At 45.2% G+C, this 121,896-nt stretch overlaps 2 protein-coding genes across 2 annotated transcripts; one reads left to right on the top strand and one right to left on the bottom strand.

Annotated features, from left to right (window-relative positions):
- Nucleotides 1-2,739: 2,739 nt before the first annotated feature.
- Nucleotides 2,740-70,433, bottom strand: LOC144105467 (uncharacterized). The gene is made up of 7 exons (XM_077638589.1): nt 70,145-70,433; nt 56,457-56,745; nt 55,306-55,520; nt 49,125-49,262; nt 9,869-9,984; nt 6,544-6,714; nt 2,740-3,810 (listed from the first exon to the last, which is right to left on the bottom strand). The coding sequence occupies exons 1-7, from the start codon at nt 70,260-70,262 to the stop codon at nt 2,959-2,961; spliced, it is 1,899 nt and encodes a 632-aa protein (XP_077494715.1). The 5' UTR covers nt 70,263-70,433; the 3' UTR covers nt 2,740-2,958.
- Nucleotides 70,434-73,558: 3,125 nt separating this feature from the next.
- LOC144104262 (uncharacterized) lies at nt 73,559-104,586 on the top strand. The gene is made up of 7 exons (XM_077637156.1): nt 73,559-73,632; nt 76,204-76,298; nt 77,233-77,453; nt 83,588-83,744; nt 92,771-92,887; nt 98,680-98,819; nt 102,822-104,586. Exons 2-7 carry the CDS (start codon nt 76,220-76,222, stop codon nt 104,325-104,327), a joined length of 2,220 nt encoding a protein of 739 aa, XP_077493282.1. The 5' UTR covers nt 73,559-73,632; nt 76,204-76,219; the 3' UTR covers nt 104,328-104,586.
- Nucleotides 104,587-121,896: the final 17,310 nt, after the last annotated feature.

Here is a 121,896-nt window from a genome sequence, read left to right as displayed (position 1 = left end):
GTCACAAAGAGGTTTAGCAGATACATAAGTTTTAGAGAATATAAGCAACGGCTCCTTGATGCTCCTACCAAGGCTGTCACAAAGAAAACATATATATATAAAGCTCTTCGGCAGACCTTAGGGCAGAATGGAAGGACGCAGGGAAGCTGTCGCCATCCAAACATCGCCGGATATTAAGGGCGGAACTCTGAAGCCCGAAAACATTGCCTCACGTCCCAAGGCCTAGACATCATCTAGACCGCTCCACTGTGACGCAGAACCATTAGACATTTCCAGTCCTGTAAATATCCACCACTTGAAAAAAGCATTTCTTTAACTAGCTTCCTCACTCAGAACAAAGGGCCACATCTGCTACTTGCTTCTCAACGCAAAAACTTCAGCGATACCAGTCCGTGTGGTGGCGCTTGCACTGCTGCTTTACATCATGACCACGTTGTTTATTGGTTATCACACACTTAGCAGGAGGCGGCTCCACCAACGGTATAGAAACGACGAGGAAGAGGTGTATGCCGGATGATGATTCCTTCTTTCGCTTGTGAAACTGACGAACATATGCTGCATTCATCTGGCGGCGATGTTCGGTATGACCGCAAAACCTATGAGCTTGGTGTCCCACCTCACCTACGGCTCGATTTTCCTGTCGGCTGACTTGTATGCTCAGGATCACGAGCCCGCCCAAACTCGGCGTCTGACTGCGGCTGATGCATTGGTCGCGTGCCTGCCGTAGCGGTGGAAATGAGCTCCCCGCAAGACCTTCACTCTGTCCCACAAAAAAATACAGTGGCCCATTAGTGTTAGAGAGGGAGTGCATTTAGCCAAAAGAATAATTACCAGTAGTTGGATGCCCGGTATCCCTAGTACAGGGCTCCGTTGAAGGCAGCTGACTTGCGGACAAGCTGGATGATCCAGGCAGGCTTGCTTGCCCAGGTTGTCAGTGGCCGGTGCCGCCTACCACTGCTCGTGCGACGGGTATGACACTGTCAGCGTCTCGTCTGGTTTGTCCCGGTATTCCCAAAAGGTATTATAGAGCGTGGTGCTTGCTCCACACCAAGGCCATTGCCCTCTGTAGTTTGTGGGAATAACCTTGTTTAGAATGTGAAGGTTAGAAAATGTGTTGATTTTTTAATCCACTTCATTCTGCAACGTCCGAGGCGGATGAATGTTTGTGTGGCGGTGAGAAATGTCTTCTTTCTAGCCTAAGGTGTTCTAGCCTTCCACTGTACAATCTAAGAAAATGGTGGAATATATGGATGGCGATCCGCGCGTGAGAGCTGGGCCAGATCATCCGCTACCTTGTTCCCTTCTAGGCCTTCGGGCCCACGTGTCCATGTTGTTCTTTGGGAGTGAGGGCGTGTTAAAGGTGCATTTGGTATAACCCCATTATATTGAGGCCGTACAACCGCCAGCACCACTGTTCAACCGGCAAACGAACCATGTATAGCCCAGACCGGCGAGGCCTCTTTTTCTGGTTTGGTTTGGTTTATGGGATTTAACGTCCCAAAGTAACTCAGGTTATGAGGGACGCCGTAGTGGAGGAGTCCAGAAATTTCGGCCACCTGGGGTTCTTTAACGTGTACTGGCATTGCACAGTACATGGGCCTCTAGAATTTCGCGTTCATCGAAATTCGACCGCCGCGGCCGGGATCAAGCCCGCGTCTTTTGGGTCAGCAGCCGAGTGCCATGACCACTGATCCAGTGCGGCGGCACCTTTCAGAACCGCGCGGCCTCTTTTCTGAGGCACGAAGAAAAAGCGACAACTGTGGCACATGTATTACTCATGCTGAGTTTGTTATGCTTTGGCGAATGTCTTGGTGTCCACCGTTAATGACATTCCTGTAATAGCTTTGCGCGGTAAAATGCATAGCCTTTTTAAATAACTTTGACGTCGAATAACATAACGCCGAGCAGGAATACCGGTTACTTCTCTTACCGTCTCTTACTCTCCTCCTCTCTCTCTCTTACTGGACAAAAGCATTTTTAGTGTTTTTAAGAGACGGGTTTGGTGGACATTCTTTGACAATCATGTGTGTGCGTGCTTGTGAGTGCATGAGTGCGCGTGATTTCACCATTCATCCTTTCTTTTTCTCTTTTCCTCTTTTTTTAACCACCCTCTTCTCTAATCTTCTCTTCTTTCCCCCTCACCTGGAGTAGCATGCCAGGCCGACAACCAGGCAGACCTCTCCTCTTCCATTAAAGTCCTTCCTCCTCCTCCTCCCTATGCGCTTCCTCCTCTTCCCTTTTTTAAATCGATAACAAGCGCTGTTCATCTTCCTACCACTGAACCCCTTACTAGGCACCGACATGTGCTGCTTGCCATTTGAACCGGTACGCATGCCTCAAAAAGTGATATGTACATATGGAAAAAAGTCTGTGGCACACGGTCTTGCGGTAAAAAGATTTCGACGGGATCGGGAAAAGCCGGTCAATTAAAAGCATAGAAGTATGAGGATGCACGAGGGAACCATCCACGGGAACGTATAACGGGGAATGGATGGCGAGGCAATAGGGAAATACGTTTTTTTTTCACGCAAATACTCATCGAGTAAACTCTTTCTACGACTATACTTTGATGCAGATCAGCCACAGAAATACAAAAGCAGACAGAAAAAATTTATTTCGTCAGCCCATTGTTACAAACTAAATCATTACAAAGTAAATAATGTTCTTGTTACAAGTGAAACGAAGAGAAATCTTCACAAGGAATCTCATGGAGCGTTACGCAATAAATACATAAATGGAGACATTTTAAAAGTTCATATTAATACAGCACAACACAGCACATCCTCTTTGGCACCCTATTACTTCTGAGAGATTGACCGTCATATAGTGGAATGACATATCTAATTCTCTGCTTATAACAATGCGTTTCAGGCAAAGCCCACGGTTCCGACTATCACTAAGCACAGAAACTTTATGCCCAAAAAAGGGATGTTGGATTTTGTATTCGTCGTTCTGTGCCTAGGTGCCCTTTTCAGCGGCCTTTCTTGAAGGGCTGTGTGGCCGGAGACGGGGCCCTGTCTTCGAGTCTTTAGACTGGGAAGGGCTAACACTTTTCTCTCTCTGCTCTTTCAATTTGCCGCTTTCTGTCCTCAAAACACTACCCGAAGACGGACTGCTGCCCACGTGTTGCGACCTTGACTTGCTCCTCGAGCGCCGTGCAGGCACTGACTGTGACGAACTCACTGCCGATGGAGAGCTCACCATGGACGGAGAGCTCGTCTCAGGAGTTCCCCTGGGCGTGTTTGTGTGTTTAGGCAGAGGCGAAAGCGATTGGGTCGCACTCGACAGCGGCGTCGATGCTCTAGGCAGCGGCGAAGTGGCGGACGAAGACATTGGTTCCAGGGAGATGGTTTTCGAGCTGGTTACGGTGCTCGAGCGTCGCTGGGGCAACACGCAGGAGGGAGAGCCAGGGTGCTCGGGGACGGTCCTCTTGCCAACGGTGAGTTCCAGGAGCCGCATGAAAGCCTCCGATGTTTTTAGAGGCTTGTCTGATGGGAAGTGTTTCTCGTCCTCAACCAGCATCGAGTCCTCCGGAGTGACATCGGGTACGCGGAGCCTCGAACTGTCGACGTCAAAGTCGAGATCGTAGGAGAGTGTGGACAACTTGACGTCCGAGGCGTCCTGTCTGGACGACGACGCCCTGGAGGAGACAGCTGGGCTCCAGAGACTGGTGCGTGATTTAGTGCGGCCAGGGGAGCGGCCGTTCGGGCGGCTCTTGGGGCTTAGCGCTTCCTTTCCAGATGGGGAAAGCCGAGGAGCTTCTTCAATAGGAGCAGGCTTCTTGATACTTTCTCTAGTCTTGCCTTTTTTCTGTGTGAGGCGAAGACCGAGGAAGGAAGCCGATAGGTAAAGTTAACAATGCGAACTAGTTCTAATGCACCAGCTATCCAGTGTGCGGAACACAATCAAAACAGGTTATTGCAGTTGGAAACCAACGCCACGTACATGAAAGCGAGATTGAGGTCTCCACTGACCCACAGAGCTGGTTGTGAGCCTTTCGTTTCGTGAAAATAAACAGCCTTTGCGAAGTTGTCAACACCAATGAACTTTATGGACGCCGTCGGCTCACTTGTTTTGTTTTTGAGGAAAGGAAATGGCACAGTAACCGCCTCGCATATCTCGGAGGACACCCGAAACGCGCCGTAAAGGAAGGGATAAAGGAGTGAGGTAAAGAAGAAAGAGAAAACTGAAAATTGAAAGTTGGATTTTGAGGAAAGGCGCGGTGCTGCGCAGCGGCGGGTCACCTGTGGCTCGGTGCTACTAGTGCGGCATGCGCAGTATAGTGACTAAGGAGCGAGAGAGAGCGAGAAACAGGCGACGGAGTCGGCGGCGGCCACCTGCGCCGTGCGTGACGTCACTCGTGCTCCGACATACGCCGGCTGGCGCGAAGCGTGGTGTTGACTAGCGTAGTGAAGCTTTCCGCTTCAATATCAGGAATCAATATGAGTTTTTTGACATGTCAAGGGACTGAGAAAATTGGAGACGACAGGATCTGTTTTTAAGCTAGAAGGTAATAATGCAGCTGTTTTTCATAACTGAAGTTAAGGAATCCTGACTAGCTCGAGTTCGGGACATGCTGGGTCCTATCCTCTGTGCCGTCGGGTATTCACCAGTTTTCTAAAGACCGCCTCATGCTCGGCTCTCCTGGCGTGATATGCTTGGGAGAAGGGTCTTGGAAACGATCATTGCAGTGACGAGTCTGCTATTATTTCCGCCGTTGAACAACTTAAATTCTCCCAAAGCGTCACTACTAGCTGAATATTACGCGATTATAATGCATACTTGCTCTGTGAAGGATTTCGGGGGGAGGGGAGGGGGGGGGGGGGGCTGTTCGTCGAATATATTTTTCATCAGGCGCACTCTTTGCTCTCTTCATTACCATTGCCCTGTAGCCTAGTCAGAAATAGCTGAAACGTATTTTCATGTTTGTGATTTCTTTATCGCCCCATCATACTCATATAAGAAGCGCTCATGGAATGGCGTTTTTTTATACCGTTGATTACCCATATTGCTCAGATGCTCGTATAGTTACGATGATGCTCTAATGTTCTCTCGCTAACTGCAAGATATGATTGGGTGTGTTCCCTAGCACCGTTACGCTTCATTTAATGTGAGCTTGGCGCTGCTTAAGGCGCTGCATGATTTCTAAATTGTTTATAGCCCGATGAATGTGCCCGCACTCTTGTATGGTATGAAAAATGGCTCCCTGACATGTTGTGCCCAATAATAAAGGCGTAAGCCTTGTCCTATTGATCGAAAACCCGTCTGTGTGTGTGCTTGGTGAGTGTGCGGGGGGGGGGGGGGGGACACTGGATGGCTACACTCGATGCACTTTGTCGGGTAGCTGCTAAACGAATGATTGGTCGTGAAGGTTGCTTGGGAATGGAAATCTGGATCACAAAAACCACACCGGTGGCAGCACCTGCCATCACACGGCAGTGGTGCACCGCTTAAACCACTCCCCCACTGCACAAGGAGAGACATAAGGACTCCCAGAGGTTCGTGAATGTAAATTTAAGAGTGACCTCATGCGGACAGTCGGCGCATCCAAATTCAATTTGATGCGGCAGCTGGTGGGGAAGGGGGCGACTGTCTTCACAAAGTTAGCCGGCAGATCAGAAGGGGTGCGGTGGCGTCGCGAGTACGGCTATGTAGACTACAGCCATGCAACTGCCAGCTGCGTGGTATCGGGTTACACCACGCCACAGCGCTCAGCGACAGCGTTCACCTAAATGAGCAGGCGGGCTTATTCCTTCTCACACGTAAACTGTATTAAGTGTCTCTGCTGACTTTTTGCTAATAACAACTCACTATGAAATCTGGGCGTATTTGTGCGGCAAAATGCAAATATCTCCAAGTTCAAGGTTTTTTTCTTTACATGGTTGGTAGCGTTCCGTTCAGAACAATTTTATTTCTATAACTGACACCCTTCTACACCATAGCCACAAGCGGGAGCGGACATGTTCTTCACAACTGTGAAAGTCAAGCGGGCGGCAAATCATATCACTGTTTTGGCTTTTGTCATGTTGTGGAAAAGAAGATGCTTTCGGACATTCGTACTGTGGCTTTATCTCAAACCTTTTTTGTGTTCTTTTGCTAGCCAAACAGCCTGCTCTTTGGTATTTCTTTATTCTGTACCTTATTGAAACATATTTACCGTAAGGGAAGGGATAAAGTAGGGAGTGAAAGAAGGAAGTAAGAAAGAGGTACCGGAGTATTCCACTGCGGTACCTGTTTCTTACTTTCTTCTTTCACTCCCTCCTTTATCCCTTCCCTTACGACGCGGTTCCGGTGTCTAACGATATATGAGACATATACTGCGCCATTTCCTTTCCCCAAAAACCAATTGTTATTATTATTCACCGATTTATTCCCAATTACACACCCTTTAGTCTGTGCGATAGTTCCTGGGCTACTTTCTGTGCGACTTCAAATCCAAAGACATGAGAAGAGGCGAAGGCACTTGCTCGGCATGGCAATGTTGGTGAATACAAGTTCTGGGCAAACAGAAGGCGGTGCGAAAATTTGTAAAAAGAATTTTACCTTCCCGCGACCTTCAGCGGTACCGCGTTTCTCGAACAGTGCCAGGTCTCGGTCCAGAGGGTTGATGAGACCCCCGTCCACACTGCGCATCGAAGCCGCGGGCTGCTCTTCGTCGACGTAGAGCACGGGTGACGGATGAGCTCGTGGTCTGCGCGTTTGTTTCGAGCGAATCTGCGAAAGAAAGGTAGCGAGGCGGAGGGATAAGCTGTCACTGAATTGGAGAACAGCAATAATTCAGCGAGCAAAATTTTCCCTATCGGTAATGTCGTAGTACCACTTCATTTCAGTCTTGAGATATCTGACTCTGCTGCGCAGCGGTCATTGTGGCCGAATTTTTTTAATAAGACGAATTGTGGCGCACGGAATAAAAGGCATTGAAGTATGCAGCGCCCTGTTCCGAGGGGGGGTTAGCACATGATGGCGTCAGCAACCGTCTATGCAGTAAACTATGAATAGCACCCCCCCCCCCCCCAACTCGCCGGCAACTTTGATTTCCTGTCTTATGAGCAATCCTGAGCAGTGTATTTTACAACCGTAAGTATTTCTACAATCCGCTAATCTCTAAGACTTTAAGATGCCGCTTTACCGATAGCGCCATTATTTCATGTTGCCGCCGCCTTCTTTACTTTTAAACTTAAAATGTTCCTCTCTCCTAAGAGTTTGTGATTGGCCCAGATGGGCCTTGATATGCATCGCAAGGTTAGAGATGATTTTGTTTGGTTTTGTGGGTGTTTAACGTCCCAAAGCGACTCAGGCTATGAGGGACGCCGTTGTGAACGGCTCCGGAAATTTAGACCACTTGGGGTTCTTTAACGTGCACTGACATCGCACAGTACACGGGCCTCTAGAATTTCGCCTCCATCGAAATACGAGCGCCGCGGCTGGGATGGAACCCGCGTCTTTTGGGTCAACTGCTGAGCGCCATAACCACTGAGCCACCGCGGCGGCTTGGTTAGAGATGATTTCTCTTTTGGTACGCAAAGCGGTGACGAAATCAGTGCATGTGCAAGGAATGGTGGGCTTGAAGACTATCGCACGAGGGACTGCACAAATGGTTTTGGAGAGAATAGAATGAACCGCTCAAGAGGTCCTTATAATCGAGGCGTAAGACGAGGGCAATCTTCGATTCCTTCTTTTTTTGGATGCACTGACGAGTCATGCTTTCGGGCTCATAGAATGATGCGCCGGAACTCTGAGGAGGAATTCCGTAGGAATGAGCGGATGTAGTTACGTTCCGAGTACAAGGGGGACTTACTCATCTACAAATCAAACACTAGTCAGATTGGAGGATTTCGATAACTGGTTTCTGTGGAGAGCTTCGGGCAGGGTAAAATAAAGCAAAAACTGATTTTATACTGGTGCCTGAACTGGCCAATATATTAATAGGCTATGCGAAAAAGAAAATCGAAGTAGGTGTAAAGTAAACACAAACTGAGAACGACGCCTTTGTTAAAAGAGTAAAAGCTTTTAAAAAAGGCATTTTTTTATGGGCTGAGCCCCTTAATAGCACAGCACGAGCTAATACTTGATACGATTTTGATCCTAACTTTTATAATAAAGTTCGCTAAGCGAAGATAACAACCACCTCGGTTGAAAGATAGCCTCGAACTCTGAGAAATGCACAGTTTAACCCTCGAATGCCGGAGGCCTACTTAGTTTACCCTGCTTAATGAGAGATGTGAAACGGTAACAAAACTAGTAGGTTTGGCATTATGGGGTTTAAAATCAGACAGTGTCTCAGGCTGTGAATAATGAGTAGAAAAGGGCTCCAAGTAGTTCCTACCAAATGTGTTTTTTTTAACATGCACTGACATAGCACAGTACTCGGGGCTCTGCCATTTCGCGTCCATCAAAATGCGGCCGCAGAGGCTGGGATGGCACCTGCTTTTGTCGGGTCAGCAGCTGAATTACATAACCATCCAGCCACTGCTGCGGCTAGAAATAGTCATACCGCTGGTTATCCACTGAGCGACGACAGTGTTTGCTGTTGTGCAGGGATAAGATTGTGAACAGAATAGTATTGCACACGTGCACTGATGCGTATTTGTTCCTAACCTGCACTTAGCGTTGCCCAGTGTTGGTGCTCTCTTCGAACCCATACATCAGGACTGAGATATATTTCGGATTGAAGCGTAAAGAAAAGAAACAGAGCATTGTGGATGTAAGATTTCTCCGCTTAGCATTAGTGCTTGACGAGCGGTAAGAACAAAAGATGAGTATAGCAATCGTCTCTGTGCGCAGACCGATTGGCACATTGGAGCTTTTCTTTAGATTAAGAGAGATGAACGGATTCTACCTTTCCGGACTAAAAGGCCGCCTTCAATGCACCTCCGAATATCTGGACATATAATACAGAATAAAAAAATTTAAGAAAAATATAAGATGCAGCTGTCCTGGAGCAGCAATCTTAAAGTTTAAGCGATGTAATATTGTTTTGGCTTCTGCTACAATAGCCAAGCATACATTAAGTGAATTTATTTTCAAGGATTTTGGTGTTTTTTTTAATTTTTCTGAAGTTCTCGCACGTATTATCTGATTTTATTCCTTTCGTTCTGGCGTAGTGCGAGGATTACTTCTCCAATGAGTTCTCCTAAGAAGTCACTGGACAATTCGAAGAATTTAAACAGAGAATGGGCAAAACGCCCTTGTCCGATAAATACGTGACTAGGTACTGACGCAGTGGTCTCAAGAGGTAATAATCATCATCACGTAAGCTACATTCACTGAAGGATAGGTCCTTTCCTGCGACAGCCGCGATCCCTCACCTTCGCACACGTCCTTATCTGATCCGTTAACCAGGCGATCAGCAGCCACTAACTAAGTTTTCCCTATCTTGAAATATATGCTGTTTTTCTAAGCGAGAACAGGAGTTCTTTCCACAGCATTATATGATCTCTCCTCTCCGATTTCTTCTCCGTGATTATAGGTAGCATACCATTCACTTGTCTTTGATCTCTTTCCCACTCCGCTCTCTTCATGTTTTTTTTAACTTTGCCGCTGTCATTTTCCTTTCCATACCTAGCTGCCTTCTCGTCAATCAAATTTCAGCATTTTTCCCCTACCACAAAGTTTCTTCCCTACAGGTGAGCGCTATGTATATTTTTACTTGACGGACATTCGCAGACCTGACGAACATTCGCAGACCTCTGATCGCCAATGGTCGTGACAGTCGGCTCTGGTAAAATTAAAGTCAGAGCGAGGATCCTGTAGAAAAGTTGAGAAGCTGTTTCTGACTGTCTGCTGCGCTGTGACAGTACGCCGGAGAAAAGCCAAGCTTTGCCGACATTCAACAAAGCTGGCACGTTTGCGACGACGGCTCACTAACCTCTCGGCTGTGCAGAACGTAGCGTCCCAGCGCGTCCAGTGTCAGGAGAGTTGTCACGATGGCGCCCACAGCCCCGAAGAAGCCCAGAATTTGCAGGCCAATCCTGAACGGGTGCACTGGGGACAGTAAGAAAGCGAACACTCTACAAATCAATCAATCAATCAATCAATCAATTGATCAATAAAATGAATACTGAATAAAGAAACCAATCAATCAATCAACCAATCAATCAATTAGCCTACCAATCAGTCAATCAATCAGTAAATAAACGAATCAATGAATAGTGCATATCTGTAGTCAGAGGTGCCAACAAAGACTTCATTTCAATAAATAAATAAATAAACAGATCAGTAAATTGTTTGTTTATAGGGTTTAAAGAACCAAAGCCACTCAGGCTGGGGGGGACGCCGAAGTGAAGGGCTCCAGAAATTTCGACCTCCTGGGGTTCTTCACCGTGCATTGATATCGCACAGCACATGGTCCTCTAGAATATCGCCTCCATTGAATTTCAACCGCCGCGGCCGGGATAGACCTCGTTTTTCGGGCCAGCAGCCGAGCGCCATAACCACGGAGCCTCCGCGGCTGCCAATCAATCAGTAAGTGGTTGAAGTGATGGATAGTGCGTATCTGTAGAAGGAGGTGCCAACAAAGTCTTTATTTCAGAGATATTTTTGGTTGCGAAATGTGAAAGGTAGAGCATTTATGCGGCCATAATCAGCTTTAATAGATCCGCTTTACATTGCAGCAAATGCCTAATTTGGAATGATTGAGTAGTGGAAACTAAAAATAATACGCAAGCGATACGCCGCCGTTGCGTCAAGTTCAGTCTCTGCATCGTCTTCTGTTATGCTTCCGTAACAGTGAGGGTGCACAATATCCGAGGCTCGCCTTTATTATATCCGTCTTTGAAGATGCCCAATAGATTTGGTAATAACGATCGTGAACTTCCGCTCAGATGACAGGCAGGAAGAGAGTGCTGGCTCACGCTACACAGTGATCGAGAGACCCAGACAATCGCCGAGCTTCTTTAGGGGAGGCTGGTTTCTGAAGCCCCCCCCCCCCCCCCTGGTAATTTTATTTGACGACTTTCTCGTGCTATGAGCAATCTGGGACAGAGGTTGATGCAACAGATGGCAAAACGGCCGGATGGCGTATGCAAGGGCCCCTCAATATACGGCTTCCGCATATCGTATTCGGCCTATTTCTTGACTTCCTCTTGCACTGACGTCCTATGCGCGAGGACATGCTCGTGCATTTTGATGTGAACGGCTTTCATTACGCTCCAGGATAGCTGAAGCGGACTTCCTCTCAACTTTTATTTTTTTTTTCGCCAACACATTTCTCCTTGGGATATGTTTGAATTTGGCGCTATGCGAAGCGGTCGTGTGCACTAACCGTTATTAGTGCGAAGTATCGACGAGGGCCACCGAACTTGTCCGAGTAAGCCCTGGTGGTGACGAAGAGCAGACTAGCGGTGGTCGCTTACAATAACGCTATGGATTCTGCGGGGAAGCAGACTTAAGCAGAAGGTGTATGGGTGATGTGGGCGAATAAGACTGGGAAATCTTTGGCAAAGGAAAAGGGTAATGGGCAGTTGGCAAAGGAAAAGGGCAGTTGGCAGAGGAAAAGGGTTATCGAACATCAGTGACACCGGCCATTGTCGCGCTGTGGACGTATTTGGGCTGATGAACTGCGGACGTGGTCAGAAGGCCGCACTGCGCAAGCGGAACTAATTTGAAAACGCTCAAATACAACGAGTGCGGCTTGAAGAAAGGAGGATCCCGGTCGTTTGGGTGTGGTTTCGCACGGAAGAAGTCGTATTCATGTAAATTACTAGACGCGAATTTTAACGCGACAGCGTTGATGCCTCTCTTGTTAGCGACTGGGGAATAATTTAGAGCTCGTGAATTCTTTTACCGAGCATGACATCGGGTAGCGTACGGCAGCGTTTGCATGTCCTCTACATCGAAATTATACAGCGGAGTCCTGTATTCGATCCCTCAACTACCGCTACTTCAGCGATACCGCTACAAGTTCTTAAGTCTGCATGTCTAGCCTGGGCGTGAATGCGCCACCAACTGCGAGGGAAGTGCAGCTCATCAGAATCGATTCCCAGCGCGGGCACTAGATGGTGCTGGCCGCCTGCGAAGGTCGTCGTTGGTCATTCGTAGAGAGCTAGCAGTAGAAATATCGATTGTGCCCGCTGGACTATGACCAAGAGACGCTGACCTTCCCGGAAGTACTGAATTCCTGCTGAGGGGTTCAGCACTTCCGGAAATGTTGGCGTCTCTTGCTGACTTTGGCAATTGGATGCGTAGTTCCGCTTGCAGCACAGAAGCAGGAGGATCTGGGCGCGTCGCACACTATGCAGAAGAAGCTAAGGTACGAGAAAAGTCGGCAGACTCTCCCACCTCTAATCCAAGGTGCTCGTACTTCCCTGCATAAGCAAATTTTGGGCCACTGTCGTAACGTGCATTGACGTAACGTCCAGTTACGAAAAATCATGCCATCCATATTTAATTTTAGCAGTGCATTGTTTTAGAATTGTGCAACTTTTATATGCAGCACCAGATATAAAGGAGTAGATAAAGATGCAAACAAGCTCAACAATTATGGTCGAGCACAGCGACTGAACTATTAATTCAAAAGCAGTTTCAGTAGCAGCAATATCAGGGGCGTTTTATGAGGCCATATTTTGTTTCCGAGATTACAAGCGCTGGAAAACAGCCCATTGTTCCGCAATTTATAGGTGCTCTCCCTAAATCCACTAAACGAAAAGACAAAATTGTTGTTCAAGTAGCACTTCATGTTGTCTTCTGGAATGTCTTTCTTCTCGAAGAATCGAAGGTGCAGTGCGCCAGTTAAACACAGCTTACCACACTGAAATGAATTAAAGAATTTCACAAAACCAACGAAGCCGCCTCTGTTTAACGATTCCAGATGCCGCTTGCTGCATTTTTATGCGATTGCACAGAGACATCATTGGAGTGAAAACCGGGGGGCAGCCGTCGTCATATCCTGGCAGATGGCCACACCTACTAACTGCCACAGCCCTCCTCTCCCCCATCGCCTCTCTCCCCTTCCGGGCAGGTGGTCACGCCTGACAAATGTCAACCGCCTCACTCGCCAAATCTGCCCTCCCGCTCCTCTTTACTCTATGCCTCTCTACTTGAAAGCGAGAGAATGGCAACGCCAAACTAAATGACTCAACACTTATGCTGGATGTTAAAGGGGCGCATGATATCGTTACTCATAAAGCCATTTTGGGCTCTCTGGAAGCTGCAGAACTTGGTGGTCGCATGTTCTGCTAGATATGCAGTTACCTATCCAACCGATCACTATTTATGCAGACTGAGGACGGACCAACATCTTCACATTACACTTCCCATGGGGTCCCACAGAGTGCAGTACTCAGCCCAACGCTTTTAAATCTTGCGCTTGTCGGCGTTGTCGATCTACTACCACAGTCGGCGAAAGTCTCAGTCTATGCAGACGATATTTGTACCTGGGCATGAGGAGTTACGCGACCACAAGTTCGAGCAAGGCTTCAAAAGGCGACAAGCATTCTTGCGGCCTACCTCCGCCTGCAAGGCCTAGAGATTTGTACTGAAAAATGTTCCCTTGTTGCCTTTACACGCCAGAGCATGTCCCATTACACCGTACGCATAAATGGGTCAACAATACGCTACGAAAGAACCCATCGCTTCCTTGGAGTAATCATCGATCGTAATCTAACATGGAGCCCACATGTCTCGTACATGAAGAGGCGACTGACATGGATCGTTCACGTTCTCTCCTTTCTCGGAGGAAAGTCGTGCGGAGCATCAGTGCAGTCGATGCTCCAGCTGTACACCGCATTATTCATGGGATTCCTTGGGTATAGTATTCCTACACTAGGAAACTTGAGGAAAACGAGCATACGGTGTCTACGATGTGTTCAAGCTCAAGCTCTGCGGACGTGCCTAGGACTGCCAAAATGCGCGTCTACAGCCGCAACAGGACTCATCGCTCAGGAGAATCCAGTGACTGCCTATGTCACAATCGAAGCCTTGAGAACGCATATTCGTCACCTCTCTCGGATTCCCGCACACCATCTTGCCAGTCTTCCTGCTAACCGGCCGAGTACATCGTTTGCGAAAATTATTGATACCCATCGCGACTTCCTACCAGCCCAATTTACACCAACCTCTAGACCGTCTTCTTCATTATGGAGTCTGCACCAACCTCGTGTGCTTCTTTCCATACCGGGCATCAAAAAGAAGGCTGATTTATCGTTGACAGCACTAAAACAGACCACTCTAGAATATCTGCATGAGAAACACGGACACCGACTGCACGTATACACCGATGGTTCAGTGACCCCTTCCAGTTCCGCGGGCTCCGTAGTCATTCCCGTAAGGACCACAGGCACCCCTCCAAGCCTTAAACTCTGCTCTTCGTCATGGGTCCCATGAACAACTTATCGCGGAAATCCGAGCGCTCCATCACACAGCTAATCAATAAATATCATGATATTGTTTACCAATGGCTGCCAGGACACAGCGGCATCGCCGGAAACCACAGCGCGGACGAGGCAGTGCGAACCGCTCACCATGAGGGCGATTTTGTGTCCATCCCCATCCCGAGAGCCGACACAGCGGGAAGGCTTAGACCACTGTCGCGGGACATCACGCTTGCCGCGTAGAATTAAGGCTAATTCTCGCATTCGCGTTTAAAAACATTGGACCCAGATCTGAAGTTTCGGCTTCCATCCGGCTTAACACGACGTGAACGAACTTTGTTGTGTCACCTGTGGCTTGATATAGCTTTCACCCAGCATTACTCCTTAATAGGTTTGGCTGATAGCCCTACATGTGCTATCTTCGGGTGTGATGACACTTTAGCCCACATTATTTGAGAATGTCCTGCCTACAGCGCCGAAAGGCAGTCTCTCTGCCGTGAAGTGGAGCGTCTAGACACGCGCCCACTGACGGAAACGAAGATTCTCGGCCACTGGCTGCGGCAATCGTCGGCGGTGAAAGCCTCCAAGGCACTGCTCCGCTTCTTGAGGACTTCTGGCCTGCACGATAGGCTGTGACTTTACTGAACGCTGTGACTTTGCATAGTGACTTCAGTTTTCTGTTTCTCTCTTTTCTTTTTCGTCTTTTTTATCCCCTCACCCCTTTCCCCCCGTGCAGGGTAGCAAACCGATTATTCTGCTGGTTAACCTCTCTGCCTTTCCTCCTCCACCTCCTCCTTAAGTGGTCCATTCAGGCCTAAAAAAATTGGCGGTGGTCTAGCTCTGGTTAAACCTGGAGTGACGCGATAGCTACAGCTGTCCGAGTGGAACTTGCTCATTTGAACTGAGCAAGTTCCGTTTCGCTTAGCGTTCCTTCATCTTCGTCCCACTTGACACGGCGTGTGCGCATAACTGCTACAGCTCGGTTTCACCGGCCCCTCGCACCGCCGGCAGCTGGCAGCAGCAGCTGCTCCGCAGCACGTGGCTGGCCACGTGATCAACCACGTGGCCAAACACGTGACCACGTATCGGTGGCGAAGCCATGGTCGTGTACCGCTGCCACGGGCACGTGCCGCCTCCACCATCACGTGCCACCGCCACGCTGAAGGCTCGAAATGCTACCGTAATGCAGCTATCGCTACAAAAGCCATTTAGACCTGTTTTTGAGGACAGATACTTCAAAGGTTATATTTTGGCAAACACCTGCAGAACTTCGAAAATATTTCCAACATAAAAACAGTAAACTTTGTTTAATGAGTACTTAAGAAATCATAGCATCCCATAATTTTCTTTTCGACATTTAGCGGCACGGTAGTTATGCGAAAAAAATCTGTTTTTACGGGTTACTACCTCTGCATACGCAAGTATATCAATGTTACCAAGCTCCTTGTTCAAAAAAAAAAAAAACAGTGTCTCTTTTGTTCTCTAGCGTGAATGGAAAGGCACTACGTTCCCGATATGAAGTCTTGTAATCGTCAGAATAAAATTTTATCGGCAGCAAACGTTTCCGGGACACGAGTTCTTGGAGAAACGTTTATTGTGGCTCAACCTCGCGACCCAGCCATGTGGTATTGTTTCCAGAGGTAGGAGCATGAAGATCCCCAATGCCTTTATAGATATTATGCAACTGGCTTGCGTGACTGCGCCGGAATAAAATATCTCCCCCCCCCCCCCCGTTCTGTAAAGTTTTGCTGGTGATAGTACACAACGATGAATATAGATATCTAACATTCTTCGAGCAATATTATTGAATAGCGAAAAACTAAGGTACTAGTATAGAAATATTTAAGGTAATGGTAAATACTTCCGACGAGTATCAAAATCTTTCTTTTAAAGCATTTCCATTCCTCGCATCTGGAAGTTAAAGACTGCCATTGAAAACCAACGGGGAACGCTTGTGACGATAGGAAAAACTTTAATAGCAAAAAAAATCTAGCCTGCCAATGGGAGATCTGCGAATACATTGATTGTTGCAGTTAAACCTTGCAATGTATAAAGAAATAGCGCCCATAAAGATTTTCTCGATCAAAAATGTTTTTGTGCAGAATGGTTGTGTATGAGCGCCTGAAAGGGTTAACGCGGGGAACTTGAAGACAGGCACCAAAGCGAAGGGACAACTTCGGGATTCCTTTCCTCCTGTGGGCAGTTTTAAGTCGATATTAAGGGGACAGCTGGCTTCACAAGCTCTGCTAAAGATTCCGCAAGGAAGGGGCGAAACGAAAAGTTGCGAGGGCTCATACACAACCAGAACCACAAAACCCTTTGTGATATACGCCGTAATTGCCCACGTGCTGAATACATTACACACGGACAGCAGGGGCAGCAGCTGTGAAACATGGGGAAGTCGACGATGGAGGTGGTTTTGAGATTTTAAAGTTCATCTTTTACCAGAGCAAAAAAGGGGTGAAGTGCGGAGGACGACACACACTGCCTACTTTTTTTTTCTCCTTCCCCAAATACGAAGCGCTCTCGATTCTTCAAGTTCCTAAGATGTCCTTAGATAACGGTTTGGATCGATAAAAAAAATAGCTCTAGTGCTGTGCCATGCTGGAAAGTTGAGCAAGGCATATGCAAACGAATATGACGGGAGGGACCCAAGGGTACTTTTTATTCTTTATTTGTGCTCGCGCGAAGCGACGTTAGGCCCATATCGGATGCTTATACTGTAGGAACAAAAATATATATTTTCAACTTTTGCTTATAATTTGAATATATCACAGATATGAAAGACAATTTGCAATTTTTGAACATATCGTGAGGCACAATGACCTCTTCTTCAGTCAGGCTATGTTGAGGGCGTAACTCTCTGCCTTCAGGTTGTTTTTCATTCGTGTCCTTTCAAGGGCACTTCGTATTGCATTCATTTTCCGTCTGTTCCACGTTATTAATAATTGGCCGTCATATTCAGGTGACCTATTCTCCGGTTACATGTATTACTGCATATTTTTAGAAGCAATGGGTAGAGTGTGAAATTGAAGTGGCGTCATCAAGAGTATTCAAATGGTAATAATCCGCGGCCACAACAGTGCAACGAAACACCATAAGCTTTCGCAGGATTTCAGAGTTCCGCTGTCCATGCGTTCATAATTTTTGAAGAGATATATGTTGGAAGGCGCTTTGGTTTTTCGAATCTTCGCAGGAGACACGTCATAACGACCAACAAAGTTGTCTAGAAAGACAGAGTTCCTGCGAGCCTAAAAAAATTTAGACTTAATATTATCAATATTTCCGAACATTTGGTCGTATTATCAGGTCGTACAGCAACTTCCTGAACTGCGCGACGCCATTTTCAATGTGCTGAGCTTAGCATGACTCCTGGTCCAGCAATAAACATCTGTGAAAAGAATTGAGTTTCCAGGATGATGTAGGTATAGGAACACCCGGCTTGGATGCGTCGCGAATGTGAAACAGTGATTTAATTAGATGAATCAAAATTCTTTTAGCCCGACATTGATGGCATTCGTTGTATACGTCGCCAGAACGCAATTTATATGGACCTGGTTCTATACTTCCCAAGTTAAATTGCAGAGGCGGGGATGTAATGGCACGCGGCTGATTCTCCGCTCGCGGAGTTTGTCTCCTTGAATTAATTCAAGGCACCATGAGCGAAGAGGTTTTACAGGACATTCTAGAAAAGGGAATGCTTCTATAGGCACGCGCAAGAATGTGGAATTCGGGTATGTGTGTGAACAGAATTGCGGCCCGAAGCACTCTTATAAACTTTTGTGAAGAATACTGCGGATTTTATGGAGTGGCCAAGCCAGGATACTGAGAATATTTCGACTGAATATATTTCGACAAGCATCACGCATCGCCGGAGGGACAAACAAGCGATCAGTGCCGGGCAGAAAGTTGAGAAGCTGCTGCAAAAGTAGCGAAACATGGACTAGATTTTCACAGACAGCTCCCTGGACTCGATTCATCGGCGGAGTGATCGCCAGAAAAGGCTTGCATGTGAAGTTTATGATTTATGGTTCAGGGGGTTTAAAGTTCCAAAGCGACTCAGGCTATGAGGGACGCCGTAGTGAAGTGCTCTGGAAATTTCGACCACCTGGGGTTCCTTAACTTGTACTGACATCGCACAGTACACAGGCCTCTAGAATTTCGCCCCCTCGAAATTCGACCGCCGCGGACGGGATGGAACCCGCGTCTTTCGGATCGGCGGACTGGCCCATTAGATTATTGTAAAGTAGCATTCTTTGAATTTTTGGCTGTTTTTATAATAATAAAATCATATAATCGCTAATACCTTCACGCAAAGCAGAAACAAGATCAATAAGATCACCGCCGTTGCCTTTGATTTTGGCAGCGGCGGTGACAGCAAGAGCCGGTGTCTGACAAGCGCCCTTAAACTATTTTACAGTTCCTTCAGTCTACGTTTCCTGCTGGTGGTTCGAACGCGGACGCTTCCCCAGCAGGCCTTTCCCCTGGTCTGGCTACTTGGTGCGGTATATCTGCGACACCATGGGGTTCTGGTTGTTCGGTCCATTTCGTCACTGATGCATCGCTTTAGCATCATCAATCTGTCTTTACTGCAATCATCTCTGTTCCGACCAGTGACACCCCCCCCCCCCCCCGAAATCAGTTCGGGAGCGGCGGGGTGGCAGCGAGTGCCGCTGCATAACGCCCGCCCTTCAACTATTTTACAGTTTAGTCCAACGAAACATTGTCTTTACCCTTGTCATTTGTTTCTGCAACCGCTGCTGCCGAGCTGTTCTATGGTGAGGTGACATTTTTCTCTTCATGCTCTGCGGCGCGATGTCTTGAAAGGATAAGGAGTGTCTTGAGTGTTTCAAAGCGCTATCCGTTGATGGTTGAGCTAGGAAGTGCTCCGAATCTGCTTAATCCTATCACTATGAAAAATGCTCGGACGTAACCGAAGTGATGTTAAAAAGCAGACGAAAGTGCTTTTGCGCTGTTTGGAAATGCAAAAGCTGTTACTCACCTTGTCTGAGAGGGTCAAAGAATGGCAAGGATCAGCTAATACTTGATGTCTACGAAATGTTGAGCTCTATTAATGAACGGTTTACGAAGTTAGACGGCCTGCCACAGAAAGTGGATAAAATCGAACAATCTATCAGTATGATGTCCGATAAATGTGATTAAGTTCTGAAGGTGGTGGCTAACTATGATAAAGAGCTACGCAAGCGAGTGGAACGTGTTGAGGCCCGTGAAGACGAAGATGCAGTGGAGAAACTAAAGTTTGCAATCAGTGACCTAGAATTGAGAAGCAGGCAGTAGAGCTTGGTAATCTATGGCGTTTTGAAGACTGGTGAATATAAATTCCTCACTGAAGTGAATGACGTTCCACGTAGTTTCGCACTTTCTGAACTAAGGTCAACTGATGTAGCTGCCATGCACAGATTTCCTGGGAAACCTGCCAACGACTCAGGTATCATACTGCGCTTTGTCAACCAATGCTTGAGAGATTAATGGTTGGAAAAAAAAAAACAAGCAGCTGAGGATGTCAAACTCAACCGTTTCCTTAGCAGAGAGGCTAACCCAAATGAATTGTGCGCTGCTTACTGCCGCTAAAAGTTGGGCCAGAAGTAATGGCTACAATGTCCATCGCATCGCAGCGGAACAGTGTTTGTGCGTAAAGCCACTGGTGCTCCCGCTCACTTGATCAAAAAATATGCACATGTGACTGGGCTGCCTGTGTAGTTCTAGAGCTTCACAAACGTTCAAACTATTTGTAGATACCTACATGAGTGATGTATACGCCACTCCTAGCGATGATAATTCTTCAGTTCTTGATAAGACCTCGTGTTTCTCGTTGTTGCATCTAAATATTCAATCGGTTTGATGAAAATGATGCTTTTCAAGTGTTTATGCATGAGTTCAGATTTCTTCCTGCAGTCATGCTCATGGAAACTTGGATTTCAGATAACATTGATGCTTTTGTTCCTTCTTGAACCGCCATGGCAGGAGAGAGAGAGGTGTGTGTATTTTTGGACGTTAAAATGAACGCTGTGAACTGGAGGGTTCACTTTGTGAAAGTGCTGTAGACTATGACGTGTTATGTGTGCGAGCTGCTAAATGCTTGCTTGTTGTAGCGTACCAACCACCAAATGGCTGTATTGATAAATTTATGATCATTTGGAAAAATGTTTTGGTCTTGTAACGAAAATAGCTACTCTTTGTTTCTTGCTGGCGATTTCAACATCAGCATGAGTCAACAGTCGTTTCACAGGAATCAACTGCAGTTCTTCTTAGAATCGTATTCTCTAGTAAATGTTATGACTTTGCCTACGCGTGTAACTTCTGAATCAGAAACAGTTATCGACCTACTTGTCACAAACTCCACCTGCCAGTCCTTGTTTGGAGGTGCGTTAGCCTATTCTAGGAGTAGTCATCTTCCATATATATTGTCTGTAACAATAACAATAAGTCCAGAACTAATAGGTGCATGCGTGACAACACAGGACATTTGCCCCCGGACACTGGATTACTTTCGTAACACCGCCACAACATTTAACTGGGATGAAGTTAATGAGCAGAAGACAGCGGACGGGACCTGTTTAATAGTCTTTGTTTGAATTTATTTCACTCTACGGAAAACACTTTCCGAAAAAAGCTGTGAAAAACCAAAAAAATCTCGAAAGCTTCGGATTACAGCAGACGTTCTCAAAAAGAATTCTCAAAAAATATATTGCATCCAAACCTTCTACCAACATGTGATGCTAAGGTTTTTGCCTCATTCAAAGCCTTCCACAACAAACTTTACACTTCATTTAAAAAGGCTGCAATAAATATCACATAAGTATGTTTGTTACCATTAACGACCCTAAGAATGCATGGCAGAAACTTATTGTCCTCCTTCAGACTACAGCTCCTAATAGTCCCGACACACTAAAAGTTGATGGCCTTATGCTTAGTGGCTCTGCGCTTGCGCACAGATCTAATGACTTTTTGTGTCATTAGTAAGCACCGTGTATTATAATAATGCTCTCCAATACTTGTCTAACCGTGTAGGCAGCAGTATGTTTTTTCAACCTTGTGAGATGCTGAGCTATTATCAATCTTCAGAAACCTGTGAAACAGCAAAAGCGAGGACGTGTTTGGTCTCACACTGAAGCCAATTTTACATCTGATAGATGTTATATCACCCATTTTATCTCATATTTACAACTCTCCTCCAACGTTAGGTACTTTCCCTTCAGAATTGAAGAAAGCTAGGGTGTTTGTCATTTACAAAGGTAGAGATAAAAATGTTCTTAGCAATTGCCGACCCATATCTGTGCTACCAGTTTTCTCTAGAGGTCTGGAAAAGTTGATATTTACGAGGTTATCAAACTTTTCTGAAAAAGTTAGTGTTTTAATGAGCAATCAGTACGGTTTTAAACCAAAATCTTCCACAGAAATGCCTTTACTGAAACAAAAAGAAATAATCATTGACAACATAGATCACAGAAAGCTTACCTTGGGAATTTTTTATCGACTTTTCCATGACCTTCGACCGGATAATCATGTTAACCGTATTAAAAAGCTATCAGTACTCGAAATTCGAGGAAAAGCACTTCATATTATAAAAAAGCTATTACAAAATCGTGTGCAGTGTGTTTGTATGGACAAACATAAATCAAAATCCAAGCCGTCCATCACGAAGTACCTCAGGATAGCATACTGGGACCTTTTTTTACTTAATATACATTAAAGATGTAGTCGAAATTATTAAAAAGGCCGAGTATATGGTATATGCATATGACATTTGAACTAACGCGCTTCGCTAATAGAATTTTGGGCATGATTATCAATAGGGAACGCTTGCTAATAAATACCAAAAAAACAAAGGCGGCACTTCTTAGAGCAAAGAATTATTAATACAACTGTGACATTCCCCCAGTCCTAGACAATAATATAACAGAGGTAACCCACACAGTCAAAACACTAGGCACATATATCAAGGAACATATGCTGTGGTACCATCACATAAAACAGCTACAAGTCAAACTTGCCCATGTGTTGGGTATTTGCGAAGATTTCAAAGAATATTGCCGACTAAAACTAAGTTTTCGATCTATCATACCCTATTTCAACACAATATTCACTACTTCCACCTAATATAAAGAAGTACCACCTCGATTAATGTCAAGAAGCTATTAGTGCCACAGAAAAATGCTTTAAGAGCGATAGCCAACGATTCATATTTGTTGTAAGGGTTTAAATAAGGAAGACTTTGCCTGCTTCTCCTGCAAGTATCGCACATTACATTCCTTAAGCACGCAGCAATCACAATGTTATTCAGTTGCCCTTTAAAGCCAGAAACAACTACTATTGACCGCCATCAAAAGGACGTATGATGCGCTAGGCCTGATACTGCCGCTAGGCCCAAATTACGCTCCCATATTATTTGTCCATTCATACCCAACAATTACGGTCAAGAGCAGTTTTGAGCGGCAAAGAGTTTATGAAGAGATTTTTTTCAACAATCGTAAGATTTCACCATAAAATCAATATATCTGCATATCTCTCATCGGCAAAGTTGCATTTGTTTTCCTATCGATATTTTTCCTATCGTGAAAAGCGTTCCTAATTGGTTTTCTATGGGAGCCTTAACTGCTCGATACGAGCGACGGAAAAATTGCAAAAGATTTTTCTACGCACCAGAAGAAAGCACCACTACTTTCAATATTTCAATAAAAGTACGTTACAATTTTTCAATGTCCAAAATTTGGTCAAATGATGTTGAACATGCATATTTAGTTTTATTTGCTTCATAATGCGCCATTTAATTTACAGTATACAGCGCTTTTTCTAGTTTGTTTTCATCCAACTTAATTTCATTACAGCGTTGATCAGTAGCATCATCAATCATCAATCATTGATCAGTGACACCACATTACCAGAATCGACGTGGTCTGTGAAAGAGCAAGATGGCGATAAAAATGAAACGCATGAGTTTGTTTCAAACAAGAAGGCTTGACATCATATGTAATGAAAATTAGTAAACGTTTGAGACCACTGCGGCTGCCCGCAGCGGAGGAATGCGAAAGCATTGAGGCTTCCTCAATACTTATGAGGTTATCAAATTTTTTTGAAAAAGTTATTGTTACAATGAGCAATCAGTCACTGACATAAGGAAACAGGGCAGCATTTTTATCCTGCCTACAATCACAATGTTCTTCAGTTGCCCTTTAAAGCTTTCTTGTTTGAAACTAATTCAATCCTTTCAATCTTCGTTTGTGGTAGACGTCGATTGTGGTAAAGTGGCATCACTTGAGCTATTGATCAACGCCGTAAAGAAATCAAGTGGGATGGAAACAAACTGAAATAAAGACTTTGCCCCATTTTGAGTTCATGGACGTTTGCTTCTAATTAACTAATTGATATATGTAAATCACTTTTAATTGAATAATTATCACTAAACAAACACATTTAAATCCATGTCATACTTTATTTTTACTTCTTTGCCTATTTTTCTACTATTTTGCCATCCACGGCTATTTTCCCGTTCACACACTATATCGACATCCATGCTATTTCGACGTTTTTTTTTTACCATACTGGCTCTAAATAACTGGCTAATCGTCCTATTGACATCAAATGTTTTACGAATCATTCTCACATGATCCTATATATATGGGCCACAACCATTCGTTTGATGCTGCCTCTTCTGAGAACGTCACAATCTCAGTGGACACGTTTTTGTGACGCGTTTTGGTGACATGACCCCGTCGACATAATTTGGAAATGCTTTCGAATTAATGAGATAAAAATAAAAATAATTGCTATATTTTTTCCGGCCCTCTTTCCTTCTGCGACATTGGATGCAGAATCCCCGTCCAATAGTGCAGGTTTACTTTCATTGGTAGGCACGATAAAAATGGTGCCCCGGTTCCTAACTGCACTGGCATCTATGCGTTAGATTTTGTCAAGTAAAATCACACCTGCGTCAGGAGTTTGAAGACAGGCAATAAAAGGGAGCAACAAATACGCACGCAAGCACTATCAAAATAACATTCGAGCTTAGGAATCTGCATTGAAGGTGGAGGCTGTTAGGAGATAAACAGAAACTAAAGCGGACTAAAACGAAGGTGACACCTTGCTTTACGCATGGTTTACAACATGATTATCTAATGGATATTCGACTGCATTGACAGCGGTTCTCAAGGCTTCTGCCCTCACACAAGAGTTAGTGCTCGAAATAATATTGCCCGTATCTTCTTTACTCTGGCGGCTGCATAAGGCTTTCTTCCGGGTCAGTCAGTTGGTGCGGTTATATTTGTGGGGGCCAGCTTGAACCCACAAGGAGACACACAAATAAAGTGTTCTGTGAGCTTCCCAAGGTCGTAATGTTTTTGAACATTACATTCGTTGGCTAGCTTAAACATTAGGTTCAAGGCAGACCCACAGGAAGACACAAGAAATGCTTTCTGTGTGTCTCCTTACACCCTAATGCTCAAGACATCTTACACCCTGCCTGGCATTATGGTAATATCCGCTTGCAAGCGATAATTTGTCAGTGCGGGTGCAATTAATTCCTTTCAATGGTCTACACGGGCGCTATCTATAAAGACATCGTGCCTGTCACTTCTCACAGGGAGATCAGGAAACCAGATGTATTTTTGCTAGTCAGAAGTTCCCCGCAGTTCATTAGCGAGCTCTCGAAAAGCAAAGAAACCAATATGCGCACCGGTGTAAAAAGCTTCTTTAAAGCCTTTCACTGTTTTTTTTTTCACTCTCTATCGCACTACTCTTTTCAGACGAGTAGTCTGCAGGATTTGGATCATGTAGACAGACAGCCGAACTCGCAGGCTGTAGGAGGTCTTTTCAGAAGTGAATTCGAGGCCCTATTCAGGTCGGAGCTTCTTTGCAGCTTCTTCTGCTCGCCTGACCCAATTCTGCTGTGGGCTCACGTTCCCTGGACCAACGATCAAGAAACTCACAGCAGCATTGTCCCTCTGTCAGAGCGGCCAGTGACTAACGTAACGTTTTTGTCTTTCCGACAGCCATCAGATCTTGTTTCCTAGCCGCTTGACGTCGGAGCAGGCGTAACTGACTATTCCTGGCTGTTTGGCAGTGCCAGTCAGCCTATTTCACTGAGCGCTTCTTCTGTGCTGCCTGGCGAGTAATGGACGGATCGCATTATAGTCTCTCGTTACCGGAAGAAATTCGCACATGGCCTCTCAGTTACCCAACGGCGCTGGCTGAGATGCCTGGCAAAAAAAAAAGCAAACAGGCATCCGCTTTGCTCTGGAAGCTTGACGTCTGCGATGACCTGATTAAAACACCCCGCTCCTTCCTTCTCTTCGTCACGCCCTCTCGGAAAACGTTTTTGCCATGGTTCTCATTACAGGGTCCTTAGAGGACGAATTCACTCAGCGGAAATCAAACACTGCCAGTAGCTGTGCTTAGAATAACCGACAATGAGGAATCGTTTTCCGAGCCCCCAGCTACAGTAAACATCCCCTTTTTGCTGTGTTGACAGTGGGAATGAGACCCCGACTGAGCATGAAGAGCTCGTCTCGACAGCCAAGAGTGGCTTAGGTGTCGTAAGTATTTTCTATTCCTATTGATTATCGTTCGATTACGGCTTCATTCGGTGCTCGAAACACCTAAAAAAAGGACTAGTTTTTCTAGCAGTTCACTTCCGAGACGTTATTTCTTATTGTTTCTACAGCTGTTAGCACTCAAAGTGCATTTTTTTGTAAAGTTTACCGGAGTTCTTATAAATGCCGGGAATTAGCGCCTAAAACATAACAGATAAAATTCAGCGAGTGTAATCTGCTTACTGAGATAAAAGTTATCTATGCTCAGTCACAATGATGCCACAAATAAACAAGTTACGAAGCTACGACAGAACTTTTGTGTTGCGCTGAATACCACGCAGTGAAAGGAACAAGCACAATTTTAACATCGTCACTTGCTGACCCGTAGGAGAAGTCCTATGTTTCTTCTGTCCTGAAATGAACGAACAATTTTTTTCATTGGTATGAAACTGGGCTGGGCTGTGGAAAAAACAGAAAAAGTAACAGTCAACCTGGAAAGCGGTGTTACATTGTTTATGGTTTATGGTGGTTCAACATCCTAAAGCCACTCAGACTATGGGGGACGCTGTAGTGCATGGCTTCGGAAATTTCGACCACCTGGGGTTTTTGAACGTGCACGACATCGCAAAGATCACGGGTCTCTGGAATTTCTCCTCCATGGAAATTACAACGCCTCGGCTGGGATCAAACCCGCGTTTTTCGGGTCAGCAGGGAAGCGCCGTAACCACTGAGGCATCGGGGCAGCTTTTTTAAATTTGTAATTTTCTAAGAAGCATTTTATTTTCTCTTTCAAATGCAAATTCCTGTCCTTGCGGCTCCTGCATACGTCAAATCGATTCCGGGCCCTTGGCCTGATATCTGCCCATCGTTTTCCTGAAACTTCAAAAGAAACTCCTCGTTCCTGCTAAAATGGGCTGCTAAACTGAACAAAGAAAAAAAATTGGTGGTGGTTTAGCTCTGGTTAAACCTGGTTCAGCTCTGATTAAGCGCGATAGCTACAGCTGGCCGAATGGAACTTGCTCAGTTGAATTGCAAAGTCAGTCTTTCGCCGCTCCGTTCCGCTGGGCGTTCCTTCTTCATATTCGTCCCACTTGACACAGCTGTTGCAGCTCAGTTTCGCCGGCGCGCAGCGCTGCCGGCAGCAGCAGCGGCTCCGCACCACGTGGCTGGTCACGTGACCAACCACGTGACGAGCCACGTGATCAGCCATGGCGGCGCTCCACCGGCAGCTGCTCTGCCCCCGTGACCAACCACGTGACAGTGTGGCAGCGCAGCCACAGGTTGGCGGTGCCGCCACGCTGAAGGCTCGAAATGCTACCGTAATGTAGCTATCGCTACAAAAGAAAAAGGAACACGAAAGTGGAGGCACCTGCGTCTTTATCAATGATATCGACAACGGCGGGATGGTGGCGACCGAAATTAGATATGCTGCCGTCTTTGCTAAGCCTCGCTGTACGCTTCGACAAGTGTAAATTCCCTTTTTTTGCTGTCCGTAGTTTTTGATGGCGTGGCGTAGATAGGAATACATTTATCCTTCTTGGAGTTTGCAAATGATGGCGGATTGTAGATCATGAGAGTAAAGGCCACTAAACTTTTAAAATTTCCATTCGTACATTTCCGTTCTGTTTCGCCGGCTTTGGGATTTTTGCACGCGTGGAATAACGAAGGCCTGTCAGACTTTTGTTTCCTTTTTAGATTATCTACCTAGTCAATTATTTTAAATAATTTACAGCTGCACACCACCATGCTGCCACTTTCGTAACTGTAGCCAAGTGTACATGCTGTTTTGCAGTCCGGTGCAGCGCTCTACGAGCAACGCTGATTATCTTTGTGTTACCGTTCTAGGAGGCAGACAGGTGACCATTAGCTCCCTGACGCTTCTGCGGTACCAAAATCAACGAGGCCTCGTGTAGTGGAACTGTTTAGCCGCAAGAAGACAGCGAAGCTACCACGGACTGGAAAAGACAACGGTGTGATGGCGAAGCGGGAGCTAATGTGTGCGGCGGTTTGGCTTCTTGGATGACGTCATTCTGCGACAGCGAACCAGCAGCGGACGACAGCGTAGGACGAACGGCTACTTAAAAGAGCATTTACCGATGCATGACTGCCGTCCGGCTGGGCGCACGACGAGCAGCGTTGATGATCTTTGCCTTACCGTTCTAGGTAATGGAAGCAACTTGCTTATTTGATTGGTTTCTTCTAAGCGTTGGCCGGACTGCACTTCACGATATCGAAATGGAAACTGTATGTCTTGTATGCATGAAGGTTCTTGCGCCTGATAGCATCATATTTCATATCTGCAAAAACCCGTACCACACTGGTCAATGCTCGAGAGTAACAAAAGCAGCCTTGAAAAAGATGTCTAAGGAAGACACTGAGACATTGAAAACTGGACTAACACGGTAATTGAGCTAGTTGGTACAGCTTTGAAAACTTTCGAAAGCGCTGCGACAGGGGACACCAAGAGAAAGACACGAAGCACAAGCGCTACTATCCGTTCACCATACCGTAATGTTCACCCTACGTACCGTTCACATGCGGCAAGAGTTATATTGGACAAGCTGGTAAATGTGTAAACACATGGCTACGCCAACATAATTCGTCTTTAAAGGGGGCTGCTACCTCTAATTTGGCCCTGCATTACAGAGACTGCGAACTTAACAATTCTAGCCCATTGGACAAAAATGCATGTGTACCTCTGTTCAATAGAACAAACCTTCTGTATAGGCATTCGAATCAGCTAACAAGGGAATTATCTGAGGCATATCATAATCACAAAAACTACGACATGTGCGTCAGTGCACCATCTGTTGTAATCCATGACTGTGAGATTTGATATCTTGGTTCTACACAGTGATTCGTTTTTTAATTTTGGGGGTAGGCGCACGCACTGCTGGCTGCCTTGTGTGAGCTATTTAACCTTGTGTTTTCCACTAAAGCTTCATTTGATAGTAGCGCTTGTCGTTCGTGTCTTTCTCATTGTGCCCCTGTCGCAGCGCTTTCGAAAGTTTTGAAAGTTGGACTTGTAACTTCTGGTAATAAAAGGGCAACAAGACAACGACGCCTAGGCAGTCAGTCTGATACATTCTGATACTGTGGGGGTGAATCCGTCGCGGAAGCCTTCAATCAAAGACGTGGTGACTAGCATGGAAACTCGGACGGAGAGGATACTGGGTGTACTGAATCGCATGCGAAAACTAGAAAAGAAAACTGAAATGTACACGGTCAAACACGATGAGCTACTGTTGAAACTGGAAGAGCCGAGCAAGAAAACAATGGCGGTGGAGACATCTTTGGAGCACATGTCAGAACAATACGACCGCGTGCTACATATTCTGCAAAGTAATAAGGAAGAAATAGAAGAAATCAAACAGAAGCTTGTAGCGCTGGAGACTGAGTGTATGGATGAAAAGACAGAAGTAGCACATCTGAGGTAGTCGATTCGCAGCCTCGAAGAATAGTCCCGCGGGCGAAACGTTGAAATTCATGGCATTCTAGAGAAAACAAATGAAAACCTATAAGAGAAGTTGCAGTCGCTAGCGGGAAGCCTAGGCCTGGCGGAATAAACGATAGAGCAGATTCAAAGCACACATAGAAGAAAAACAAAAGTGGGCAATTTCCCTCCAATCCTTGTTAGATTCTTGAGCACTCATTTAAGAAACGAGTGGGTTAGTAAAATGGCATGTCTGATGTGTTGTTGTGTTGTGTTGGGTTTTATGGCACATAGGCGACTGAGGCCATCATGCGCCAAGAACAGCATGTCTGATGGATGATGATATTTACATTAACGCGAATCTGATTGCCTACTCAAGAAATGTACTGAGGCTAGCAAAGAAGCAAACAAAAGAAAAGTTCTATAAATATGTGTGGGTAAGAAATCAAAGTGTTTGTGAGGAGGCACGAGAGAGCCAGGGCCATCAGAGTTGAATCGGAGGAGATCTTAGCACTGATGACATGAACCAAGAATTTTACACACTAGATGACTGGATAGCACGCATACAGGAATATATTGGGGAACAAAAGAAAACTGTATCCATAGACCTATTGCATGTGAACATTAGGAGCCTCCAAAAATACTTGTGTCCTCTAATAGAGTATGTGCAAAATTGCAAATCGTTCGTGGATGTTGCTGTTTTAACCGAAGTGAACGTCAAAAGTTGCGCGGTACAGCTATACGAAATCGAAAGATTCAGGCAGTATTCACTTTGTTGCGATGACAGAAAGGAATGAGGGGTGGTGATCTTTATCATGAACTCTTCGCGGGGGGAAGAAAGGTCACTGGTCTTTCCCCAGGCGGCGGTAATCGCCCTGACGCTTAAAAAGCCGAATTTCAAGTTGGTGACATGCGCTGTATACAGATCACCAGAAAATAATGTGGAGGTTTTTATTATTGAATTTGAGGCACAGCTCACTAGCTTAGACAAACATAATAATGCCATCTTAGTTGTTGACAATAATATTGATAAGTAAGCAAGAAATAAATGCGGCGTAACGAACTATCAGCACTTCTCTGGGGTTACGGCTTTCAAACGACAATATCCGGTTTTACTTGGGAAGAGCATATAGGAGCGAAACTTGTGCGTTCCTGCATCGGTCATATTAACACTCGTATAGCGGGTATGCAGACATGTTCTAGCATTATGAAACAAAAATTAGCTGAAGAGATTGTGACGCTGAGCTATATTTGAAACAACAGAAAAGTTGATTGCTTCATAAATCATATTGACTGGTATTAAGTACTGAATTTTAATTATGTTGAAGAGTATAGTTGTTTAATTCAGCAATTTCTGGAAATCTATAGCGCCTCTGAACAAAACATTCGGCATGAAGAGAACGCCAGAGAAGCCTTGGATAAATAAACATATAACTATTTATTTGTCTATTTTTTGATTATGGGAGTTTAACGTTCCATAGGGACTCAGGCTATGAGGGACGCCGTAGTGAAGGGCTCCAGAAATTTCGACCGCCTGGGGTTCTTTAACGTGCACTGACATCGCACAGTACTTGGGCCTCTAGAATTTCGCCTTGATCGAAATTCAACCGCCACCATCGGAATCGAACACGCTTCTTTCGGGTCAGCAGCCGAGCGCCTAAACATATAATTAAAGTTAGCTATGTAAAAGACATGTTATGGCAAATGTGTAAACGGACGCTCTAATCTAGTTCTCAAAGACGATCACAGTGAAACCAGGAATAAGCTAGCTGCTATGATGAGAACGAGAAATAAATATTTTAAACAGTTGAATAAACTGTAAGAGGGATATAAAAAAAACGTGGAATAAGTGAACTAAACTGGAAAACAGGAATGACAAGGTGTCGATGAAATGAAATATTCTGGGACAAACACCACCAACGATCTGAGCCTCAGCACGGTTTTGTGTGCGGGAATAGTGCCAAACCACTGCTTGAAGATTTTCCAGACGATGCGAATGCAGCCATAGCTGGTAACAAAACCATGTTAGCGCTATTTTTATACCTAAAAAAGGAGTTTTATACCATAGACCATAATCTAATATTTCAAACATTATCTCTTATGGGATTCCACGGGCAATACAAACAACTATTGAACTACTATTTTCAAGGTAGACAAGATATAGTTCGAATAGATGGCGTTAACAGTATATCACTGGCAGTAAACTACGGCGTTCTGCTGAGATCCGTATTAAGGCGTCATTTTTTTTTTCTCTACATGAATGACCTGAGACAGTTGGCCTCATTTCGAGAATATATCAGTATGCGGATGACACAGCATTAATCGTAGCTGAGCAAAACTATGATAAAGGCATGGTCTTGCTATGGCAGGATGTCTTTAAAGTAATGATGTGGTTGAATAATATGGTTGAATAATATTTTCATCTATTCTAACAAAAAGAAAACGCAGTTAATTTCTTTCCACAGTCCTCACAGGAAATTTATTGTGTCATCCAAGCTCTATATGCATAGTGATTACTGCCAAAATTGTAAATGTAGTAGTTTGGACACTCTAAAAGTGTAGTACATGTGATTACTTTTTAACGAACACCCTTCTTGTAGACAGCACATAGAATGCACAGCTATGCGATTAAGAACTGTTTCTTCAATCATGCATGCTAAGATCAGTCTGTTGTGCAGTACTACGTAGAATAATTTACAGAGAACTTGGGGAGTCAACAGTGAGATAGGGTGCAGAACTTTTTGGATGGGCTGCACAATACAAGTTCAAGTTCAATATCAAATAACACGAAACATTGCTTACGGAACTAATAAGAACAACGAGCACACTGCTGGACTAATGAGGCAACATTCAGTGCCCACATTTCAGAAACTGGTGTTGCACATTGTACTCATAAACCACTGCTTTCATAGTAAAGAGAAAGCAAAAAATACGAAAACTCATGACCTTCGTGCAATAGAACCGTTTGTGGGGCCAAGAGTCTCCAGAAACTCTGGAAAACGAACCAGAAAATTTTACATTTCATTTTACTTCAATCAGATTCCTTAGATCCGGAAATATTATGCATGCTAATGGAAAAGTAAAGTGTACGACTTTTCGAGGAATATCTATTAAACAGATCAACCATTTCAGTTTTTTTTTTTGCTTTAAAGCAGCTTTTTGTTGTAATTGCGATGATTGGAATGATGTGCACAATTTTGGTTGGGCTGTTGGTCCTATCTAAGAAGTATATGTGTTCCTAATATAACAAGAGTGTTCTTAATGACATATATGCTTCTTCGTCCCATTAAGTCGTTCCAGACTTGTCTGGTGCGCTCATTTTGTTTGCTTAATGGGCTGTGAATGCTAGGGGTGCTTATGTTTGAACTGTTCGAATGAAGCAGTGTTTAACGTGTTTTGAAAGACTGAGATATTGGCTGTATGCATATGTACGTTGTTGATATAGATGGACTGCCCTATCCGCATACAAGCTGCATGCTTAAGCGTATAGGTACGAGACTTTGATGCACTATATGATGAAGTAATAAATTACAATTACAAATACGTGCAGCAAATCGCACAAGTTTTCGGCAGATTGAAGTGTGACTGGCGCATTGAAAGCTGAACTGTCCAGCTGCGCCTCTAAGCAGCAAGAAGATTCCCTTCTATGTGTGTCTAGCACATACCAAAGGACATGCTCATGTTTGTATTCAAGTTGGTAGAAAGGAGCCGGATGCAGTGGTTGTGCATGGCAGCCTACACTTTAGTAACTATCCCGTAGTTAGATGTCCCGTCTCCAGCAGATGTGCGCGCAGTACGGATCGTGCTCGGAATGCTCTGGGATGTGAGAGCACTAGACAGACTAGCTTGTCTGGTTAAGGTTGGTTCCCAGGTGGTGGTGCCGAGATCCTGAGTGGAATAGAAAAGCTTGATGTGGAGTGCACATATCGCAAGACGTTGTTTGTCGTTACAGAAATATATGGAAGGGAGGTAAGGTGTCCTTGCGCCCGACTGCTCCGACGTGAGTCGCGTGGAAGTGGATAGGAGACAAGAAGGCCCAGGTCGCTTTGCGAAGCAAAGATGGGTTGACCTCGTTCCTTTTTTATCCGGTGTCTCTGCAAACGAGACTTGGGCAAGTGATGACGGCACGGTGGGGAACTTGGGCTCAAATGCACATTTTGCAGGACAAGGTCGTGAGGTGAAATAACTCTTTTTTTCGCTCACGACCACAAAGCGATCGTGGCCGATGGATGTTGTAAGTTCATAAATGCTTCCCGATAACTGGTCTTATATGCTGTGTATCTATGCCAGTGCGTATTGCGCACGTGCATGCCGGGTTTAAGGCTTGGTGAGAACGCCAATATGGTCATACCGCTGAGAAGCATCCCCTCTTGGGAAGCGCAAATGCGAAACGTAGTCTGGGGGCGTAGAACTTGTTGAGAAATGGCAAAGAGCTGGTGAAATGGCTGGGCGCGGCAGCGATATGCAAAAGCTGGAGACAGTTTTGCGCGAAGATTGCGGCAGAGAAACTTCTAAGCTGCACTTCTTAAGCATCCGTAAAATGAATAGACTTCCGTGATTACAGATTTGAACTGATTATAAGATTGCACAAGACGAGAGACTATAAAGTGACAGGCAAGACAACGCGGCACTATCAACTGATTCGTTTATTCACAAGACATCAGTGCACAGAAACGCTAATAAAGAGAAAACAAACATGGTTTAAAGCAAAAACGGGAAAGCTAAGCAAAAGTACCAAGATATAAGCACCACTTGCGCCGACTAGTCAAGTGCGAATCTTTTAGCGTGTGCCAACACTTTTAGATTTTGTCAGCCTCAGGAAGTTACCCGAGATAGCAAAAGCGGCACATTCCTTTTGTGCAGATTTACTGACGCACAAAAGATTGACGCATATTCCTCCTATTTTTGGACGACCAAGACTTCCATCACTGCACCCGACTCCTAACTCTTGTTCACGCGAACAATCATCGTCCTAGTAAAGGCACTAAACTAGTCAACCGGTTAAAGGAAGTCGATTTTCCGGACGAGGCACTTTCACTAACTTCTGGAAGGGCGGCTGAAAAAGTGAAAAATGTTGCTGCATCGAAAAAACGTAATCACGCGAAGCAAAGGAGGCGATCGTTCCTAAGTTTATCGGGCACTGCCTGAAAAGGTTGCTGCAAGACGCGGCGTAAAAGTACGTTTTAGAGCGGAGAACAAGCAGAGCAAAATTTTTTTTTCCTTGTCAGCAGGCATCTGACCCAGAAAAAGAATTGTTTCAAGAGCGGCAGCCATGTATGCCATGAGCAAGCGTTTGTGCCGTGCAGAGGAGGGGGGTAGTTAGTTTATAAATTTCTACTTTCCCGTGGAAACAGTGTAGTAGATCGGCCAAACGAGATGGGGTGTGAAGACACGCCTGAAAGAGCACCAGGATTCTGAGGAAAAGGATCTAAGCTCAAACCCAGCGTCGCACTGCCGAGAGAGTAAAGTCTTTAGGAGCATCAAGATTCTTTGCAGAGCCAAGATTGACGTGTCACATGATGTGGTGGATAAAAAGGAAGAAACGTGTATTACAAAACCGTCAGTAAATCTGTGCAGGAGGGTGATTGCGCCATTGCAACCTCTGCTCTGGCTTCTCGTGACAGATCTATTAAAATAGTGACATGAACTATCCTATATTATCGTGGCTCGTGAAGAAAAAACTCATTTGATAGTCAGTGTCTTGATGTCCTGCCTTTTCCGTTCGTTATATGCTACTATAACTATGTCAAGTGTCAGCCAACTCGCCCAACGTTCAGTCGCTCAGGAGCTTACGGATTAAATTGGCTTGAGTTGACCTTGCGGTGTTGATCTGAAAGGCGATCCAGAAACTTAGTTACTTCAAATCACCACATACCAGCGCTCAAAGGACGGGTTTGCCCAGTCCACTCTATTTTTATGGAAATGTAGAGGCAGCTTGAATACATTTACACATTTTAAAAGAGCTAGAATATACGAAAAAACAGATTTTCCCCTGTACAGAGTCGATTACACTTGTCTAGAGCGCTCGAGAGGTGCCCTTCTGGGGGAATAAACGACATTGTAAAGCAGGTATTCACTTTCATTGATAATGCTTGCGCTGGAGAGCAGCCTAATAAAAACAAGCATCAGCGACTTTACGCTAGCAAAGCAGATGCGAAAAGATTTGACTTCATTTGCTCAACAGCACACCACCCGAGCGCTCTAGACAGGTGTGATCGACTCTGTACATTCCACGAGAAAGGTTGCGAAAACAAAATTATGCGAATTCTTGACCACTGCGAATCACGGTGTCGCTGGGACCAGGCGTGCTTTTCCCGACTATGCCGGTACTGCGGCAACCCAAAGACTGACTTGTGCAACGTTTCCAGCCGCATTCGTAGCATGCCAATATAGAGAGTAGAGTGCGAATATAAGTAGCATGAGGAACCTCGAGCATCGAGCATTCCTATCAGCATCTGGTAAATAGCGAGAAAGGCCTTAGCAAAAAAAGCTGCTCGGTGTTTTTGGCCCGCAGACACACAGCGATGCGGCCCCAATTGGCATGCGGCCTATTCGGGACAGAGTAGCAGTCACTGCATGGCCGGTGTGAAGCATTGATCGAAGCATATACCTCGTTCCCTACTTCCTCCCCCCCCCCCCCCCCTCGCGAGATCGATTTTGCCATGGCGTCCCAAGGGAAATGCGAGCTGGAAATGGAAGTCACAGAAGACCAGACATGGCTGAAATTGCCAGCCGACATCTGATAGACGCTGCACTTTCTTTTGCCTTCTCTGCGTCGCAAACATGCTTTTGTTATTTCCAACAGCGTGTTCGACTGGAGAGTTCTATGAGCGCTATTCAGGGATATTTCAACATGCTTAGGTTCTTGCAAATTGCTAATAAAACTGCTCGTTATACAGGACGTTTCCGAGAAGAGTTTCAGCAAATTTCAAAAATAGGCTTTTTTATGGTAAAAATACGGCTTTTGAAGCATAGTGTTGCCAGCGTTAGCAGACACTAGGAAACCGAAGAATCTGGTCGACTATTAAGTTGGTTAACTCGTTCCTAATAATTAAATTTTAACTAATGGAATTTGATGTCAGATTGAAAGTAGAGAATGATAGCTGGCTGTTAGTAATGACAATGTCTGTTTTCAAAATTTAGAAATACGCGATTGTAGTCGGTGCAGTGGCTTTGCAAATTTTGGGTCATCTATCACTCAGTTAGAAAATAGAGCGCCTGCGGTGAGCGCTGAACTATTCCTATGAAATGGGGTCACTCCGTACTTCGAGTGCTAAGTGATGTTTCCTGCCCTACCGCGCATCGGTGCTCCGAGGCGCAGCAGGCATGGCGGACAGTGTCAAGTGACACGTGCTCTACGGAGTGACGCCACTTTACAGACACCGCTCAGCACTCCCCACGGGCGCGCGATTTTCGAATTGCGCGAAAACTGGCGAAGGTTCGCTGAGCCACAGCACTGACTGTGAACGCGTTTTCAATATTCTGAATTTTTTTATGGCTAGCTATTATAAACTGCAAGCTAGCATTCTCTACACGCAACTGGACGCGAAATTCTAATAGTTAAAAAGCTAATTATTAGAAACTGGTTTACCAGCTTGCTAATTACGACGATTCTTTGATTTCCTAGTGTCCACTAACACTGGTACCGCTACGCCGCAAAAGGCATATTTTTACCTCAAGAAGCTTATTTCTGAAAGTCACTTAGTCTCCCTGGTAACTCGCTCTAAGCAGAAATAGGTCTCAAGGTTGTGTAATCCAGTTGGGGCCTCTTTTTTTAGCAAAAAATGAAAGTAGCAGAAAACTAACGCTGAGAGAAACAAGTTAAAATGTTCATTGCAATCAAATAGCAGCATTCTCAAGCTCCGCGCATGATTTATTTCGACAACTGTACACAACCACCTTGGCACCTGAGCATTTAGCGAACGTTAACAGCGTGCGACAAAAGTAAGCCACTACTTAAGGCAGCAGCTGCATCACATAAAATACGGGATTGCAGAGAAATATATGAATAAAAGGTAGGGTTTGTTTTCTTGTAGCGCCTTTTAAGCGGATTCATTCAGCAGGTTAACATCAAGAGGTATTCTGTTAACATGTTAACATCAAGAGGTATTCTCAAATGGACGCTCCAATTCGGACTGCAGTGTGACCACTGTACCGACATCTTAAAAAAGAGGAATTATCACGCTTACCATTACTAGCAAATAAATTAGACACCATATTTTATTCAGAATACAAGATGCGCGTTTTTGCGCTGTTATCGTCACCTATGACCTTTTTTGTCCAAGTGTCCTCTGGTTTGCCTCACGCGCCACAATGGCTCACTGGCTTTGTCATTCGGCTTCTCCAAGGTCGCGAGCTCGAACCCTGGCCGCGGTGGCCTCATTTTGATGCAGGCCAAATGCGAAAGAACCGTGTAATTTGCGCTGTCAGTGGATTCTAAAGATCCTCAGGTGGTAGCAATTAATATGGAGCGTCCTTCATAGCGCTTGTGTCGCTCCAGAACGTTAAGTCTCACCTACCATACCGTACGTTGTTTGATTCTAAGCGAACGGCTCGTAGACACGTGAGAGACACCATACATTCGCAAAGCTCGGCTAGCGATGTGCCTCCTTAGCGTATACCTCTCGGCGTGACATACGTCTTCAAGCCTAAGTGCCGATCGTTTCCTTTATTCAACAACTCGTTTGCTTTCACTATCGCACGCGCATTTTAATGACGTTACTATCACACGAGAAGTTCAGCAGAAGCACATTCATGGGCTTCTCTTTACCGAAAAGTTCTACCGCTGAGATGCTCAGTGCAACGTGTCTGTATAAGGGGTCAAGCGTTTGTCTCCTCCTGAACAACATTAAACGTCTCTTATTCCCCGTCCCGTGAAGCAAACGCGTCTGGAGGGACATAATCAGATGTGACCCAGGAAAAAAAATACAACGACGGAGACACGGGAACACGAATACCCGGGACAAGCACTCTACCATCCCCTAAACGCTGGTAAATACTTAAAGGGGCTGCGAACGGGGCTCTAATAAAGTTGCGCCATGCCTGGGATATTCGAGCACGCCGCTTCACGAATAGTGTCCAGCAAGGATTTTTTAAATCCGCTTTGTAGAAGCTGAGTTATCTGTACTTAAAATTTGAATTTCAGCGTCCTCGCGCCTTCCTCTCTCCTCTCGTCACTTTTAGCACGCTGGAAGGTAGGCGCTCCTTCGCCGACTCCCCCCCCCCCCCCCCCCTCCTCTGGGAGAGCAGCTTCACGACCCGTCGGAGCTAAGCGGCTTATTAGCCGTGGCCACGGTAGCTGCCTGACGTCTGAAAGAATCTAACCAATGGCCACCTCTCTCCTTGTCTACGCAGATGCGGGGGACGGAAGAGGGCGCGAGCATGAAAATGTCGCCGGGAAGGGCTCGCCAACTTTGACGCGTGATTGTGGGTCGTCTGCTGCGTGTAGAAGAGTATTATTTGGCTCTGGTTTTCATGGAAACACAGTGCAGTGATTAAGTGAGTTAATGTGCTCTCCTCGGAAGGCGTTTCAGAGCCCCTTTAAGCGAAGAATTCGGCGCAGACTGGCACGTTTAGGTTCCTTGCTGGTTTCCAGTTATCTTGGCACTGGCTGGCTCAGTTCGGTGCTAATGAGATGAGTTGTTGCCGTTGCTTTTTGTTTATGCTGTTTCTGCCGGGGGCGTGCTGACCATTGAAACCCTGTCCCCCAGGGACCCAAGAGGAGTTGCAGGAGGGGGCAGCGATTGTCCACACATAAGATTCTCTGATATAGACCGTGATAAAGACCGCTCCGCGGGATGGCTGGCTCCTTTAAGCGGGGGCAACGAGTTGGCGCCCCATTTGAATAAAGGTGCCCGGTCAAAAGGTGGTAGAATCAAAGGAAAACTGTGTCAGTATAACCCGAAAAAATCCCACGCACTTGGAAAGCTCTAGAGCTCGACCTGAAAATATGCCAAAGCTTACACGGTGCGTGATTAAACACATTAGTATATACGACACTGTAGCAGCCAGCATGAAGCTCCTGGGAAAGCGAGTAAGCAGCGCCGTTTTCTTCTACTCGTTTAAATGAAATACTCAGTGCGAAAGGGCCAACTATAAATTTACTGATACAAGAGTGCTTCAGTAAAGCTTCATTATCTATTTTATGACTGCACTATGAAATACATTCCGCATGTAACACATCGTATCCTGCGCTTGTTTACTGCGAAAAGTGCACACCCATTGTGCAAGTAGCGTAATAGATTGCTGTTATTGTGTTGCAGGAAGGGAAGCGTTTCTTTGGACACAATTTGAGAGAGTACCGCAAACTGTACAAGGAAGGTGAGGCCTCGTCAGGCGCTTCAGGCCTTTTGCCTCAGTTTCCTTTTTCTTCGCAAGAAAGAAATAAAGTCTTTGAAGTTTGAAGTTTGAAGAAAGCTGTAGTTCATTAGAAAGTACGCGAAACAGCTAAAGCTTGCCCCCCTGCGCGTGGTGCGTGATTAGCAGAATTATCACCGTAATAAAGTTGCACAGGAATATTAATGAAACATGGCACATGGGTGAAACATAAAAAGACAGCAATTTAAATCAACAACAAATATAAAGAACAAGCGATCATCACGTAGTCGCAAAAAAAGGCCTCTTTATCTAAAAGCATCACTGAGGGCCAGCTTACGCACGAGTCATGTCCTTTTTTTTTCAAATTTTATAATTCCGCCGCCGCCTGCGATTTCTGATTAACTTTACAGGATGCTGGTAGCACTCGTATCGCAAGCAGCCTGTCTTACGTCCTATCCAAAGTCGTGCTTCCCTTTAGTCAGAACGAGTGACTGACTGCCCGGAGCTCTACTCTCTTGCTGTCTTCTGGTTTGAGAGCAAATATGCTACACCAAAACTGTCAATTGACACTCACAAAGGTAAAACTAAAGAGCCGTTCTGCAAGTGCATGCAACTTCCATGTTTTAATAGAATAACTTCATTATATTTGGCATTCAGGCTTCGTGTATGCGACGGGAATAAGTTATTGTATCGCCGTAGTAACAAAGCGTGTATTTAAGTTTTGTGGTTCCCGTGGCATTAGAGAAAGAGATATCTTCATCAAACTGACTCAACTGAAAATTCTATGTGGCGGCGAACCGACGTAGGGGACAGTACAGGAGGTTGGTACAGGAACACTGAAGAAAACGCGACTTATAGGGTTTGAACATGAAAACAGATTTAGTTAATCTGTTTCTTGCTACCGGGTGGTTACAGCGCGCCTATGATAATTATACGAGGAAAGAAAGAGCGGCCGAGGAAACCCTATTCAAGCCCCGCCTAGGCATCGTTTGACATCTTCCATTCCTTAACGATCTTTAAGTTGGAGGATCGACACCTACAGCCTAGCTATCGAGTTTTTTTTCTCTGGAGTAGAAGCAATCTTTAGCTACGACAATGACGTTAACTTCCCTAATGATGATTCATTCATTCATCCATCTATTCAATCAATCAATCAATCAATCAATCAATCAATCAATCAATCAATCAATCAATCAATCAATCAATCAATCAATCAATCAACCATTCATTCATTCAATCAATTAGTCAATCAATCAACCAACCAATCAATCAATCTTTGTTTCGCGTGTACAAAGGCAGAGGACACAGAAGAAAAATCTCCCATTAGCTTGACAGGCTTCTGGGCTCAACGTAAAAAGGTAAAATAACAAATAAAATATAAAAAAACAATCGGGATTAAGAAAAAAAAGCATGAGGTGCACATCCACCTGATTTCTCGAAGTGCCCTGTGAACCAGAATGAAATCGACAAGAAGCGACAGAGGCAAACGCCGAAAGAAAAACTAATAGGCCAGACAAAAGAAAGTAGTGAATGCAAGTGCGCTTAAAAATGTCTCGGCATTGAGTATTATCGCTGAACGGCACTGCTCGACGCTTACTCTCGGCTGCTTACTGCTCAACGTGTCCCGCCAACGTACCCCATTATCACTCCGAATTGCTTCAATGTGGGCCGTCAGTCCTCGATCTAAGCAGCAAAGGCAGCAAGCAAGTCTACAGCTGCCATGCTGCTCGACCCGCAATAAATGTTCCGGGAAAATGTGAATAATGGAGGTTTAGGGCGCATCGCCGAAAAACTGCGCTTCGTCATCGGGCGTTCATAATGAGAACAAAGAAGCGAGACACGAAAGAAATAAGACAGTGCGCATTTGTAAGCCTCAGCAGTTGTGCACTTGAGCGAATAAGAAATTTCCCAGCAGCTTCTTCCACAAAGAACAAGCTATGCTGTTTGATGCGTGCGACTGCTTCTACGTGAGTACTGTTAAGATATATTGCTACGGGTGCGCTATCGAATTCATTAATATAGAAATATTCCGTTTTGAATAACTCAATTCAAGTATTATGACTAGATTGTAAAAAAGAATTCTATTCAGATTGTTTCAATTCATTAGAATTTAGCTAATTTGTCGAGCGTACAAAGACTTGTGCGAACAGTTCGCGCTGGCGTAGCCCGGTTGTGGCCTCAAACAAGCATCGATTTAGTTTGCGCAAAGTATCTCGCCTGGAAACGGACGGGCACTATTAGAAACTACTTACACAGCATAAAGGCGGTAGAGTCTGCCTGTGTCGTAACCCATGCATGGTGACACCTGCCTGCACGCTCGCCTAATTAGGTGACGCTTTCCAAATACGTCAGTTCCTCGTGACATGCACCCAAACAGCCTGCAGGCACGCCGCTCCATCGTGGATGCCTGCTCTTCTTTCCACCGTAATGCCTTTCAATGAGGGCAAAAAGTTAGCTGTGTATTGTCCCTTGTTAACGCAGGGCTTAGTGTCAAAAGCGATCATATCTCCTACGCTATAGCAGTTTCTGGACAGCGAGAGGTGTATGTGGCAGATACAAAACTTCGTGGATTAAAACTCAGTTGGAGTCTGTCTCTCGGAAAACCAGCTCCCTAACCCGAAAACAGAACTTTATTTGGCACGCCATGCAAGCACCTATCGCTAACTGCACCCCCCCCCCCCCCCCCCCTGTACAAGGCATACGGCGGGAAACTTCATCCAACTACTGTTCTCAGGAAAAAGCGATTCTCTGACTCTTTGTGGGTATGATGAAGTTTGTGCGCCAGCAAAAGGCGCAGTTATCAGCAAAGAAAATTGGATTTAGATGTTTTTAAGTGAATGACGATGCAGCGTAACCTTTTTTATCCACCCACGAATATCGGTGACAACGCCGGCATTTATCTTGCGAAATCGGCAGGTCATGCTATCAGCGAAAATAATATGTTTGATGCACACGGAGAGCTATTTATATTGTGTTTTGCGATCTGTGTTTCTGTGTTTGGTTGAAGGTACTAAAAAAAATGTGAGACATAGGTCCCTCATATTTTCTGCTCGCTATTCGAAATATATTCTTGAAATTTCTCGAAAATACCGCACCCCAAAGCGCGCTTCGAGCACGACTCAAATAGATGAAAAATGAACTTGCAGTTTGATAACTTTCGCAGAAAAATTAAAAAAAAATACTTTCCTAATATGAAATTAATTCGCACAAAGTATACTTGAGTTCGAACATGTGGAGCGCCCTCAAAGACATATTTGTACCACACTTAATGCCACCATAGAAGAATCTAGCGCTCGAAATCGTGTTTCGGGCCTGGGTCAAGACACCTTTGTTTCATCCTTTCGTTTATCACAAATTTTAGCAGGCAGACAACGACCTCGGTACGACAGCCTCCCCGAGGCCTCATGACTTCATTGTAGGAAGAGGGCAACATTCGTAATAAGAATTCTAGATGCACCGAAGTACCCGGGATGCTGCTCTAAGTCTTCTGGTAGAACATTCGCCTCGCATTTGGTAGATGGTGGGCTCGATCGCCAGTGCCGCGTAGTACCCACCAGTTTTCTAATCGATACTAAACCACCCCGCATGGTGCTCGGCTTTTCAGGGGTGAAACGCTTGGGTAAAATGTCCTGGACAAAGTGCTGCATGGTCGGGTTGGTAATCCGTTGCGCCGTCGAACAACTCAGAGCCGCAATGTTTGGTATAGCTCTCTTGTAGTCCCTTTTAAGCCAAATAAGCCGAACTGAATTTAGTATGTTTTTAATCTCAGAAATATAGTATGGGGGCAAAAGTTATCATTATTGAGATAAGTGTAATATGTCCATAGTTTTGTTCTTAGCACACTTGGCATTCATTATACTATTTAAGTCAAGGAACAAAACACAAAATTAAAATAAACTCAAGATATTATATTAGAAATATGTTTTCAGAGCAGCCGTCTTTTGCTAGGGGTAGCGAAAACTGCAGTTAGTTCTCTGGTCTTTTTTTTTTTTTTTGCTTACAAACAATTAGTTTTCGTTGAGGATGGGATCTTTGTGGTTAGAGCATGGTACCCATTGATAAAAGCATACTTCTGGTCTCAGTAACCGCCTTGCCTTTCAAAGAGTTATGTACACAGTTCTGTTGATTGCGAGAAAATTGTAACTTATACTGGGGTGAGCTTAAGACAGCAGTGGTTTTGTTTCGGATCAATTTAGCAAACTTCATACCGCAAATAGGGCTGTTTTTATTGCTCCTTAGCAAATGGAGTCGACAAAATAATGCTTACAAAACAACGAATTTTGTCGCACGATCTTCAGCATTGTAGCATATACACGTTTTAATTACTATAAGAATCGAATTGTCCTCAATATCCAATCCCATCTTTATATTACGAAACTATTACGCGATTTTTAACAGCTCCTCTACTCACCCGAAAAATCTCGGCAATTGGATGTTACAGTTTGAAATCAATGTCACACTTTGTACAAAATTTTGCAGACGCAGGAAGTATAACCGTTGTTTTGCATTTCAAACCTGAATAGCTGTTTTCCTTAAGAGGAATTGAGAACTGGGAGTAAAGGCATTAATCGCGGAGAAAGGGACAGGAGAGCACGCTGCCGGGCTAGTTGGTGATGCATGTTGTTTACTAGGAAGCTCAAAAAACGAACGAGGGACGGAGTAGGGGACACAAAAACACGTTTAAGAAAGAAAGGCATTAATCGCCCTCATAATGCGGTAACCTTAATATGTCCGACAAACTTCAGTGTCCGTTTCCGGTAATTCTGCCCGTTACCTAAAACGCTTTCTGCCAGAAGTACATACTTCTATGCAGACAATTCTCTGATTTACCCCGGAGTGACAACAATTGCTTAGATGTAAGGACATCACTGCTTCTTCTTATGAAATGTGTTTGTCTTCTGAACTGACGTGCACTTTTGGAACTGCCTCTTTCAAGGCGTCAGAGACGATGTCGAAACAAGAAAGAAAACGTGAATGGGAATACTGGATAGCGCACAGTTTTTAGCCTGAAATATTTATGTAAAACTTTTCACTAGTGATACACTTAAAAAAAATCACCGGCTCATTATCTGCAGTAAGAAGCGATATATATGTGATTGTGTTAAAAAGACGCCTGGACGTCTCTGCCGCAGCTCAAAAAGTTTCACGGTTCCTGCTTATCATTCATTGCTTGAAAATTCATGGCCGTCGGCTTCAGTTAAAGCGGAATATCTGTTCTGCAGAGAGATCCTTACTCTCTTGTCCTTAACTCGTTGTTCGGCTTCTTCGTTAACGGTTTCGTGCATTATCTCTTATATTCTAAGCTAATTCGATACCTCACCGTGCTAGGGTCCAACATCTCACCGTGCCCAGCACGTTCACAACCCGCACGATGCCAGGATGCGCGCACTATTTGAAGCCTATTTCATTTTTAGTCATGCCATTCGGGCTCTTCCACGTACAGTTAATGTTCTCTCGTTTGGGGAAGAGGTATTCTTGATTCGTAAATTATTTCGTTCTCCGAACTGTACGACAAACTACCGTCTGCGATTACTTGAACCTAAGCCCCATTCACCCACTGCCTGGCCTCCTGCCTGCTTCTTGCTACCTTTATGATACTGAAGAATTGCATGTTTCCGGTGATCGTATAGATTCCTAGTTAGCAAGCATCATGAACTCCGGGACGAACTCTTCGTCCTGCGATATCTTTTTGTTGACAGTTTTGTTTAGTTGCTTCTTTTGTTTAACGAGAGTGTTCAGCGGTGTCACGATGTTTTACGCTGCATCCTCTATACAAAACGAAATTCGCTCCAAAGAATATCCGGAAGCTCCTAATGAGCACGCATCATCAGCTGGGCTGAATAGAGGCCACGTCTCACGGAAGCCATAAGCTGTCGTACGCATCCCGGGAGTTTACGGAAGTGTTTTTAATGAGTCGTTAATGAAGTGACACGCCGGCTGTGGACGTGTTTCGTGCGCTGAGCCCTTTAGCACGCTTGAAAAGCCGCTCGTTGCTCCATTCGCTGGTGACATGTAAGGTGGGGGGCTGGATAAAAAAAGATTGCCGTCGCTGAGTGGGCAGCGACGTTCGCGAACTGCCTTGTACACAGGCGCTTAACTTCGTCAAGTGAACTATTTTTCACTTTTGTTCTAGCCCTGCCACTTTGATGGAAATAAATCAAATCAAATAAAACTCCGCCTCTTTCATACGCGTCGTCCTGGATTTAATATTACTGGCGCAGCTTCCTTGCGTCACTGAAACTTTTGTTACGTATCCTGTTCCATTTCGGAATTTGTTTTCTCCCAAGCCCACACGAACTCACTAGCTTTGTGTCAATGTTTCATCGATCGGACTGTACTGCCCCACTGCAAAAAGTTGTATGATGCAATAACCTCATACAGGCTCCGTGAAACAAATGTCATGCAATTTGTTTCTTATTGTATACCATTTATGTGAGAAATGTATGACTTTGGAAAAATGAATGACATTTGTATTATTATTGAAGGAAATTTGTTTGAAAAAGCGTATGAGGTTATTACCTCACACAACTTTGTTCAGTACGGTCAGAAAAAGGGTTCGACGTTAGGATTTCAGGCTCCAGCGATCCGCTGGTCCACCCCGTCGTTGCGTAACGAGGGCCTTCTGATCGGAGAACCATATTGCAGGCCTACCTAGAATACAGGCAGGAGCTAGCCGTTCTCCCTGCCCCGCTCAATAACCTTCGTAAAATCCAGACCTAAACAATCATTACACCAGCAAGACTATATTTATGCCGTTTGAGCCTAGATCCGTCGTGCCTTAGCTGCCCTGAACTCTATGCAGATCTTGAACACTGCCTCTTCTACTGTCCTGTCGCTGTTCAATCTCCTCTCCACTCCCCTCCCTCTTCTCCAGTCCTCTCTTGGCCTACCTGGCTGGCTTCTTCTCGCGAAGAGGATAAACTTGGCCTTGTGTGGCAGGCGAAGCTCATTTTGAGCAGTTGATTTCTGCTCTGAAATAAGGTGTTTTACTACTACTACTGCTATCATCGCATAAATTTAGTACGCTCTCCCGTGCTTTACTCTCAAATCTGGAACTCCGGCCAAGGATGTTGATGCGTAAGAGCTACGTGTCTTAGGTACAGTGAATGAATGCATGGAGACAACTTTATTAGACGAAAAAAAAATCTTCCAGAGTGTTACACTACAGGTCCAGGAGTCCACGGGCCTGAGTTTCACAGAAAGCCCCATCCACCAGCCATTTCTGGCCGGAGGGCTGAGCGGTCCGTAAAACATCCTCCCAGGAAGAATGAGTGGGATTGGAGATGGGCTTGCTGCCCGTGAGAAAGGACATTCCAATAGGTAGTGGAAAAGTGTAGATTTGGGCAACCCACAGGTGTTACAATGAGGAGGAAAGGTGAGGTGAAGGCATGAGAGAAGGTAGGGGGAAATAAAGCAGCCTGTCTGTAATTGTCGCCATGTAGCGGTGGATAGGGGCGACAAGGTACTGTGGGGTGGTTGCAATGTCATGCGGCTGAGTTTGTAGAATGTTGTGATTTGATGATATGTAGAAAGCATCAATGTGGCCTCTTGCGCGGGGTTGGGTGCCTGATCTCCCGGGGTCCGGGAGGACAGTTATCGAGCCAGCGCATGAACGCGCTCATTACCGAGGATCGAGGCATGCCCAGGGATCCACAACAGAGTAACCTTCGGTCGAGAGAGGTGACTGTGGAAAGAATATGGTGTGTGGCCGCCGTCGCCACGCGCTTTAGGTGGTGGTAATATGCGGCCTGGAAATTTGCAAATTTCGGTTGTTGTTTTTCTATGGTGCAGTGGGCCAGCGCCAGTGCGATGGCGGCTCCTTCCGCCTATGCAGGCGAATTAGTTCGGCACAGTTAGGGCCGCCGCCACTATTTTAGGTACAGTGATGTCACAGTGACATTCCCTGACGCAGGATGTGCCCATGTAGGCGTCACGGCAGTACGAAGTAACTTGGCGTTCCCGCGTTGATCAGAATGATATCTTTGAGTCCTAGGGGCAATATCATTCAACGATATTGGTTAGCAAGGCTAACCGCCTTTTCTGATTTTTTTCTACTGTGATTATTTTATTTATTTATACTATTACCCATGTAATGAGCGTCATTAAAGGGAGGGAAAACATAAAAACAAATGAAATATACAACACTCACTAAAAAAATACATTCACAAAAACAGAATTGCAAATGTCCACACCATTCCCTCGGGAACGTCTCCACACCTAACACAAAATATTGCTGAATCAGTCTTCTCAACATCCCCACTTGGCAATTTATTCCATATTTCAATCACATCCGTAAAAAAAAGAATACCGGTAAACATCGGTACGTACGTGTTAAAAATGGTACCAACGTGTTAAAAGTTTCTTTGGGGAAAAATGTGTTCGTCACAAAGTTCGCCATTGCTTGGAGGAAACTGAAGTTATCGGAACGCATGATTATATTAAGCTGGAGTGAAGTGACGTCACCAGAGTGGTTAGAGGAAAGTGACGTTACCATGCCGGACCTGACGTGACTTCCGGTTAAAGCATCAATGGCTTCTAATGCGATCGCATTTTCAACACGTTGTGTTATTAGGTGTACCTGTGAGTATTTTTCTCCTGGCTTTACGATGGCGTCAAAGCGAAGTGGTTTTGGCAACGCATTTTGAAAATCTTTAATGCAAAAAAAAATTGGTACGACCTCAAGAGTTTGAAAAAGTGAAGTGTTAGTCAAGTGTTAGAAAAAGTGTTTCCAGGCGCGACTGTTGGTACAAAAGATTGCCCGTTACGAACAATGAAGGGCGACGACTGCACTGCTTGCTTCCCTTTTGCATGCAGGAAGGTAACAACCGATTTGCTGACTTAACGGCGGATGATTTGGGACCATTCTAGCACGATGGAGGTCCCCCGAATTAGTACTGAAGAACTTTTTTTCTTATTGCATAGTATTTGCTCGGTCTCCATGTACCCATTTAGTCGAAAAAAATGAATTTTCACTTAAAAAGCAGAAGTCTGTGCATGAAAAAAAAATTGAGGACCATGTGTGGATGCTCTGGAGAACTTGCCGTGCAAGTTGCCGCGACCAAGAAGAGCTTTGGAGTTCGTGTTCTTGCACTAATCACCACGGGAAGGGTAACACTATTGTTTTCACTTCCTCAATGAATGCGGCGAAAAGTGTGGTAGGTACCATCGGGGCAAAAATAACAGACTCCCCTTTCCAAGTTCCGACCAGTGGCACTGCTCGTGGGGGTGCCACCCGACAAAACAATTCTTGTGTCAAGACCGGCGCAGTGGGCCCGTTTCGACACCAAATATGCTTTGTCAGGTGGCGCCACTACGCAGAGTGGCACGGGCCGGAACTTGAAGCGGGATTCTGTTCCTTTTTCCCCCGATGGTACATACTACATCGGTCTACATGGAATCATTTGGTATCGTTATTGTGGTTCTCACTCTAGGTCGCTGTGCATGTTTTTCTTTGTTCTGTGTTAAGTTTTTTCTGGCTACCGTTCGCAGAACGCAAGGCGCTTTCTTGCTACTCACTGCAGACGGCGTAAGTAGCCTCGTACTCGTCTGACTTGTCCAGGCAGTTCAGCAGCCCGTCACATATGAGCTTGTTCCAGATGCAGTTGTCATCCTTGCACTGGAACTGGTTTGCGTAGGGGCACTTCGTCCAGTTCCCTGAAGGAAATAATAGAAATTTACCCTTTCCCCAAGATACCGTTTACCTTCTTTTGTCCTCCAAAAGAAAAAAAGTGGCTGCAGCGTCTGGAGCTGTATGATAAAGCCGATTGTCCTTCATCTGGAGGAAAGCAAACATCATTTCGAAATATGCGCAGTTCTCAATAAGCGGAGTCTTATTAATATATATAATATATATGGTACCGAGGTTCTAGTTCGCAGTAACTGGTAGTTCGATTTAAGCGAGCTCATATTTTAAGGATCACTCACTACGACGATTATAGTTCACTCTACTTCGCATTCTTTTTTTCCCGCAGTTCGTCATTAGATGAAGGGTCGCCATGCCATTGTTGTAGCTTGGATTGCGGTAATAGCTAATATCGAATAACTAATAGCGGGATTCGCAAAAATAGAATGAATTTAGGATACAATATTTGTGCTACTGTGTTATTGCAGTATGATTTCATGAGAGCGCCCCGTCCCATGTCCACTTAAGTTCTCATCTGAACCAGACGGCTGCAATAACTCCACCAAGAGTACCTGCAGTCTAGAACACATATATAACGCTTTTTGTACCTACAGGAGGATAAAGATATATTTGTTGCTTAAGGCATATAATGACGCGGGAGTTATTGAGACCTATTTCCGAGAGAGTCCCCTATATAAAAATATCTTTGTAACACCTAGACATCTTTCCCTGATCAGAGGCGACATACTGCATTTTCACCACGGGACGAAGCGAACACTGATGGACCCATTTCAACCGCTTGATCACTAATGCCGCACTCTCAGGAACTACTATTCCCCAGTCCACTTCAGTATTCACACAGCCGTTACAACCGCCGCCTGTCTAGATGAGACTTCTAGGCCTGCCTTTGAACCGAAAAGGTTTTGCTTGCGACGGCGACAAAGCTGTTCCCTGAAGGGTAATCATGAAGCAAGAAGCAAGTAGTTGAGGTAATGCAGAGGTCTTTGATTATACAGTTTTCGAAATTCACGTGGAAACAGGCTTCTTCCATTTGGCTGCTGCGCGGTGGCTATAAAATGGAGGCACCAGATAGGAGCGTTAGAGGAAAACTTCCACTATTCGTCATTTTTAACGTCAGAAAATGCTCAAAGACAAGCCTTTTTGCAAGTTACGGCAAATATTTTCCCTTTCAGATGTTAGGCCTTTTTGCTGGCTTTGAATTTATCTCTGGGGCTATTATATCTATGTGTCTTTGGTACCGTGTCTGTGCCACGTATTTTTGTGCCATTCACCATCGCAGTTATCAACAATATCAAAGTTTACATTTTGTATGCAGTTTATTTTAAGGTCCACGAGTGGCGCCACAATCAGCTAACCTCCTAGGCTAGAATCAATAAAATCGCCTTATTTCAATGCACGGGTCCTATTATACTGTGGAAGTACCGATACCAATGCAAAACGATCGACATTTAACAGGCGAAGGAGGGAAAGAAATAACCATCGCAACGATAAACAACCCAAACATAGAGACAGCTGAAGAGGTCGCCATTGCTCTGGCGATATCGCACGGCAGCACAACAGGACAGAACCTCACTATTGTGACGGACTCCAAACAAGCACGCAGAAAGTACACAAGAGGCAGGCTAGACAGCATGGCCAATCATATTCTACACACGATGATAAGACACATAAACACTAAACATAATATAGTATGGGTTCCGGGACATGAAGGGATGAGGGGCAACGTGGCAGCCGACGTGTTAGCTGGAGGGTACGTCAACCGAGCAGACTCAGCACTTTGCACCACGGGCACCTTTGACCCTGTTACTTCCATGTACTCAGACTTACTCGATCATTACAAGGGTCAGGGAAAACGCTACCCAGCGCCACACAAAAGGCTAACCAAACAGGAGGTGGTAGACTGGCGCAGACTACAAACAGGTACCTACCTGCACTTCCACAAACTTCAAAAGATTTTTCCTACACAACACGTAAACGAATGTCCGTGGTGCCAGTGTAAACCTACACTAGAGCATGTCACATGGACCTGCCCTAAGGCAGACTTAGAGACCCGAATAGACCACCCAAGTGTGACGCAGTGGGAGCACTTGCTGGCCAGCCAGGACGAGGAAGCGTAACGATCTCTCGTACGCCGAGACACGATTGCAGCTGTCAAGTTCGGCATCCTGAACCAAGGATCAACCATGGCGCCCAGTGACCCGTAAAGGTCAAGAACTTTAAATTTGTCGCTAATAAATTTTTTTTTTCATCCATGGTATGATACAGTGGAGACAACTCCGAACTAAAACTCCCCCAAACCCCGCGGTCTTAAGCCGTCTGTACCAGGATAAATTTAAACCGCAGTATTGCAGGAAATGCGGTGGCGAAGCCACCACAGACAACATCCTCTGGGATTGTTTCGACAGATCCCCGACAAATATTGCTTCAGAGGCTCCCCCAGGCGGGCGCGTGAGAGATCTTACTGCTCAGCTCTGACCTGGAAGCCGTAGTATAAGTCGTGACAAGAGCTGAAAAGGTCGCCGCCAGTCTCCTCTGACGGCCAGCTAACAAGATGATCTAACGTACTTGTAACTAAAGCCGGTAACAATTCTTTTCCAATCTAATATAGCAGAGTTTCTCACTGGTCAGATCAAAGAAGTCTAAAGGAAATAGACTTAGGGCGACATGCATTCCGGAGAAGATATAGCGTTGGTTATTGGGTGAAATATATCTCGCAGAGTCCTGTGATGGGGTGGTTCCTCTGTACTCTCACGTGACATACGTCATCGCTTGACCGGGCATGGCCGGGCGAGCGGCGGCGACGGCGGTCCCAGCAGACGACTCTGGGCGTCGTCTGCTTCCACGCCGCGCACTACAAAGAACTCTTTTTGTTTTAGCGGAGGTTGCGGTTAAGTTTAACTGTTCTCTAACGACAAGCGCACACTTGCCTTGCGCCGGCGGATATTGTAATCAAGGACGACTCCAGTCTGTTTTGATATTTTTTGCGTGCACTCTTGACGGAGTACAAGGGCGTCTGGAGTTAAGTGGCATCTGGAGTGTAATAAGGTGAATATAGTTGCGGAGTTTAAATTGCCCCAACCTTATTGGAGAGCGGCACTGAACGCAAACTTGAACCTGGTTATAAGGAAATCTAAGGGTCTGACGGTTTCTACAGCACTTTCTTCGTTATATCTGTATGCAACCTTGGTTGCAACTGTCGCATGCCATTGTGCTTACCTGCCACTGCATATACCGAGAACATGTTAGTACGCAGTAAATGTGTTTGCGGGAGCCCTTCAGAAGCACACCAACTGAATGCGTTAAACCTATACAAGAACACAACAGAAAATTTTCTGTTGTAATAGATTTTCCTGCAGTATTTTAGAACCTGACAACAAAAATGCTTGTAGTGACAACTGGATTTTGTGCAGTATTTTGCTGTCTGCTCTAGTAACGACAGAGTCATTTCTGTCTCGACCACAGACAGCTGCGCAGTACTACACAAAAATCTCTGAACAAGACGACCACAATTTGTGGTATTTTGGGAGTGGCTCTGCCTTATTTTTCAACTGGAAATCTTGCGTACGCGCTGGCTTTTTCCGCGCATAAAGAGGTTCTCTGAGGAATAATGCCGTAGAGAACTGGAAGAGACCTATTAAGAATAATTAGCTGCGTCTTCTTGGTGCTGTGGCTGATAAGCGCCTTTGTAAAAGAAGACGCGTGATGGCAGTTTCCTCAAAAGCAGTGTTCGGGTCGGCTTTGGCGCAAAGATCTCGAGTACGCAGGCCACAAAATTTTTCCGCAAGACAATAATGTCTTACGCAGAATGCACACACTAGACCGGAAGTTTTGTCGATAGACGCACTGTGGTGAACCGGAATTGTTACACGTGTTCGTTTTTCCCTACTTGGCACTTCGAAACCAGCAGGACCACGGTGCTGGAACGCACTCTACAAACGCACTGCGAAACGGTTTTCGCCATTATTGTATGGCATGAAAACGGAACTTAAATTGCCCGTGGTATCAGTGAAGGAGATCCTGCTCACAGTGTGCCATGTGCTGTGAGAAGGATAGGAAAAGTGGGAAACGCAATGACTTTGGGAAATCTGTCGAAGTCAGAGTGCAGCAGGACACAGCGGGCCGTGAGCGCTATGTGGCTTGGCATTATCCATGTGGTCGCGTGTCCGATTTCGGCAAATAAGGGCGCGCCAGCGTCAAACAAAACGCCGACGCATACGAATTGTCCAGAAAAGCGCTCCATGAAGCTTCCGCTTGAGATGTGTTAAGTTTTCCGCGTGTTTTGTGAGGTTCTAGAGTGGAAATATTATGCGCTGCGGAAGTGTTGGGCTATGTTGAATTGAAATACTCAGGGCGATATGGGCAATGGGGGTCATTGAAAGTTCGTTATTTGGTATTGCAGTAAAATTATTTTGGTAAAAATGAGATATCAGATACATAGGCTTCTTTAGCAGCTTGGGAATTAAATGGTTTTTCCTTTCTTATCCACGTTATTTCGAAATAAATCACTTCGTTATAGCGAGCTTTGACAACAGCTATGGCTTGGGGCCTAGCCGTGTTTGAGTTTAAGATAACCTGATTAGCAATGCCTGGTCCAAAGCCACTCAAGATGATATTGTACAAGTGCGCTTTGTTTAAAAATTACATGAAAAGGGCACCTGGCTGGCAGCAGACTTTCGGAAAAGATGTAATACAAGCGCAATTATCAACATTTCTGCCCAAAGTTTTCGACCCTGAAGTTGTTCAGCACCAGTGCAGGACCCTCATATTCTTGCACTGATTAATATATATATGCGCGTCTACAATTGAACAGAAAATAATTTCTACAGCACAGCAGGGAAGCTACTTTCAAAACCAACCAATTTCTCTCGGTGTTACTCCTGTTTTTGAAACTAATTTTTATGCCTGCTCTTCACACCCTTCCAAGCGCCGTTGATTAGATCGATTAGATCGATAAAATATAGATTGCATGTCAATGAATCAGGATGTCAGCAAGGTATATTTTCGTCCATTTCAGTGAGGATCCAACTAAGCTGGCAGAAATCTCGAAAACTGGACTTCTGCAAGATTCGTGCTTAAAGTGCTGTCAGCCTAGTGGCTGTATTGTGAAATTTTCAAAGTTCATTTTTCTAATAGCACCTGACATTTTTTTTTCAACTCTTGAAGCTAAAGAAATATTAATGACAACAAAGATATCATTTCGGAGCTCGTCCCATGCCATAACTACCTCCTATGCCATCAAGCAGTAAGGCTGGAGCAGTTTAAACGCCACGGCTGCATTCGGCTCGGCACAATCTTCATGTAATGAAACATATGGAGACGTCCTTGTGGTCCATCAGGAGTGCACGGAAAAAATATTAATCCAGAGTGGAGTCGTCATTGTTCCGAATATACGGCAGCGCAAAGAAGAGCTGAACTTGTGCGCAGTCTGCACTAAAACAGAGAGGCTGCGGAGCAACGCGCAGCTTGGAAGCAGTCGACACTCGTCCTCTGCTGAGGCAGCCACTCGGCTAGCTCCCAACCAAACCCGGCCAAGCCATGGCGTAGAGTCACGTGACAGCAGCGAGCAACCACCTTATCCCAGGGCAGTGTGACACGCATTTCACCGATGGTCCCTCAGGGTACTAGAGTCGATTCCTGAGAGGGGGTTTCATGAGATCAGGAAATTTGCCTATGTAGTGTATTGTCCGCGTCCCCCTTTTGTAGAGCGCTCGAGCAGCGTGTATACCTGGTAGCAAAAACTGAAATTAGAGAGCAGCCCCTGATTGCTCGGCAAGGTGCTGGTGTCTGAATTGTGTGCGGTCTATGTGGCACTACTTCTGCGTAAGTGCTGCCTCTGGACCCTAGAAGCTGCCACAAGATCTGAATTTGTTTGCAGGGAAGGGCACTGCCTGAGCGATCTACACAAGGGTGGTGCTTGACTGAACGCGGTTGACTCGGGGATTTCAAATTAGTGGCCAGTGGAAGAACCTTCCTTCCTGTAGAGGAAATATTGCGCAAGAAGATGATCATGGCTACATACATCACTCGAGCGTGCTTTCGAGCCTCACGCCTTACCGTGGACGTAGACGTTGAACTTGAGGGTGTAGCCTACGATGCTCCTGTCGTCCCGATCGCCAACCGTCAGCCGGATCCTGGTCAGCGCCTGGGTGGGCTCGTGCGCGCTCACGTGGTGACGATTGGTGAGCGTAGCCGCGATGCATGTTGGCTCCACCATTGTTTTGCCTCCAATCTCCTCCGCCGTCTCGTTCGACTCCGGTGCCACCTCGTCGCTGATAAGAGGCCCATCAGGTGGAAAGTGTACGCGTGAAGGCCATAGACTGTCTACGAGTTTATCTACCGGCTTCGTGCTGCCGCAATAATTTGCCACGGCATATCGACTATCGCGCACCTCTTCCCATACAAACTGTGCCCACACACTGCACGGGCCTAGTCTTTTGGCTCATTTACTCTCTGGGCCGCTCCGCTAAGCTACGCTTAGCTCTGCTCTATCCTAAACAATGCGGCTGCACTTTATTTGGCATTTGTCCACTTCGACGTTCTTCTCTCTGATATATTAAAACACTGCTCCTTACCAATACAGAGAGTCTGTTCAGAAAATACCATCCTCTATGTTTTGTGGTACTAACCTCTAGTTTGTTCGGCAACAGGCCGCATAATAAAATCGACATTGCGGTATTATGTGTCCACACTCATAATACCAATTAGATATCCGTACTTCGCAGAGAAAAAATTGGTTGTGCTTAAGAAGAAAGGAAGGCGAGAATCTTCACTGTGCCACCCTCCCACCTGTTGCACTTATTTGCACGCTACTCTAAAATACAGAGGCTACTATGCGACACCCTCATATGCTCTGTTTTAAAAAACGGCACTGTATTTTTTCACTACACATCACCACAGAGTACACACCTTCAAACTTGTCACGATGGCTCAGGGGCTCAGACTTGAAGCTTTTTGCATCTAATAACAGCTTCTTGAGTTGAGAAGTTTTCGGTATTTCGACCACTTTAAGAAAAAGATCAAGAGCCGAATCCACGCGCTGGAGTATTAAATCTTAGTGACCATGGCCGTCAGAGCCATCCGGCGGACTGCATCCAGTCAATGGCGTGCACCACGATCCAAGCGCAGCTTTGAAGCCCATTACAGGAATAAAAGTTGTTTCTCGACATCCTGATTCAAACGCTCAACAGAACAACGTGAACAGGCACCTCAGGGCGTGCACTACGCTGACAGTGTCGACGCATCCCGCCGTTGCAGCTGAGTGGACAGTGCCAGAAGGGCGCTGCCGGATGCGCCGAGGGTGGACCCTACGAAGGCTGGCGGACAAGAAGTGCATCACTACACCTGCCCCCTCTGGAGCAATGATATGGAGGTCACAATAGGGGAGCAGGTCCCTTGTGGCCAACAGCCAGACCATCAGCGCGCCTGCCGAGCCCTGGCCCGTCTCGTTGGCCCACACGGTGAACGGGTTGGCCTGGCACAGACGGCTGCCGATGTCTGCAAGTGAAGAGGATGGAAAGGCTTAGGAGAGATATGCGTCGCCAATTTAAGGCCTGTTTTTTTCTCCTCACTGCTAAATGTAGAACTCTGTGCACGTGCGCAGTAACAGTCGTCCACACAGTTGTCTAGAGAAGTCGGTCGGTGCGCTCTTTTTTCTGCTTTTATGAAAATTGCCGCTGCCTGGCAGGTCCGACGCAGCTTTTACATACACGGTTTATCGTTTATGGTGGTTTAACGACCTAAAGCGACTCAGGCTATGAGGGACGCCGTAGTGAAGGGGTCCGAGAATTTCGACCACCTGGGGTTCTTTATTGACTTTTACATACATGAGCTGTTGCATACGCGATGCCTTATGACCTCGACCGTAGAAGGAGCTTGGAAGAAAGCAAAAATTATCATAATTCATAAAAGGAGACGCCAAGGACTTGAAAAATTGCAGACCGAGCATCTTCCTGCCCGTTGCCTATAAAATATTTACTAAGGAAATCCCTAATGGAGAAAAGGGCAACCTCAGACTTTAATCAACCAAATAATCAGGTAAGCTTTCGTAAAGAAAAATCCTCAATAAATCATATCCACACTATCAATCAGGTGATAGAGAAATGAGCAGAATATAACAACTCCTACCTATAGTCTTCATTGATTACGAGAAAGCCTTTGATTCAGTGGGAATCTCGCCAGTCAAACAATCATTCCGGAAGCAGGGTGTAGAGGAGCCTTATGCGAAAAAACTGGAAGACATATATAGCAATTGCAAAGCTACCATATTCCTCCATAAAGTGAGGAATAAAATTCCAACGAGGAAGCGCGTCAGGCAAGGAGACACGATCTTGCCAATGCTATTCACCCTCTGTTTACAGAAGGTATTCCGAGGACTGAACTGGGAGCAGTTGGGGTTGGATAAGAATTAGTGCAGAATACCTAAATAATCTGTGCGCCGCCGCTCGGTGGCTGAGCGGTTACGGCGCTCGGCTGCTGGCCCGAAAGACACGGATTCGATCCCGGCCGCGGCGGTCGAATTTCGATCGAGACGAAATTCTAGAGCCCCGTGTACTGTGCAATGTCAGTGCACGTTAAAGAACCCCAGGTGGTCGAAATTTCCGGAGACCTTCACTACGGCGTCCCTCATAGCCTGAGTCGCTTTGAGACGTTAAACCCCCATAAAACCAAACTAAATATTCTGGCTTCGCTGATGACATTAAATTGCCGAGTCACTCAGGCGGTGAACTGCAAATCAAGATCAATGAGTTAGACAGGCGGCGCAGAACGGTGGGTCTAGAAATTAGCATGCAGAAAGCCAAAGCAATGTTCAACAGTCTAGCAAGGAAACAGCAGTTCACAAATGGCAGTGAGGCGCTCGAAGTGGTAAAGAATTACGTCTACTTAGGGCACTTAGTGACAGCTGATCCGGATCATGAGAGGAAAATAACTAGAAGGATAAGAATGGGGTGGAGCGCAGACGGCAGGTTCTCTCAGGTCACGAATGGCCGATATCCCTCAAGAGAGAAGTGTACAACAGCTGTATTTTACCGGACACTCACCTGCGGGACAAAAACATGGATGGTAACGAAAAGGGTTCAGCCTAACTTAAGGACAACGCAGCAAGCCATGGAAAGAAAAATGATAGGTGTAATGTTAAGAGACGTAAGAAGACAGAATGGGTGAGTGAACAAGTGCGGGTTAATGACATTATCGAAGTCAAGATGAAGAAATGCACTTGGGCAGGGTATGTAATGCGAAGGAAAGATAACCGCTGGTCCTTAAGGGTAACGGAGTGGATTCCAAGAGAAGGCAAGCGTAGTAGGGGGTGGCAGTAGGATAGGTGAGCGGATGAGATCAAAAAGCTTGAAGGCTTAAGGTGGGTGCAGCTGGCAACGGACAGGGTTAATTGCAGACACATTTTAGAGGACTTTGCCCGGCGGTGGATGTAGTCAGGCTGATGAAGATGATGATGAAATTTATAAGGAGGAGCGGTTTTTCCCCTCACAGGACCCCTTTCCAGCCAACGGCGTCGGCCGATCCTCATGACCTAACTAGTAGTGTGACGAAACAGGGAATGGTAGATGAAAAGGGATAATCTTTTCCCTCTATGGTTAGCGATAGACGCTTCTCTGCATTGTGCGCCGCTCCCTGCAGTGTCACGCTAGCAGGGTCATGAGAATCGACCGACGCCATTGGCTGGAAGGAGGTGCTTTGACGGAGAAAAGCCGCTGAGTCATTGAGTTTTATCCCACTATAAAGGTCCAAGTGGATCTGCCAAGAGAGAGGGTGGAACTACTCAATGGAGGAATTGAGTTTTATCCGACTTTATGCACCGGCTTACGCCCCCCCCCCTCCCCCCCAGTATGCCTTCAGTATTATGGAAACAATGAATAACTGCGCAAAAAGGACGGGACAAGAGAGAAGAATCACACGAGACAAGCGCAGTATTCATTGTTTCCATAATGTCGTACCAATTAGCCCCTCACCGCACTCTTCTAGATTGGCTTCAGTAATATCGTGGTTTTCTCGCCGTGTTCGCTAAGTGGTTAGGGCACTCGCTACTGAGCCGGAGTTCCCGGGTTCGAACCCGGTTGTGGCGGCCGCGTTTCGATGGAGGCGAAACGGAAAGGCGCCCGTGTGCTGTGCGATGTCAGTGCGTATTAAAGATCGCCAGGTGGTTGAAATTATCTCAAGGATCTCCACAAGGGCACCTCGTTCTTCCTTCCTTTATCACTTCCTTCATCCCTCCTTTATCACTTCCCTTACGGAGCGGCTCACTTATCCACCGAGATATGTGAGACGGTTGCTGCATTTTCTTCCCTCAAAACTAATGTTCTGCTACGCCCGCTGTCGACGTCTTTCGTAAGGATGTTTCTTCCGCGTCAATCCTCTCTCCGAGTTATCTTTCTCGGACGCTCCGTGGTGGAGCGTTCGCTCGCTCACCTTGGTGAGCTCTGCTTTGCTTTGTTCAGCGAATTCAAGCATGCGCTATTGCCGCGCTCGATGCGAAGCGATTCGAGAACTGCTTAGACTGTTGGGGAAAACAGTGCCCCTTGTGTACTTGTGTGCTCATCGAAATGCATTAAAAAATTACCGGTCTAATCAGTGCTACGTCTAGATTACCCCACTGCAAGAATGTGTGTGTGCTCTTTAATGTGTAAGCATATGTACAGATATCTTATGCTCCGGATGAGCCAACCACGCACACCAACGCTGTCACACTCGTAGAGAAAAACATGGTCACTACAAGCAATTGCGACGAAGCCAACGAACTTTGCTCGAATGCAACAGAAAGCGCATGAAAAAAAAAGCACCGTGGGCTTTCATAAAACTTAAAAAGCTGAACGTTTTCAATGAGCCTCCGGTTGCTAATCTCGTGAGGCTGTTGAACCTTCAAAGCAGACAGCATTTACCTGTCCTACGGGGTCCTTTACTTAAATATTTGATTGCATCATTCTGCTTCGCTCTGTGCAAACTCAAGAGCGTATTTGTAAGAACGCTGTTGGTATTTTCACAATTATTGCAAGCTCAATATTACACCAACAAGGACCCTTTGCATACGCTTCTATTATATGTTGTCAGATGACGGGGCATTGGGAGTTTCCACTGCTGCACCAATCGCTTAGGCGAAGTGGTTTCGATGACAAGCCTTTTTTTTCACTCTGCTTTTGCGCATCCATTTCGTTGCACACCTTATTGTCTGCATTCAGCAGTGATAGTGGCCCAGTTAGACATACGTCACTTTTATCTTCATGGGTAAGGACCGGACGTACGAACAAATAGCCGTGGCTTAGCTCGGCTGTGCCAGGATATACGTAGCGTGAGCTACGCTGAGCCGCGAGCAGTAATTTCGCTCTGCTTCTTCATGGCTATACCACACTGGCAAACTCCCCGCTATATGTACACTCCCACTGACACCTCTGCGCATGCGCACAAAATGAGAGGCGCTATCAAGCAGCTCCGGCGCAGCGTCAGACTTGGCTACTGCGCAACGAATGCGCACAGCTGGGCACGAGCCGGCGCCAGTGCGTCTGCCGCGGCTATGACGCGGTTATGACCGGCGAGGCGCGCGCGGCTGCGGCGGCTCTGGCGCGCCAGCTGTGCGCCGTGTGACGTCACTGCTCCTCGCGCATGCGCAGCACTGCTCTCCAGGAGCCACGTGAAACTGCTGAACCTCGGCCAGTGTAGCTCACGCTACAAAATCTGCGGACAAAAAATAAAGGAAAATATATATCCGGTATATGTATTCCTCCACAAAAACGCAGTAATCCATCTCTAACCGTAAGATCCGACAGCTTATGCAAAAAAAAAATGCTGCAAAAGCCACGTGCCCCAATATACATTCGTAGTTTTGGGAGACCTTTTTAAGGAAATGGTCTTTAATGCGCCAGAGCCTTACATTACTCCCATGTGGTTGCTGCATATCTAATTAACCTGACTAAGCGTGGTCTGGTGGACAACGAAGAAGACCCCCCTCCCCACCGAAAAGGCATGCCGGAAGAGGGAGATAGATGTGCGATAACGACAGTGCTCGATGGTAGGCGAACAAGCTGTCGTAATGTATAAACCTTGTTTCGCTGAAAACACGCAGAGAGTGTCTATCAGAGTGTTTTTCTTCCGGGCGTGTTGATCTCGTCGAGCACCGCTATTGAGTGCAGGCATCAGCTCTGAATGTTGGAACCGCTCTGCGCTCTAGTTGCGTGCTTGAAAAACATAAATCGGGTTTGGGCGTGCGTGCCTAGGTTTTCCCAGAGCGAGGGGAAAAAACAAGATAGGCTCCCTTTTCGGCTGCGCCTATTTACTGGAGATCAAAACCAGATCTAGGCGCTGTTTGGATAATTGCAGACGACCGTGATGTTGCTTGCGGAGCTCGCTCAGAAACATTGGTATTTGCTTCTTGTTCAGTGCCGCGTGCCTTCTTTCCGTTTCTCGCCACGTGGCGTGGAGGGCATCCGGCTTTTGCGCACGGCCTGCTTTCGTGTCTTGTTCATCTTTTTGTTTTTAACGTATATCACACATAAACGTTCGGCCTCCGCAAGCACAGCATCACTGACGTTAACAAAAAATGAAATGGACTATATGGATAAGCAATGACGACAGAAAAGACAGAAATAATGAAATACAAGATTTTCCTTCCTTGCTCCTCATATGATGGTTCTTGTATTTATTGCGAGCAAAGTAATCAGTTCCTCAGTTGTTACTAAGAGCTGTGTCTGTGTCTTCAGGTATGTGTCCTGGTACCCTGCGCGGTGTTTCGCCGAAAATCATGCAGCGACTACCCTAGCTACATGCAGTAATGCATCTTTCTTACTCGGCATGCTTGCGTTCCGTCGTGCGTTGCGGAGTTGAAGGAGGGGCCTGCAAGACTCAGATTGCTGCCCTTCAATGCCGCCACGCGGCCCTCCCCGGAAGAAACACACAGCAGTTGTTGCGCAAATACATAAGCGGAAACATAGAAGGCGTGTATCCAAAGGCTGCATCCTCTGGCGACTATTTACAAGGTTCTTCCGTTTACTCCGCCTTTGAAATCAGGGATGACACCGCGCAAAGGAACGATCACTCATCAGGTAATAGCGTCGTCTGTCGGCCGCCACTAGTGTGATCGCCGCCTAAACCAATGAGGATATTTTTAACGTGATTTTGAGAAAAAATAATGTATCGAGGAGTTCTACACGAACATGGTGATTATCAACAGTGACTCTTTTTTTTCTGCAAAATGTGACCTAAAGATACTTCGTGCAGTCACGAAAGCCACTTTCGACGACCAGAGAGAAAAAGAAATGGGATGTACCGAGCATTTTTTAAATTCCCGCGCTGATTTTGAGTCTTCAGCGCCAAGCGGTACGCGGTGTTAGCCGTGTAAACGAGAAGCGCTTGTGCAGATTTCCAGGTTTTGTATAAAAAAAGAGGGACCTACGGTGAAAAGCCAAGAAATTATATTCTAGGAGGTAATCGTTAGGAAAAATGGCGCTAAAATATAACATTTTGTGAAGATTAACGAGTCACCATCTGATGTTTGACAGCGTGTTATCAATAATTTTTTTTTTCCATGAGGACACAGGAGTGAGACGTTACGAGTTGTCTGGTATGCACAAGAGGGAGCGACTACGAGGTCGCGATATGAATAATTTCCCGGAAAAAGGTGACGCGTGAAAGTTTGCATCTTACGGCGCTAGGGCTTCCACTGTTATTAAGAGAAATTGAAAAGTGCTAGGAATTTGGTAGGTTGGAACTTCAATTTTAAGAGAGGTGCACTGCTTCGAATGATTCGGACACTAATAAGTGAAGACAGACAGGAATGGTCGAGCGCTTAACCGTTCTTGTTTGTCTTGACTAACTGCGTCCGAGTCAAGATATGAAGCGAAGCTATCGGAAAAAAAAAACGGGGTATCTGGTTCACCCGAGAAGTGACATCTTCCTAGAGATAAAGAACACGGTGGCCATGAAGTTTGAGTCAACATCATAAAAACGTAGATTGACGAAAACGCGTGTGGCCTAGCGATAGGCACTCTTGCAAGGAACGCAGCGCCGATCAGGCACCTTAAAATAGTGTGGGTTATTTACCGTTAAGTTTGTTCAGTGGACATGTTTTGATATAGTGAAGAAGTATTCATTATTAATTAAAACAATGCTTTCGTAGGAAATGAGAAATGGCGTCTGCATCAACCTCCATGGTCCGCCCCGGTTCTTTCTGAGCATGAACAGCGCAGAACTTTCACAGTGCAGTGAGCTTCCGGGAAAGAAGCGCGGTGTTCTGTGATGAGTTGAGTTTTGGCTTATGTTTTGGTTGTTTCTTAACAGCGCCTTATTTTAGAGTTTCGATTTAAGAAATGTAGGCTGAAAACTAGGTACGTGCCTCGTAACGGGAAAGGCAGGAAGCGAAAATATCTGAAATATAATGTCGTTGCTTCACACATAAGAGTGAGCACGATATGAATAGCTTGATTTTTTTTTTCCCGCGGTCTCTCAATGCTTCCAATGCTTTCAACTCGAGGATTGGGGTTTACAGCTGCAGCGGCTGGATAAGTTTCTAACATTTGTTATTATAATAGTTATGAACTGGGAAGAAGCTATTAAGAAGTTTTAGCGATAAATGTTAGAGTTCTGTAGTCAAGAGGAAAACTTAAGTTGCCTTAAATCTCGTGTCAGCCACAGAAATAAAATTGGAAGATAATGAAAGAGTGTGCGCTATTTCCGTTCTGACAAGGCGACCATCTACAAAAATCATAACTACGATTGCAACGCGAACTACAACGTGGAAGGGATACCATGCCAGAAAAAAACGTCATCATTCCGATTTCAGACACGCCACTAAGTGAGATTTGAGCGGAGTCTTTTGAAGATGCAGGTGGGGGAGTGATCTAAAATAATGTTTGAACAAAGGTACTCTATTCCCGAATTTCAAGAATATATGTTGAAATACAGTGCTTTTATTGCCATCGACAGCTCTCTGCTCTACGACACTCTTTTCGGCGTTTCTCTTTATAAAGTATTGTTCTTAGAGCTTAGTTTTTATCTCGATCTTCCCACATAGACTGACATCTAAGGACAACGTCTTTTACTTAGACTGCAAGCATCAGCCTCTAGTGTAAGGTCGCCGCATTCACTCTAGTGATGTACTGCGCCAAACGTTTTTAAACTGGGGTCTCAGCAGAGCTCGGTAATGGTGGTACAACGCAGAAAGCTTCCTAAGAACCTACCAGGAAACAACGCCATCACTGCATCATGAAAACTTCCTCTCAGCCTCATCTTTCTCTCTATTTCTGTCCCTTATAAGGATGTTTTGTGTCTTTAAAACCGTATTGAGATTGCTCGAGAAAAGTTTTTTACTGCCCAGGCTGACCAGTTGTCGGAGACTGACAGGCTACGTCACAAGAACCATCTCCGGGGGTTTCCGTCCGTGTCAGACTAGCGAAAGCAAGGCTTATAAGTGGATTGGCAGCACACCACAATTTCGAAGCCTTTAGAGTGACCGTCCCTTCACTCTAAGAATTTATCTCTGAAAACCCTATTTCAGCGCTCGTTGACTCGAGATGGCCTTGAGTTATTCGCCAAAGCGAGCGCTTTTCATCTTATAAGTAGGCAGCACTTTCTTTCCAAGGCCAGGTCTGACGCAAAAGATTTATAAAAGCACTGTGCGAAAGCTACTAACGCCACCACACATTCGGTGGCTGCTACTGCAAAGCCTTGTGACAAGCCTCCTGTGTGCTGTCAAGCCTGGAAGATTCAGGAAGACGGTTATGGGTAGGAAACAGCCAAAATAAACAATCCACCTCTCCAGCAGGATGCGTGGGCAACGTCAAACCCTTATCAGAAGAAAGACACGCGTCCGATAGAATGGGAGGCCCTACTGAAAAGATACCCAGTATAAGCATGCGTGTGTGTGTTTGTAACGAACAGCAAAATGCCCTGGTCACGCTGGAACTGACTTTGAAAGCGAATGACACTTGACCTATTTGGATATAATGGAAGCTAGGAAGTGGAGAAAATGTAGACTACGTGCAGACCGATCCATCCGAATGTGGCAGTCCAATTACCGCATGGGAAGCGAGCCTGACAAGTGCTGTCTAAGAGATGCCAAAAAGCTGCGCCCGTTTAGTATGTAGGTTGGCGTAAAGAACAGAACAAAGGGCTCTTTCTTGTAGCAACAAACAGATCAGTTAAAGGACGGAGAGGAGATTATGCTAGAAATACTAGCAATCCTTTATACGCAATGCCTCATGACCTAGAGCGTAACAGTAGGTTGGAAGAACGCTAAAGTTATCTTGATTCTTAAGAAAGGAAGCGTAAAGGACTTGAAAAATTGCCTACCGATCTGCTTGCTATTATTATCTACAAGGTATTTACTAAGGTAATCACTAATAGAATCAGGACAACCTTACATATCAATCAAACTATTGACCAGGCAGGTTGATCATAAAGGATACTCGACAATAGATCAAGTCCACACTCTAAATCACGTGACAGAGAAATGCGCAGAATGTAACCAGCACTTATACAAGGTGCCCGAGCTAAAAGTAACCAAGCTTTTAAAAAACACGGAAGGTCCTTGCCGCGTGAGACCAACTGAGGGTTGTTTTAGAATCCCGTGACCTAGTCTGCAATATTTTTTCGTTCCTCAATGTTAATTAATTAGTTATATCTAATTAGCTACCTTTTTAAATATTGAATTGAGAAAAAAAGTGTCAGTGCAAAAGTTTTAGATCGTCTCAAAAAACCGCTAGCAGCGCTTGTTTCCATCAAGGTACGATTTACATAGGTATACTTGTAGGCATTAAAAGAAAGCTATCACGTGACCAGCTGCTGGGTCACATCTCGGCGCCAGTGTGCACGCAAAGGCTCATTGGGGAGAGCACTTCAGTACAAATGAATTTTTTTCTCTAAGACGCGTCTTGGGAAGTTTAATTGGCACCACTGTCATGTAGACGCTCTTTATTATGCGAGCTAGGGTTTGAGGCCGAAAAAAAAGCTACTTTACGTTAACGGTATCTTGGTGCAAACGTTGCAGTGAACTGTTTTTCAAGGTGATCTGCAATTTTTCCATTGGCACTTAGTTCCCCAGGGCAACAATTAAAAGTTAGCTAATTAAGCTTGACTAATTAGTTAAGTTTGAAGGACCAGAAGTACTGCAGACTAGGTCACGCGACTCTAAACAACCCTCAGTTGGTCTCACGCGGCTAGGACATTCCGTATTTTTTAAAAGCTTGGGTACTTTTAGCTGGGACACCTGGTATATGGGGAACCTGCGCTGCCAAGGTGGCACTGCAATTGTTCCATTTGGTGACTCAAAACTGCTTTTGGCAGCCACTTGGGCCGCTGCAAACGTGAGAACACATTCTGCGCGATTACATACCCGCGTTTGGCTGACAGCATTCATTGCCTAGTTTCTCTCGGCGTAGCCCAGATAGCTGACGCACGGCATGTACGCCTTCGACAGAGCGCGGAGGCTCACGCCAATAAGCACCTGAAGGTGGCGCGGAAAAGTACTAAGAGTACTACCCAAAGCGGCTTGCTCTTCTCGCTAGGCAGTGTGTTATGGCGCTGCAATCGGCACCACAAACTTCAGCGCAAGTTCCCCATAGGAACATGTCGCCCGCCTGCGTGCTGCACAGCAGCACACACAAGGAAGTGTTAACCCTAAAGCGCTGTGCATAGGAGCCGCAGCGTACGGTGCTTCGTAACCGGGCCCTGTTTGACATAAGGCGCCTAATCCTACATCGAATACAACTAACCGTACACAATGAATAGAATATTCGCTTATTAAAATAAAGGTATAGTAGTTGGCTTTATCAACGCCTTCAGCAATGAAGCGAGAGAAGCACACGTGTTGAGGGAGGGTTGTCTCTAGGCTTTAGGTGGGGTGGCTTCACCTGATGAGAGAAATGTGGCGTGGACAATAAGAACGAGAGAAAGAAAGCCACCCTACAGCAAACCCCACGTTAACCTTGTTACAGGACTTCAAAGGGCCAGCGCTGCCACTGGGTGCCCAAGGCCCCGCAGCCGACCTGCTCCCGCACGCGAAAAGCGATCGAAGAGGCCTTTAGGAGAACCGCCATTCGCAGGAGCGCGGCGTGCCGTTCGATATATCGAATGCCCAGGGAAAATTGAGTACGATACGCTGCGCAACTTTCGTATACATTTACAAAGGATTTTCAAGGGAATAATGTGATTTTGCCAATAATTTCAATTCACTAGGTTAGATATCTTCGGGCTAGACCATATTGTTGCGACATGCACTAATGAAATTTGATTTGTAGCTCATCGTTAGCAGTCACTAAGTATGTTTTTATATTAAGAAACACGACTTTTATTGGCCCTGAAATTCTGGCGCTCCAAGCGCATATGCACGAAACCAGCTTACACAAAAGGGCGCGAAGCAACAAACCACAACCGCATGAGGTTTGGAAGCATACATGCCACGTGTTTTTTTTTCCATTGCACCCAGGCGCGGTGGAAATCTTGAGCCCGGTGACTTCTGCCTCCAGCAAAGTTACCATGGCAGGATTCTATAAAGGCGTTATGCCGAACAAACCCGGTTCTACATTTCCTTGTTGGCTGAAGCGCAGCGCCACATCACTGTTATCACTGGGATCGGTCGCGCTACCCTGCCGGGGATGCGTGTGAACTGAAAAATTGAAATTGGTTTTTGGTGAAAGGAAATGGCGCAGTATTTGTCTCACATATCGGAGGACACCTGAACCGTGCCGTAAGGGAAGAGTTAAATTATTGACTGAGGGAAGAAATGAAGAAAGAAATGCCGTAGTGGACGGCTGTCGAATAACTTCGACCATTATTTATTATTTCCTAATTAAAAGACTAGCCCAATTAACTAGGACCGAGACATAGAAGAAGACAGGACGAGCGCTCATCCTGTCTTCTTCTATGTCTCTGTCCTAGTTACTTGCGCTAGTCTTTTAATTGAAAATGACGCACCAACTAGCCCAGCTTCAGCCTTGATTAATTTCGACCACCTGATCTTTAACGTGCACTGACATCGCACAGCACACCGGCGCCTTTGCGTTTCGCCTCCATCATGCCAGTGCATGTTAAAGGTCCCCAGATGGTCGAAATTATTCCGCAGCCCTCCACTACGGCATCTGTTTTTCCTTTCTTCTCACAGTGCATCCTTTGTCTGTGAATTAATCTCTTATGAAAAGAATTTTTACACTATGCCTGCCCAGAAAGGTGATATGCAGCGTCGTAAAGGGGTGGTCCCGGTTCAGGCGACGATTATTACCTGCTGATTGTGCGGGAGACCAGCAGACCGCTGACCACCAAGCCGCTGTTGCCCAACACTAGGGTAAGCAGCACACGACATGTGGCCGCCGAGTGACGCCATCTAGTGAGTGCGTGTGGCAGTGTACGCTCTCTGACCAGCCTAATTTTGGATTTCCGCGTTCATGGCTGCAGAATTGCAAGCGCTGAAGCACGGAGGATAAATATGTTTTATGATTTAGGAGGGTTTAACGTCCCAAAGCGACTGAGGGTATGAGGAACGCCGTAGTGAAGGGTTCCAAAAATTTAGACCACCTGGGGTTCTTTAACGTGTACTGATATCACACAGTACAGGGGCTTCTAGCATTTTTCATCCCTCGAAATGCAACTACCGCGGCCGGGATCAAGCCCGCGTCTTTCAGGTCAGCAGCCGAGTGCCATAACCATTGAGCCACCACGGCGGCGATGATATATGTTATGATTTATGGGGGTTTAACAAAGTGACTCCGGCTACGATGGACGCCGTAGTGAAGGGCTCCGGAAGTTTCGACAACCTGGGGTTCTTTAATCTGCACTGACGTCGCACAGCACACGGGCCTCTAGCTTTTTGACTCCATCGATATGCAGCCGCGGCAGCCGGGATGGAACCCACGTCTTTCGGTTCAGCAGCCGAGCGTCAAAACCTGTCAGCCACCACGGCGGCGATGATGAAAATGTTTTGGAAGAAAAAAATAATCCGTGTTTAATAACGGCGAGCTGCATGTCCTGAATACTGGCATGTGTATATAACATGTACGTTAAAAAGTTAGGTTTCACGTTTTAGTTAACCTGCGTGTTAGTTAACGCATGCCAGTTGCTTTCTGTCATTCGGCACTGCCGACATGGGCAAGAAACCACTCTTTCACTTCATAAAGCCATTTTTATACATATTCCTCACACTCCTCAGTGTAACGGGCTGTGAAGGGAAGCCTTGCGCACGGGCGAATATACGCAGACAAAGAATAGGTACAAGACAAAGCCAAACCTCGCTTATTTCCGAATGGGAGAAAACTTTGCTCTACTTACGTGAAGTTTCAGTCGTTGCACCTATTTGCCTAGGTAGTAGCTACTGTGCCGGCAGTCGGCAGAGCATGTGCCGGGCTAGTTTTCAGGCAATATTGGTTGATTGGCTCACTGTAGTCACGTGACGTACACTCTCCACTTCGAAAATTTGTTTTTATAAATGGAAATAGAAAAGAGGATAAAAAATATTTCTTTCCACCGGGAGTCTGTCGCCTTTAGGAAGCATTCTCAGATTCTGGTAGTGCCGTTTCATTGGCTGTGTGCCGTGATGTGACCGGCGTCAGCCAATGGGGTCAAACTGCTGGCAAAGTTCCCTGCTTGCTATTTGCCTGCTGCCGGCAGAGTAGTTTCGTCAATTTTCCTCTATGCATACCCTGCTAACAGGATGAAAGGCTTAGTTCAAATAAAGCAGAGGCTGCATTTGACCGTCCAGAATAATAAGATTAGACTGTAAAATAAACATCAAAAAGGCTTATTGAAGGAGAACGAAGCTTAGTCTTTGCCAGTTCTGTCTTCTTTCCTTTCGCCGGGTACCGTACCGCTTATTTCAAGCACTGTTTTTGTCAACGACGTAGTGGTTTGTGCTTTGTGACCAGATTTTTGCCGCTAAGATTTTTTCGAATCATTCGAATCTCACTTGAGACGCCGATCGATGGAGAGGCGATTGCGGATCTGGGCCCCAGGGTGAGCAGAGCGACCGCCGCAGCCAGGAGGAGTAGCCCGCTCAGGAGCCGGGTCGGGCAGCCTCGGGACATAGGAGGCGCGCTACCATGACTCGCCGAGGCCCGCGCATGGCGGGCGTGGGCTGCTCCTCGCTGCGCGTCTGCAGGCGCCGGCTCCGCTGCGGGATTCAGGGACTCCGGCGGGAGCACCACCACAACAACAAATCTAGGACTTCCTCCTCTTTCTTCGAGGATTGCAGCTTGTTTTTTGCGTCGTTGTTGCTGTTCCCGCCTTCGCTGGAAAGGGGCACATATCCATTCGGTGGAACAGCTCAAGTCTCTGGCGGGGACATTGTGATGCCCAAAAAAGGTGTGGTAAATATGAAAGTGAAACCGAAAGCAGAACTTATTTGTAAAATATGTAGCGAATCGGTTGCTGTGAGATGCACTATTTACAGAAGGAAAGAAGAGGGGCGTAAGTATATAGAGCCATTTCAAAGGTTTTAATCGGTATGAGTAGGAAAGTTAAGGCATGAGTTGGGGAAAAGAAATTGTAATGCAGGGATAGATGCACCTTCACCGAGTAGAAGCCTTATCGGCGCCATGAGCCCGGTGAATGATTCAGTGAAATGCTGTAGATGGCTATGATGATGGTGATTACTGCTAGAGAAGACAATGAAGGTATTGTTGTCCATGGACAGCTTTTTGTTTTCACAGATTCCTCTATTTATATCTATCAGCCGCTTGATATAAACCTGGATGAATTTTTTTCTGCTTGGATCTGCAGGAAACCACGGCCAATCCCTCACCCTGGGTACGTTCCATCGCTTTTGAGGCAACAACAGCTTCACCGAGTAGCAGCATGATTGACGCCATAAGCGGGACGAGTGGTTCAGAGAAATGCTGTAGATGGCTATGATGATGATGATTACTGCTAGAAGAGGCAATGAAAGTTTTTTTTTTGTCTGGATATTTCGTGCCTTTTTGCAGAGTTAAGAAACTGTGTTTTGTCTTCCCTTGTTGCAAAATCTTATCATGCACCCGATCTGCAAGGACGGGAAGCGTAGTAGGCCCGTAGGTGTATCTACATAGAGAAATATTTGTTCGTGTATCCCCATTTTAAGTTAATTTTACTCTAGTGCATTGTTCAGAATATGTGGGCGTCGTCGAAAGCGGGTAAAAAGTCATGGTGCATATAGTAATAACCTGTGTAAGTGAAAAGTTATAAGATGAGAAGCAAAAGTAAGCAGGGCGCAAAAATGTGGAAAGTAACACTCTCGTAAATGGTTCAATGCTTCACTTCTTTAGAAGGAGTCTTTATGTGACATCTTTTGGTATAACACTTTCTGCCACCACTATGAATACCAGCAATAAAATCGTCATTCCGATTTTCACTCTTCAGGAGAAGGAAGGGGATGTTGAAGGGTATAATAATACTAAGCGATCTGTTCATCGCGAGGGAGTTAAAATAGCGCCATCTATCGTTCATCTCGAGCGACAGAGAACAAAAGGTATAGTGCCCGAACTAAGAAGTGCATCATTTCTCCACACTAGCAGACGCTGCGAAAAACAACTACAGTTAAGGAGTGATAGTATTACTGAGGCTGGTCCAAACAAGGATGTAAAAGGTACTGCACTTGCGTTATCGTTTATCCTAACATTTCTCATCTATCTGCGCTTTTGCGCCATCAGTTGTATAGATTCACAAGAGTGTATTAAAGTGTTCCATGCATTTAGTCTAAAAATTCCCACAGTTATTGTATTTTTCTTTCATCGTCTTAACTACTCATCTCAATGTTTCAACAGTAACAACCGCTCATTGAAGTCGCCGCTCAATATTACATGAACTGAACCATACTTGGTATGTGTTTAAACGGGTGGGCAGCAAAATTTGTTAACAATGTGTTAACACCAGTTTTTAACATCCGCAGAGTGTCCTGGAGTTAAAAACTGATGCTTCAACATTGCAGCCAATTTTGTTACCCATCATGCTATGCCACGTACCCTGGCTCCAGCAACATTCGCAGAAACTTAAGTATTCAGAACCGCAGTTAAGCTATAGGGATTTGCTTCAATATTTGGGACTAAAGAGAAAAGTATACACCGAACCACGCAAAGATCTAAGAAAGGAGTAAGGTTATTTCTAAGAAAATTGCAGTCCAATAGGTATGTAAATTTCGTCAAACTGAGGTGTACGTTTCCAAGCTTGTACGATCCGCAGTGCACCTTCTGGGATGAAGTGGTTAAGAAAGCAAACCTTCATGATTTAAATAGAGTATGGGCATGCCAGAAAACCTCAGCTATACCAAGAATGAATAAAACAACCAGTGAGGACTGAGAGCCGGCGCTGTCCCGCTCAAATTCGGAAGACCAGATTTTGCTGGTGAACCAGCCAAGAAGGGCGGCAAAAGCCAATGGACTCCTGGAATGAGGGCCCACCAACGATTCTACGCATTAGACGTTTTTCTCTCTCTCCACCAGCTTTTTAGAATATTTTCCAGAAATAAAAAGTGTAGTTATTGAAATGTGAGTTTAATTTATTTTATTTTTACTTTTTCATATCTTCTGAATGTCTTTTAAATGCCTTTTTTTTCCTCTGCTGATGGATCATCCGTTTAGCGTCAATTCTGTTTCAGAGACGATAAACCAGAATTGTCGAAGAAATTTGATTATGATGATGATGATGATGTCCTCAGGCTGAATGGCACGTACCCAGGGCGGGGGATTGGCCAGGGTACACTGCTGATACAAACGCACACATGGGTAAGGAGTGGAGTAATTGGATAATTTCGTGACGAAGGCCCGTATTTGGATTAAAAAGGCGATAAAAAAGCGGAAATGAAAAAGCTGTGAATTCACATTCTAGCATAAGAATCTACCTGATGCAATTATATATCCGTGAATAAAATCGCACACTGGCTTCAAGGCATATATCTTGGCGCTGGCCCCAAAGGAGAGGAGGATGGGAATAGATAGAGGTAGCCCCATTCGAGGGAGGGGAATATCCAAGTATGTTCTACGGAGAGAAGCGAACCGACATTTGTCCGTTCGAGCATCACATTACTTCGTCTTTTTTTTCACGCCAAGCAATGTCTTTGAGGGACACTGTCCCCGACCGCGAAAGATGAATGGACAACCATTGCACATGAACTAATCACTGTCCCCAGCGCATTTCTTTGCCAGCTTCTCACCGAATAGTTTTTATCTTTTGAAACCACATTTCTTTTAATATTCGTATTAATTTGGCACCTTGCATTGCTCGATATGTGTTTAATTTTTACTCAGTTGTGCTCTTCTTTCTCTGCCTTGAGCTTTTCGTTCAATCATCGGTCTCTAGTAGCGGGCTGCGGGGAATAGAAGACGAGAACAAAGAGCGCAGGCGAGCTTGTCCGTCGGCGTCGCAGGGCCTTCGGGGGCGAGGCCAATGCGCAGGTCGCCGAGGCCGTGCTCAACTGAATGCTAGGTACGTCTCGTTTAGATAGTAAGTGGAGCTGACGTAGGCGTTGCAGGGGAAGCATATCGTTCAGTGCGGCAGCTAACCGACCTCTCTGTGTAGCGGTAACACTCGTTGAGATGGTGATCCTTGTCTCTTAGGCACACTTAGGAACGTGCAAGAGAGAAGGCCGCCGTGAATGTTCGCTGTCGGACATCTAGTTTGCGCCTGGGGGAAGGGCTGTGATAAAGGGCTTACGGAAGGGATACAAACGTTAGGGAAACGCGTCTAGGACTGCAGAGCGTGCTTGAGGCTAGCCTTTACCGCCGTGAAGTGTGCAGCGACAGAGGCATAAAGTAGCTTGCGCAGTCATTTTGAGCGTCGGGGTTTTTCTTCCAGAACGTGTTCAGAGTTGTTTCCGGAGTGATATGTAACTGCAACGTGCAAGTAGCTCAACCTATAGAGAAAACTGACCTTCTGGGGTAGCTGTGGTAGGAAGATTAATTTTTTAAATTTTTCATGCAAGGAAAAGTGCAGCGATTTTTTCTCGTAATTACTGTAAGGCTATTCTGGCCCCCATCTTAACTTCATGACCCCTACTAGCTGATCACTTCATCTGGGTCACCTATGCCCTGACACGCTAACATACACCAGTAAGTGTGAGCGACAAGTTATTTCTATCATTAATTCATTTAGGAACACCTGCTCACCTGGAGATGACGAAGTTGCTGCTTTTCCTATCAAATGTGCTGTAAATAATATTGCTGGCCCTCTTACGCATATTTGTAACAGAGTGCTACTTTCTGGTGTATTCCCTAGCAAATTAAAAGTCGCGCGCGTTACTGTTTTATTCAAAGGAGGCAACAAAAATGACCCAAATAATTACCGTCCTATTTCGGTATTGCCACTGTTTTCGAAGTTAGCTGAGCGTGTACTCTATAGGCGACTAAACAATTTCTTACAAGCTAAACATCTTATCTGCCCCCAACAGTATTGCTTTCAGGCCGGAAAATCAACAGAATCTGCTCTGTTAGATATTAAAAACTCTATAATTAACAATTTTGAAACTAAGCTTTTTTCTGTTGGAATTTTTCTTGACCTACGCAAAGCTTTCGATTCTGTGCAACATACAATACTGCTCCATAAATTAAAGACTTACGGGATCCGTGGAGTGGCAAATTCACTTTTGGAAAGTTATCTAACTGCACGGATACAGTACACTAAGATTCATGATGTAAAATCCAGTTTTTGTATGATAAATTTCGGTGTCCCTCAGGGTTCAATTTTGGGACCACTTTTATTTATTCTCTATAATAATGACATTGTAAACATTCCATTAACTCCTAATATCATGATGTATGCCGACGATACTAACGTCTTTTTTTCCGGCTCCAGTCTCCAAGTAATTGAACACCAATGTAATGCCTGGCTTGAGGAGTTAGCGGTTTGGCTCTATGTTAATCAACTTCAATTAAACGTAAACAAAACAAAGTTTATGCTCTTCCATCCAAAAAACAAACCATTATATCATCACATCAAACTATTTTTTAATGACTTTAACATCGAGCAAGTTCATAGTTGCCGGTTCCTTGGTGTGTTTTTTCGTAGCGACTTGGGTTGGAGTGATCATATAAACTACATTAGACTAAAAATGGCCAGATCTATTTATGTTATTTATCGTGTTAGACATCTCCTCCCATTACAAGTTAAAAAACAGTTATATTTTGCCCTTGTTCATTCTCACCTGGTGTATTGCAACCTAGTCTGGGGTGCATGCAACAAAACTGATTCATACAAATTGCTTTCTCTCCAGAAAAGAGCTCTACGTTTATTAAGTTCAAGTTCATCTGTTGAAGCAAATCTTTTTGAAACATTTCATGTTCGCAATTTTTTTAATCATACAATTTTAGTTTGGCTCTTCACATTTTTTATAAAGTCAAGCATGACTTTAGCTCTTTTTCTAATACTTATAATTCAAGAAACGTTGCGTATGGTCTACGTTCCGTTGCCCTATCTACTGCAAGACCCAGAACAAATTATGGTAAACAAACAACCGATTATCAAATTATAACATTGTGTAATGCCTACCAGTCTCTTACTCAGATTGCTTTAGAAAGTTATAGTGTGTCTGTATTCAAGAAAAAACTGACGATTCTTTTCCCCCCCGGCTAAATTTCAGCTAATTCTGTATACTTAGTTTGAGTGTGTGTTTGTGTTCTGTTTCCTTTATTATTTTTTTGAATGTGCATATTATGAAATGTTTCGTTTATTGTTAATTGATATTTATTATTGTCTATCATTAACTATTTTCTATTGTGATCATGTTTGCTCATTGTTTTTTATCTTTTGTCCATTCGGCCCCCGTTTTCCATGATGTGTGATCGGGGTGTAGGCCTTGTCAGGAGGTATGCTTGGTCTACCTCCTTTAGCCTCACCTCGAGGGCATATTGTATATAATATGGCCAAATAAACATACTACTACTACTACTACTACTACTACTACTACTACTACTACTACTACTACTACTACTACTACTACTACAATGTACGCTGGCATTTAGTCGGAAAGGCTAGCGGATGACAGCCCTTTTCTGCTCCCAGGACCGATGCAACACACATGGCACTGGGCTTTCTGCTGGTGGCAGCCCTGGTCACCGGGTGTCTACCCGGGGCGTCATCGGTGATTTATGTGCCTTGTGAGTTGGCACTGTTTATGTTCGTGGCTATTTTCTGCAGCCCCAAGCACAGTTCGAGGATGATGGGGATACATGTTTTTTTGAAAACGCCAAATGGCAACTGTGGTTGAAAGGTAAATTTGAAAGAGGTTGTTGGTCGGACGATCAACGATGGTTAATTTGTACATGTGAAGGTATTCTCTGCGAAATTTTCAATATCAACTAAACGAACTGAGTGTACGGACTTGTCCTCCAATTTCAATGCTGCAAATGAATGCATCTGAGATTTATTGCCTTTATTTCTGAAAGAACAACGTTTCAAAACTAGCGAAATAGAATGCTGTGGAAGCAACACCGACAGTCAAAACCGTGTCGTTACAAAGTACATTGAGCCTACACTGACAATTGTTTCTACGCGGACAGGCGCAAAATTAGGGCGGTCAGCCGTCGAAGGTCACTGACATGATGACTGCAGCTGAATTAGTGCGGATGCGGAAAACGATCAGATTTTACTGAAGATATAAATAATCGGAGTTTTCTTCTGGGATTTTTGTGTATTTTAGGGGTTCTGGCATAATTGCTCCAAAGCGTGTATCCTTTCCCAGACGGTCTTCTTATTTTGAAGTTCACTTTTTATAGATTCCTTTCTTGCTTTTACGACATGTATGTGCTTATTTACGCGCCTTCAATACGAGACGGTTTTGGCATATCGCTCTCCCTGATCTGGTAGTGCGATTCGCTTAAGCAGAGGCGAAGCTGCGCCTTGGCAGTGGAAGGTGTACACTGCTGAGGGCCACTGCACATACACAGGTAACACGCGAGAGGATTACGTAATGCCCTATGCTAAAATCTTTCATTGCTCTCATGGCACTGCATGCAAATAAAAAATTATCTCTGGAACTGCAAGTGAATTTGGATGACTATTTACGCACTTCCGGCTTTACATCTCCGACAGATGTGATGGAAGATACCTGCGATGGACTTCCACGCACGGTCCAGCTTCCGGCCACGGGCCCCGGATCCGCCATCATCGTGCGCTCCCACCAGGGGGCGCACTACAAGTCGGGACTCACATGTCATTTCCGGGTCAAGACGGCGAGCGCGTACCGCATTGTGGTCGTCTTTGAGACACTCCAGTTTCCCGGGAACAGCGGGAACTGCTCGGACTCTCTACTGGTAACTTACAACTTCCTATTTGCTGTACAGCTTTTAGTTATAGAAAGGAAATATATCAGGAAGCGAACCATTAACCCTAACTAAAGGAGGGACAGGACCTGCTTCTTAATACCTCATAATAAGGTAAAGAAGGATTCAGTTAGGGAGAGCCCCAGGCTGCTAGGCAACGTTTCGACAAGTGAATGAAGAGAACTACTCTGATAGAAATTTTGCTCACGGTTTGAAACTCCCCCCCCCCCAAAAAAAAAAACAAGAAAAAACTAAGGAACGCAGTAGCCCTCCAAAAATTGTACAGGCTGCGCGAATTGTTTGGAGCCACTGCTTTATATGTGAACTTCCAACAATTTGCCACAGGAGCACCTACTTTCTAGCATAACTATTTTCTTCCTGGTGGTAGATAGCCCGCTTCGCATTCGGAAGGGGCTGGGTACGATCCCAGGTGCCGCCGGGTACCCACCGGTTTTCCAATGGGTACAAGTTCTCCCCAGTCTGGTGCTCGGCTTATCTTCTGTGAAAGCTCGGAAAAGGACCATTGTCGACCTCATCCTCTCTGGATGGAAAATCTATCTTCGAGGAACCAAAATCCGCCATGTGCGGTTAAGTTCATTGTGGCCATTTTTTAGAGTGGCTCTTCAAGCGCACAGCGACGGTATTTGAAGGCGTAGGCTCCTTTCCCAAGACATATAACCCTAGGAAGCCGAGAACCAGGCTGGGGCATAGCTTGTACCCATTTTAAGAAAACCGGCCGGTAGCCAGCCGGTGCCGTGAGGCGAACTCACCACCTTCCGAAGCCAACGGGGCGTGCTCTCCCTCTTATTCATGTTTCGGTTCTTCTCAGGTCTATTAAAAAAAAAGCTTGAATAACCTGTTCCGATATTTAACGCCACGCAAACTGTAGACAGGGTCCTAACATTAGATGTTGCGAAAAAGAAACGCAGCCCCACATTGCTTTCCGGGCAGTAGCCTGTAGACGGAGAGTAAAGCCCAATTCTTTCGCATGCAGGTCTTGCCATTATGGTGGTTTTAGGTGCGTGTGCGGAACCAACTGGAGCAATCCAAAGTGAGGGCAATGTTCGTAGTGCGCTTTGAGCTGCCCAGGAAAAAAAAAGGGGGGGGGGGTTGCTAGCGAAAGAGTAAATAATTGCTTCTTTCCCAGAAATTTTTGTGTACCGGCTTGGTTTCGGTAACCATGGACTTGCGCCTTAACGTGGGGTTCATTATCTCGAAGCTACTTACGTGATATGAGGAAGCTTTACAGGAGGTTTCCGGGTTAATTTTCTACCATCTGGGGTTGTTTAATGCGCTCTGATAACGCGCAACGTTAGACCGTTTTTACATTTGCATGTCCAACATTCTTGGACAAAAATTCTCAAAATTTGAAAACTGTAAGGTACTGGTACAGAAATATTGAAGGTAATTGTGGATTCTTCCGATATGTAGAAAAATCACCCTTTTATAGTGGTTCCGTCGCTCGCATCGAGCAGCAAAGACTGCAATAGAAAACCATTGGGAACGCTTTTGAGTATTGCGAAAACGTTACTCGCAAAAAATACAAGCCTGCCGATAGGAGGTATGCTGATATATTGACTGTTGTAGTTAAATCTCACAATATATGAAGAAATTGTGATCATAAACATTTTTCCGCTCAAAAATTATTTTCTTCAGAATTCTTGAGTGTGAGTTTACATATACACTTACGTCGAACAAAGAAATGTCTCAAGCGAAGTTATTTTATCTGTGCTAGTGGAACTCATTACAAAAGACGGGCTCCTGCGTAGAGAGGTTCAGGCAGGAGCTGCCTCTAGGAGCCAGCAGGAGGAGGTAGAGAGATGTTTATAATTGGCGGATATAAGGTTCTCTAGGTATTTTTTAACAAATTTAAATTTGAATGATTCAAAACCTATTTTTGAATCTTTCATCTTTTTCTAACATGGCTTTTATCTATATTGGTGGATTTCCTATTGAGATATTGCAGAGGACAGTAATGGAGCCCTTAATTGCTAGGGCACGTGTCATGACATTAAAATAAGTATATAGGTACTGCTAAAACTAACCTGGAATATATGGCAACCGCTTATAAATATAAGTGCAAAACGCGCAATTTTAGCCTTGACGTTGCAGCAACAAAGGGCAGCTTTTGCTACGATTCTTAACTTTTTAACCCACGTCTTTCCTGAGCGGAAGTGCCGCTAATTGCGGTCTACGACCGGAGGGTCATACTTGTTTCAAAATTAAAATTTTCAATTTTGAGGCTTTTAGGTCGTGCGTAATATAAGGCGTTTTTTTTTTCAGATGTCGCAAGTATAGCATAAAACGTTTAACAAGAGCATACGTACAGGGTGCGGACTGCATACAGGAAATTACCGTACGTGCTCGAAAATGAAATGCCTGGTCTTTGTGTCACGCGCCCGATAGGACACGTTAGAAGTCGAGGCAAATGGTGTCGCCGGGGCACGCGCGTTCTTGACGTCACACCGTATGTCAAGGATGGAATCGCTGCGCAAAAAAAATAAAAAAAATCCTAATGTATTCTTGCCTTCGGAAACGAGTTTCTGGGCTCGTAAAACAGGCTAATACGGCGAGAAAGTCCAAAGATAATAGCGCGTTTCGCTACAGCTTAGCACATAGCGTGTACCGGCAGTGAACATGTGTGGTTTGCCTTGATGGCGACAGATGTCGCCACATGCGGGCCTGCCGCGTCGGGACCAATCAGCATGTGCGTAGTGGCGGCATGTACCCCACGGTAAGGAGTCTACGCTAAAAATCGCTACTTCTCAGTGTACGAAGCTTTATGCGACACTAATGAAATGACATGCTTCTGTTGTAGGTTTGTCGATTCTTTGAGGTAGATCCTGTGTATAAGCTTAAAACCAACCTCAAACTTTAGCATTCAAACAGACGCACCGTAACAGAGAAATCAGAGATTGAGAAAACATTAACTAGGCGAAATGAGCTGAGGCCTAACCATACTCTTGATCTCCCCCCCCCCCCCCCCCCACCATTTACGTTATTTTTTTTTAATGGTGGTAGAAGGAAAATGAGGGAGATGGGTAAACGCGGTCAAATGATGGGTTTCATGTTCAGGGCACTTCGGGGCCTGAGATAAACGCTGGGTCTTTTAACGTCTTGGAAAGCAGCACTGTTAGTCTGAGCTATTCATGAGCAACCCTAAACCCGGAGTAAACATCATTTAGGCAGCAATTTCCCATTTGTATCAATACGCATGGCAGCCATATGGCTACGACCGTAACAACGCCTCGCCCAGCTTCAAGGCTGTTGCACATTGTTTGAACTCCGGACCAGCAAGAACTTAAGCATCTGAGAAAGCTGCAAACCTTTTTTCTTCTAGATGTATGGCTGCGCTGAGGCATATGCCAATGAATAATTGAGCGTTTATAGAAAAGCAATACTCCACTCAAGCAGAACTGAGTGATTGAGCTGAGAGTAGGTCTGAGCTAATGAACAGCATTCCCGGTAAGGAAGCATTCGTGAACGGCTTTCCTGCAGCAGGACTTCACGAACAAAGCAGCGTTTTCTTCTCCAGATTATTCCGAAACATACGATTAGTTTTGCGCATGGCAACTCGTTCTTTTCTTTTTCTGACTTGAGAAACACACTTTTTTTTCGCTACTAATCATTAAGTGTAGGTTCGTAGTCAATCACAGATTTGAATGGCGCAAAGGAACAAACACAGTAAGGCACGGAGACAAAAAGAGCGCCTAAGCGCCTCTCTTTCTTTCTCCGTGTCTTCCTGTGTTTGTTCCTTTGGGCCATTCAAATTTATGATGAACCAACAAGCCCAACAGCAAGTACTAGTCAATAATGTCGTTTAAATCAAGTGTACGGCGACTGGTGCCGTCAGCAGGCGTAGTGGACAGAAGTGTGATTTCTTTGATGTAATTGATGCATGAGACGAATTTCGAAGACAAGAAGAGACGTTTCTGGTCTGCTACTGTTTAATTCATACAAATCTTCATGCTGAATGTGTTCTCGCGAAGACAAAAGCGGAATCGATACTGAAAAACCATGAAGCCTCAAGCTCCAAAATCAATATGTTACGCCATCGGCTGCGCATTCAAACTTCGCGAAGTATTAGGAATGATCCGCCTTACGTGAGCGACAGCCTTCCTTATTACCCCCAACAGCGTTTCATCACAAAACCCCTGGTTACATGATACTGGCTTTTCTGTCGCAGTCGGTAAAAAAAAATTCTGATTGAAGATATTTCAGGCACCTTACCAGTGACACTCCCTTCCGTTTAATTGCTCTTTCTTTACCAGGGCTTTGAGATAGGCGCGGTGACATTCGGCAAAATCTCGTCAGTTATTGCCTAACAGTATACGCTCTTCGAGTATGAGCTTGCTTTCGCATAGCCTGCGCAACGTTGCTTGCTGCTGTGCGTAATTTTGTTTTTTTTTAAGCTTTGCTTATGGCCGTACACGAAAGTCAGCACTCATCCGTTCATGAATCTGCGAGCTTTCCCAGAATTTCGCAACTTGCCGGGAAATAACGTCGTTAACGTGGCGAAGAGATTACAGCCTGTAACTTGAGACCGAGGAACGGGATTTTCAATCAAGGGCCCTGACAATCCAGCTTAGCCAAGCAATGCCGGGCGTAGGGTTTCGTCACGACGCTGAAGAAAAGCAGTAGTAGTCGTAGCCGCAACATGTTTATAGGCTAAGAAGATGCTCCTTATAATTTCACCTGTGTTAGCGTTTAAAAAATTTACTGTGAGCATGTATAAATTGTGTGTATGGGAGGGGGGGGGGGGGAAGGAGGTTAAAATTTTAGAGGACGCTTAAGCTCCACCTTAAGAGTATATGACACGATAACATTGATGGGTTAATACCCATACATGCGGAATTGGTCGTTCACTACCCGCCGCGGTGGCTCACTCGTTGGTGCGCTCGGCTACTGAGCCAGAGTTCCCGGGTTCGAACCAGGATTCGACGAACGCGTTTCGAAGTTGTCAGTGCACGTTAAAAATCAGCTGGTGGTCGCCATTATTCCGGAGCCCTCCACTACGGCACCTCTTCCTTCCTTTCTTCTCTTAGTCCCTCCTTTATCCCTTCCCTTACGGCGCGGTTCATGTGTACGCTGATATGTAAGGCCGATAGTGCGCCATTTCCTTCCCTAAAAAAAATTGCAAAGGCTTAGCTCGGCTATGCCAGGATATACGTAGCGCGGGGTACGTTTCCCTGGCGGAGCTTGTTGTGGTCACCGTATGTTCAGCAGTGAGAGACATTGGGTATACACATCTTTTATTCATTTTGCTTGACAGAGACGAAGACTACAAGATGATCTGTGAAGTATCATGCAGCGGTCTCGATTTTATCGATACAGTATTTCGATTTCGTAGAGCCTGTTAAGTATACAAGCTCTATAGTAGTTCCCCATTGTGTAGTCCGGACGTGAGGGCCCTAAGCTAAATTAAAGTCAAACTTTTCATTCATACACTGACTAAGAGAGTCCTGTCTCCTGTTGAAATCATCCAAAGTCGCACACAACTGTGAAACCGTGCCGTAGGCTGGTATACAAGTAGCAACCACATCAATCGCCTGCTTGAAAAATGTTCCCGATTCCACGTAGACTCCTTGTATAATGCCGCTTTCCAGAAGCCGAAGACAGCAGGAAGTTGAAAGGAAGTTGAAAGGGCCCGGCGATTCCTTCGTTATACCCCGCGTTGACAGAGCTTCCAAGGGGAATTGTCACTCCGTCGTTATATCCGTTATTTCGCTATAATCCGTTTCGCTATAATGAGGTTCGACGGTATATGCTTTGCATTACTATTGTATGCTAATGACTAGGTGTGTCATTAGAAAGGAAGAGAAAAAGTTCGAAATAAACAAAAAGAAATAAAAATAAAAACTATGCTTTCGCACTCAAAGCACATAAGCAGTCTTAAGCACCATCCACAATTTTCAAATTCTTCGGAGGTTCACAACCTCTAACGCAGTGAGATGTATACCGAACGTATACAAACCATGCAGGCACGCACACCCTGCCCCTTACAGAACAAGTGCGTCGAGATTTCACTTCATATGCTTCACAACTCTCCTTTAAAGCTCGTTAGACAAGCATGTGCATCTCTTCACAAAAAAATTGTTTATTATTATTTTTTTGTCACGTCACAGCTGGCAAACGTGGAGCAGGTTTCCGGGCCGATCTGCACCTCCGCCGTGAAGGAGGTGATTAGCACGGACAACGTCCTCAACCTGACCTGGACGACCGGTGGAGGTGACGCGGCTTCGGTAAACGACGGATTCGAAGCCATCGTTACCGCCTACAAACGTAAGGGGACAGTCCAGCTTCGGCCGCATTCTAGTTATCCTAACTATTTCTTTTGCTCGCATTGTCTCCATATGTAGGATTAGTGGTGGCTTCGTGGAAACGAAATCACGCTGTAACTGTCTCACATCTCGGCGAACATCTCATTCGCGTCGTAAGGAAATGGGATAATAATAATAATAAACGGTTTTTGGTGGAAAGGAAATGGCGCAGTATCTGTCTCATATATCGTTGGACACCTGAACCGCGCCGTAAGGGAAGGGATAAAGGAGGGAGTGAAAGAAGAGAGGAGCAAGGAAAGGGGTAATTAAGAGAATGAAATAAGAAACGGAGGATGAGGTGGCGTAGTGGAGGGCTGAGCAATAATTTCGACCACTCGGAGATCTCTGACGGGCACTGAGCTCGCTGCACTAATTGCGTAATTGATCATTGACTGACATCACACAGTACACGGGCCTCTAGGCGAAATTCTAGAGGCCCGTGTACTGTGCGATGTCAGTGCACGTTAAAAAACCCCAGACGGTCGAAATTTGCGGAGCCCTTCACTACGACGTCCCTCATAGCCTGAGTCGCTTTGGGACGTTAAACCTCCATAAACCAAACCAAACCATTTAGCAAGCGGGATTTTTTCTGCGTATTCTTGGGATAGTATTCGCCAAAATTTTAGTTTCAAATGTTTCTTCTCGCTCCATGCATGTAAGAAGGGGCTGTTTTCCTATTGCAATTGATCCTTTTAGGAAAGCACCCCAGGAAAAGGCAAGAAGAATGCGCATTAGCCATCAATGAATTTTTTCAATTTTTGCGTATGGAAGCTTCGTGCTGCACAATAAGCCGCGCAAACCGCATCAACCAAACGCAGCAGGAAACGGAAAGAATGCAGGACTATATAAAGCATCTGCTGAATGATGGTTACTGTGCATTACTACGTCATATCCGTAAAAGTTTGTGATCCGGGGATGAAAACCATTCCGTAGTTAATTCCTCAATGAATGATCAATACACGTACGAATACGTGCAAATGCACGAGAAAAGGTTTCATAATTATCAATTTTTTTCTGTCCATGCACTGGCTGTGCTTTCCCATTTGCCTACCGTTAAGATTTTATTTCGCTAGACGTAACGCATTCGCTCTAAGTCAGTAACTGTTCTTCGGTTGAATTCACAACGCTGAGGCCACAGTGTCACTCCTACACACTGCCCTCCCCCCCCCCCCCCCCTCCCCTCGTCGTGGTTTGCTTGGGTGTTAGCAATGTTTTCTTCTCAAGGATGATGAAAACAAGATCAGAAAACTTTTTCTCCGAACACAGCACCGGTTTTTCCTCTTAATGCGCTGATTTTTTTTAAATATTTCATACACTTGCAGAAGCAGCGCCAGATTTAGTTCACGAAAACCGCTTGACACATCAAAATTCGCCTGGCTGCAATACATCTGCCTATGGCACCACAATATATTTCAAAGTTTTTACTTTGTCACTTTCTTTTATCACTTCATCTTTTATTATTTCTAGCTTCATTCCGATTCAAGACGCTGCGGGAGTTTCGTGGGTGCATGGACATGCATCATTCGCGAAGCCGGTGCTGGAAATGTTCGAAAATTACCCTTATGGTTGTTTTAAAATAAATACAACAGCGAATGCTTGAAGGAGATTGGCGCACACGAGAAATACGCTTGATAGAATGAACGACGGTCCCGGGCAATCGTTTACAAAGAGGAAACTACCAAGCGTGACAGCCCTTTTATCCTCGAAATAAAGGGTCACAGGCGTAGACACAATGCTGCAGACATAAATCAGTAGAAAGAGAAAAGGGGATGAAATAACATTGATGAAAAGCTTATTCCCTGCTTCTTTACTTTTCCGAATGGCGTTTTCGGTGTTGAAGCAAGAGCTTTGTTCCTTGATTATCGGTCGACATCCTTTTAGATCCGAAGAAACAACCTACCTATCCGGAAAATTCCCAAGAATCCTTGAACTTTCCTTTAAAACGTTCGAAATCTTTCGGCATTTCTGCGGGCGCAGTATATGCGAAGCATAGAATTAAAGATGTTCTGATATTTACCGAGTGAAGGAAATGTTTGTCATTTCCGGAGCAACTTGCGGAGGAGGCTCTTGCCGTTAAGCTCAGCCTCGCAACGGCATTTCTTCTGAAATGACAAAATGATCATCTATCGCACAGAAAGTGCTCTGGTGGGAGGAATCGTGTTCCAGTTGACATCAATTTTTTAAATGCCGTAATTACGCTTATTACGGCTTCGACACGCGCTTATTCTGTACTGTTTGCGGCACGCGTTTCTTCTGTACTGTATGCGGCACGTAGCAATGAAGAAATAATAAGCTGGCGCACTTCAATGACGCCGTGCATTCATTTTATCCAAGTGCCTCTAAACTAGAGTGGTCCGAAAATAAACTCGGGAATCGGAAATACAAAAAGTTACGAATCAATAATAGCAATTGTGAGGCCTTGCTCTCCCAATAGCATCGTAAAAGAAATCTTAGTATCCATTCTAACAAAAACGAAGGAATAACAAATTGTGCAGGCGGTTCTGCACTGACGCCGCGGTATTATTTTGGCAACAGCTGCGCTAATGGGATAGGGGAGAGCACTGATTAGGTTCGAAATTTATCCGCAGTTCTGCAATACAGGACCCATGTGAAGGTGTGGAAGGTTCAAACACTCACACTATACCACTTCTTACCGTACCATACCACACCATACCATATCTTACCGCGCCATACTATACTGTACCTTACCATAGCATAGCATACCATACCATACCATACCATACCATACCATAACATACCATACCATACCACACCGTAGTGTACCATACCATGTCTTAGCATAGCGCCGCATACCTTACATACCATACCATACCACACCGTAGTGTACCATACCATGTCTTAGCATAGCGCCGCATACCTTACATACCATACCATACCATACCATACTATATCATACCATGCCATACCACGCCGTAGCATACAATACCCCACTATACTATCGTCATCATCATATAGACGCCGCGGGGGCTCAGTGGTTATGGCGCTCGGCTGCTGACCCGAAAGACACAGATTCGATCGCGGCGGCGGCGGTCGAATTTCGACGGAGGTGGAATGCTAGAGGCCGTGTACTGTGCGGTGTTAGTTCACGTTAAAGAGCCCCAGGTGGTCAAAATTTCCGGAGCCCTTCACTACACCGTCCCTCATAGCCCGAGTCGCTTTGGGGCGTTAAACCCCGATAAACCATACACCATCATCATAACCGCCATCGACCTGGCTATGCCTTCTTCAAGATGAGAACCTCCGCCTTCTTACAATAGCCCTCGATTAGCTCGGCATTCGCTAGGTGCAAGCTGTCTGTCCTTAAAAACTCCCTAAGGTCGTCCCCTGAGTGACTCTGCCATGCCGTGCTGCCCTGCCTTCCCCAGGAGTCCACTCATTTACCGAAACTTGCCTTTGGTTCTCTGCCTTCCGCATTACGTTTCTAACAAAAACCGATGTCCTAAAATTTGATTGGCTTATTTATGCCTGTATTTTCGATATCAAATGATTACAGCTGACTCAAACACATCCTGATTCCGTTGCTGTTGCGCGTTTTCTGCCAGGCATGCGAACTCAAAATGGTCCCCTAGAAACGACCAGATGTTGCACGAATAAAGCGCAACGTTTCATCATTCATAACGTGGTCTGCCGAAAGGTACAATTATCCCTCATAATTGGCGCGTCACGTGGTGCCCCCCCCCCCTCCCCGCCCTGGAAGGTGCATCTCGGGCGGGGAAATTACAGAAAGAGGGCGAGGAGCCAGGGAGAGAGAGCGCCTCAATGATGTGTTGTTCGCAGGCGTTGAATGTTATTGATTCGCCCGAAAGGAACGTTGCAAAGTGGCGGATGAAGAAACGCACCTCGTTTCTACGCCATCCCTGGTTAACCATGATGGCGTTGTGTAGCAGAAAATTGCTCACAAAGTGTAGTATCCGCTGACGCGACGGTGTTCTTGCCGGCAGAAGCCCTAATTTCTACTCCTGAACACTCTCCCACCTCTAGCATAGAGGTTTGTATCATGAATTTCACAGTTACACTGTAAAGTTGTGGCGACGATGCTTACATCGGCAATAAAAGTATATAGCGCGAGAGTATCCATGTTGTAAGCACTGCGGCTCTTATTTCGTCTAAAGGAAGTTGACAATTTAACAAACGCTCCCCTCTTAAAACGTTATCAGCAAAAGTTACCTCACGCACACAACTCAAAAAAGAAAACGCAGCCGTGGCTGAGCAGCTAAGGTGTTTGTCGTCTTGAGTAGCTACTTGAGAATTGCAGCAACCTATACGGATCGGAACAGCTGGCTACAACAGTGCGGTTCAGAGGCACACCTCTTCAAGAGCATGCATTGAAACGACGTTATCGGCTTGCAAATTATACTGAAAGGCACACACGCTCGTCTTTTAGCTTAACCTTTAGTGTGCGAACTGAAAAAGGTTGGAGACAGTAACTGTCCAATGTTTACAGGGCACGTAGCGAACAAGAACGGCGACCCTAAAGAAAAACTCTGTTTGCCCTTAATACTATAATCCTAAGAGAAATTGACAGGTGGTGCATGTTAAAGAGAACTGTAAAATACAACTAAAGTATGCTTCCATATTCATATTTCAGGTCTAAGTGCAACTTTAAGGTAATTGGAATTTTATGGCTGACAGTATGCGCATAAACTGTTCCTTTTTATATTGCCTATTAATTTTATTGCGCACGTGAAGAAATGGTCTCTTCCCCTGTGGATCATTTTCAGCCCGTTCTATTCCCCAAAAGCACAAAGCACCAGTGAATGATAGTCTCTGTGACTCTCTAAACCATCGAGAGCGCGGACAACACCATAAAACTCCTACCTCGCAACCTAGTGACTGCCCAGTTATGCTCATTGTTACGGATTGGGACTCTTTGCTCTGTTCCTCAATTCGCTATTATAGTATTTGTACCGATAGACTGCTGAGAGGACAAGGAAGTTTACAGAACCTCTAAGGTATTGGCTGTTTGGGTGTGCTAATGAATTTCGTGTCTTCGAATTCATGTGACCCAAACTAATAAAACCTCCTTCGAATGCCGAAATTCTTGCTAGAGTGCGCTCTGATGACATTGCAGGTTAGTATACTGTGGTGTACAGACGTGACTTCTAGTCATTGAGGGAGGTAGTTTAGCAATAGTTCAAGACACCATACATATTTGGCTTATAGGTTTTTATTTAATTTAGAAAAACCATACAAGTTTATACAAGACAGAACGGGACGATAGACACGGCAACTGCTTTTGATTGCGCTGCTGGATGTCAGAGGGTGTGCACCAAAAAAAAGCAGACTACAGAGTTAAGTTCGAAAACATATCTTTGCGTAAAGTTTGCCAGAACTTGTAGCAGAACGAAGTCAGCCCAAATGAACCTGGCCCTCTCTTCGAGCTCTGCTTGGGCGTGGACAAAAGAAAAGGAGAAGGTAGGAGATAAATATTTGCTTTTTTGTTTCACCAGATGCTCTTTTCTACCAGGCCTCTTAAAAACCACGTGTTGTAACCGCTGGCATTCGAAACGGAATTCATAAAACGCACCTTGCCTCGCTCTCTCTAGGAAGTGCGTTGTATTCTCAAACTCAGAAGACCTACGCCTTTGTGCCGTGAACTAGCGAAATGCAAAACTCTCGTCCCGAGTTCTGCTCGTTCCATTACTACACCAGATGGCAGGCTATTCACCGGGGTTTTAATATGCGAACATGCGAACGTCTTTCAGCCCGTGGTGTGAAATAGTACGGCGCTCTTACTAGGCTCAAAGTTCATCGCGCTCAGCGCCCCCTTTACTCGTTCACTTTTCACGTAGACAAAGGTGCATTGTCTTGGTCCACAAGCGTCAGTTCTTGGGGTTCGCCTTTTTTGCGTACTTTCTCAGCAACCTGCGCATTTCGAACGCCCACTTCTGCTCGCGCGGAACCGACTAAAAAACAAAAACAAAAACAAACTTTCTTAATCTCTCTCAGAGTGAGGGCCGGAGAGGAGGTTAGGCTGGAAAGGAGAGGCGTAATTTAGCGCACTCATTATCGGCGAGGGTTGCGGCGCTGCCTTTTTACGAGGCCATTCCAGAGAGGACGTGGTTGGTCCTTGGGGGCTTCTGGCAGCGAGCTGAAGGCCCACGGTGAGTTCTTGCCATGATCTGTGAATGGAAGCGGCTTGTGAGGGCGCCAGCGGCACAATTAATTCTGGAGAAAGCCCACTCATCACGAGCAAGTGCCTGAGGAGACCGACTCAGGGAGCTTTTTCGGAGATGAAGAACAACTATACTGCTGGAGGCTTCCCTGGAGGCCACGGTGCAACTGCGGCAGCTTGAAGTAGGTAAAGCAAGGCAGGCTTCCGTTACAGAACTTCCCGAGAAATATGTGAGTTCATAGAGTCTTGGAAGTGTTGAAAAAAAAAAACATCTGGATCCCTAAGAGCAGAGAGACGAAACTTTTACTACCATCCTTGACAAGCGCCTGAAAAATTCGTTAAAAAAAATGCGACGCACCTTTTTGCAGAATAAAAATCTGGTTGTCACCGAATCGGGCGCAGAAATCGCGTTGTTCGCGAAAAGAAATGGTTGCTCTATTCAAGAGACGTCTTAGTCATATTGTTGTCTATGGCTTTCTTGACAGTCTAGGGCTGCTTCTGCCGATGAATCAAGAACAGTCGTTTGCTTGCGAATCGCTATACAAAGTTAGTGGTTCGTTGAGACCTCTCCTAGCGCGTCCACCACTATGCGTTGTTTTAAAGATAAGGATAAAGATAAGGACTGTTGCTTTTGCAGCCGGGTCATGTTGGCGTCCCATCCTAATGCGACGGTGTGCTTCGAGGGCTGCCCAAGAGGACATGATTCATGAAGACAAGTGTGAAGTTTAGTACGGAGAGCACGTCCTCATTCGGGGGTGTCATGGCTCGTTCACGTGCGGAGCATCTGGTATCGATTGCAATATGTTTGAAGCCGACCTTCTTGTTCTGACCCCATCTATCGCAAGCTGTGTGGTTGAACGGCGCATCCCTGTGCATGTTTATCTGTCATAGTAATTTTTATTTTTTTCTTCTTCTGCGCGTCTTTTGTGACTGTAAACATCATTCATTATTGGTAAAATGTATGACACTGGGACCTGAGCCTTTGGTACTTCGATCTTTGCACGTCACTGCTGTAACATACAGTGTCATAGGGATAAGCGAGGGGATAACACACGCGCTACTTGCAAGTTTTGTTTTAAATGATATTTCTAAGATACAGAAGTGGTAAGTATGGCAGGTATTATTATCTGTTTCGTCCTTATTGCTAAACCAGAGTATAGACAACAGCCGCGAATAAATAATCGGCCCACAGGTCTGCCTTGTTGATTTCTTTGCAACTTAGGAGTATCGGATAGTCCCGTAGGCAGGCGAGTGAATCGCTATTATCTAGAGCGGTTATTATGATAGCGTTTGTACGTGCAGGGCTGGCGATGGTCCATTTTCGATAGCGTGGCGCAGATACTGCTACATGTGACAAACATCCGTCAATGTCAAAGAGGAATTCAAAATTTGTCAGGTTTGGTGGCCAATATGCGTAAGCTCACTCATCACATGACACTCTCTTATGCCAGGCGTTCTAGGTCACTTTACTGTCATTTGTTTTATTTTACTGTTTATGGCAGAAAACTTGTTAGTTTTATTTGCTCATCTGGTTATCGCTGACTTTAATGCAAACACATTCTAAACCTAGTAGGAAGAAGCCGGTGCTTCTCAATAAACGGCGTTCCTAAGCGCTTTACACCATCTCTACTTTATGAGCGCATTATAATAAAACAGAGAAAACAAATTTCGAAAGTAAGTTATAATGGCAAAATATAGTGCGCTGAACTAAAAAATTTGACGTCATTATCATAGGTGATTATAATACGATGAATGTGAACGCTCTATCATATTCTAAGATAAATTAACCAGTTCGCGACAAAGATTATGAAGAAAAAAGAAATGCTATACTACATGGATAAAAACTAGAAAACATTCAGTGGTTCGAAGGAAGGCAGAGAAGGAGAGATTGAAATAGTCGTGCGACAATGAAGCAAAGGGTTTGTGTTATTTGTCTTCGTTCTCAACGCGCATATGTTTTTCTAGTTACCTTTGACTGACTAGACCAGCAATCAGCTCTGCAAATATTACCTTCAGACACGAACAAATGTTCGGTTTCTCAGTGTAATTCCAAAAGCATTTCTCAAGTGTGGTGTTTCCATGAATACGCCCAAAATGTATACACTGGTAGGTTGAAGACTGCTTCAGTTGTGACTTTTATCTTTTATCTCTTCTAGTAGCCTTTGTTCCTTCATAAACATGCAAAAACCTCTTAGGACCACTATTTACTTAAATACATGTACACCCATAGGAAAATATTTGCGGGATGCGAATTCTCGGCGCAAAATCGTCAGGTAACACGTGTCAACGAAAAGAGTACGAGCGCAAGGAGACATGCGTGCTCCATAAGCTGAAATGAATACGACCTAACTGGCTATCGCAGCAAATAAGCAATAAATTTTTTAGCGGGAATCTGCACCCCGCCCACTTTTGTCGATAACTGCTAAACGAAATGCCTAACGAAATAAGAAGCACAAATAATTCTTATTGAAACACAGGAAACCTTGACGCCATTTGGCTCCTGGCAGGACCAGGATTGTAGACGCAGGAACCAACATGCAAGGCTTCTCGGAGCGCCACTATACCGACATGCAAGGCTCCTCGGAGCGCCACTATACCAACTTGCAAGGCTGCTCAGAGCGCCGCTATTGCTACAGAATGCTTGAAAGGGGGACTAAACGATAGCGCAGTTTCAACACTTTTATTTTCATTGGCACTGAGGCTGCAGAAGGAATGGGTCATTTAAATTTAATATTTTCTGAAATTCCAACAAGCATAAAATGTGCGCGATATGTGACGAGAGTAAAGGACGCAGTATTACAACATTTAGGCTTTTATGGCTCTCTCAAACGGCCTCGATTTGTTCTATGCAGCTGGAAGTTCCTTTTGTACCTTCAGCGAGTTCAAGTGCGCCAACCATCGCTGCATCGCGGACAACTTCGCTTGCGACGGACATAACAACTGCGGCGACAACAGCGACGAAAAATGCGGTGAGTGTGCGAACCTCTCCTTCGTCAACACCACTGAGAAGCGTGCGATAACTTCTTGCTCATTCGTACTGATGTGAGCAGGGGTTCACAGTAAGCAACGCATCTTTTTTGTATTCATTTACTCTGCTTGTGACGTCAATCGTGACGTAAGCAACATTATATGGAGAAGCAAACGACAATAACAGGCACATCCACTCTGCCACTCTGCCACCCTAATCCACCTGGTTCCTGTTCGATCTTTCCACAGGGATCACGCTTCGCTGATTCGAATAACAACCACCGCCACGCAGTTTCGATTCGACTAGACGATATTAGCGCCAGTAAATCTCGTCAAGCGTGTCAAACGTGCCGTCGTGGTCAATGATTCCTCGGCAGTGAGCGCCAGATTTTCGGTGTGGCAAGAACGTGAGGCGCGTTATGCAAGTAATGAACTTCATGGGTGTTTTCCTGCCATGAAGAACTTGACGTCTACCTCCACGGTTTGCGTCACCTGGAGCTGCGACCAATGGAAGAAAAAGAAATCAAATGAAAACGAAATGAGCCCTTACACAATAGAATCCCAGGTGACTGTTTCCACTGGCAGCTGTGTAACTGAGGTTCTCCAGGGCACCAATAACGCCATCGTTGACGTCACAGGTATTAGGCGGAGGCTCCGGCTTTGACGTGCTCGCATATTTGGTTTGATTTGAACTTTATTCCCGGAAAAAATTCTAGAGGGCACCTTGTTGAGTTAGTTCTGTGAGGCGAAAACCTTTAGGTAAGTGTTGCTGCTTGTGTCACTGACGTGTGGTTAAGATGATCATTAAGTACACAATTGTTTGTGAATCTAAAATGCTGGAGGCACTGGAGGGCGTTTGAGAGGCATTCATCTAATTCGACGCCATTCTGCAAGCACTCTCCAGCGTCTTAGACAAGGATAACTACATATGCGTTGGCAGGAAGTTGCGTAATGGTTAGCACGCTCGGCTACGGAACGGTTTGATGGTGGTTCGAATCCAATCGTGCACAACGATTTTTTTCTTATCGAGTTGAGTGTAACGGACGGACGGACGGACGGTTGGACTGCATGACGTCACTTCTGTTGTCGTGACTTCCGGTTGGCAATGTAACGGACGGACAGGATCCCGACTGGGAGTATGATCTATTAAAGGTTTTCGCCTTAAAAGTACAACTCAGAACTTATGCCGGCGTACTAAATCCATACAAAGGCTTATTGGACAACTGAAGAGGTTTTAGAATTCTAGAAGTTTAAAAGAACCAAATGTGTGAAACATGTAGGTAAAGCCTGCGAAATCGTTTTGCGCTAATAGTTCAAATGGTGTAAAAGTGGAATAGAGCGGCGGCGGCGGCGTTCCGGTTTGTCAGCAGTACACAGCGACGGGCAGAAACCCTGATAATGACGTCACGTTCGAGAGCGCTACGTTTCCAGTGAAAAAAACGGTTGTTACATTGAAGAAAACCAACAGGATTGAAGGTGAAGCTCACAAAAAATATTTGTTGGCACCGGACGACGCACACCATCATGCGGGCCAAGGCAGCGGTCATCTAAAAATTTCGGCAACAATGACGTCATTACGAATTTTCCCACTCCAACGTAGTGAGGAGCAGCCTGAACAATATCGTCGCGGTTTTAATCGATGATTACGTCCCCATTATGAAAGCTAGTGCAAAAATACTTTGCGTGCTTTATCTAGACGCTTTATAGATTCGTATTCTGAATTACTTGGACTTCTCCAAAAGCCATTTCAATTTCGCTTTAAGCGCCTATCCCTAGAGAACACTTAGACCAGAGCGTGAGAGTTATGAAATATGTAGCAGTTGGAAAAAACAAAGCATAAGGATAAACGTGTACAAAAAAAGATGAAGGAGACGCCGAGACTGCTATGTAGGAGCCTTATATTTAGCGAAAATTTATTTCGTTTCTCCTTTTTTCATTAGCTGCGATGAGTTGTGACATCATGACTGACAGCCAAATAAGTTGCAGTACTCGCAGACTACGCTATCGAAAACTAGGCTAACGAAGAGCGATGTCATATCCGCATGTCATATCTGTTTGGAACAAACTTCCCAAAAATGTCGCTGACTCCACACCTGTGGAAGCGTTTAGTGCTGTTATTCGGGCTTGTATTCATAGAATCCCTGCATTTTACCTTTGTATCATTAATGCACGCGTGTGTGCGTGTGTCTCTGATTTCTGTATTTTATAGCTTTTCCGTGTATTGTTTGAATGTCTCATCACCTGATTATAGCACTCGTAATGCTTCATTTCGTTCTACGTCCCCCCTACAATAATGTCATCGGACGGTGCAGGTATTTGTGAATAAATAATTACATAAATGAAAATGAGCGAGTCGAGAGAAGATTCGGTACAAAATACGGCCCCGTGTGAACGGGAACCGAGAGGACTTTTTCTAAACCACATTTTTTTTTCCTGTACACTACTGTTTGCCTTGTACTTTTTTAACTTTGAAACTTAGAAAGTTTTAGTCTTGTACGCAGTATTTGTGACTTTTGAAACCTATAGACTTTTCTTTAGTTTTTGTTACGTGAAATATTCTACCTGTTCCTGTAGCCTTTAAGGGGATGGAGCGTTGTCAACCTGTGTTCATAAAACTTTTTCTCCACTCTCCCTTTTCACTTTTTGATTGAAATTATGAAAAATGTTTTCTTCTGTTCAAACATTTTCATGTGTGGTGTGCAGTTTTTTGATAGGTGAGCAGATTTAGGACAGAGGTTTCACAAAATAGATGGGATGTATGTATTTGCTCTAAGAACATTCTACATGACCAGGAAAGGTTACGTGAATCTTACTTAGAGCTCCCTGTTAAAGAAGCCGATCGAGAAAAGCTTGGAAAACGCTTCCAGTTCGCGCAGCTGCCGCCCCCTGGTGCATGGCGCGGATCATTAAACATTACCGCTGATATTTAGATTATTCAGTATACCAGCATAGGAAGCACTTTGATTCGCGCTCTCCAGCACGTAGGAAGGCCACCAGTATGAAGTTCTTCGCCCACGAACTCAACGTGCTCTCAAAGTTTCTCTGAACTCCAAATGAAAATATTAGCAATGAATTATGCAGGGTTCAATACTGAGGGCCGACAGATAGGGCTAGCTTTCTATTTTGTCGTGCAGTAAACGAAGAATGTCTGGCTTACCTGAAAGCGACTGCTGATCGCATATGCCGGGTCACATCTGATAGCCGCAGTTCACCTTGGTCTGCATAAAGTCTGGGTCTGACACTTTTCCTAGATTATCCGCGTACCTTCGTCATCTTCCCGGTGCAGCGCGAAATGTCATTTCAGTGTTGTCTCCGGCCTGCCGTTAGGACTTAGTTTAGGAAGCCGTGCACTGCCCCAAAACAAACATTGCTTATACAAAAGATGTGTTCCGCCTGTGGTTAGGACTTAGTTTAGGAATCCGTGCACCGAATTAAAGGAAACTCTGCTTATATAGTGTCTGCCAATTACTAATAAAACAAAGCACGATCATTCTGTACAAAAACCATGATTTATATTTGATATACAATAAAAATATAAAAGCATTTCTTTGCTGCTGTGATTAAACCGCAAGTTATGAACTGAATTATTTTATTTCAGAAACGCGTTCGTCTTTTGACGTCATCCCTTCTTTGTCAAGTACTGCAAAAACACGTATCGTCGCTAGCAGCACCACTGAATTAAATCTGCTTTATGCATAATATCCCCTTTGGCGCACCGTGTTCAGAAAAAAATGAGCTGTAATCCAATAAATCAAAGCACGGCCCGTTCCACAAAGGCGAAGAATGGAAGGCTCTGTTCAATTTGTTTTGGGTTTGAAATACCGCCTTGATTGTGTGCAGGGTAGCACGCAGTATGAAATTATATGCGGCCTAGCGTTATGGTAGTGAATGTAATGAATTCAAAGCATGTGCAGTCCAACTCACCTTCTATGTGTCCGTCTCGAAAGGGGTGCAGCGCACTGTTTTTTTTTTAAACTGAATTGTTCTATAAGTTTTTTTTCTTGGTTAAGTGAGATAGCCTTTATCTTACTATATCAGTACAGTTGAAAGTGCGTTTTCTTTCAACGTCAAGAGAGCTTTGACTATGAATAGCGCCAGAGCACAGATGTTGGGAGCGGACCTCTTGTTTTGTAAAACGTATGAAGCCTATGAACTAAATCTTGACGCGAATATTACCTACAACTTCTAGCAACCACGACAGCAATGAGCAAATAATCGAACCTCACTTAGCCGAACAATTGTCAAACTATAAAGCTTCGTGTTATAATAAGCTACGCTGCGAGCTGCATCAAATGAGCACGCGGATATTTGCGGATTAATCTGCCTTGCCCTCGAGCCCTGGGGAATTCAATGTTAAAGTGAAAAAGCGTAAAAACGCGGGAAAACGGCATAGCAAAAGGCATGGCGTCTGAGGAAATTTAAACACGTGTCGGAAGGCATGTAAACTGAAAATGAGCCAAGAAAGTAAGCGAAAAGAAAAACGCAAGCAAAAAATCAAATAATAAAAGGCTCCCTTAACTGAATAGACTCTCAGTAAGCAAATGTATAGAAAAAAATACAGCAATTGAAAACACCACGCAGAACTGCAAGAAAAAGGGACAAATGTATATAACCTTAGACATAGGAAAACTATAACAAGAACAAAATGAAGTATCAATTTAGCTAACTCGTGCCATCGCAAGAAACGGACCTCATGAAAGACTGGAGGTCGGCGCGTAATCACGTGTGCAACCTTCCGATGCGAGAAGGCGGTTTCATTAATTGCCTCAATTAATGCTGCCTCACCTGTCGCGATACATTATTCGGTTGTTAGTCAGCGCTGGTGTTTGCCCTTCTCTTGTCTAGTCTTCTGTAGCACTGTTTTAGCTAGTTCTTCATTAATTCGGTATAGGAGGGCTAGAAACGAAAAGTAGCAAGTGGGTTAAGTCAGATACTTGGACAAGTTAGTACATCTATAAAAAAACAAAACAGCAAGCGGGCGAGAGAGATGGAAATACGGGCAAAATAAAACGACTTGATAGCGCGTTGTGCAGTCGTGCTTTTTCTTCGTCCTACGTTTCTGCGCTTTTTTTCTTTCGTTAAAGGTAAGTGCGTGTTGAAATGCCTGCGCAGTGAATTGTGGTGATACACTTTAAGTTAGAGGCACTGACAAAACTTGTTATCTAATCAGTGCTAACAAGTTATCGATAGGTTAGGTTTCATTGCTGTGCCGCTCGCGGTTCGGTTTTACCAAGAGATGATATAGAAACTGCGAGGGAGACTGGTACAGAGATCATTGTTCCTTATTGCAACGTTTTATGAAAATCATTTAAAATTTGGAATTCGTATTTATTGGAACGGTGAAGCCACCGTGATGTCTCAGTGTTTATGGGGCTTGGCTGCTGAGACCCGGAAGACGCAGGTTCGACCTCGGCCGTGGCGGTCGCATTTTGCTGGAGGCGAAGTTTTATAGGCCCGTGTACTGTGCAGTGTCAGTGCACGTTAAAGAACACCGCGTGGTTGAAATCATCCTGAGCCCTCCATGCGGCGTTTCTCGCAACCTGAGTAGCTTTGGAATGTTAAATCCCGTAAAACACAAACCAACCATCCTGAATTAGTGTCAGGGACGCTAGAAAGTGACCTGTTTCGAGTCCCAGGTGAGAACTGTATAATACAATTTGGAGCAATCAGGTGCTTTATAATTCGGCATGTGTAGATCATATCAAGGAGATTAAAACGAAAGGAGGCCCCATAGGGCTAGCCATTTGTTGAAGCGGAGTTTCCCCACTAATGAGCTTTCTTGCCATCCGTGCAGAATTCGGCTCAAGTTTTTGGCGCTCCTTCGGAGCGATGCCACTGATGCTCATGGTGATCATGGTCATGGGACTCTGTATGGTGGTGCCGCTGATCGCCCGGGCCTGCTACGGAGCCCCAGACTCGCAACAACAGCAACCCGTAAGTGTTTACCCCTTGCGCCATTTCGCGCGTGAGGACCGCCGCTCTTGCACAAGGTGTGCTTCCGGAAAGAACACGCTCTATATAGAAGGATTTTGCAGCATGTTTACCTACACATGATAATCCAATGCTTCAGCGGTAGCTCGGCGAAAAAGAGCGCTGTGGCTAACACGGTTTTGGTTCCCAAGAGGTGGAGTGAAAATCCCAGTTGGACCAAGCATTTCAATCCAGAGAAGCCGGCTTTAAGGTGCGAAGCAACGAACTGTTAAATCCCTGGGTACTCGGTGTGCAGGAACTGGGGATGAAGCTCCGCACATCGCGATTACGACGTGGATGCTCAAACCGTTAAGAAAATAGTGGGGTGTTTGTCTTCCACATCTGCTTGTTGTCAAGCCCGAAGCTAAAAGCAGCAGACCTGGATTGTGTCTCTTTTAAGACAAAGAAAAGAAAAGAGAGAGAACCCGATGGACGAGGTCGATGTTCTGAGCGAATGTATACAATCCAGAAGGAAGCACTTGGTGATATGGGTGATGAATTATAGCAAGGCAAATATATCGTGTCACAATTTATTAAGCTTGTAGCGACGAAACAATGCTGTCCTTCCTGACTAGGCTTTACTATTAGCTGCTGTAAGAAACGGCAAGCTTTTTGTTAAAATCACATTGAAGCAGGCTTCCTATTTTACGCATAAACCGTGTGCGAGATGCATGTAGCGCTAAAAATACTTGCCAACATGTTAGATGGTTCACAGATCGAGAAAGCAATGAAGCACATTAACCAGAGAAACACAGAGGCGAATGGAAGAGATAGCCCGTTAGTTTCCGATTCCGTAGTGTTTCGGGAGTTGACTCCATTTCTTTATGAGAATAAAGCATATATTGTAAACTTCGATAACAAATTTCACTAGAACCACGTCTTGTCGTGCAGGGGTGTCGCACAGTAGAATGATGCTATGGCGTTGAAAACGCCGGCTCCATCTAATACGACTTAAAAGATTATCATCATCAGCCTGACTATGCCTACTGCAGGACAAAGGCCTTTCCTATATCTCTCCTATTAAGCCTCTCCTGTACCAGCTGCGGCCACCTTGCCCCCGAAGACTCCTTAATGTTCTGGACTAAGATTTGTGTTTGGGCTGGTTGCTTCGTACTTGAATCATAAGACCATCCTGTGTTCTATGTTTCTGCTGTGTTCTGTGCAGTTTTTGCACTGCCCTCTTATGATTCTTAATCTTATCCGCCCACCACCTAGCTTTCCGCCAACCCCTGCTACGCTTGCCTTCTATAGAAATCTAGTCCATTAGGTCATTTCGCTTGATCAGATTGTGCGCTAGTCTGATGACAAGACTGTTAAGGAGGATGTGATACACTCAGGAGAATCTCTTTCGCAACCCTACCCCATGCTGGTGCTGCCACAAGAAGTCAGACTATTGCCGTCGAGCGTTCCAAGCAGAGTTCTTCATAATGACCTTGGACAGCCTTTTTTGTCATCAGTCTTTATTATTTTCCTTAATCCATATATATATATATATATATATATATATATATATATATATATATATATATATATATATATATATATATATATATATATTAGCTGACAATGTAAAGGAAATGAGGGGCTCGTTTGACAAACATATTAAGGAAGCCAACAGTCACCGAAACCAAGTGGCATAGGGGAATGTTTTTAATCTTTTTTTTTATTTGTAGTGCGAATCAATTGGTTTAAATGAAATTACTTATAAAGCAGCAGAAAAAACAACCATGCCGCCGGTGGGATCCGAACCCACGACCTCTGAATATCGCGTCCGGCGCTCTTACCAACTGACCTACGGCGACGGCTGTCCAATCTGCTGCTTTCGTTGGTATTTATGTTTACTGCGTGTAAGAGCACTCTCGGTTCGCTTACACGCAGTAAACATAAATACCAACGAAAGCAGCAGATTGGACAGCCGTCGCCGTAGCTCAGTTGGTAAGAGCACCGGACGCGATATTCGGAGGTCGTGGGTTTGGATCCCATCGGCGGCAGGGTTTTTTCTGCTTCTTTATAAGTAATTTCCTTTAAACCAATTGATCCGCACTACAAATAAAAAAAATTCAAAACATTCCCCTATGCCACTTGCTTTCGGTGACTGTTGGCTTCTATATATATATACCGACGGCATGGTTGTTTTTTGTGCTGCCCTATATGTAATTTCCTTTAAACCAATTGATCCGCACTACAAATAAAAAAAATGATTAAAAACATTCTCCTATGCCACTTGGTTTCGGTGACTATTGGATTATTTAATAGGTTTGTCAAACGAGCCCCTCATTTCCTTTATCTTGTCTGCTAATAGCATAACGGGGGTCTCGGTTCTGGCGGTCTTGTTGCCATAGGTAGCCTAAGAGGGCTCTCGCACAGTTTCCGCCCTCGCCGTTAGATGACGTTCTACGTCACACTCGCGGTATTACAGGACGTGCTACGTTCACCGCTATGGTCGAGGGTGGCGCTGGTGAACACTCCCAAGGTTCGCTTACACCCAGTAAACATAAATACCCACGAAAGCAGCGGATTGGACAGCCGTCGCCGTAGCTCAGTTGGTAAGAGCACCGGACGCGATATTCGGAGGTCGTGGGTTCGGATCCCACCGGCGGCATGGTTGTTTTTTTCTGCTGCTTTATAAGTTATTTTTTTAAACCGATTGATTGGCACTACAAATTAAAAAAAATTAAAAACATTCTCCTATGCACCTTGGATTCGGTGACTGTTGGATTCCTTAATATGTTTGTCAAACGAGCCCCTCATTTCCTTTACCTTGTCTGCTATATATATATATATATATATATATATATATATATATATATATATATATATATATATCGGCAATGCAACGAAACCCGGTGTCAGCGTTGACCTGCAGCTGTGGTCCCAAATATCCTAGAAGACGTCACCGTGGTATTAAAAAAAATTCCTTCGGAAGGTGCGGAAACTGGACCCAGGGATTTCAGAATGCGAGGCGAGCACTCAACCCATAGGCCAGATTGCCAAACTTCATTTTGGGTAAGAAAAGGGAAACCATTATACGCGCTGCATTACGGCTGTATGCTAATAATTAGATGTGTCGTTCGAAAGGAATGAAAAATATTAAAAATAACTAAAAAGATAAAAACTTTTTTTAAAAAAATTAGCTTTTACATCCGAGCACGTAAGTATTCTATAGTGCCCTCCACAATGTTTTTTAGAGTGAAACCTCTTGAATTTATTTAGATGTTTCGATTTTATGATAAATGTCAAATGCCTTCGAAATGTCGAATCAAAAATTTCATCGAGTATTCTGTTGTTCCGCTTCAACGTCTGTCCCAGAAAGGCTCCAGCCAGAACTGTCTGGTTTCAGTTTTCTAGAGGGATTCCACTTGCGGGCAACATTACAGTACCAGAAATTTATTTCACCTCACGGTTACTAATAAAGCCACTTTTGAAGGAACCGTTGCAAAGCGCACTGTGCGGATCCCTCTGGAAACTGCCGCTTCACGAAGGAAACGATGCAAACTGACCAGGCTAATGTTGAAATATTCGTAAGGAAAGCATGACACTTTTGCATTACTCAAAAAAACCTATGAGAGCAGCTTTGTTTATTAAAATGACTTCGCAAACTTGAAGATTTATTGGATTGGTAATTTAAAAAAGTTCTTTTATGGCTTTCGTGTGAGGGTCGTAAAATAACTCTACGCTTTGTTGCGCACGTTTGGCGAAAATTTAGAGCACTTATTCATCAGAGAGCTACGTTTATATCCCTAAAATATTAACCGAAAACAGACGCATGATATGTCATTCATGTTCATTGCTGAAAGGAGAACGCTGAAGCCTTTCTGAGCCGGACGATAGGCGAACTCACGCGCGCCATGCTTTGATTTCAGATGTGGCGCTGGCGTGAGCTGCAGGCTCAGCTTCGCGCTCGCCACTTCTTTTTGCATCGTTTTTCAATCTTGCTGAAGCGGCAGTTTCCACTTTCCCTTTCAGCCCGCTTGCATCATGCAACCGGACGGAACTTATCGGGCAGTCAACGCCAACGCCGCCCCGACGCCGTACCCTGGCATGGGCCCTGCTCAAGACGGAACGCAGCTGACACAATCGAACGCTTTTGCGGGGCAGCCGGGTGCGTTCGTCGGTGCGGCGGGGATCCCGGTAAACCTGGACACCGGCCGCCAGATGCGTTTTCCAGAGCCACCTGCTGAGCTAGCGAACGTCGATTACCCACGCGCCGTTAACCCGATCGTCATGACCATGCCGGAGGCATCAGCACCTTCGCTGCCTGACGTGTTTGCCGAGCCTCAGTCGAGCCCTCCGAACAGACCTAATCAGCCTACGGGATTTAACGAGCTGCAGCAACCGTTCCGCGCAGCCAACGCTCAAATGCCGCCGCGACAAAGGACGCCGTTGTTCCAGCACAGCCACCCTCCATTAAGCCTTTACGACCAGCCGGATCCGATGCGTGGTTTTCACGGATTCGGAATGGGCGGTCCGATGGGACCAGGGCCCATGGGGATGGGAGCACCCATAATCGGCGGGCTGGGGGCGCCCTTGGGAGGGCCCCTCGGAGGACCGATGGGAGGGCCCTTCGCGCCAATGGCGAGATTCCCGACATTCATCATCATAGAAGCCGCTGACGACGACACGGACTCCCAGGATACCATGTTCCCGCGCCCGCCACCTACCGCCTTACCGCCGAGTACGAGCTCGTCTAATCAAGACACCGTGTTCCCGACTCTGCTCCTCCAACGAAGACAGCCGCAGCAACAAGACGAAGATGACGAGCACAGGCCCTCTAGACGGCGCCACAGGCACCTGCGCAGGCATGGGGCCGGCACTGCGAGTGTTACGACGCCAACTGCAGAGAGCGAGTTGCCCGATGCCGCTCAGGCAAACAAAGAAAAAGACGCCCAAGGCGAAGCTAAAAAGCCGCGTCAGCCGCCAAAACCTCCCGGGGTCCCAACCCCAGCGGAGACGGGAGCCATCCCTCGGCCTAACCTGCCCACAGCGCCTGGTAAGAAGGACGGAGACAAGGACGGCACCGAGACCGAGAAGACCGTGATGCGCATAGACCACATCGAGACGCTAAATTCTGCGGCGGCGGCACTCCACAAGATGGGCCTGCTCAGTCGCCCCATCAGCGCCCCTTCGGGGAACGACTGCACCGCAGAGGGCGCCGTTGTCATAAGGCGCGCCAAGTCGCAGTGGGATGCCCCTCTGGACCTGAACCAGGAGCGAAACAAGATCATCTATGACCTCCCATCGGAGTCGACTTATGAGTACGCCAGCGTGTGGTCGAACACGACGTCGACCTACAGTCAGACGACGATGACCACGACGGAGACGTTGACTGGTCAGCAGCAGACATCGGGCGATGACAGCGATGTCAATTACCTGCGGCCAACGGTCTCTCTAGAAAACATTACGGTTCTGGACAAAGCTCAACAGCGCGTCAAAGACATCAGAGAACGTCTAGCTGCGAAGCAAAAGCAGTAGTTACAGATGCTTTGCCTCCAGTGCACTGATAGTTAAACTTCACATTGATTAGGCAAAACAAGGATGCATATCGAGTTCCCGCAACCGACAGGACGACACCGCATTTTGAAGTGCTCTGATAGAATGTCCCATGGTGTCACCAGCGACCAATTCGTGCATTTCGGCTGATGTGTCTATTTCACGCAAAAACCACCAATCGGCGATGTCAAGGCGCCCCCTTTATGAGTTGACGGGTCTCAAGGAATTAAATGTTCGAAGAAGCGCGTACATGGTTTCGTTTTCGTCGTGTACAAACAATATCTAGCAATAATAATTCAATTGTAAGCTAAGTGAAAATATAGAATGCAAGGAAAATCAGTTAAGGGGCAGCGCCCCCTTCTTCACAACGTAGGACTTCTACGTAGCAAACTACGTAGTGATTTCTCAGTTACAGTCTGTCTTCTCCCCTTTATGTGCTGCGCTTAAAAGCATTCCGTCTTGAAGACATGAGCCAAGTAGCTCCCAAGCAAACGCTGCTGAATTATCCGACTTCTACACAGCTTCGTTCATGGAGCTTCGTTCATGGAGTGAACCATTTGTTTGCTAATGCATTTGGCTCAACTTTGTACATGCGGCAACGCGAACACAAACTAAGCAAGCGCCGAACAGGAGACAAGCGCTCGCCTCAGAGTTTAGAAGCTCAAATTGTGATCCCTTCCTCTTGCAAAGAAGCCTAGCCTACATGTACCTTTCGTTAGCTATCTGACAAGTGCCATCTCATTGATACTCTTGTTGATGTTTACTATGCACAATAGCCTGAAAATTATGCGAGCACTCTGCCAATCTAAAGCGCGTCAAGGCGAAAGCCTTTGGCCTTGCCGACTGCCTTTCTAGCTTCGCAGGTTTCCCTACCAGTGGCACTCCCAAAGGCTTCTTCTGCCTTGCCACACTTCTGATCTAGACGATGTGGTTCGCGCTTGCTGTCTGCTTCTCTGGCCTTCTTTTTCTTCTCTTCTTCTCTGCCTTCTGGCTTCTCTGGTGGTGGCGTGCAGGTGGCGCCACCCGCGCGCGCGCCGTTATCATGACGACCTCGGGTGTGACGTCACCCTCTACCGTCACTATATCGACGACCACTCTATTCAGAACAACAACCACTCAAAAGGACCACAGCGAAGAGACGAGGCACACACACGACGACTGGACTAGCAACTGTGCTTTATAGAAAACAGTCTCCCAGGAAAAGTGGCAAAGTTTGCGCAGCTCAGTTAACAACAATCTACATCTAAAGATAAGCTGTGATCTAACGCCGTTGCGAAAGGAAGCTTAGTTCCTTCTACATGATGTAGATAGAAGGACTGCTGATACAATCATCTCCTTGAATACTAATGAGGAACGCTTCGAGGATTTCGCGCTCAACTTTTCCCTTGCCTCTGCTGACAATACTAACATTGTAAAATACTACTGACGGCGCTAACTTGCCTCGACATTGCCGGGAATGCGGTTGCTTGTTTTTGTTCAGTGTAATTGGCTATATTTAATTAACTAACCGCTCTACAGTCATCAAACTTGGCGTGGGGGCTACATTTTGTCCCCTCTATCCGATGCTATCATTCATTGTCTGCTATCCGGATTAGTTCGTGCGTTACTCGTGGAAGACAGCGTTGCACCGGACTCGCCAGTTTGAGTCATTAAAGGATTTCGCCTTAAAACCTGGGGACAGCAGTATTTCTGACCTGATGAGTGCGTCTCTGAGCGCTGGCATGTCTTTCTCGAAATGTTAGTATGTGAGCACCGCCTAAGAACACAGCTTTTAAATCACATAGCTAAAATATGAACGTAGTGTGAAGTAGAAAGTTCTGACTTATCGCACGCAAAACTTCCGCTCTCAGTGCTACGCGCTGGCGTCTAGTAGGTTCTTATTTCTGGGAGAAAACAAAGTATCTTCGTAGATATCAATTAGGGGCGTCTTCAGGATCAAGGTCGCCTCTTAAGTTAATACAGTAGCGCTTGGAAGGAATCGAGGGATGACATTGCGGAGCTCAGAAAATTAGAATTCCTTGAAGATGCGGCATGCTCACCATATGGCAAACTTACCGACAGGGGCGAGGGTGCGAGATCGTAGCGCTAATGTTTGTATTATACACTCGTTTTGATACGAAACATTTTTCTCTAATAGAGCAGTTCTATTCAGAAGAAACCGCAAGGAAGCAATTCGTTTGTGAAATGCCGCTTTGCTGAAAGTGCAGTTTTCTAGAATATCAAATTGTACTTTATAGGATCTTTTTCGTTTACTACGCTGGATTGAAAATATGGGCTAAATTGATCTTTGTGGAATGAAAGCAAATTTTGAACGCTTGGCACAAAACTGCTGCTTCGCAGTAGGGTGAAATCGAGCCGCATTTATTACAATCGACTGAGCTCAGCTATTGCGCTGACGTGTATTACTGGGAGCCGCTGGAGTTCTTTTGTCGCGTAAATCATAGACTGAACATCGGTTCTAAACATTACTATCTATTCCAACTGAAGCTGTGGCGTCGAAATAATTCTTCCGCAGTCAAAATAGACCTAAGGTATCCTCAGACCGACCAACGAAAAAGTCGTTCGACATATTGGTCAGCGAAATCGCTGGAGCGGCATCTGTACAAGACATTTTAGCGCTTTAGAAATATGTCTACTGCTTTTTGAACTGTTGCCGCTATCGTGTGAGTTTCGGCATATTCGCATAGTTTTCCTCTTAAACGGGAGTGACGACTTTTTGAGGCGCAAATAAAGACACACGCATTCACCTGCATTCCAACAGGATGTAAAGAATGTGTGTGCATTAAGCATATTGGCGCTCCTAACAGTGCAAACAGTACACATACGCTGATATTTAGGCGACGAAGGCTGTGATTTTTCTGTGGGCCCAGGAATTTTTATTTTGTGTCTATATGACATTTCCCAGCACGAAACTAGAAGTTCCAAACAAAGCTGAAGAGGTATCAATTGGGCTTTGGAAGCCAAATGTTACTATCCGAAACGTTTAAAGAAAAAAACTGGTGATACCTTTGACACCACATTTCTAAGGAGGTTATTAGTAGGTATAAATACAGCAATGCGAAGCATGCGTGCTATTTTCCTTGAACCAGGAATACCGCGTTTTTCTGTTCTTCATTGTAGCAGAGTACCCCCCCCCCCCCTAAAAAAAAAAGACGGCGCGAAGGTAGAGTGAGTTGCACTTAATGCTGGAGAAACATTAGCTGCCTCGATTCTCTAACGTCTTTTTTTATTACTCTGCTGCCTGGATAAGAAAAATTAGAAGGGCGCTTTGAAATGCTCCCAGTCGCCGGCTGAAGTGGTGGGGGGGGGGGGGGGGGGCTTTAAAAGGAATTCCACACCTAGCAATCTGGTCCTGCGGGCGAGCTCAATTAAAAATGTGTAGTAGGTTTATTTGGTTCCTTTTTTGGTGAATTGATAGAGCACATAATATGCAACATGTTGTCACAACTACGCAAAGGGTCAGCAGTGGCTGGTTGCATTCTCGAAGCGAGAAGCTTCACTACTCTAGTTAAAGCAGTCTTCGGATAGGCAGCACAACGACTGAACGAACTTCAGCTCAAGCAAGGATAGCCGTGTATGACCATATGTGGTGCAGTTATAGGGTAGAACCCTTGACCCATGACCTTTAGTTCAACTCTGTCCTTTGACATTTTGAAAACCTTTTGGTGGCCTTAGGTTTGACCTTTGACCTTAAGAACACCCGATGGGGTGATGTGAAGCCACGTGAATACATCCGATGGGGGTGTCCCATGTAATACCTCGTAATAGCCACGTGCCTCGTAATAGCCACGTGGTCGTGTGGGCATATATAGAGCGGCTGTCGCGATCGTGTAACGGAGCTGCCATGGACGAGCCTCAGACGCTTAACAAGGGTGCTTGCTTTTCGATGAACTGCAGGGTTAGAAAAGTTAAGCCGCTGCCAATTATACGGCAAAAAATGTGCTTTTGTGGGTCAGCGCTGCTGTTGTACATCCTGAGGTAGTTTGAAAAGGATCACTTTAGGCTTAATCCAATCGGACTTGTGCTGTATCGCTGTGTATTGTTGTGAGCAGGCTGAAAGATATATATGTGTGCTTTGCTATTCGCTTATTTAATGTACGCTGCAGCGGCGCGTTTATTGCAGAGGTAGTGACCGCCCCCGAGGAACTCTCTAAAGCTCCGGTTCTGCCAAACTGACAGCGATAGTCTCATAACTGCGATAGGCAGTACGTTCCACATTAGTTAAAAGCTGTACACCTTTGTCAAAATCGCGTGATCTTGCGCGGAAGCCACGCATTTTGCAATGATTCCATGCAGGCTATTTAGTGTGACTTTTCACCCATGTAAAACTTTTCCAACACCAAGCACTGAAGACTAGGGCGAAGAATTTGTGCCTAATGGTTGTACTTGTATCGGCATCCTCTGCGTGCAGTGAGGCGGAAAATTTTCCAGACTACTTCTAGATTATCGGGCGTTCGTTTCTACGCTTGCAAACTCTGGCCTTTCTGACGTACTAACATCAACCTTCAGCGGCACAACATTTCTTGGAATTAAAAAAAATATCCGGGGGTTAAGGTGATATAACTACATCTACAGAGGTAATGATATTGTGGAGGTCGCTTAAGAAGGCGACCGCGGCCACATTCATTGTGGGCTGCCGGAGAGTAGACAGCAGCGGAGCTGCGGCGGCAGCGTCCGGCCCTGGCCAAGGTTTCGAGTTGTTGTTGTTGTCGTTGCCTCAAATACGATGGCACATACCCACGGTGGGGTTCTGGGTGTTCTCTCTAGCGAGTGCTGGGAAAACTTCGGCCTCTTCGGCATTTCGCTAGTGCCGGCCGCGTGGGTCGCTACAATATTATTCGAGCGATTCCGCGGCAACGCACCACCGCGCAGTGCTCCTGAAATAAGGTTAATAGGGTAGAAAGCGAAGCCGAAGATAGTGAGACAGACAAGCGCTGCTTCTTGTGCGTCATTCCTTGCTCAGTTAGCGTTGTTGCAATATTCCTTACGAATTCGCCTAATGCGCTGTGCTGTTGCATTTCCTGTCTTAGGGTATACATCGAGTTCCACAATTGTTGAACCATTTATCAACCAGTGCCGCGAATTTGCGACAGAGTAAATTCAAGCCATGTAATTATTTGTGCATATTGCTGAGGTCCAAATTTAATGTCACCATGCTGTCAGCAGCCAGCGTTACATGGTCACTATGCTTGGCGTCACTATGACCAAGCTGTGTTAAGAAAAAGAGGGGCGTGAGTGTTTGACTGCACGTCTGAGTAAGATATTTCGTCGTCATTCAATTTAATACCAGCGTGGCGAAGAAAATAGAAGATAATTGTCGCATAAAAAATTGTTTACACTCTGTGGTTTCTAGGCGTACTATTTGATCATTCAGGTCACTCAGAGTAGCTGTGCAAAATGTACCAAATGCTAAGTGGTGCTGTTTGGCAGCTGAGCGATTTGTTAAAGTTTAGCAGCTTCGAGAAAATTTTGGCATTGGCTTTTGAATGAGAGTAGATTAGTCAGTGTAATATCGAGGTAATTGTAGTTGTGTTTGATTCCTTCTAAGCTAGGGCAATAAAGGTTAAAGAAGCACTTGCGGTTTTGGAGGAATATAATGCTCGACAGTCTCGACATTTTATTTACGGTCAGATCTGTTGTGAAAGCGCTGGTTAAGTCCACTCATGAAAATACAAAAAACGCTTAAGTCGGGCTGTACAGCTCGATGTGCGGTGGTGCTTCTTCATTGTGAGTAGAGAAAAAAAGCAAAAAAAGCTAACAATTGCCGGGATGATGAGATTATGTAGACGGTCTGATTTTTTGCGTGTTTTGGTCTTGGTGTAGCTGCAGTAAATCTTTATTGTGTCTGAGTGAGGTAGCGCTATGGCTAGATTACATCACACGCGCCCCAAGGGATGAAAGCTTTTAGTACGGCTGTATAGTACGGATCCAGCATTTTATGTACTGGGCTATTTCATAAGAGAGAACGGCACTACCTTGCTTTATCACTTCGATGATGTGGTCGTGAGTTAAGTTCCCGGAGTTGCATGAATGTATCAAGCAGAGGCTCTGATGGTCTCCACGTTTTATGAGGCGTCTTCGTGTTGCCTTAGTACAATTAAGCAGGACCGTGATCTTTAGGAATGTTTCCTTACGAAACCGACACTGTAAGAAATAATAGCACTACAGATTTACACATTTACTTGTCAGGGCATTAAGTAAACATCAGCACCCACCTCGCCGCAGCCACTCGGTTACAGAAGAAAGAAGATATAGGGGACTCGTGTGAAGATACAGTTGCTCGTCGTTATAACCAAGCCGAAGGGAGATAGTGAGGAGGCAATCTCATCTTAACAGCCGCTCCTTTGTTGAAGCCATTTTTGGCTTAGCTCTCAACTGTTGCATGCCAATGGGCTTACCTACAAATATGTTGGCTGTTTCAGACACCATAAAACTGGCGTTTATTCTCCTGATTTTTTTTTCTGGTGCCGTTGGGGCCAGGGTACCCGTATGTCTAGCAGGAAAACCATTCAAAACAGCTGCAAGCGACCGAATCAGCACCCCGCGTACTTAATTTTAGCGCGCTCCTTGTCGGCTCCATCGCCCCGAAAAAGATGGTTTGGTTTATGGGGATTTAGCGTCCCAAAGCGACTCAGGCTATGAGAGACGCCGTAGTGGAGGGCTCCGGAAATTTCGACCACCTGGGGTTCTTTAACGCGCACTCGACGTCGCACGGTACACGGGCCCCTAGAATTTCGCCTCCATTGAAATGAGACTGCCGCGGCCGGGATCGAACCCGCGTCTTTCGGCCTAGGAGCCGAGCGCCATAACCAATGAGCCATTACGGCGGCTCGGCCCGGAAAAGAGTGTGTAAATTTGGAAGACGTGTCTTCGTGGCCTTTACATCATCATTCCTTGCACGCCGCATTACAGTGCACGTTAAAGATCCCCAGGTGGTCGAAATTATTCCGGAGCCCTCCACTACCGCACGTCTTTCTTCCTTTCTTCTTTCACTCCTTCCTTTATCCCTTCCCTTACGGCGCGGTTCAGGTGTCAACCGATATGTGAGACAGATACTGCTCCATTTTCTTTCGCCCAAAACCAATTATTATTAAAGCATGCACAAATAATATCCTAGTCGCGGCCCAATATAGTTACACTAATCGAGTATGTACGTGAGCGGCCTGCGTAGCCTTCAGAAATCGGGCCTTGGTAGAATGGTTAGCCCCGCTTAAATGGCACTGAAGCTTATACTGTCCTCGGTGGAAGCGGGCCCGCGATGATGATTTTGACAGCAGCGAGCTTCTTTGGCCAGTTTCTCCGAATAAAAATAGAACAAGCGTGCTAGAACAAAACGATTAAAAGGCATCGCTGTGCGACAGCAATACATTGTGGGGAGATTCGGTACGGCAGACGTACAGAGTCGATCACACTTGTCTAGAGCGCTCGGGAGATGCCGTCCGCGGGAAATAAGGCGACATTCTAAAACAGATACTGACTTTCACTGATAATGCTTGCGCTGGAGAGCAGACGAATAGACAAGTGAAGCGCACAGGCATCTGCGCCTTAACGCTAGCAAAGCAGTTGCGAAAATATTTCACTTCATTTGTTCAGCAGCACACCGCCTGAGCTCTCTAGACAAGTGTTATCGACTCTGTACTTCGATTACTACTGTTTTGGTCGAGGCCGCCTTCTTATCAACGCAAATCGGCCTGCACTTTGGTTTTGTGCTGCTGTCACCGTTCTCGGCTTTATCAAAGCTGCGGGACGTTTATAACGTCGAGAACACTGAACACCCTTCTGAGCGGTCAAACAACGCGACCGCGTCGCGGAAGGGGAAACTAAGTTTCGAAGCGAAGTGCGCTCACGACAGGCCGTGTGCAACGAGGAGGTTCGAGAAGAGTGGGCGCTGCAATGGTCAAGTCCCGGCAGGCCCTGTCCACCACGCGGCCCGAAGTCATTAAGTGTGGCACGTATCTTAGTTGGCCTAGTTTCGGCGAACGTGGTAGCGCTGGCGGGAAACCGTAGTCTGGTCAGAGCTGGTGGCGAGAACCGTCCGAAGAAACGCTTCCAGCGGGTCCCGCTTGCGGTAGCATAATTTGCGCGCTGCGCGAAAGAGCGGCTGATGCGCGCTTAATTTTTTGGAAACGAAAGTCTGTAGAAATCTTGTGCACCTTTACAAATCGCTATATACTGCGAACGAAAAGCCAATGGGGTCTCATTCTGAGTTTTTTATATCCCTTTGCAGGAAAATTTGGCGCAGTAAAAAGGAAATATCAAATACATGAGCTTGTCAGGGCGCCGAAAATAAAAGTGCATTTCTTTGTTATATCCATCATTTTGCAACATATTGTTTCGTTATAGCTAAGTTTGACTGTATAAGAAGAATGTGAGCTGTATTTAAATGGAGGAAAAACTTAGAAAAAATTTTTTATAGACTCATTCGTTAAAGGCCGCGGCGGTCGAATTTCGATGGAGGCGAAATTCTAGAGGCCCGTGTGCTGTGCGATGTCAGTGCACGTTAAAGAACCCCAGGTGGTCGAAATTTCTGGAGCCCTTCACTACTGCGTCTCTCATAGCCTGAGTCGCTTTGGGACGTTAAACCCCCATAAAACCAAAACCATTCGTTAAAGAGGGGGAAAATTGGAGGGTGCACTTAAGCTGCGCCTTAAGGGTATGGCTCGATAGCGTAGTAGGTTAGTTCCAATATATGCAGGACGTCACTTTCTACTTTACATTAATAGATCACTAGGAAGGTTGTGGCCGCGAGGTCTTGTGATCTAGACGGTCAACCCGCTTCCTATGTCGCCCTCTGCGCACCACCTGCCAGAAGCCATGCTCGTGATTTGTCTCTCACAATGACGAAAACGCAGACGCCAGATTTTCTATCTAACGGTGCGTTTAACGTTTTTACGTTATTATATTACGGGGAGGCAGATGCCTGGCAAGGATAACAATGAAAAAGTAGGTGTTTTTTTTGACATTATCTGTTGTTAAAGTGCTTGCTCAATAATTTTTACTGTTAACAAAAATCTGTTGTGGTCGTAACTACGCAGTTTCTTATGATTTCCTTGGTTCTAGAGGGCGCTGTTTTCTTTCGGCAACAATTGAAAGGCAAAGAGCGAGCTTTTTAAAATTTTCTCAGGCGAAGAAAAAAAGTCGTAGTGATTCAATGTAGTTAAACCGAGTAGACATGCGAAAGCGTGTGTTTAGCATGACTGGCTGATGGTTTTGCTGTGCTGGGTCATAGCACGTCTGGCGATGATGTTATTTTAATAGTAGCATTAGTTGCTGGGGACGACAATTTGCAGTGAACAGCATGACAGTGTACATATTTGTTGGATGGTAGTATTAGTTGATGAAGACGGCGATGTGCAATGCATAGCACGACAGTGCGTTCCAGTTTAGCACGAGGAGCGATAGGCTGCGGTGATAGTCTAGTGCTCTCCTGCAGTGGCCAACGAAGCTGATCTACCCGCGCTGCAACGGGTCACAGTCCCAGTCGCGGCAGCAGTTATTTCATTTATTTATTTATGGTTCGGCCGAGGTCACCCTCAAAATCATGCTTTACACAAACTTGGTGACCTGGTCAGACCAAGTGAAGTAGTGCGTTCGCATTAAAGTATTCGTTGTCCTTGATGAAATCCGGGAGTCCTGCTTTTTCGGAGTTGTCCTGGGGCCCTGATGCGTTGGGAAGCAATCTTTCAAAATAGGGCCAAGCGTATCTTTATAGCCATGGCGAGATGTGTTGTAGCGAAATACCGGGAACGCTTGAGCTGTGTAAGTTTTCTTTTTCGTTTTGTAGTTAGGTACAGGCTGCTGCTTCTGCACCAAAGGCATGACTGCGCGCACAAACTCGCTAACGCACACACGTATGCACGTATGTACACGCACGTGCACAGACACTAGGAGAGAGCATACACGCGCACAGACACGAGCTAGCACGAAAAACAAAACACAGACCAAAGAATAAAGACAATGAGGAAACGCTAAACAGTGCGCAAGATTTTCGCCGAAACCGTATGCCATACTTCTTTCAGGACAAGAGAAATAAATGTAAAGCCTCTGAAAACGAATTAAGCTTTCTTGCACGTTTCTGGAGTAGGAACACGCCTCATGTCGCCGAACTATCATTCATTACGCATGACAAACGCTCCCTGTAAGGCTTAGCCCATGGTCTAGTCATTACATCTATGTATGTATGTAGGTAATATTTGTACTGGATAGCTGATGAACGAGCCAGTTTTTGATCATGGCATACCGCATTGGATGCTATAGTTTACCCCGGAAAACGTCCCTCTGGATATTTAAATGTGAACTACAAGCTCACGTCTGCTAAATCGGCCAGGCGTCTTTCCTTAATGTGAACCTAGACAGTGTGAGCGGTATTCACGAACTCTACGGCTTGAAAAGCTTGAAATTGGAGTAAAAATTGCCCGAAAACAATAGGTGAGAAACGATATATGGTACCTCTGGAGGCAAGTGACATTCATAGTGAGCTGTAAGTGTAACTTCGTCTTTTCACACTGTGCTACTATAATGTATTAGAAATAAGATATATTGAATAAGAAATGGCATATGCTAATTATTCACCACCATACGCTCATGCAAGCCATACACGAAACTTGCGCCAAATAGCAAGTACGTTCTGTCCTTAGTGGACACTTAGCTTTTACCCTCAGAATAAACCACGTGTTTTGCAGCTCCCATAATACCAGAATGTGTGTGCAATTCTTTACGAAATACGCCTTGTTATTTCGTGAAATAGGGTCATCGCTTACTTGCATCATGTGAGATGTAAAAGGCAGATATCCATAACGCACGTATCAAAATTTAATTGTTTTGAGTGTTCGTGCTATCGTACCTTACGCTCGTCAAAATCGTTATGCAGAAATGTATACAAAAGTGTAGCTCGCAAAAGGCAATGAAGCATTGCACATTTTTTTTTTCTTTTCTTTTCAAGAACGTAGGCTGCTAAAGTGTGCGTGGTGTATGCAGTGACATGGTGGACGGCCGAGAATGTGTCAAATAATTGTGTGGTTTCGAGTACATGAAGCTCTTATCTGGAAGGCGTTTACAATATTGACGGCACTGAGAGACAAAGCTTAACTATTATAATATTAAATTTTCACTTACAGTTGCGTATACTGCATACTTAAGTGTTCTCGAGCAGACAAGAACTAGGAAACCATTATAAACGCAGTATGCGGAAAGTGCATTTCGTTGTCGCAAGTACAGTCCCTTAATTGAGTGAGCCATGTCACAACAGCTTTGAGCGCTGTTAACCTTGTTTTTTTTAGAGAAAGTAATTACTGGCTTTGAGAAAAGACACTTGTTGCTACTACATTCTTGGAAAAAAAAAAGATGATTTCTCTGCGACTTCGAAGCATTTTAAGGCGCTCTATCTGGATAGACCGATTGTATCCTTTATTGCTTTGATGTGTTTCACGGGCACTTTAGCTTTCGGCCATAAAATGTGTCAGTTTGGCAATGATTGCTTCGCCGTTGTATGACAATGATTAAGAGCTTTGTTTACATAAATTGTTGCAGAAGCAGAGTCCCAGCGAATTAATTTTTCTGCCCATCAATGTCAGCAACGTGCCGAAATAGAGATAGAAGCGAGTTGGAAGCTGTTCACGATGTTTTGTGGGAGCAAACTTCGCGTGAATGAAACAAGAAGACGCAGTAGTACACGCGCTGAGCCCATTCTTACTTTAGTGAACGTTTCACATTTTAATCTGTGGCAACTCCCGCTTGAAATAAAGAAAACATCCTTGAAGACGAAGTTTTCAGGACAGCGAGTATTTATTGAGGTGCCTCTTTTTGAGTGGCTGGTGTAGCAAGATTTTCGCCTGATATTTTTGCTGTTTCGAGCGAGAAGGGCACATTCTTCGATGTTGACTGCAGTAATTTGGTATGAAGCGTAAGAGGTTTTTTTTTTGGGGGGGGGGTGGTAACATATAATGAATACCTGTACTTGTAGTTGAATAATAATAATAATAATAATAATAATAATAATAATAATAGTAATAATAATAATAATAATAATAATAATAATAATAATAATAATAATAATAATAATAATAATAATAATAATAATAATAATAATTGGTTTTGGGGGAAAGGAAATGGCACAGTATTTGTCTCATATATCGTCGGACACCTGAACCGCGCCGTAAGGGAAGGGATAAAGGAGGGATTGAAAGAAGAAAGGAAGAAAGAGGTGCCATAGTAGAGGGCTCCGGAATAATTTCGACCACCTCGGGATCTTTAACGTTCACTGACTTCGCACAGCACACAGGCGCCTTAGCCTTTTTCCTCCATAAAAACGCAGCCGCCGCGGTCGGGTTCGAAGTAGTTGAAAACTGAAAATTGGTTTTTGGGGAAAGAAAATGGCGCAGCATCTGCCCCACATCTCGGCGGACACCTGAGCCGCGCCGTAAGGGAAGGAATAAAGAAGGGAGGGAAATGTAGTTGACTGCTTCACTATGGTGGTTGTTAAGTTTTGAAAAGCTGAAAGAATAGCTCGAAACTTCTGTGAAAGCAGCCTTGAGCACGTGCGCTGTTATATGAGCTCAGACAATATAGTAAAGATGCTACCATTTGGTTATCGACAACGGAAGGAAGAAATGATAATGTGGGAGAAGGTTGTGAAAGCGCTAGTCATAAAATAAATATGTGGCCAATGCATGTTTGGTCCGCCAGCGCTTCCGCTATCAGGCATCGATCATTGGTGCGGCTTTTATAATGCGTTATTTCTTATAACCTAACATCAATTTGGAGCAGTAAGACATAGGCGGCGCATGCTAATTTTTTTTCATTCTCTGAACTAGTAAAGCGGAATTGGCAAAATCATGTCGCTTGAGCAAGACAAATGAAACCACCAAGGTCAAAAGTCAGTTTAAAGATGGTACACATGGCACGGAATTCTTAGGCAATCCCTTTGAAACCATAGTTATTGAAATAGTCAGTGAGATCTACTTAACCTAGTTTCAAGTGATTCCTTTTGATAGCAGTTTTCTAGCGCTCAAAACATGCGTAGGGAACTGCTCACGTCTGAATTTTGATAATGATTTAACGAGCTTGAGAAAGATTTTTATTTAAGTTCGAGTTGTATTTAGACTTAGTATTATGCAGCAGCATTTTTAAAACATTCTATTGCAGCCGAACGAATCAAGGGGAGCATTTGAATGCATCAAATGAGTTTTATTTCTATACGCTTTCAGTTGCGAAACCTTCTATATAAAGCGATATTAGTGGTGTGCCGTCGAAGTAACAAGGGTGCTCACTAGTGTTTAACCATCCAAGCAGCCTCGTATTATCGTATAAGGTGAGGATTTTGAGAGCACAGCAAAACGTTGTTCACGACACTAAGATTCCTTGATCTGATCTTCCCAATACAAGGATAATAATGTTATTGCTGAATATACAAGGAACGCCACTATCGTTAATCCCTGCTTCTAAAAACTAGCATGGTTGTGGCCCCATGCCGTAAATAAAAAGTCTGCCTTTTAAGGAAGATACTTTTTCCAGTGCTCTTCTTTCTTTCATAGCTCCCATCTCCTTCTCTTTTGCGCACCGAGCGTTCTAAGTAGATTTATCGCCTACATAGATGCCCGAACGCAACTAAGCTGCTTAGTAGCCGAAAATTTCCTTTTCCTGTGTTTAGCGAGTTGCAGAGGCTAGATTCAATTCAATAAATGTGATGAAATAGATTTAAATGCCTGTCCTTTGAAAAAAAGAGCCTCAATTTATCCGCTTTATACTTTTCAACAATATTAACGCTGTTGTCGTTCAGGCAGACAAAAGAAAGATAGAAAGTGTGAAGTTCTTGTAATTTATAGTTTTTCCGGCATCTGAAGCGGAAATTCGTGTTGGTCATTCCAACCTGCACTATTGCTCCTGCATTTGTAACTATGTTACCAATTCCTACATCTAGATGCGGGAACCTGTGGTTGGCTTACATCGCTTTGTGCTCCTGGTTCAAGTGAATAGCGACAGAGTTTCATTTTGGTAAGAAGGTTAATATGCTGAATCAGCAGGAAACGCAGTGGTTGGTTATTCACATACAGGAGCCCACGTAGGTGCTCAGACACCATGAAATTGCAGCTCGTGCACACCTCCCCTGCAGAGCCGTCCCAACTCACCGACCCCCGAGCTTCCCGACGAAGACAAAAGGGCATTCGGAAACACCGACAGCCAAGACACACTCCCTCTCCGCTCCGATACGAAGGCCGGCGACAGCCAACAGAAAGGCGAGAAGAAGGACCTTAAAGGCGGCTCCCGCAGAAGTTCGGACAGCAGAGGTTCCAGCAGAACGCGTTCCCAGAAGCCAGGCTCAACCAGCGCCAGCACGAAGCAACCTGAAACAACGCTCCACCCTCGCCTTCAGCCCACCCGAGATCGCGACCCACGCCACAGCAGCCGCAAGCCTCTGATTGATCCTGACCTACAAGGTCAACCGACGTGCACTACGACCTACCGGTGCATGTGTTTGCCACCAGGAAAAACACTGTCCTCTGAGCTGTCTCCGCGTAGTCCCATATTCCACGTTTACGGCGCCCCCACCAGCTATGCTGGGGCGTCGAGGGACGGCAGTAAAGTTTCTGGAAAGCACCAGGACTCGCGACCCAACGGCGTCCAGTCATCAAGGCCACCCCGTTTTCCCGCTGCTGAGCCGACCCTGACGATGACCTCTCTGCTGTCCCCAGATGGGACAGGTACAAGAACCGAGACTCCAACATTGTACGTTCTTCGCTCCCGGTCGAGTCTTAGCCAGGACAACAACGTCAAGTGCGGTGAGTGTAGCACGTTAGTGCGGTGCTGGCAAGCTTTTTGAGGCATGCTTGTTTTAGCTGCTGTATCTCAACTCTGCATGAAGCTAGGGTTAGTGTGCTCGGAGCTGTTCCCGCAGTTCTACAGCACGGAGTTTGTCTATGGTCTATGAGGGTTTAACGTCCCAAAGCGACTCAGGCTGTTATGGACGCCGTAGTGAAGGGCTCCGGGAATGTCGCCCACCTGGGGTTCTTTAACGAGCACTGCCATCGCACATTGGAGACGTGAGTGAGGCCTTTGCCCTGCAGTGGATGCAGTCACCCTGATGATGATGATGATGATGATTATGATTATGATGATGATGATGACGTGGCCTCTATCGAAATTTTACCGCCGCGGCCGTGAAAGAACCCGCGTCTTTCGGGTCAGCAGCCGAGTGCCATAACCACTGAGCCACCGCGGCAGCACACAGCACTAAGTTGGAAAGATTAAGATGAGAAATAGGCACACAAGGGAATGTTCTCTAATAATAGACTTTTTTATGACAGCTTGGTTAATCAAAATAACACGTAGCCTAATTTATTGTACAGAGTTGAATGCTGTTCTGATGCATCTGAACCTTCGTTTTTTCCCTCTTATTTAGGGTGCCCCGCGTCATCTCATGGCAAATACAAAATCCACTTCTCTCTTCTGTTTTCTTTTACACCGTGACCCGAAGCATGCATTGCTAGGTAGATGTTGAAATTGTATATATAGCTGTGTCATTAAGGAGAGGCACAGTAGGTTGCTATTTTGGGATGCACAACACAAAACGCCACTATAATCAGGTTCACTTCGCCGGCACAGTTGACAGGGGCGACTCCAGTTTCTTGTCGTAAGAAAGCGCTAGGATCGATTTTCTTTGCAGAATGAATAACTGTGGACGGCGGCATAAAAAGCGGGTAATTACTAAGGCTTCATCGATTTCTAGCTTGTCACTGCCGTGCTGATTTCATAACAAGAGACACGGTGGATTCAAACAAACGAGCAGTGATAACAGGGCTCTATTAAACAATGAAATACTGCTGGTTAAAATATTCATAATCAATATTCAACTTTGGCTCTAAGATGTCTGCGCACAGAGGTTGATACGTCTTGTTGACGTGGTGTTCACTAGTGAAATGATCGCCGACACTAAAGGTTACTGCGCGAGAACCAAGATTTCTCTGTGTATGAAAAAAAGTACTTTTTCATACGCGCTACAAGTTTTATTTTTGTACCAATATGTTTTCATACTACTGCGCGGAGGATATTCTGAATAAAAATATACTGAGACAATATTTATTAAAGATGCGCGAATATTCAAATTCTTAGAGTTGGGAATCGAACATCCAGCTGTTTGACTGGCTGAATGTATCAAACCGTGCAAGTTCAAATTTCCTATTTATGTTTGTATTCGAACCGAATATGCCCGCACGTTTTCGAATAGTTCTCATATAACTGTCAAAATTAAAGTTGGAGCTGGGCGTGGCCATTGCGCTTGGATTTTTTGCACGAGCATTCGTAAAATATTTGATTAGGAATCGGTTCGTTTCTATCACTATAAACATATTCGACTGTATTGTTAGCTACACCATTGGTATTCGAGTCGATAGTCTTCGCACATGCCTATCATTTCTCAATCAAATCAAATCAAATCAGTTTATTTGGACATAAAACACAGTACATGCCCACGAGATTAGGCAAATGAAAAGCTAATCGCATACTTCCTGACGAGGCCTCACACGTGGTCACACATTAGGGGGAAGGATAGCAAAATCTAATTTCCTAAAAACAAACAAACAAATCAAAATAACAACATAAAAAGAACATAATGATATAGCTTCAATTTATGTTTCGACATAGATATTCAGACACATGACATTATAAACGCCGAAAGTACAGCAAGAACGCTAGAATTCACGACACAAAAGAAAAGATAATGGGACTAAATCAAACATTGCATATCATAAGTATTTGGAACATCAGGAACAAGTGAAAAGAGCAACTTCATTTTCTTTTTAAATTGAAAAATAGCTTTACCTGTTCAAGCGTCATGAATTATTGCAGGGTAGGAATTGCATACTGAAGTAATTTGGTTATTTATGTGTTGGGTGCCGTAGTTTCTCTGAGTGCGAGTGGAGATAAGAGTAGTAACACGTAGGTTGTAGTCTATATTTCTGGTCACATATGTTTGTCTGAAAGATGTAATGCCTCGATTAATTATCTACACTAGAATTACACTAGAACATTCCTTGCTAAAGTAAAACAACACAGCCAAACGGGCTGTTTCCTCGCCTCTGACCAAGCATTATATTCACCGCCCTGCGCCCTTCTATTGACGGAGCCGTAGCATAACAAAACCCACTCAAAGTCTGAGTGCAGTCGCATCGTATCTGAGTCAGCGTTAAGCTTTTGTATAAGCAGGGCGCATTCAGGGAGTGTGCCTTAAAGAATGACCACGGGGCCGAGTCTTGTAGAGCGACTTCATAGCGAAGTCGCTGAGTTGGAACATTTTGAGATGGAGCTTCGTGTGGCGTGACAGACTGCTGACGTGAATGCGAACGCGTCTGCATGCTGACGAGGCATATATTATTAAACCACAAATAAAGTCTTCCTCTGTCAGCTGGCTGTCATAACTGTCCTTGCGGGCTTGCAGACCCGTCGCCGGTGACCCGTGCGTGCCCGGGAAATGGCGTGACAATTTTTTTCTGCCTCCGACTTGCAACCAGTCAACATCAGTGGTTTAGAGCATTACAGTGTACGCTAGCAGTAGGGG

Source organism: Amblyomma americanum, chromosome 9 (genome assembly GCF_052857255.1).
Source record: "Amblyomma americanum isolate KBUSLIRL-KWMA chromosome 9, ASM5285725v1, whole genome shotgun sequence".
Classification (NCBI taxonomy): domain Eukaryota; kingdom Metazoa; phylum Arthropoda; class Arachnida; order Ixodida; family Ixodidae; genus Amblyomma; species Amblyomma americanum.
Note: the sequence above shows the minus strand (reverse complement) of the source record. Positions and strands in the feature narration are given on the sequence as shown.

Excerpts from the sequence above, each read along its gene's own strand:
- LOC144104262 (XM_077637156.1), top strand. The coding sequence starts at position 76,220 with ATGGCACTGGGCTTTCTGCTGGTGGCAGCCCTGGTCACCGGGTGTCTA. Across the intron at positions 76,299-77,232 it reads ATCGGTGATTTATGTGCCTT|ATGTGATGGAAGATACCTGC; the intron begins GTGAGTTGGCAC and ends CATCTCCGACAG. Across the intron at positions 98,820-102,821 it reads ACTCGCAACAACAGCAACCC|CCCGCTTGCATCATGCAACC; the intron begins GTAAGTGTTTAC and ends TTTCCCTTTCAG.
- LOC144105467 (XM_077638589.1), bottom strand. The coding sequence starts at position 70,262 with ATGTCCCGAGGCTGCCCGACCCGGCTCCTGAGCGGGCTACTCCTCCTG. Across the intron at positions 9,985-49,124 it reads GGCTACTTACGCCGTCTGCA|TGCACCCGTTCAGGATTGGC; the intron begins GTGAGTAGCAAG and ends TACTGTCCCCAG. Across the intron at positions 6,715-9,868 it reads ACGTTCTGCACAGCCGAGAG|ATTCGCTCGAAACAAACGCG; the intron begins GTTAGTGAGCCG and ends TTTCTTTCGCAG.